Raw genomic sequence first — 144,179 nt, 5'->3', positions numbered from 1 at the left:
CTATCGATCATGAAGAATGACCCATGCAATGTACCTGGGCCTAGAGTGAGCTGTCAGCCTCAGAGAACACAGGAACCAGGACAGCAGGCAGAAATCTTGGTGAGGAATAAACAGTTTCCTTCAGAGGCTGGTGTCGCAATTATTTTGCTCCAATCATTTTTTGCCTCATATATCACTCTGTTCAAAAAAAAAAAAAATCCCCCAAACATGGAGTAGAGCCAAGTTTGGTACACAAACTCATCCCTTGACCAAGGGCCAGGTATGAGAAGTAGGGCACAAGTGTACTCTGATTGACATTGATTTCCATGGGGACCACAGAAAATGAGTAAGGGTGGGTAATTCCGCAAAGGAAAGTTAGGTTCCTGTTATCAACAGAGATAAAGAAGGAGAGAGAGGGAGTATGAAGGTACAGATGCTGGGTTGCCAAAATTTTCACTTTGCCACATGAAAGGCTTCCACCTCTGAATTCAATTTAGTGGTCTTTGTTTCCTTGGAAAAGTAAACCAGCCATGGCCAGGGAGCTCAGTTGGTTGGAGCATCATCCTGATACGCCAAGGTTGCGGGTTCAATCCCCAGTCAGGGCACATACAAGAATCAACCAACGAATGCATAAATAAGCAGAACTGCAAATCAATGCTTCTTTTTCTCTCTCTCCTTTCCTCATTTCCTCCCTTCCTCTCTCTGTAAAATTAAAAAATAAGTTAAAAAGTGCAACGGGACTCATCTACTTTGTTTTGGCTTAGGCCTAAAATTGCATAAGCTTGTTCATGGCCACTTTACATTATTTGTTCATATAAATGCAAAGTTAGCTGAATATCCTAAATCTTTTTCACATAAATTTTATTTAAGCCAGGTGTTACCAGCATCCTTATGTGTGTGCAACTGCTCTTCTAAATTAAATGTAGAATTTTACTTTTATCCTTATTAATTTGCACCATTAGTTTCAGTCCACCAAAACCTTTTCAAAATCCTATCCCTGTCATTCAGTAATTTGCTGCCTCTCCAAGAGTGAAACTATCATGTGCAGACATAAGCTTCTGGACAGAGTAGTGGTTTAGAGAGGGCTGGGGAGGTAGGCAGCCTTGATTTGCCTTGGCACTTCATCACTTACTAGCTCTGCAAACTGGGGCAAGATTCTTAATTGTTTTGTGTCTCAGTTTTCTCATCTGTAAATTAGGGATGATATTACCTGCCTTGTGGAGTCTTTTCTTTAAAGAAGATTAAATGGGTTGATTCATAGGAAAAGCTAAGCATATAATTCATATGCAATAATTCTTAGTTACTATATTATTTATGTATACCTAAGTGATGGAAATGTATAGATTAGAATTCTGGCAGAGTCTTCCTTGTATATGGAATATCCTCCCCATGTCACTGAAAAATTACTGACACACCATCCTCCACTCTGTCAACCCAAATATAAAAACGGTATTAATATTTAGCCACGCTTCCCCATGTCATTTTTAATAGGATGCTGGTCTAGGAACCCGTTTCCATCGCATCCAGGGCAGTGCAGTCTCTCAAAGCTGCTGGTAGACACAGGTAGCAGCCTCTGCTTCCCTTCAACTCTTAGCTGAGTGATTAGAAGCCAGTCACTTAATTTCTATGTATCCCATGTGCCTCATGTGAAAAAACTGAATGGTTGGATCAGATATGATTTTCCTTAAAGTCCAGTTTACTTTTTAAATCCTTTGTAAAACTCATTCATGTCTAAATCTTGCTCATGATACTCTAAAATCCCCGTGGCTGCGTGCCCCTGAGGAGTACCTCTTTGTTTAGACTTCTACGGGGCTCTGCCATCATCTGTGTCACCCATGTGGGCCACTGAGACTCATCTGGCCATTGTGACTGAGTGATTCTCAGTGAGGAATTTGTACAAGATCCACAGCACTTAGAAGGAGAGTTTTAGGGTATGAGCAATGTTTGTAAAAACCTCAAGTGAGAATCAGATTCTTAAATCCAGCCACAGATTTGGTGAATTTCTGGGGATGGGGCCTAGAAATTGATAATTTAGCAAGTTCCTAGATGATTCTTATACACATCAATGTTTGAGAACCATTGACCAACCTGGGGTACATATCCGTTAGAAACTCTTGTGGGATGAGCCCATCCTCTGCCTATGAAAAGGAAGCCTGCCAGGTATGTTGTTAGGACTTGAACATGGTCACTTCACACTATGTCTGCTTGCTCAGAGCCACACAAAGTGGATCATGCATGAATATCCATTCACTCCTCAGTCGATGCATCTGTGATGTCTTCAGCGAGACACTCAAACCGCAGAGCCTACTCTTAGAAATTAGCCTTGGAAAACACTTTCCAAAATAGTCAGAGATGAACTTCCCCATCAGGGATTTCCTAAGTCACTTCTGCTTTAGAAAATAGATTATCTTTTCCCGGCTGGCTCCCAATGGTACATTAGAGACCCCGCAACTAAAGTGAGACCAGCCTTCCAAAACCTCAGCCTAAGCACTCTTAGGGCACCACACAACAGTGAGTCACCAGTGCACCAGTGTGCTGTGCATAAAAGCAAGCACCCCGAGGGTCACCAAAGAGGGCAGAGAGGAGGCCCTTCCTTGAAGAGAGATGGTAATCCAGGCAGAAAATCACCGAGCCTGTGCAATAGTCTAGTCAAAAGCTGTGTATTCTAACACCCATATTGTTTATCCAGACCCTCGTTTCCCCCATTTTGATCACTTGTCTCCTCATTTTATAATCAGTATGCTCAATTATCATGAAGAGATGCTAAGTGTGCTAATTAACTGCTTTCCAGTGCTGCGAATGTTAAGTGCTACTGTACTTCTGAGCCTGTTCTGCAGAGAAATGTCTTATTTTCAGAGCTGTCAAAAGGATATTTCCATTCACTCTGGATTCCATTTAAAAATTAGCTTAGTAAAATTTTGTGAGCCTCTCCAAGGGATAAGAGAGGAAAAAATGTTTATTATTAGTTTCTTCTTAATTCAGTCTTGCCCCTAAGGTTAATAAATCTGGGTAGGGAACAATGAAAGAAAACTAAACTCAGAACACTGTCCTGTAATTATTTTTTAATCATGCTGGTTAATCTTTACTGACACCAGCAAGTTCTTACATGCATTTTCTCGAGGCAAATTGTTCTCTACTCAAATTCCATTTCTTTGATAGCATGGAGTCATATAATTGAACAAAAAAAAAAGAAGAAAAGGAGATTTTGTTAAGGATGTTTGTACAATGAAACTTGGACTTTATATTGTTGATTGATGGACAGAGTTAAAATAATTAGTGGGATTTTCTAATCTTAATTACTAAGTTTTTAGGAAAGTATTTAGTTTTATTTCTTTCAAGTATATGCAATAGCTGTGTTTAACATGTAGTCACGCTGTCATTCATAGAGTTACACTTTAATCAGGCCTCCTTCTCTTCAAAAAGTTGTTGTCTTCTTAAAACGGTTTTAAATAGTACTTTCTGACCCTGTTTATATTATTAATTTTCTTATCAAACATTTCAGCCATTGTTAATATAAATTTAACCCATGTATAATTATCATAAATTATAAATAATTGGAGGGAATTTTGATTGAAATTTTAGAGTATTTTAAGAGACTTATCTCTCTATGAGGATAAATATCACAACAAATTATTAGCTAAAATGTCTCAAAAAATTTGGAGTCTTAAAACACTCAAAGATGGAAAAAAACTAAAAAATCTACTACATTGACTATGTTTATTCATACATGAGAAAAATAAAGCTCAGAGAGGTCAATTTAAATATACAAAATATAATAAGCAGTTTTCACCTCGAAGTCCCACCTGGAACTATGGACATGTACAGCCTGGCATGAAAAGAAATTCCGAGAGTGACCAACTCCAGGGATTCAAAGATGGATTAACCAGCTCTTCTTCTTTCTGGACATTTCTCAGGCCAGCCTTCCTCTGGGTTGCTTTTATGTGGCAAAGAGAGAGACCGGTAACTACCAATTTAGATTATCCTTTCAATTCATAATTCCCAGTGAAAAGCAAGTGTCTCTTTCCTAACAGTTCCAGCAAAATCCCATAAAAGACCCTAATTGGACTGGCTTGGTCATGTATTCATCACTGGCCAGGGAAGTAAGATACTAACTCATGTGCCATAGGTTTAGAGCCCAGACAGGGTGGAGGTGGGGATGGGGCACAATTACCTTTAAAAAAAAAAAAAAAAAGATGTTCTCCAAGCTAAAGTAACAAACACCCATAACCTACCATCACACAATTAGCTAGAATAAAGTCAATAGTATACTCAGAGTTTGACTTTCATCCATAAAGGTTTTTTTTGTTTTGTTTTTTGTTATTGCTTTCCCTAATTATGAGAGAAAGTTTATTTAGCAAGTTACAGAGGCTGGAGAAGGGAGGCAGCTGATCTGCATGAATTTAGGAAGAAGTTACACAGGCAAAAGAAAGGCCCTTGGATGCTAAGAGAAAGGAAGCAGAGGTGTGTGCCTTGAGGGAAGGAGGGGAAGGAATGGCAGAAATGCGAAGGCGGCGAGAGAGAAAGGGGGGCGGTGAGCCCATCCATAAGGTTTTTGTTTTGCTTTGCTTTAATTTTAGAGCCTATTTGTTTACTGTTTTGTTTGGCCTAATTTAGGGATTAGAAAGGGGTAAATCTTAAACAATATCATCTTGTGCCTGGCAATATTTCCTTTTTTTTTTTTAAATTTCACTAGAGTCAATCTCTCTCTCTCTCACAGACTTGCAGAAATACATGCTCCTTTGTAAATGGAATGCCTCATGGGAGAGATGTTCAAGAGAAGATTCTTAATGTCTGTTTTTCTAGTTTCCAACATATGGTCCAACATGTGGCCAAAGAAATACTGAGGGTGTCTGATTCCCTGACTCTGGTCTGCTTCCTAAAGTGGGGGAGAACATTGATATATGTCCCAACTGACCCCAAACCTTTAGAACCTTTTAGCTCTTCTTCCAAGAGCCTCTTACAAAAGAGTCCATATTTGCTCTAAATGGGGACTGTTTGAAAAGGGCCACCTTCGAGAGCTGGCTGGTTTTCCCTGAGGCTGGCACATGGTCTATTCACTAAGAGTAAAAGGGAATAAGTGCACTCCATCAGCCTTCTTCCTTTTTCTATCAAATGTAAGTGGTGTTATAATATTGATATGATCAAGACTAATGAGCCATTAATTCTAATTCAAAAAAAAATGAGGTAACTGAACATGATCTTTCACAGCGCATTGATCTGATGTGCCAGATGAAGGCAAGGTTACATTTCCTCTTGGAAATATGCCTGCTCTTCACAAGCAATTTTAAAATGTTCCCCATATGGATGTGCTCTTCTGCATGCCAAAAATAAATCTAATAGAAGAAGACAAATATAATGTCTGAGGAGAAAATATGGCCAGCTTTTAGCATTTCTTCATCCTTCTTCCTCCTCCAAGGGTCAGGCCTAGTGGCAAGTCACTTTGTGAGTCACCAAAATGTTTTGGGGGCATGCACTAATTTTATCATCAATGCAAATATGTGAGAAGGTCAGGAAATGTGTACATCTGTCTCTTCTCCCATACATACAATAGTGAGCATCAGGAGAATTAAGTTTCAATTAGTGACCAAAATTACCTTTTGGGGCTTAACTTCACATGCACATGATTTAGGGTGGAATGACAATAAAGACATCTTATTCTACCATGTTTAAGAGGCAATTTACTATGCCTACTTGAGGCTGCAAAATAGACTTGGGGTATACTTTTTTTCCTTTGAAGGAATGAATAACTATTTAAAACAATCCAATTTTCTTAGAAAAAATGTTGTACATAAATTTGGAGAAATTGACTCTTACAACTAAAACAAATAGAATGTTGAATGTTAATCTGATAAAAGTTATTTTAAATGACAATCACATTCTGACTTCCAAGGAACTTTGATCGAACTACTTTTATGCATACTTGAATGGCAACTTGAGTATGTACCCTGTCATGGGCTGAACTGTGTCTGCCAAAAATTCCTATGTTGAAGTCCTAGCCTCAGTACCTCAGAATGTAACTATATTTGGAGATTGTGTCTTGAAAGAGATAACCGAATTAAAATTAGATCATTAGAATGGGACTTAAATCAAATAACCATTGTTTTCATAAGAAAAGATTAGAACACGGATGTGCATGAAAGGACGGCCGTGTGAAGATACAGGGAGGAAGTGGTCATCTTCACGTCAAAAGAAACCAATGCTGCAGACACCTTGATCTTGAATTTCTAGCCTCCAGGCTGTGAGAAAATAAATTTCTGTTATTTAAGCCACCCAGCCTGTGGTACTTTGTTACGGCAGCCCTAGCGCACTAATACATACACCAACAGCAAGTTAATATGGCTCTAAATCACTTGGTGATTATTTTTAGAATGTGGGTATAACATTTTAAAAGAATCAAAAGTTAATTATGTAAAGAATTACACAGTGATTATCATCCCTAAAAGCAGGAGAATTTAGTCTTCAAATGTCGACTCTAATACTAAAAGCAAAAAGTTATTTAAAATATCCAACAGAAATGGATCACCCATGAATGTTTGAAAGGGAATTTTAGGGAACTGGAACATGTCGGTAATTTGTTTTTCTACTGGAAAGTAATACTGGGGAAATCTAATTTAAAATTTTTTTCCCTCCCAACCCAGAAATCTTCTCTACCAAGGGAGCAGAGGAAGAAAACACTTTTATTATTGAACAGTGTTAAACCAGAATGTGATATGCATCACAGAACATGTGCTAAGAAATTGCAAAGACAGAAGGAAATCTAACCCTTTTACATAACCATGCAGATACAACCTATTACATACATGTTCTCAAGAAAAACAATAATTAGGCCTCAGATCAGAGGATTGATCGCACCATTTGCCACACATTAACTAGCCCAACTGTACCTGGTAATTGGAGTGACCGCCTGGGTTAGCTAATTGACTTTATCCAAAGGAAAACCAAACTTCTCATATCTTTATGGCAGGAGGTAATTTTTTAAGTTTGAACAGTGCACTCACTGGAAGTGAGACTCAGGCCCTTCCAGAAAAACTGGGAGACTGATGTTCATGTTTCAAAGAGAGGGCTCTCAGTTCCCTGAGAAAGACATTTACAGGTCAAAAGGCTGACAAAATGCCAATCTAGTCTTCAAAAGAGTTTACACACATTCCAAAAAGAAGAGAAAATACGTATAATTACAAATTTTCTACAGAAAATGCTCAAAGAAAAAGGAAGGGAAGGAAATATTTTTCCTTATTTTTCAGCGGGGAGAATTAAGCCTCTTATCTTTAATTTGTATTTGTCCTGACAATATCATCTGAGAGATAAAACAGAAAGAAATAATTCATGTTTTCATTGGCTTTTAGGAAACGAAATTTTTAGTGTGTGGAAACACTCAAACCCTTCATTTAAAAATTCCTCGTGGATGTGGTTATCATCTTCCAAGCCTAAAAAACGCTTGGGTTTAAGGACCCCATCACAGAAGGAACCAAGACACCCACGTCAACGCAAGAGGAGGCATGTTAGGCAAAATCATCTTTCCCCCTAGATTCTGCTAATTCAAAATATTGCATGAACATCATAGTGGAGGAAGCACTCTGGCTCCAATTAAACACTGTCTTACTCTGTTGAGGGGGTTCCTCAAAATTCATAGACAGGTCCCAATCACTTAAGATCTTTTTTTTTTTTTATCCTGGTGTTAACTGTTTACAGTTTCAGGAATCAGTGAATATTGCCATCTGGTAGTAGAGCCAGATAATGGGTTTTAAAAAGTGGATGAAATCAAATCAAGTCAGCCGAGGGAGAAAACGTAGGAGTCTGCCCCCACACATTCTGGAGAGCAAGCTCCGTAAAGACCTGCTCCTCGCCTTGCATCTCATACCCAGGCCCTTGGATCCCGGAGCTCTCACCCAACCCCATAGCTCTAAATGCCACCCTTGCTGCCGATTGCCAGATGTGTGTCTCTCTCTAAACTCCAGACTCGGACTTCTAATGGCTTACTTGACATCTCCACTGGCACACTTTATCCTTCACATGCCCCAAACTGAACTCCTAATCTTCCCCCTAAAACCATTGACTGTCAGCCTTCCCTGCCTCAGTTAATGACAACCCCCAAACTTTCAGTTGTTCAGGCCAGAAATCTCTGAATCCTTTTGGACTTCTTTCTCTCGCATCAAGATATCATTGGAGTCCTGGCTAATGTGGTTCAGTGGATTGAGCACCACACTGCAAACCAAAGGGTCACCAGTTAGTTTCCCAGTTAGGGCACATGCCTGGGTTGTAGGCCAGGTCCCCTGCTGGGGGTATACGAGAGACAAACACACATTGATGTTTCTCTCCCTCTCTTTTTCCCCCCTTTCCCCTCTCTCTAAAAATAAATAAAATCTTAAAAAAAAAAGATATCATTGGAGTCCTGGCCAGGTGGCTTGATTGGTTAGTCAGGGCACATACCTAGGCTGTGGGTTCCATCCCCGGTCGGGGCATGTTACCACATCATCCAAGTCACCCCTCTCTCTCAGTTTATTCAGATTATCCATAGAGAAAATCTGGTCTCCTAACTATAAGCACGAGGTGTTACAGTTTCTTTAAAATTTTACCTAGTTTGTATGGGGAATTTTTCCTTCTAAATTTCAAACTTGGGAAAATTCTCAAATGTAAAAAAAAAAAAATTCTCAAGGAGTTCATCAATCCTCAATAAACACTCTTAAGAATAAAAAATTCACAATTCCCCCAGGATTTCACTGGCAAAGGGGACGTGACCAGGCCCGTGAGTACCAGCCTCACTGCACAGCTCGCCAGAGAGCCAGGGCCTCTCCCACCAGAAGAGCAGAAGCAAGCCACTGACCCGCTTTCTCCAGGTTTCCCACTGGAGAAGTTAAATGAAAGCACCTGTTCTTGTTTTGCATGTGTTTGGGCAAATTATGCAATCTAAATAGTTTTAATATTTCAACTAATAAAACATTCAGGGGAAATTATCATTTCTGTGATCAACACTAGATTATAAACCCCTTGAAGGCAGAAATGTTTCACCATTTAGACACTCCGTGTTCATGGTCCCAATATACTGATATATTTGACTGGATTCTAAATGTAACCTGATATTTACTGACAACACACTGCCCTTAACGTAGCTGATATATTTTTGCTACAAAATCTTTACCAAGCTCTACAAAGGACCATGGAGCAATCCCATTCCTTGAGACAGAGTCTAACAAATAAAACTTAAATAGAAATAATAGTAAAGCCAAAATGAGCTCGCTGTCAAAAAAAGAAAAGGTATTTCCACAAGTTCTAATTAACATATTTGGGGAACTAGAAAGGTAGAATAAAGGGGGGTATCTCAGCTATACTGGTTTGGTGGCTAGAATCAGGGAGATTTATCTGGGTAACATACAGTAAGTCCTTAAGAGGGTTTGAAAGAATTTAATTCATGCCACTTGGTACAAAAAACCCTACAGCGTGCAATATACCAACAGTAGAAAAACCACGGGCTTTGGAATCAATCCAGATATAAACTATAATTCTACCAATCATTAGCTATATGCTTTTGGCCAAAATGTTTACTAATTTTGATTGTCAAGTTTCTCATTAGTTACATGGGACAATGACACCGTGACTGAACACAGTGAGGGCATAAGAGCCACTAACGGCCCTTCACAGATATCAAGTGGGTGTGTCAGGCTGGACTTGGCTGTCTTGGGATGCAGGGCAATTAGATAAAGGAGTTGGAGGCTGGTTTTGCTCCCCAAGCTAGAGGGTTTATTTTGATGGGATTAGAAGCTAAAGTAGGATCTTAGGTGAGTCCCAATACCAAAGTAATACGCTGAGAAGATAACCCCTTGCCCTGGGAGAGACTAAGGTGGAGAGAGGCTGAGGGAAAGAGACTGATGTGGTGAAGGCCTGGGTACGTGAATGATGGTGGTGATAACAGCCTGTGACTAACAGCGTATAGCTCTTTACATTACAGTGTTTTGGAGCAGGCAACTTGAGTCAATCCAGGGAGTCTTGGCACAGACTTTTATTTATGGGCTCAAGTTTGGGCACTCATGAGGCACCATTTGTCTTCAGCTTTTAGTGACTTTTCTCTCGCAACAGGAAAACATATTTAACAGCCAAAACAAAGTTGCTGACCAACATTAACTTTTACTTTAATAAAAATCAGGATTTTTAATCAGCTAACTCATTTAAACCAGCTCCTGAGTGAGGCTGGCAGTAAATACAAGTCTATCAGTCTCCCTTGGCCCTGGTATTCATATCATATCAAGCCAATACATTTCACATAAGATGAACGGGTTCTGTCTGGGAAAAGTCCAGCCATTGTTAATATAACAAGAACAGTTTGCGCCACATCTGTGTAACCTGGCAGCTGAGGAGAGTGGACTGGAATGCACATGCATGAACAATGATGACTTCACTGTACTAGCCAGTGAGCGTGGTAGATTCTGCTGAGTGAGCATGTGTACTGTGTGGCCATTGCATTCAAAATGACTGAGCAAGTAGAGCAACAAATCTGCATCAAATTTTGTGTTAAGCTTGAACATCTTCCACATAAATTATTTGGATGATTCAGAAGGCCACAGCTGTGGGCAACTGGTGATTGGCAGCTTCATCATCACAATGTGCCTGTTTATGTGTCACGTCTCGTGCAGAGCGTTTTGGTGAAACCTCAAATCACCCAGGTGACTCAGCCCCTCCAAAGCCCAGATTTGGTGCCCTGTAATTTCTGGCTTTTCTCAAAACTAAAATCGCCTTTGAAAGGAAGAGATTTCAGACCACTGATGAGATTCAGGAAAATACAACAGGCAGCTAATAGCAATTGGGAGAACTGTGTGAGGTCCCAAGGTGCCTGCTTTGAAAGAGACTGGGGCATCATTCTCCTAAGTACAATGTTTCTTGTATCTTCTTCAATATATGTTTTTATTTTTCCTACTACATGGGTGGATACCTTCTGGACAGATCTCATATTTCTTCCTCAAAGGCAGTAAGATTTACTTCTAAAATACTGGCAAAGCCTCATTATGCCTCAGCCCTTATTCTTATAAAATAACATCCCTTCTTACAGTCCTTCACAGGTTTAGACTTTTAATATAGACTCTACTTTTCCAGAGTTTGGCAAAACCTTCATAATTCTGGAGTTCTCTTGTATGGATCCCACTTTTCCAGAGATTAGGAGTTTCAGAAATACAAAAATAATGACTACCTTTTATCGACTGCTCACTCACTCTAAGCCAAATAGCTATATTAAGAGCCTTCATTAAAGCCTCTCACACACCACCGCCTCCCAATATATACAAACTAAAGTACAATCTCTACATCATAGATGAGAAAGCTTATCTTAGAACAGTGGTTTTCATTTTGGCTGCAGAGTACAATCACTTGAGTAGCTTCTTACTAATAACTCTATCCCAGACTGCACCTCAGACCACTGAATCAGAACGTCTCCAGAGTGATCTAGCCAATGGTAGTTTCTAAAACCCTGTAGTTGGCTCCAATGTTCATTCAGCGCTGAGCACCACTTTTGTAAGACCTCACCCAGGGTCATTCAGGTTGCAAGAGCCAAAGGACAGTCATTCTAGGCCAATGCTCATGATCCATACAGCTATACCCATGGTTCTTAAACCCTGGCAGTATGATTAGAATCATCTAAGGAGATTAAAACTGCCAGCAAAGAACCCCGCCCCCAAATTATTAGTCTAGGCTGCATTTAGCCATGGGTATTTTTTAAAGCCTTCCCAAACTATTGCTAATATGTAGCCATGTTTAAGGATCATTGCTTTATATTATTCTTACCAGTTTAATAAAAAGAAAAAAAAACCCTGTAATATTTATTTTCCTACATACCTTGAAGGCTTTCCCAAACCAATCTATATTTCTATATGCTCTCTCATTGGTCTTTGCTTGCCCTAAAGGAATGTATTTAGTGTTCTTGACCTCCATCTGCTAATTAATATGATCAATGACTTTAATAATGAGTACATATTGAATATACCCAATATAATACATAACACCCAAACATCAGAAAGTGCCTCAAAATGTGGAAGCTTATAAATATTTTACTGTGGTTTTTTTTTTTTATAATGTACAAGCCAAAAAAAAAACTAAATAATTTCTGGGAATGATCAGGGAATGACCAGCATCAATGAGAACTCCAAAAACAGAGAAGTAGAAAAAAGGCAAATGTCACATATTTGGAGGGTCAGTTATAGGACCAGGCACTGGAGGTTGTAGAGACACTTTTATAAGTGGAAAGCATAACTAAAAGAAATTCTAAGAAGGGGACAAGATTCTCACGTGGAAAAATATGAATGAGCTAATAAAGTGTTAAACAACTGAAAATACTGATTTTTTTTCAAATGATTCTTTTCTTATAGTTTACCATTATTTATACTTTTGTTCTGGGAGTTTTTAATGGCTTTAATTGAGGTATTATTGACATGTAAGAAAGAGTACATAATTATAATTTAAAACATGTGTGTGTGTATGTGTACATACATACATGAAACCATAACCACAATTGAGTCAGTTACCCCCTTTTATAATCCTCCCTTACTTCTAGGAAATCATTGATCTGATTTCTTTTACTCTAGATTAGTTAGATTACTTTACAAACTTCTAAAGTGTCAAATGCAGGTTGGGGCCAAAGTAAGTTTACAGTTTTTGTATGGAAAATAATACAATAATTAATAAATAATAATACAAGAATAACCTCTGTGTTTCACATACTCACAACTGTAAACCTACTTTTGCAAACTCCTATAAATGGAATCATATAGTATGTTGTACTATATGGAATCACTCAATATGTACTCTTTTTTTGTGGTTGGAGGGTATATTTCACTCAGCATAATTATTTTGAGATTCATCAATTTTGTTACATACATCAATAATTTATTGTTATTCTTTACTGAGTAGTAGACCATTATATGGACATACCATAACTTGTTTATCCATTCATCTGTAAATGGGTATTTGGATTATTTTTAGGTTTGCTATTCCAGATAAAACTTCTATAAACATTTGTATGCAAGTCTTTTTATGGACATATGCTTTCTTTTCTCTTGGGTAAATATATGGGAGGTAAATGGCTAAATTATATGGAAAATATGTGTTTAACTTTTTAAGAAACTGCCAAACTCTTCCAAAATGTTTATACCATTTTATAATCTCACCAGCATATGTGAAAGTTTCTGTTCCTCCACATGATATGGTCAATTAACTTGATTTTTTTAAACATATTTTAATGTCCTTGTTTGTTATTCTAACATATATGTAAGTTCTTGGTTGGTTTGATTCATTCATTGATTTTTCTCCTTATTGACAGTTGCATTTTACTGCTTCTTGCATGACTGGTGATCTTCAATTAGATGTCATAAATTGTAATTTTTTTCTTGTTGAATGTTGGATATATTAGGTTCTATAAATACTAAATATTTTTGAGCTTTGTTTTGGAATGAAGTTAAGTCACATGAAAACAGTATTATCTTTTCAGGTCTTGCTCTTTGTTAGTTGAACTCAGAGCCCTATTTGGTACAGGGCTAATTTTTCCCACTACAGAAGGGATTCAAAAATTCCTTCTGAATAGTCTACAAGTTCCCCATGAATTATAATGTTTTGCTATCTGGCTAGTGGAAACAACACACTATTTCTAGCCCTGTTGGTGTGCAAGCCATTTTTCCCTCCAGTACTTTCATATGGTCCTTTTCCAGTGGTGGGTAGTTTCTTCATATGCATGCAATGGTCAGTACTCAGCTGAATAGTCAAGGAGGACCCTCTGCAGATCTCAGATGCTCTGTCCTGTGAACTCCAGTTGCCTTGGTCCCACCAGACTCACAGCTCTGTCTCCTCAGTTCAGGGCGCCTGCCAGTTACAGCCTGGGATCCTCTTTTCTGAGCCATACCTTGGAAGCTTTCTCCATGCAGTTAGTTTGTTTCCTGTCTTTTAGGAATCGCTGTCTTTTGCTATTTCAAATATTTTGTTTGATTCGTTTGGTTTCAGGTGGGAGAAAAAAATCTGATCCCTGCTGTTCTACATATTGACTGAAAGCTGAAGTATTTTCTGATTATTTAAAATTTCTGATTATAGGTGTTCTAAGCAATCAAAGAGCTAAGATTGTACCAAGGAGATGGCAAATATAAAATGCCCAAATAGAAGCAGGATTTCTCTTATGGTATACAACATATACAGTGAAAATCCATGTAGATTTGGTCTACTCAGCTGCCTTATAAGTAACACAATGGTAGGAATTTTGTCTTTCGTTCTTCATGTAGCCTTCCATTGCCCCTTGTCTGTACCCTGCAGAAGCAGGATAAACGGTGCTAATTACTCATCTGCATTTTTCTGTCACATGTTAAGTCTGTTTCTTTCACTTTAGCTGAGACAATGTACTATCACACATGCTCACTAACATGCCTTACTATGCAGATTTTAAAATAACTTTTTCTTTAGCCTTTTTTCATAAGTAAAACTAAATCTTAATAAAAAGATCCCATGCCTGTCTTCTTTTTAACCCTTATGAAACGACAGGAGCTAACTCAAATGCCTTTGTAATTCTTACTTTTGATCTGAAAAATGTTGGTCTATAGTGGCTGCCTGGAACAGTTAAACATGGCTAATACATGGTGAGATTTCTTTTGGAAACCAGTGGAAAGGACAGGGAGGCAGCATGGGGATTCGATGCAGCCTTGTGATCAGGCATGCCTCTGTTTCAGCTCTGGTACTGTAGCCTTCCTGGTGTTGGGCAACCTCACTAAGCTTTGATCTGATCATGTCTAAGAGAGCCCAGCAACGCCACCTTGCAGAATTGGTGTGCGATAAGAGAACATTCATAAAACACTTAGCACAGGCCCTGCCACCTAGTAGAGGAAGGATACATTTCAGAATTTTAAGTCGGGCTTTGTTACTTAGCGACAGGGTTAGTAGTTAGTCTTTTCAATATGAGGTTGGGTTCTTACTTCACAGAGCTGGTGTGAAGACGATATTGGATAGTAAGGTGAAAAGCACTTAGTCAACTGTCTGTAATAAATACTTGTTGATTAATCCCTGATTCATAACAAGCACTTTGACAATGCATAAAACCTCTGTGGGATCCTCGAAGGTTATTAAAACACTCAGGAGTGAGAGGATGTGACAGTTGATATTTCAGTCTCCCTCCAACCAAGTCTTCATTTCTTCCAAATCAACAATGCATTCTCCCCAGAACCAGAACACAGTCATTGAAGAACTGTTGAGATGAACACCCCAGTGTTCATCAGACCTAATTAATTTTTGCATTATTATTTTTTAAATATTTTATGTATTTTTAATACAAATTGATACAATAAAAACCAAGTAAGCATATAGCATTCTGCATTATTATTTTATCAGGCCTCATGTTTAGGCATTAAATAATGACATAAATCAACCAGAAAACAGCATGAAAGCACCAATAAAGAAAAATACTATCTTAACTTTCTCATATTGTTCTTTTATAATGTCTTGTATTAGAAGTAGTTAGGAGGAAAAGAAAAATACCCCTTAAAATGATGCCTACCATAAATATTTAAATTTTGATGCTGTTCATGCTAAATACACACAACAAAATATCTAGGAAAAGAAAGTGCAATACTTGTCTTTAGTACTGACAAATAATAATTATAGCAGTAACATACCACATAATACGTAGAGAAATAAAATTGATAAAGAATCAGAAAATAAAAGTCCCTCAAGAAAACTTTTCACAGGGCATATATAAACAGGGACCAGGAGTAGTCAGAAATTTTTTATTTAATCCCATGTTGACTATACTCAGGACTGTCATGAATGTGAAAGAACAGGTAGGTTTTTTCCTCTTACAATAGCAGTCACAGAACACCAGCAAAATAATCCAAATATGCTAAACATTATAAATACCAATTTCAAAGTATAACTTGAAGGTGCTAAGATAGTCTGTTATTAATTTTTGCAAAGGAGCCTCTGACACAACAAAAACATAGGTACACAAAGCAAAGTTTATTCTGAGATTTTAAAGAAAAAAATCTCTTGATTATCTCCCAATAATTTACAAAAGAATTGAAAAGATATCTGTTAAAAATACAGACTGGCAGATGCACCCCATCATTTCTATCTCTTTTAGTGTCGGTGCCCTGCAGGGTGTGGGGAGGGCAGAGCATCGGAATTCTTGGGGGGCCAGGAGGGTCAGCGTCTACGCAGTACGAGCAGGCTCCCTGTGTGGATTCAGATGAACACCCAGATAGGCACAGCTTTGCTCAAGTTTCTATTTCTCAAAGGAAAAAAACCCAACTTATTCCAAAAGTTCAAATCTTCACCTACATTAATTCTTCGGTCTTTTTAAGTAACTGCTAATTTAATTGCTTTAGCCAACTTTATCTTCACTTTGACTCTGAAAAGTTCCATGTTAAAGAAGAACAAAAACAGCGTGCATAGACCAGAGGGAGGAGGGCGGTGGTAGCTGGATCAGGGCGAGCTGGAATCCTGGGCAAGCTCAGCTTAAGAGTGGCAAACAAAAGGCAGTGATCCCCAGAAAAGGAGTACCAAGGGGAGAGGAGGGGAAGGGGAAAGCGAGGCAGACCAGCTAGATGGGACAGTCCACGCTCAGGTTTCAGAACTGTGATGGAAAGAATTCTCCGCCTCCCTCCTTTTCCTCTGTCTCCCAACCTACAGTCTCATCTCAAAAAACAAACAAAAACTCAGAATTTCCTAATAGGGCAGAATCTATCCAGGTTCTAAAGAGAACCTCTACTTAGTAAAATAAATAACATCTGGTCAGTCTTTAAACAGATGGAGGTAGAGGATAGCCTTGAAGAAGGCTGGAAAACAAAGAAGATATAACCTTATATTCAGCGTACATCTGTGAGGATCTACTATTTTCAGACACGGAGCTTGACTTTCCTTTTTAACATGAATAACATTTATGGAACATGTTAGCATGTGTCAGGCACTGTCCTAAAAGTTCTTGGATTGTTTCATCTGATCTTAACAACCCTGTAGGGATGACTCTACCATTATTCCCCTTGTATAGATGGTGAAACTAAGGCTCAGGAAATAAAAACAACTTGCCTGATGCCACACAGCTGTTAGTGATAGGAGGCAGATTTATACCCAGATCATCTGACTCTGGAGCCCTGTCTTTATCCACGCTGGTATATTGCAAACTCATGCTTCAGTGTAGTTTGACAAAGTTCGGAAGGGTTAAATGGGCAACAATGACATCATCTCTCATTCACATACCTTATTGTGGCCCTTACACTGCCCTTCTGATTTTCCATAGCTTCATAAACTAAATGTAGGTTAAGTTTCAATGTCTTTAGTGTGGTGTCGCGTTTTCACTGCATCTGTGGCGCGCACCCACCCAGCCTTCCCGTAGCTATGCTAATGAGGCAGAGGCAGTTCAAAATAAAGGGTTTGAGAATATGGGTGCAAGTTGGCATCCATAGTTTTCCTCTGCATTGGGTGTTCTTCACGTGATTGGTAAAAGAGCTCGATTCCCTAAAGCTATAGCAGCAGATTATTGAGGAAGCTGCATGAACATCCCACTGGCAGCAGAGAGAAACCAGCACACGGCAACGTGGAGGTGGCTGCGATGTAGTGGCTTTAATCTCAATTTTGTCACTTCATTCCTAGGTGATCTTCACTCGCTCACAAACCTCTCTGAGGTTATTTGCTCGTGTATAATGGAAAAACAAGGCACCTGCCCCCTTAGTGCCACTGTAGAAACTGAAGGGACAATACATATTAAAGAACCTTAATGATGTTAACCTGAATTTCATAGAAGCTAATCTGATATTTCCATGTTTCACTGCCTGTTGGCCTGTCCAGTTTCCTTTTAAATTAAATGCAAAGACTGTTTGCATTGTGAAAATTCTATACTGGTGTATTTCATATTTTACTGTACATAAGTATCAACTAGTGATATTGTTAAAAGTGCAGATTCACAAAGATCTATTCAGAGATTCTCACTCAGAAAGTCTGCGGTAGGACCCGGGAATTGGCACTTTCAGCAAGTCTGCGCAAAAAGATACACTTTGAACATTTACATGTATAACAACATAGGTCATACGTTATATAACATATCTTTGAAGTCCTCCGTACAATACAGACTAGGCCCAAATTAACTGATGCTGCTGAAGCCTCCTAAGACTCATGTTGACCCCACAGCTTTAATATGTTGATGACAATTGAGAAAGAAGGCTATAGGTCCCATACAAATGCAAATCTGCACTACCAAAGGATTGCTGAAACTTAATCTTGAAATAATATGTGGTAAAATAAGGATAGCTAGGAATCTATCAATGAACAGGAGAGTATTAAAAAGCAGCTACCCAGATTATCGTACTATTTTTTCCTTCATTGTGTTTTGGAAAAAAGAACATAGGGCAAAAGTTAACTCTGAAGGAAGTTTATACATTAAGAAAGTCTTTATTCAAAAAATGCATCAATGAAATTATCAAAGGAAGGGCAAGGAACCAGTCACCTGAAAGAAACTCTCAATCCTTAATCCTGTTTGCAAGTCTCTAAAACCATTTAGGTATGATCCTTCGTTTGTAAGAAGTATGGGCAAAATATAGTTGGTACTTCCTTTAGTGTTTTTATGGACTGTTTCAACATCCTGCCATTTTCCTTGGACTGTGAAAAGATATATCTGTGTGGAAGTCACCCGTATTCATTATGTGAAGATTTTACTTGAGTCAAAGGAAATTTTATTCAACAAACGATGAAGTAAGTATTGAGTTCTACTAAATATATCTGCCTACGCGGAGCCAAGTACATGAACAATACTTCCAGAAGAACTTGGCCACGGACAGAAACTATTCTAAGACTTTAATATAATCTGAAATTCAAATGGAATCAACACAAATAAGTTGTTCATTTTCTAAGCATGGAAAAATCAGCATCCAACTCATCAGTACCTATTTCGCTGTTCCTCAGACATGATGTTTTGACTGTGTGCACTAAAGTGTAACACTAAGCTGCCCCCTAAGTTACACAGTGGACAGGAATTCTTAATTCAATGCTGACAAACTCTCCACAAAGATGTTTGCCTCACATCTGCACTTCATCCCCTTGACTTGCATCATTCACTCTCCCCCCAGAGTTGTCGCTCTTACTCAGCTTTTCTGACTGAAACCTGGCCCGATATTATAGCCTATGGTTCCGCTCTGGTACCCTGTAGCCCTGATATCTGGCCATTTAGCTAATACTTTACCATTATTTATCTTCCTAACAAATTTGTAAGCTCTTCTGAGGGTAGAAAGTGTAACTTTTCTTCCTCTGAATCCCCCACAGTGCCTAGCCCACACCTTTGCACATAACAGGTATTCAATAAAGATTAATTAACAAGAACTGAATATACTTAACATCATGAGTTTCCCTCAAAGTGGCATGCTATTTCTGAAAGCCACCAGCCCCATTTGCTAGCACTGAGAGCCACCATGACCACCTCCTTCTCCATCTAATCTCGGTATAGTGGCTTGGTTTTATGGGAATCCTGTCCCGTGTATGATGGAAATCCAAACTTGGCTCTGCACCCGATTTTATCCACATGTATCTTGAGTTGGTAGGAGAAAGAGAGAAAAATGGCCTACAGCCACTGCTGGTCTCTATTTTCCTCAGCTTGGGTCCTAGCTAGTAGAGCTGCCAAGCAGGAAAACACCTGTATTTGCAATATGTGAAAGATGACCCTAAAAAAGCGTGCTTCCATATTACTAAAAATTTCAAGTAAAAATAAGGAGTGTGTATCTAATGGGGAATGTTATCTCACCAACTCATCATTAGCGAAGCACATGCTGGGTCCACAATACAAGAACTGGTGGATCGCCAGTAGGTGAAAGAAATCAGTGAGCAAATCTCTAGGCCTTTCTCGGGGTTTCATGGTGCCTACATTCTTGCACCAGGAAAATCACAAGAAAACCTCAAAATACCACCACTCACTATAACATGATACTATGCATGGAAAAATAATGTGCGTGTGTGCACGTGTGTGCACATGAGTGTGCAAGCACAAATTGGCCCTATTCAAAAGGATCGGTTGCCTAACAGTTAAATGAGCTTATTATAAAATTGTTTTGCCTACAAAGGCTCTCCTACGCAAAGAAAGCACAGGAAGGAATCCTTGAGAAAAGTGCCTATTTCATAAAATCAAAAGTTGCTTTTTGTTCAGTATCTCAGACTTTCAAAGGAATAAACTTGCTTGAGTTCCAGTGACAAGAAGAATTAAAAAACCAGTAGAACATCATTGTCCTGCATCAAGCAGCAGAGGATTGAAACAGACAAATAAGTTCCCTGGTAGCGTCAATCAAGTGGAGTATTTGTGTTCTTTGACTAAACACTAAGACAGTGATTGGAATAATGAGAAACAATGCTGAAAAACAATAGAGAGTTGCTGGCTTTCCCCCCTCCAGTACCACTTCCAAATGATAGCTATAATTCACTAAACATCATAGAGGCTGACATTTATGTTGAAGATCATTTCCTACCAGCCTTTTATTTAGTAAATTCCTCTTAAATGAATATCTAGCTGAGGGGAGTAAATTGTATGTGGACACCTCTATCAATAGCAAGATAAAATATATTGGCGTGATATCAAATAAATAAGGTGGATAAATATATTAGCCTGGCACAGGATTGCACATGGTGAGCTGTTTTATAGGTTTGTGGCAAAGGACTAGAAGATGTATGACAAATAAATGTACTGTACTTAATATTATTGTGTCATGTGAGAGGCCTCAATTTTACTAAATTTAAGGGAAAGATTTAAGCCATACTCCTAAGTTTTTAAATCAGAAGGTAGCTGACTTCTTTCTAAGGAGGCAGGGTTTCATATCCAAATGAAGAAATTGAGTTAGATTGGCTGAAATAATAAAAACTAAACCCAAAAGAATGAGTTGCAGATTCTCTATCAAGAAAGACGTGAAAATGTTTGCTAATGAATAAATTTAAATTAATTATTGAAAACTAAAACAGCACAAATCTGTTAACAAACAGCATTTGTTCAAATTAACCTACAACTTTAAATTTGCGGGGAAACTTTATGGTCTATAAGAGAAAAAGTGCTAATGTGTGAATTATTGACATTTTAACTTTCTATTATATATGTCTTCAAAATCTGCAATAGAAATAGAAATATGACTCTTGTTTTGTTATTAATGTATCTAGAAAGGAAGGCCAAACAGAAGGAAAACATTTCTTCCTCAATTAAGAAGGCTTTTAAGCCTTTTTGCCTGAACGTAACCAATGCTTCATTTTGCCAAATCAATCATGTTGCTCTACGACGATTGTATTAAAATGTACATTATAACAAATGTTTGAAATCAGAAGTGACATTCATTCTAAGATGCATCACTAATAAAGTAACACACATTTTCGTCCTGCGTGAAACAGCTGGACCATGACGAGATCACATTAGCACTAATTAAAATGATATTTTTTGTGCAGTTTTTGCTAACCCAGCTTCATTGGACTCAAAAGGATTTTTGAAATCCATAATAAAGGCTATTATGTAATCTTACCATGATTCTCTTGAATCAGACTACTGTCTAATTTCTCTGTAACGATATTTTCTTAAAACTCTCAATAAAATCAATATTAAGTTTTTACTCTTATAGCTCTTTTTTCAATATATGATCCTCATTTAATTAAAAAAAATTAAAGCTTTAATTTATTTTGCTTGATGAACAAGAAAAATATAATATTAAAGGCAGCATTTTGCAATGTTTCTCTTTTTCCTCACTTTACTGGGTCCCTGTTGTTCCCAACGTATAATTTGCAAAACATATTGCTTCAATACTTACAATGAGAGAGGCGGCCCAGCTGTGGGAGGGAGAGGACAGCAGCCTCCAATATTACCATAATAATCTGCCTAGAGTCCCATGAGCCCACTGGTATATACAATTCTCTGTACTGCAGGCCCCAGCTGGAGAACATTCTCTTGACATGTATGCCAACCTTTGCCTGCAGGCAAAATAAAAAAAGGCAGAGAAGTAATCATGAAAATAAAAAATCTTGTCAACTGCATTAGGATGCAGTTCCCATGTTTTTGCTCACGTAGGCAGGCATTGTGCTAACAAAATGATATGAGACATTAAAAGACTGCAGCTGGTATGTATTTAGATCTTTTTTAAAAATGTCCTATGTTAATTCTACAACCCCAAAATGGGGGGAGGGGCCTGTGGGCAGTGATAGTTTAGTTATGACTGTCAATGTATATGACAACTTTATTTACCAACTATTACTCGGTAGATTGCCTATTATAGGAATTGAACAGGAAGGAATAGCATTACAGTATTGAGGTTAATCATGGATGAAACTTTCAAACAGATATTATTTATACTCCTAGGCAAGAGAATAGAAGAGGATCTTGAACGGTTGCTGATTAACATCCTTTATGAATCATCCCACAAAAATTAATGCTATCATATCTGCCCCTAAAAATTCAATCTTAAGTTAAAGAAATTATATTCACCTTTAAAATGATAAAGTAAAACAATCTGAAGCACTTTATGAACAAAACATACATGTGTTGAAACTGAAAATTCAGATCGAGTTGTTAAATTTTATCTTAAAAGGCAATAAAACTCATGGGCTAGAATAGCTCACAATTAATGCCGAAATTCCTGATACCCTTGCTAGAGCAGTAAAAGTTGCTGAACTTTATGTGTTGAAATAAGAGAGTCCTCTGAAAACAAGTTAATCCAGAATAGTTCTGCAATCACATACACGCTAAACCCTTAAATCTGGGCAACATCCCACTGGATAAATATTCTGAACAGGTAAGAAAATGCCTTTTACATATAGAATATTACCTTTCTTTGTCAAATTCATTTTTCAAATACTGGACTGACTGAAAGAGGGCAGTATAGTGTTTTATTATATCTTAAACAGGTCTGTTTGCCAGGGAATATTCAGTTTTATTGACCTTATCAATATGGTTTACGAGGACAGGATACAGGAATGAGGTTTGCAATTACATATTTATATGACAATTTAATTAATGCCAATCTCTCCTGCCAAATGTAGACTACATGAGGGCAGGATCGTGGAAATTCTATCCGCCATTTCATTCCAAGTGCATGGCACACGCTAGGTGTTTATTGAAAGAATGAGTGCCTACATTTAATTATTCATTCATTCATTCAACAAATATTTACCGAGTCACAGGAGATACAGAAATGAATACAGCTAATAAAAAATCCCTGTCTTCGTGGCACAGGCGAAGACAGATAATAGATAAGAAAAATAAGCAAAATATACACTGTTTAATGATAATACATACTATAGGTAAATTTAGCAGTGAAGATGGCAGTGTCCGGGCAGGAAGCTGCTGTTTTAGAAAGGGTGGCCGGGAAAACCTCCCCTACACTGAAAGTGTGAAATGAATTAGTTCTCTCCCCTGGGTAAAATTGAATAGGTCCCAGATAAGAATTCAAGAAAAAGAAAAGAAAACAAAAACTGAAAATGCTGACCGCTTCATCATTTATGTAAATACCTGTATCTTCCACAAAATTATAAAGCCCTTCGAAACAGAGTGAGCAACTTTCTTTGGATCTTACCTCTTATACTTGGCACAATGTCTTCCACATAATAAACGCTCTAACAGTTCTGCTGAGTTGACTTGGACTGATATTAGAATAAAAGGACAACAGTAGAAACAGCTTCTCTGCCCCAGGGAGTGATAAAAGTGTCAGGGATGGAGGAGAACCAGCCAGCACACTCTGTGTAGATGGCCAGTGGAGTGAGGCTGAGTGTACGCTGTCAAGAGACATTTATCTTGACGCTGACTGAAGCTCCCTGTACCTAGCTGCCCATCCCAGGGATGACCACCTTTGATCCTAAGAGAAAACAGTTCACGTTTATAGAGAACTTAGCACATCTACCATTACAACAAAGAAAATTAATCAATGTTCTTGCCTTATCAATGGGTGCTCACATTGGGATTGTTTTCATCTAAGAAAGCAAGCTCCCGTACATCACTCTTATAACAGTGGTCTTAAAGGAGAAATTCACCTCCCTTTGCATCCCTATCTTCAACTTACAGAACTAGGAAATCACTTGAGGCAAGATGCCTGAAGAGGTCAAATGCTCCAGCACCACAAAACATGAGTTTTTCCTCACCCAGAGCCTACGTCCTATGCTCCCAATGTCTCCTCCTCTGTGGTCTCATACTGAAGATTGAGGCTTTCCCATCACAGCCTCTGTGTGAAGACCAAAGCTGTTCACCACTGAATCCCTGGATCTCGGAAAGTGTCTGGAAAATGTAGGCACTCAACAAATATTTGTTGCTAGGAAGAAAGTCTTCGGTTACACTGAGCATTGACGTGGGTCTTTATTAAGTCACACTGCTTACATTTATTAGGAGTAGAATAACATACATCAGATAAGTAAATTTCAAAAAGTAGATGTTGGTTAGCAGTGAAGAGGAACCATTAAGCTTATTCAGTAATTATTATAAATAATGTGCCTTTTTATTACCAAGAAGTACACATCAGCTGGTCACATCATTACAGAGAGTAATGCAGAACAGAGTAAGAGCGCACAGGCATAATAAACAAGAAGTGAATTCATTTAAATCAGTTAAAATTTTGTTTGTTATTCTAAGGGGGCTAAAAAACTCCCACATGCCACCAGGGTTTCATTGGTAGTAAACGATCACATAGGACATAACCTAACGTCCGTATCCGTGTTGCTACTGTTCTGGATATTCCTCTGCTCTTCCTGGTGTCTCAGCCACACCCAGGCTGTCACTAGCTTTTCTCAGCTGAGTCCCCATCTCTCCCCATCTCACGTGACTCTCTGGATGCCTCCTGGACTTCTCCAGTTACGTTCCAAAGACCTTCAAATTAAACATCCCCATAATTTTGCCCCCTCCAAATCTTTTTTCTGTACTCTTGGTAAATGGCAACACTGGTTACCTAAGCCAGAAACCTGGAAATAATTCTTGACTCCACTGTCTCTCAAATTCTCTCTCCACAATATCATCCTAAGTCGCCCTCACACTTGTTCTCTTATGAGCAGCTCATCATTAGTGCCTCTGCTCAAAAGCTCTTCCTAGCTCAGCCGAATTGCTGCATACCTCCTGACTGATCTTAAAGACACAGCTTCTCCTACCCCAACCAACATATTCTCCCCAACCTTTCCTGAGTGGCTTTTGAAAATGCAAATATCTTTTCACTCATCTGCTTAAAATGCTTCAAAGCCCACTAGTTTGGGTTACAGTCTTCCTTGCCATTGGGTTGAAGTCCTCACTCTTGATGTATCAGGCCAAGAGGATGGTCCTTTTCCCTCTGTCTTATCCTCCCCAACCCCATGTTCTGCCAGTGTTTCAGCCATATGTAATGACCTTGCCTCACACCACCTGCCTCTATTTCTTTTCTGGGGCTCTACCATTGGCCCAAAATACCCTGCCTGGTATTCTTCACCATAACTAAACCTCCCTCATTCTTTAAGAACTCAACTTGATTATAACCTTTCTTTTCTAACCCCCTCCCTCCCTCAGCTCTTCCTTGTATTCATAACGTACTCTGTGCATGCGTCTGGCATAGCACTTACCTTACTGAATTGGGATTTCTGATAGTCTCCCACTTGACTATGGGTTCCATGAGCACAGAGGATTTTTCCCATCTGTATTCCTATTTCTACCACAGTGTTCAGTGTTTATTTAGCATATGAATAAGAAAAAGGGTTTCCAGGAATAGGACTAGATTAATGAAAGGAAAATACACCATCTACTTCTACGTTAAAAATAATTTGTTAGAAAAGTTTAAGAAAATAAACATTTCCTGTGTAACTACTTACACCCAGCACTGAATGTATTGGTTAGGGACTAAGTTAAGAAAGAGAGATTGAGAGAGAGGGAAGGAGGCAGATGGAGACATCTATTTGTACCTCATCATTTGTCTACATGTTCCAGAAATTTCCTGCATAAGATGGTTAGGAACAGATCTGGTGGATGAAGACCTCATGGGGTTAGTGCTGCTTAGAATTCTAAAGCCAGCAGATCTTAAAGTAGAGCAGAAATTTACAATTAGGAAATAAATTGAACTAGGTATCAGTATGCATTTTCTAAAACCATCTGGTTTTATTTTGATTTTATGGGATATATTTTCAGGGCGCTACTTTAAAAAGTAATTCAGTTTTAGCCTATGATAAACTATATGACCATGCCAATTCTTTAAAGTAAAAATAGTCCTGGCTGGTGTGGCTCAGTGGATTGAGCGCCGGCCTGTGAACCAAAAGGTGTCTGGTTGGATTCCCAGTCAGGGCACATGCCTGGGTTGCAGGCCAGGTCCTCAGCTGGGGACCTGCGAGAGGCAACCAACTGATGTTTCTCTCTCACATTAATGTTTCTCTCTTTCTCCCTCCCTTCTTCCCTCTCTGAAAATAAATAAATAAAATCTCTAAAAAGATATAAAGTAAAAATAGAAGTCAAACTAAAATGTTACTTGTTTAGTCAAAAGAGCATATCACATATATTTACAACCAAGATTGGTTCTAAACATTTCCAGAGTCCAAAATGCAAACTAAAACTGTTCATATGAGTCAAAAATTTTTAAATAAGGTAATTCAGCCTCCTCCCTAGAATCTCTTGCAGCGCCCCCTGCCGTTTCAGCAATTCACTTGCTAGGCCCTTATGCCTACACGCTGTCAACTGCCTTTCACTAAGGCATTTCATTTGGTCCAGCTTCAGGCTGTTCCAACCAATGGGCCCTAAGAAAAATTCAATGGAATTTAAACCACAAAATATAAGTAGCAGTTCCCTCTACCTGGCTCAATTTCTTAACGATGGAGTTGCTTTTTCTCTTTCGTCTTTTTCTACTACCATCCTCATCTTACCAAACTCGACCTCAGTTCAGCCGCACCGGCAGCATTGTATGAGTACACTGTTCACTGTGTTCCTGAACATCTACCTATGCTGGGTTAGCCAGGTACACGCAAGCATTAAGAGCTTATATAACTGTTTGATCAGACCTACATGAACCCAGGAATGGTAGACAAAGTAGTGGAATAAGACCGTCTTAAAGAGCAAGCCAATGAATTGAGTCTGACTTCATATTCAGAAGCTATCTGGAACACCTATACCTGTATGCCCCTGGCTTCATGATAGCCATATGCATCTACACAAAGTTCTTATTTTCCAAATTTTAGACTTTCGATCATGCAATCCCTCAAACATATCAAATGACTGGGAATTGCGAATGCCACATGGTATTAACAAGCTGAGATTTTACTATTTAGAGTTTTCCTCCACTTTCTCTATCTAAATAGCGAATGATTATTCTTTTGATTCCATCTTTTAAGTAAAGAAGGCAAATATTTCCTATAATTTTTCTTTCCGATCATTTCACTCTCCTAAGAAATCCTTAGGAAACTGCTATTATACAGGGTAGGGCAACAGTACATTTACAGTTGTTCATATGGAAAATAATACAATAATTAATAAATAATACAAAATAAACCATGTGTTTCATATATTCACAACTGTAAATCTTCTTTTTGCTCCACCTTGTAATATGCCCAGCAAACTGGTTTTGATGTAAGTTGACTTAAAAAAAAATTCTGAGCACTTCTTTTTCAAATTTTTCCAGAAGCCAAAAATCATCAGTGGAGTTGGCAACAGAAGAACAATCATTCGCCTAAGGAAATGGAAGATCCAAACTCTATCTGAAATTTTAACATCTAGTTAGTTTCCAAGTGTCTCAGGTCCACAGGGTTAGCAATTCATGGACTCAGCCTGCAGACTTTGGAAGAAAAATAACAATCAAAAGCTAATCAGAAAAAAACTTAAATTAAAAAAAGGAGGATTATCATAAAATGCTCTCAGTTTTGACTTAGACTTTCTGTAAGAAATATTGCTTACAATTTTGTTGTGTTAATTTTTTGTGTGTATGGCTTGAACAATCAGTCTCGTTTTCAGTTTCATTGAAATATTTATTATGTTTATATGAATCACATATTCACATTTCACTATCTATAGAAAAAATCATCAATAAATATTTGTTAAACGGAATTAAATGGGGTTATATTATAATGTTATTGAGCAAAATACTTGATGCAAATTAGGCTAACTCATCTGTATCAGTCTTTTACTAAAAGTATAAAATTCATATTATTTCTGAGTAAGAATTTAAAAACTGTAACTCATAGCTTTTCCATGTTTCCTGGATTCCTTCTTTTTCTACAAAAAAAAACTTAAAATGAAGAAAATATGTGAAAGTAAAACTATATAAAAATCTGATAAAGATGAACATCTAGGAATCTGTATGGTCTTCAGTCTAATCCATATTCTTCTAATTCAAAAGGAAAAAACTAGACATACCCTCTAGATTGGTCTCCTTCTCTTAAACTTGTATCATTCTGAAGATGTGGGCAGCGTCTGCATATAATGCTAAAACCTGAATAAATTCAGTGACACTGGCAGCCAGAGTCAACACTACCCCTCAGTTTCCCTACGGGCAACAGTCTCTCAGCAGGCTCCCTGGCCGCACAGCTTGGGAAGCTTGCCGAGTCCCCATGGGTGAACATCTGCTCAGGGAAGTTGAAGCTGGGGAAGACTCAATCTTTTTGCACTAAGGGGAAAAAAGTGATAACTCCATTTGCATACATGGGAGCTCTTTCTCTGCCCAATTTCTCAGTTTATCTTAGTCTTTTCGTATACTCTTTGCAAGATATATTTACATGTTCAAGTTATTATATTTCAAGAATAAGACACCGTGTATTCGTAACACAATGATCTGATTGACTAATGAGGGGAACGTGCTAGTGATACTGTAAATCATTGAAGCCAACCACTCAATTAACACTCATTCATTCTACAAGCAGTTCATGGGTTTTCAAATGCTGGGTTATGTGCTGAGTGTACAGTTTTGAACAAGGCAGAGGGAGCTTATGGTTTAATGGGGTAGGAAAAATTAAACAAGTAATTTAACAAGAAAATATGACAAGGTATTACAAAATGAGCTTTCCAAAAAAGTGGAAAGGGAAGGAAGGAGGTGAACGACGTTATCATGAAAGATGATACAAAACAAAGAATCAAGTGAAGCAAAGCAAAGAATCTCTCTTGATGTTTTCAAAATCTATCTAAGTGAAAGAAAGAGGGGACAAGAATCTTATTAAAAACCCTTTTCATCTGGATGTAGTTTGCTGTCTACTGTAAATATCAGCCCGTGTCACTGGGCAACAGTAAACTTCCTGCTGTACTTGAATGTATGTTGTCTGCGAAGCTAACAGGTGATACAGCAACAATATGTAAATTAACCAAGAAATGGAGTACAAAAGCTGTATTTGAAATTCTATGTGCAGAGCTACTCTCCTAGTGACCTGACTGCAGAAAAGCAAACATTTCTGCCTCAGAGAAGGAGCAATGCACACACCAAAATAATCCATGCTACTCATTTTTTGATCTGTAAGAAAGCCCTCAGAGGGAGAGAGACTCTACGGTAAATGCTGCATCAGAAGGCCAAAATGGCATAGTGAATGGGAATATCAAAGTGTGTCACGTTGTGTAAAGATAACCTTCCTCACATATTTTAGATTATGTAAAATGATGACTATGAAATGCTTTTATTCTTTAATAAAGAAACTCACTCCACGTGCTATTGTATGTAGCAGATCAATTCCATCTCTTTTCATTAAATGACTTTTCCAGAGGCCCAAACATAGCTATTACTGCATTTTTATGTTTCCCACCTCTTCTACATTTTTAAACCAAGTTCTAAATTAGCTGTACGAGCTGAAATAAAGAAAAGGAGAATCTCCTCTTTCCACTACCATAAAGGCCAGCGCAACTTTTATAGCTTTAGCCTATGTACAAATCAAATAAGGCATAGGAGGAAGAAAATGGGCTTTGTAGATAGAAAGATAGGGTTTAAAGCTGACTTCTACTGCTTATTACCATGTGATCCTTGAGCGTGATGCTTCAATTTACTAATCCATAAAGTAGAGTGGAAGATAGCTACCTGCTACATTAGCTGCAAGAATTAACTGAGATAATACAGGGAGTGTACCAGGCACAGGGCCTGTGTGGTACACATTTAGGGTGCGGTGGCAGCTCTTACGCTACTGGTGCCTCCAGAATTCCTTTCTCTTTATTATTCTTTATCTTTCCTTCCTCTTTTTTAAAAGATGTTCTTGCTTATGATTATCATCATATAATTGGATTTCATATACTGAGCATCCAGATTGCTTTTTTTAAAAAAGGTGAGCTGAAGTGAAATCACTGGGACATGAGGCAGTTCCATTTTTAATTTCTTTTTTGACATTTTCATCTGTTTTCCATAGTGACTGCACCAGTCTGCATTCCCATCAACAGTGCCTGAGGGTTCCCTTTTCTCCACATCCTCGCCAATACTTGTTGTTTATGGTTTTTATTGATGGTAGCCATTCTGACAGTGCAAGGTGATATCTCATTATGGTTTTAATTTGCATTTCTCTTGTGATTAGTGACATTGGGTATCTTTTTCATATGTCTATTGGCCACTTCTGGGTATATATTCAAAGGAACCCAAAACACTTACTCGAAAGAATCCATGCACCATTATGTGCAGTGTTATTTATAATAGCCAAGTTATAGAATTAACCCAAGTGCCCAACAATAGACAAGTGGATAAAAAAGCTACAAAACATATATGCAATAGAATATAACTGGGCTATAAAAAAGAACAAAATCTTACCATTTGAGAGAGCATGGATGGACCTAGAGGGTATTATGGTAAATGAGATGAGTCACTCCGAGAAAGACAAATACCACATGATTTCACTTATATGTAAATTTTAAAAATATAAACAAACAAACAAAACAGAAACAGGCTCATAGACAGAGAGAACAGACTGATGGTTGCCAAACTGCAAGGGAGTTGGAAGACTGGGTAAAAAAGATAAGGGAGTTTAGAAGTACAGATTAGCAGTTACAATATAGTCACGGGGCATTAAAGCATAGGAAATACAGTCAATATATTGTAATAACTATTTGTGGTGCCAGTTGGGTACTAGAATATCAGGAGGAACCCTTCATAAAGTATGTGATTATCAGACCACTATACTCTAAACCTGAAACTAATTCAAAATAATATTGAATCTAAACTGTAATTTTTTAAAAAATATTTTAAGTTGCGCTAAGTCAAAGTGACTTTAAATGGTCTAAGTTCTTTACAAATAAGGTTAAAAGAATATCCCCTAGAAGGCTCCATTTAAATTTGAATTTCATCAAATGATATCAAAGAAATAAAATGGCTGAAATTTTCTAGAAAAGCAAACCACTAAAATGAACAAGAAGCCCAGCAATTAACCAATCAATTATTCTAATACTTAGAGACTGTGTGAGACCATGTTATAAATGGGGTTTATCAAGCACCTAGATTGGAAACAAACTAAATGAGAAGCAATCTGAATTTGGCAGCAGAAGGATATAGTGAAGATTTGGTTAATCCCACAATTTCCTGATAAGGTATTCAGACAATAGGATTGGCATTTAACTAAGCAACCTAGAATCTATTTCTACAAGTGAGTTTTGACCTTAAAAAACAGCAGGAATTATAAACTTAGGAATCTATATAAACCAACAAGGCTGCCATTATGTCTTATGGTCACTAAAACTAGTTCAAAATCCAAATAAAAAACCAATTTTGTCACACCAGAGTCACATCTCAATCATTGAAATTCTAGGTATCTATATTATTTACCAATTATACCCAACAGATTTAATTGCCAACAAATGTTAACTATTTCCCGAAATCAAAGCCATCCCAAAAGGAACAAGATGAGACTCCACTGAAGATACTGTGAAAAAAATATAATGAAGGCATGTTCTGAAAGAAATCTCTCAGGAACAATTAGAAAGTAAGTCATGTAAATTTTACCTAGATGATTGACTATCTTCAAGAGCACAACCCTTAGGGTACTGGTTTAAAAACATAGAATTGTCAGAAAAACTTTGCTCCTGATGTTAGCCTGCATCTCTTCCCTACACCTGTACCTGGGAAGTAAGTTTACCCTGTGATACACGCTCCCTTCCTGCTCAGCTCTAGGCTTGCTCTTCCTCGGCATCCTCGCATGCTCGTTACAGTGCAGTTTCCGAGGCTGTGGAGCCAAGTCAGCCTTCTGAGGGAGCCACAGCCAGCTGAGGAGCAGAGGTAGCCATCTGCAGAAGCTTATCTGTCTGGGGGGATGGATATTTATTGTCAGGCGAGACAGGCATGAATCACTACATACATCAGTGGTGGTGGCAACGTTATTCATATAATATTTAATAAGTTTATGTAATTGGACCAAGTTTCATTAGGACTTGTTGCAATAAAACAACAAACATTTCTCCAGCAGCAGGGCATCCAGCTGGATGATACAGACTGTTTATTTAATGTTGGTGAAAACACAGCCACAGGAGTCTAGAAGCCAAAACAAAAATAAGCCTGAGCAGTTAAAAAAATTCAGCAGCCAAAAAGGGGCCACGTGGGCCACAACGAAAACAGGAAACCTAGTAAAAACTCATCTTGCATTCAGTCATTTAATTCGCAGAGGTCCACTGAGCAGTCACTATTGCAAAACAATTGCGCTGATCTCTTTCATTGTTTTTTAATTAATTGCCTGTGTCTTCCACTTGGATTTTGCTTTTCAAAAAATGCGTGTTAAATACAAAGACTGGTTTGCACACTATTGTTTCCCTGCGACAGCACTTGACACAGTGCTTGGTATTCTATTTCTTACCAGTCTTTTTTAGGTCTTTGCCACTGTTGGAATGTGACAGAGTGAAAGAGAACTGTACCTGAAGTGAAAAGACCTGGGTGCCGACCTTGTTCTTTCACCCCTTTGCATAACCTGGCTAAGGTGCCCAACCATTCCCAGCTAAGCTCCTCAAGTCCAGTGTAAGAATAAATACGCAAAAGGACACCAGCAATAACCAGTTTGAAGGCACAAGGGGGAAAAAGGTATCGCCAGTTTAAATAATCATTAGTTACCAAGAAATTATCCAATTCAAAATATGTGCAATTTGTGTAGATAAAAACTATGAGCATCTCTTGAGAAATATAAAGGAAATAAGAGTGCTTCCTGTGGTTGGGAATATCAATTCCTTGTAAGTTACTTTGTGAATTAAAAGAATTCGAAAAACACTCTCAATGAATTTTTAGAAGAACTTTATAAAATAATCCTAAAGTTTATGTAAAGAATAAATAAGTAAAAACAGGTAAGGAACTTTTGGAAAAAAGAGTTATGAGGAAGCTGCCCTATGAGTTATGATAAAATATTATAAAACCAAAATCACTAAAATAATTTTACATAAAAATTTATGAAATATGGTAATCAATATTAATTCTGAGTAGTAGAAATATGAATGATTATTATGTTGTTCTTTGGGTTTTTATATTTAAACTTTTAAAATATAATTTAAAAGAGCTAATAAAAACCAGAGTTACAATTTAAAGAATAAATGAATGAATCAATATAGAAAACCCATATAAATCTTAATAAATTTAATAATTTAATATGTGATAAAATAAGCATCATAAACTAGTGGAGAAGAATTGAAATATTCAAATTATGTCGCTGATAAAACTAACTTTTTATGTAGAAACAGTTACTTACATTCTTTACTCCATATACTGAGGTAAATGTTAAGTTGCTGTCAGAAATTAATGTAAGAATAAAACTTTTAAAATACAATAAAATTAAAAAGGATGTCTTATTTTTGAAGGAAGAAATGTTTCCTAACCATAATACTAATAGAAAAACTAAGAAAAATTTCAATATATCTTAAGTAGCTTTATGTTTAGAACTTCTGTTTTTCAAAAATACAAAGTTAAAAGAAACAAAACATATTTGGAAAATATATATACCATGATATTGTAAAAAAGGAGAATTCATGGAAATTGAATAACAAAGTAGTAAGAAGCAAATGTTGTGAAAGTGATGGAACAAGGCCATTAAGCTGAGGTAAGCAGTGCCTCGGCAGTTTTCATGAGCAACCAAAAGAAACCTCAGCCAGAGTCAATTCCTATAAATGCCTCAGGGTAGGAAATCAAAACGTAAGGACAAACGATCACAAATAGCCAAGTAAGCTTTTCCAGATCAAGTAACATTAAGCTAGAGCCAATCAAATCATTCTTGCTTTGCTTCCACATCTTCTCTATAAAAGCTTATCCCTGAGCTCCTGCTGGTAGGGCATTCTTAACCACTTTCGGTTTGGCATTGCCCAATCTAAATCAGTATTTGCTCAAATACGCTCTTAAGAATTTGGTGTGTCTCAGGCTATCTTTTAATAATACAAATAGCCAAATTATGGAAGAGGAATTTCATGGGTCTGATAGAAAGAATTGCACCTCATTTGTCAGTTTTTAAAATGCAAATTGAAATAACAATAAGCTATTGTTTTCTCATAGTGAATAACAAATATTAATTATCTTGGTAAGGGAGCCAGAACACATATATTTTCCTATAATGTCTATAATAGAAATTAGTATAACTTTATGGAAGCAATTTGTCAGTATTAAGAGCCTTACCCTCTTGCTCAAAAAATAACTAATTCTAGTGATCCATCCCTAAAGAAATGGTCAGAAATGTGAAAGATTTATATACAAAGATGTTCATTGCAGTACTATCTATTATAGCAAAACTATCCAACAAGAAAATGGCTATTTAAATAATGGTAGATGCAATGGAATATTGGTCATCAATTTAAAATATAATCATAGACGTACATCTTTTGATAAGGAAAGGTAGTCACAATATATTGTTTAGTAAAACTAAGTATACAAAAGTAAAAAATAGAGTGTACTCTCAACCATATAAAACCAATCCCCAAAATTTACATACTGCAGATTTCACTTACATAACATTCTTGTAATAACAAAATAATGGAAATGAAGAGCATAGTAGTGATTGCCAAGAGTTAGGGATGGGAAGTCATTTGAATGTTTGTCACAGCTGTGTTTATAATGGCCAAAGCCTGAAAGCAACCCAAATGCCTATCAGCAGAAGAATGAATAAACATATTGAGGTATAGCTGTACAAATAGAACTCTACTCTGAAATGAAAAAGGACTACTGATACACACAACATAGATGGACCTCAGAAACATTTTATGTAGGAGAAGTTACACATTTATTTATATGAAATAGAAACCAGAAAAATCTATTTGGATTTACATGATATCCAAATAGAGGCAAAATTAATCTATAGAAATGTCCAGGGTGGGTGTGAGAGCGGGAGATTCAGAGTAGAAATGGGTCTGTGAGAACTTTCAGAAATTATTAAATTATCTGTATCTATTTTTAAATTTTTTTTTTTCGAGAAGGAGAGAAACATTGATGTGTGAGACATAAATTGATCGATTGCCTCTCGCAAGCCCCCATTTGAGGACCTGGCCTGCAACCCAGGTATGTGCCCTGATTAGGAATTGAACTGGTGACCTTTTGGTTCACAAGCCAGTGCTCAATCCACTGACCAACACCAGCCAGGGCTAAATGATATCTTTCTGGCGCAGTAGTTACATAGATCTACATGATTGTTAAACTCACTGAATCGAGCACTTAAAATATATTGTTTATACCATATTAATTACAAATTCATTTTTTAAAATCTAAGTGACAAGTTAAATCAAGTACAATCTCAAAGTGACTTCACCCTGGTGTTTGTACTCTAAGAGTCGAGGATTATTGCCTCCCTAAACCATTGGATTTGGATAATTCCATGTTCATCTCACAGCCCTTGGGTTATTCATTTACTCAGTAAACATTTCTTGAATCCCTATTACGGGCCAGACACTATTATAGGCATGTTCTTCCCTCCCACTGATATTTCAACATTGGTGGACTCTAGAGGAGCAACTTGTTCAGGGCCAGTGTCCTGGCTGTCCTGACCCCAATCATCCACCCAAATCCAGAACAAAAGACTAAAGACATCAAAAGAGCAGAAGTAGAGGGATGACAGGCATGTGGTCATCCTTTTGTTGTGACCAGTGACTAACTAGACACGTTGTTAAATATATTACCACCTCCTGAAGTCCACACATGGCTGAACACATCCACTAGCCTAGTATGCCCTTGAAAACCCCAACAAAGATTCTACATAGGACTCCTGGCCTGGAGAAGAAGGTCAAAGATATCAGGTCCTGGTGTGGAAAGACAAAATGAAATTTTCAAAAGCTTCTTTGCCTCATCTCCCTTCTCCCTCTTTAATTACCTTTCCTTCTTTTCTTTCATTTTTTGTTCCTTCCCAAAACAAGTTTCTACAGCCTCTCATTTCCTTGTCTTATATTTAAAACATTTTAAATATCATAAAATAGAATCTTACATAAAGTTGTAAATGTCCTTTACAGGGCTTTACTCCTCTAAAAGGAAGCACTGATATATGAACACATTTTTTTAAATAAAACCATATAAGGAGAGTCCCAACGTGAAAAGAAAGCACAAAATACAAATTTTGAGAAATAAGACAAATCGGAAAGCATGGATGAGGAGAAATGGTGACCTTCTGTCAAAGGTTCAAATGAGAAGCTAAAAAGGGTAAAAACTATTAATCTTGTTGCAGGCAATAAGTCATCGACCGGAACTGCAACAGTGAGGATACATCCACATGGTGTGGAATAATTTTAAGGTTTAAAAGCAGAGGTCATATTTAACAACAACAGCAAAAAGCTGCCAGTGAAAAATACAAGCCTAATATTATCAAGTAATTTCAATGGGTATATGTAAAGTCAGGTATAGTTAAAGTTTCAGGAAATAAACACCAGGAAAAAAACATGTCAAGACATTATTATAAGCAGCAGTTTCTTAACACTTGGCTTATTCACATATTTGGGAGGTATGTATTCCCAGAGAACGTGGCACAGGGTCTTGATGACTTGCTTTGGTGATTAGAAAGTAACTGAATTGCAAATAAAATCTAAATTTTCCAGCTATTGGTCTAGTGGCCAGGCTCTAGACCTAAGAAATATACCTTGTACTTTAAAGATATCTTTACATTTAGGAGTTCTCTAAATTATTTCATGGATCATCTTCAGCTAACTGCAGCTTAAATATCACTTCCCATTGTATCAAACTAGCAGCCCTTCTAAGCAATACATGCTTAATCTTTGTTGCTTATTTTTCATTTGACTCAAGGTCATTTGAGTTTTTTAAATAATTTTGTTCTGTAAGGATTCATGCCATGAATTCCGAAAAGATAAATCAGCATGTTATTTTTAAAGGGAAAAAATCAGAAGCTTCTGCTTTAATATGTGGAATACAATAAAGCCATTCTCAGAGCAAAATATCAGTACTGATTTATGGATTAGATGTTGTAGATGATCATCCAAAGAACTCAGAGACCCCCAAATCATTCTATAGGAGGCAAAGTGTCTGTTTCTTTAGAATCCTCTCATTCGTGCCCAGCAGAAGATCATGCCCTAAACAGGGACAGAAAGTTTGCCTTAATAAACTCGGTATTTCATACACACCAAAGATGGAAGTATTTAATTTAACAGGAAACACATATTATGATAATACAGGAAGGTAACACAGCCTGAGATACTGGAAGCGTTACCACTCAAATTACTGAACAGAATGCTGGCCCATGCCAAACAGTGCCAACCTGTAACAATGGTGGTATAATTTTGAAACTGATATGCCATGGAAGACCCAGATTAATTTCATCTGTCCCTAAGGGTTCCTATTTTTCTCTCTTATCTATAAACACAGAAAGTATTAAGAATTATCATCCAGAAATTGGTTTACTAGTATTTATGAGAGATATCAACATAAGGTCAACAAAGTACAAAGTACTTAAATCCATCAAAGTTGTAGATGCGGGTAATTTAGGAAAAAAGAAAGGAGCTGTCATAATACCAGGGTATCACTCATATATATGTGAATCAGTTCAACACTATCCTATTTTGCCTTCACAGTGAATAATGTGTTTCTATTGATTATTGGGAAATAATCTATTTCTTAGTAATTTTCTGCTTTAAAAGTATGTATTTTGTAAACTTTAATAAGAAGTAAAAGATATGGCTACATAAGAATGGTCAGAAATAGAAACTGCTTTTTTACATCTATAATTTCAGAGAAATGGCCATACTTCAGCTTTGTTAGTAAACTAGCATGAACACTCTACAAGGCAGAAGATAGTAATAGAACAACATTGCTTGGCAGAGGAGGGCAATGGTAAGTAACACTTAAATGTGTAAGATGCTTAAAACACTAGCACTAACTCAGATTAATTTTTCTAGTATCCCATCAGCATTTATATATTAGTCCATAAAAGCTTTGATCACAGCAAAATGCCTAAATGTTCTATTTCTTTCTAATGGAAAAGGCAAGGTTTTGATACAAGAGAGATCTGAGTTTGAATCCTGGTTTCTCTCTAATAAGCTGGGTAATTTTGAACTGAGCCTTCTGAGGTTCGGTTTTCCTGCCTGTAAACAGAGATAATAACTCCTGCTTCAAAGGCTATTCAAGACAGCATGAAAGCAACCTAGTGCTTTGTGGGAAGAAGTTACGCCATAAATGGTAGTTCCTTCTTTCCCCCTCAGGCTAGGGATCCAGGTTTCTGAAACTTTTATGATTCATCCACAAATTAAAGAATTCTACATACTGTGGACATTCAATAATTGCTGAGTGATGACATCAAAATATCTTAGCAAGACTGCGAATATGCAGGTTTTAATCACTACTACTTCCACGTAAACTGAATTTCTACAACATGATTACAACTATAGATCCACAAAAAGGATTAATGATCGAATTAAAGAGCAGTAGATATTTATGGCTTATATTGAAATAAATTTTAATGGTTCTAGAAAAAAATCTCTGAATTGGTTATAATAGATCAAGAGCTCTTCCTCTTTCCCCATTATTTAACTTATATCTAAGTTATAACTTAGATATACATACACAAAGCATACAGTAGCATACACAAGCACACAGTAGACTAACAAAAGAATTCCATATTGATTTGTTTGTCCAAAACACATAAAAAGCAAATCTTATAGAGAGCTTTATGCTGTTAATAGTTTGCCTAATCACATCATTTGGAATACAACACTTTCTCTACTTTAAAATGAGTGTAAAATCAATATTCTCTCCCTGCACTATCTGTGTGCTGCCACCACATGACACTCATAATTTTCTAAAGTAATTTCAAATCAAAATTGCATCAAAGTGCCACCTACACTGGCTTCATTCAGACCTGCCATGAGATAATTGTTACAATATGAACTATATTTGCATACATTAAAATACAGCAGAAAAAGTTGCCACTATGCATGCTAAATAGTGTTTTTCTTAAACTTAAATATCTCAGGTGGTTCACTTTTATTCCCCAAGCCACAAAGGACATTTTTCTACATTAAAAATTGCCTTCATCCAGGCAATTATTTGCAAAAACTTGAACCAACAATAATACCTTTGCTTATTTGTGATATTGTCTCTATTTTTCTATGTCTGTTTTCAAGCTGCAAGACTGCCTTGAAAGCTGAATCTTTCCCAGTTCATACTCTCCCGCTGCTTCCCTTTCACCTCAAGTCAGCCTCTCCTGTTGCAAAGGGCATGTGCTAATAATCCAAGGCACATATGAGAATATAAAAGAAAAAAATGAAAAGGCTATAATCACACTAATGAAATAAACAAGGGAGGTTTTAGACAGAAGTCTACAAGGCTTTGCATAGTAGCTCTGTTATCATTCACATACTTCTGCTCCTTACCCATGCTCCTACGAGCAGCCTGGCTGATCTAGGACCACAGGCTGGCAGATGCTGCTAGCACGGGATAGCACCAAAACCCATCTGTGGACATTGTTATTCATTAAGTACAAGGTTCTATTTTAAACCACACCTCTGACAGCAGCTGGGTGTTTGCCTGAAGGTAGGTCATTGAGAGTCAATGCAAATGAAGGCAGTTCCCCAGCAGGGAAAAAACTTAACTTATGGGACTTTGTGGGCATACGTCGTTCCTCAAGGTAGCACCAATGACGCCTTTCAGGATGTAGCCCATCACGCAGGTGCTGAGCCAAGACCTCCATGTCGATTACTCAGAGTGAAGGTCCTTGCAGTAGAAGGCTCACATGGTGCCTTCCAGTGACTCTGGGACGCCATCATTGTACATGGAAATAACAAGGGTTACAGTGAGAGACACAGCACATGCTGTAAAGTATGGTAACGATATCACCAGTCACTCTTCTCCCTTGAGTAACATTCACTAGAAACTGTCAAACACGAATCAACTGCCACATTAGAGGAGATATCACCCCTAACCTACCCTATCTTAAGAGCACTCTAAAATCATGAAAACATAGAGCTGAATGCCTGAGTCTCTGGGGAACCTGGGTCTTAAGTTCAATGGAGAATGGAATCTCCTTTCTCTAGTTTTGGTAGCTTCCAACAAAGACAAAGAGATTGCTCTTGCTCACAAATTCCAGCTTGAAATTGGAGGTAAAAAAAACAATGGAGGGAATCCTCTTTGTTGATTTCTCAATGCCTCAAGACCACTGCTTCTCAAACTTGGCTGCACATTTGGAACCGCATGGGGAGTTTTCAAAACCACAAAAGCCTTGGGTTCCACATTCAGAGGTTCTGGTTTACTTGCTATGGGATACTAAATGATTTGTTTGTACAGGAAAGTTCAAGAGCCACTGCACTATACCATTTTGGTTCTCAAAATGTAATGTGCACATGACCCATCTGGGGGTCTTGTTAAAATGTACGCTTGATTCAGTAAGTCTTGATAGGGCTCTGAGACTCCATGTCGTTGACAAGCTCCCAGGTAATGCCAATGCGTCTGATCTGCAGACCAAGCTTTAAGCAGCAAGGCTTTACAGCCATCAGGGATGCAGGCAATGAGATCATTAATCCCCTTTATCAAGCACCTGAAATCTTACCTTTACTTAATCACACAGCAACCCATTCTGGTGAACGAATAGTAATGGTGCATGCAAATTGCATGCATTTATATTTGCATACAGTTGAAAAAGATACTAGATTATAAATGCCAATCACGAGTCAGGCAATGGAGTATCTAGGCTAAAGCTAAAAAAAAAAAAAAAGCTACTGAGAGCAGTCATAAATGCAAAGGTATTAATTTGATGGTACTATATCTATCATAGTATCTTTTGAATTCTGTTTATCTCAATGACAAGTTCAATGGAATCTCCAAACCCATTTTATTTTTTATCTGCATTCCTTTATCCCCACATTACAAGGCTGGAAGGAGGATTTTAAATGTCATCTACCTATCAGACTCTAACAGCCCCTCCTACCTTAATACTAAAATATATATGTACAGTATTTTATATCTATTAAATTATATGAAGTATTTTTAAAACATAAAAATTCATAGACTACTAAAACCTAAAAGTGACAGTCTAGGCTAGTAATTGCAGAGATTTTTCTGCTGACTAAAAGGTCAAAGGAGTTGTTTTAAGAACAAAAATAGAAGGTTACCATGCTTCACTTCAATAATGATAGCTTACTATGTGCCATGAATTTGTTTTAGTACTATACACAGGGTGGAGCAAAAGTAGGTTTACAGTTGTTCATATGAAAAATAATACAATAATGAATAAATAATACAAAAATAAATTCTGTGTTTCACATACAACTGAAAACCTAATTTTGCCCTACCCTGCATCTATTTATCTAAATATCTATTTATCTAGATAGAAAGATAGATGTATGTGCATATATAATATCTATATCTATGTCTTTATCTATAGCTTTATCTATAGTCTCATTTTATCCTAGAAGATATATCTTTACTATCCCCATTTTGTATCTGAAAAAAACAAAACTGAGATACAAAGAAGTTAAGTAACTTACACAAGATCAAACACTTAAAAAGTGTTGAAGTCACAATTCAAATCCATATTTTTAAGACCCAGATCTTTCCTTTTACCTACTCTGTTATAGTAACTTTCAAAGAGAGCAAACTCTTTCATATCTGAAAGAAATTTGGAAACTACCCTGATCTTTCCATCTACCCCTCACTCAGAAAAGCAGGTTCTATAATTTCCAGAATTCTGAGGAGTTGGCCCTCCAGGTACAAGCAATGCTTTCTGAGACAAATGGTTTCCTGGATTCCCTACCTGAAGTGTTCTAATCCCTGTAGAAGACTTTAGTTCCAAGTGGGTAGGAATCAAGATGATTTAGTTGATCACAGGGTTTCTAAATCAATTGCTTCCAGCAGCTCCCAGATAGACTGGAAGTGGGGAGAGGAGAGGCCCTTGGGCCCTGAAAAGCAGTTGAATGATTGCTCTGAGGGACTTCTAATCCAAGCGAAGACAGTCGAAACAAGACTGTTGGTTCTCGGCAGTTCTGCCAAATGATGGAAATAGTACAAGCCTCTGATAATCGAGGGACTTTGTTTTCTCTGGAGCATCTGGTGACTGTAGAACTTGATCAGCTGAAGTCTCAACTGATTTTTGTGGTCTGGATATGCTGCTGCTTAAGAGCACAAAAATACCAGAGAGAGATTCCAAGTCAACGGCTGATGCCAGAAAGACTTCTAAGATGTGCTTAGAAAATTAAACTTAACGGTGTGAGGTCCTATCCTGGTGTCTAGGTGTTGGGAGTTATCAGAGTCAAAAATTAATGGTATTCACACTGAAATCAAGAATCAACCATTGCTAATCATAACTCATTGTAACCCAGAAATAGAAAGCAGCAGTCTCACTGAGTTAAAAGTTCATTTTTGGAGCTAATGATAAAAATAATTCTAAATGATAAAACACTAGACCCTTGGTTATTAAACACAGAAACAAGAGAAATGCTCACTACCATTGCTATTTTTCAAAAGATTTTACTTATTTATTTATTTTAGAGAGAAGGGAAGATAGGGAGAAAGAGATAGAGAGAAACATCGATGTGTGAGAGAAACACCAATTGGTTGCCTCTGACAAGTGACCTAACCAGGGACCAGGCCCACAACCCAGACATGCTCCCTAACTGGGAACCAAACCAGCAACTTTTCATTTTGTGGGACAATACTCAACCAACTGAGCCACGCCAGTCAGGGCTGCCTACCAATGTTAGCCAACACAAAAAGGATAAGAAATAATATGTATAAGCTTTGCTAAGGAAAGAAATAGGAAAGGAGAAAACTGTCTTGATAAAAAGTATTTTCAAAATAACTACATCTAATGTCATGCTTCATGGTGAAAGACTGAATACTCCTCCCTAAGTTCAGGAAGAAAACAACGTAAGGCTTCTACCATACTTGTTAAGGAGAAGCAATGTAATACCTTGCTACTCAAAGTGTGGTCCAGAGACCAACAGCGTGGGCAATACCTGGGAACATGTCAGAAGTGCAGAATTGCAGGCCATGTCCTCAACCTATTGAACCAGAGTCTACAGGTTAATAAGATCCATGATAGTCCTTATGCACATTACAGTCAGAGAAGATCTTGAGTCGTGTACCAGAACAAGCTTTGGACCTAGACAGCCTTGGGTTTCAATCTCATCTTCGCCAGCGCATCACTTTGGGCAGGTCACCTAAATTGTCTGGGTTTCAGAATCTTCTCTAAAATGCAGAGAAAACTGTATCTCCCCTTCCAGGCCCTCATAAGGCTAATGGTAATGGGCCTAATGGTGTCATGCTCTAAAATGTGCTGGTGTTATTAAGAATATTCTTTTAAGAAGCCTGAGACATATCTGCTATTTCCTTTATAATAACCGTAGCTTGCTAGTGAATATAAGTGCAAAAGTATAAAAAGAGAAAACTAACATTCTTCGAACTGATAGAACAGAAGCACAATCAAGAACTCAGGTCTCCTGAGCGCCAGCCTATCACACACTGTGTTTGACTTCACTGGGTCCTTATCACTAAGCTCGCACTCCCCCCATCCAAGCTCCTTCCTGCTTTGCTCAGTTATGTATTCCTGGACATAATATCACCGCCATGGGTAACATTAGTCTGTGTGTACATAGACATGGTACTACTGTCATTTCTAAAGGCCAAATTGAGACCTACATAGGACATCTCCTTTCTCAACCTACCTTATTTGTCTTTCCAAACTAAAAAAAAAAAAAAAAGTTCCTTATTTCAATCCTGTAGCTTGTTGGTTTGCAAATTGGCCCCCCACACAGAGGGCGAGGAGAGACTGGAGAAAGAGGCAGACCACTCCAAATTGCTAGGTGACAGTATAAATAAACAAGGAAACTTGATTATGACAGTTTTCTTCTACCCCTGCCACCAAGACCTTAAAAGTTTATACAGGGGCCTTAACAGAATTCACTCTTGCACACAGTCCATATGGTCTCAAAAACACCTTCCTCCTTCAAGGGCAAGTCTTTGAAACAGCTCCTAGTAGGGAACAGTGGGCAGAATATCCATTCCAAGGACAGGGGAGGGGGTGCGGGTTTCCCCAGGTCCAGCGGTCAAGTCTTCGCGATGACCTCATCGCATAATAGCTCTGGAAAGAAATGTAAAATTATTTAATCAAAGTAAAAAAATGTAATGAGGCAAGTGGAAAAGACCTGTTCTAGAACTCGCTTCAGCTCTAAATAGCAATGAGAAGATCAGAAAAATGAATTCCATCCTTCATATTGGTCAACAGCAAAGAATTAATGAGACTAAGGAGTCAGAACAGGGCTTCTTACTTTTAATTCCAATATTTTGGGAACCTTGAAGTCATCATGTTCTCCACAGGTCTGATTTATTACCTTCCTGCTGCTATTTTAGCCATTGTGCCCTTTTTGTCCTTAATGAGGATAGAGAACATTCGGTCACCAGTTATCTCTGCAAAAAGTTCTCGTGTCCTTATTTAATCATCCTTCAAGTTTGTCTTCAGCAGTTTTGCTCAGTTTTATCTTATGAACAAACCATTTTTTCCTGTTACCTTCCACTCAGATAAGATACCAAATCCATCTCCTCTTTTTGTATTTGCCTCAAATCCCTTTCATCCCTTGTTCAACTGGTTCTGGGCCTCTGAAAGTGGTGATTCTAGAAAGAGCCATTTAGCTCTCATCTGCCACTCAAACCTGGTGTCTCTCTTTGGAACACGGAGGGATGGCCTCTTGTTGGGCCTAACAGTTGACTCTGAGCTGCGCCAATAGGTGTCAGGGCCTTTCATCCCTTCTCAGTGCTGTCTTACTGCCCCCAACGATCCCAGACCTGTGCCCTTTGACACCATCCACAGCGACAGGAGGGAAATGAGGGCACTACTGTGAGTCTTCATAAAAAATATCTGCATTTGCGCCCACAGAAATAGTTGCCTTGTATTCTCAGATTACATCTTTCTTACTCTGGTTGGTTGGTTGGTTCGTTTGTTTTGCAAATATTCTTCCTTTTTTTAGAATAGTATAATTACATTGTCCTACTTTGTAAACGGTCTTGCTTTGCAAAATCAAAATGCTGGCAACTCTTAGTCAATCTTTTTATCTTTGCTGTCATTGAGTGTTTTTTGTTCATTTGATTTTTGTTTTTGTTTTCGCTTTTACTGCTCTGTGAAATCCCAGGGTCTGGATGTAGACGTTAATGACACATACCTTGACCACTATGGTCAGAGCTGGCTAAGAATCGCTTCCCTGCTTTCTGTTGATGAAGTAACCATAGACAAGTTGCTAAACCTCTCTAAGTTCTCATTTATTCATGTTATAATCATGATACTACCTACATTATCAAAAAAAAGAAGGAAGTTAATGTATGCTAAATATATAGCATAATTTCTCACACAGAGAAATGAATCAATAAATAGTAAATATAATTATCATCATACTCCCTTGAGGGTTATTTGGCTAAACATTTTTTAAAAGCTGCCATCTATTGTTAAGATCTCACTTTTTTCTGAAAGACTAATATCCAGTCAACCTCAGGATCTCACCTTTGATTGAAGGTCAGTCCTACAGAAAAGAGCTTTATAATTGAAGCAGAGCCAATGTATTAATCATGGTTTTTATTTCCTATATTTTAAGATGTTTTGGGCTCCTGGGGTCCTAATGGATCATGGGAAGGCCCCTAACAGAGTTAGCTAATTCCTAGCATATTTGATATGCAAATGAACCAATTCAAAACCCTCTAACCATTTTCTTTAGCTAAATCTAACACCAAGCCTCTATTTGTCCTGCCCTAAACCACCCCAGTGCCAGGTGCAGGACACCTAGACCATTCCTAGCCTCCAGGGTACTGAAATTGTTCGAAGGAGCCAGCCAGCCCTAGACTGCAGACCCTGACCTGCCTTGCCGTGCTGGCAGAGACCACAATAAAGGCTGCGGCTGTGCTTCCCCCTGCCCTTTCTGTCTCCAGGACAGACCCCAGTGGGCACTTCTCCATGGGGCCCTAGTCAACCATGCCTCCTGTTTCTAAGGAACTGTAAAAGCTTCTCCCTTCTCGGCTGGTGTCTCCTGATCTCCTGGTCTTACTGTACCTGACTGAAACCAATCCAGGTGGCATGTCAATACAGTCAACAAATCGGGCCTGTCCTAGATAGGGTTTTTTTTTTTTTTTTGGCTGACTACCCTCTTAAACTTGCATAAACCAAGGTGTCACCATCAAAATGCCACCTTGTTTCTTACCAATAGACCCCTCCCCGTGTCCACTCCAAATCCACTTGGTACTAGATGTCAATGTCCAGAATGACTAGAGAATTGAGTTGGCCTCCCAAGGATAAGTTCCGGGACTGAATATCATCCACATGGGAAGTGGGGCCAGGTTGAGACCTCCCTCTGAACTGCAGGAATAAGGTGTTCACTTCAGAGAATTTTTGAAAACTAGACTTCGGTTATCTTACAACTGTCCCTTTATTTTCTTGACATCAATGACAACACAAACAAGCAGCATACAAAGAGGAAGAAGCCCGGCCACTGTCTTAAATACAAGCCACTGTGAAGCAAAATTCATGTTTTGCTCATTTGCTGGGAAGAACTCATTTCTTATTATTACTTTCTATGCTCTGATGATATTAAAAGTTCTTTTCAGTTCTTAAGTTATATGATTTTATGCCTATTATCATCATTTTATTTTCTCACCAATTTTGATATAGTTCACGGAGATACCATTAGGGCACATGAATTGTTATTGTTAACTAACAGACAAGACTGAGACTAAGCAAAAAAAAAAAAAAATTACGTTTGTTCCATAGAAAAAATAAGTTTGTGAAATTTAAAAACTTAAAGCTTTGTTTCTTCCTATACCACTGACTCACCTAGGAAAAAATCTTCCTGTCCAAAATAAAAGTTCCCTGCAATCACCTAAGAAATTGCTTACTCTCCAGAGAGACAATTGCCCCCCACCCTCCACAGCCACTGAGAAAGGCAAAATGGAGCACAGAATTTTAGTGGCTCTGAATTCCTCACTTTCTTGATTCATTCTGGACGTTGACAAGAATAACCTGCTGGGAGACCCCAATAAAAAGACTGCCTTTACAAACACTTGCCCTTCCCTTCATTTATAATTGAGTTGAGTTTGTCAATAAAGCTTTCCAAAGGCCATTCACCACAGCACTCTTAGCAAGTATTTACATTCTTTCCTCCTCCCCTATCAAAAGCAAGACTATTCTTGCTACCTAAAAAAATGAATAGGAGTAGAAGGCAACCGGAAGCAGAGCTTAGCTTTTCTGTCGTGGTATGGTTTTAAAAGATGCCCGTTCTGACAAATACATCTTGGACAATAAGAACGTGTCCCACTTTTCCGACCGCTGTAGCTCTTGTGATGTGGTCTAAAGGAGTTTCTAAAATAGAGTCCTAAAATTCTTTTGCTCCTTGCTTCTCCTGCTGCGGCTATTCTGTTGAGTATTCCATGGCGCTTTTCTTTTTCTTTTTCTTTTTTTTTTATTTTTATTTTTTGGTAACAAATAAAGTGCGAAATTACTGGACTAGGGCCCAACTTTTCACCCCAGACATCCATTGCTCTTATCGAGTTTCTGTGCTTGTGTTCACGTTTATGAAAATGATCCTTTGTAACTGCCTGTATTAAAAAAAAGGTAAAGTAAAACAAAACAGTGATACTAACAAGCACATCCCTTGTCTTATTGGTCATTATCACCATTTCTGGCTGTGTGCCCTGTCACCAGATACAAAAGTAGCTCTTTTCTTTCCTTGTAATATTTACTAATAAACTAATAAGTTGTGAGGTATTATTTTACACACTCACAACTCATGCAAATAAAGATTAATTGTATCCAGGCTACATAGTGTAGATCATTTTTTTAATTAGCAGAGTTCACCGTGCATAGAGAATATGGTGATTACATAGGATAGCAAAATGATTAATCCATCATAAAATGTGTAAGTTCCTCACCCCCAAAAATTTCAACTTAAGATGTTTTTATTTATTTGAACAACTTAGCCTTACAGTAAAAGACAAGATGGCAACTAATGTGAGCTAAAGTCCCTTCATTACACTAGCGTCACTCAAAGGGTGAAAACAACATAGCCTATTTTTAATTGCATTCAAGGTGTTTGTCCTATTAATCTGAAAATTAAACATGCAGATATGAATTTCACTGATGAAATAGTACGTTCCAGCATATTAGAAAAAGAAATAAAATTACTCTGGATATAAAGCAATGTGTGATGAGCCCTTCTTGCAGACTCTTGCATGGTGGTTTCCCGGGAAACCAAAAGTCTGCAGATGTACAAACTAAAATGCAGATGTGTGCATTTCAAAGAACTAAATCCAGTTTTCATTTCTAATGAAGCCAATTCATGTTCAGGATTTTACACAGAACACCATGTCCCTCCAAAACAGGGTCAAAATCTGATCTCCTAAGCATGAACACTGACTACTATTTTAAGATTAGCATTTATTTATTCAATCAAATTGATTTTTATACCCATACAATATATGATCTCCGTAGACTGGCAACTAGTGAACCACGAGGTAACCTCGCTCTTCGGTACCTCACCAGGGGCCCTGCTGAATCATCACCTTACAGGTTCTACTGCCAACTCTGGAACAAACACAAATGTGTATTTCCTCTCCAAATGCCCCACTTCTGCCAGGAAACTAACAGATGCACCAACAAATGTTGCAAGTCTGCCTATTAAACCTGGAGCTCATTGAATTTCTATTGCATTTCCCCAGCACAAGTGCATTTGGAGCAAAGAAAGAAATTAAAATGAAGTCAGGTGTCATTCAAGAAAATTACAGTCCCAGGGAGGATAGTTTTGAGTTGCAGCTTTGAGTTGCCATGCTGTGCCTTTCACAGCTGCCTGCAGTTCTTGTCATTAATAATCAGTAAATAAGATCTGCAGGTGGGCCTACGAGGCACCCGAGCCAAAAAGATGATAGTTAGGGCTTCTGTCTCTAAGATGGGTGGCCAGGCTCATTTGTACAACCCAGCTTATGTTTCCACACAAAAGTGCAACCCTACTTAGCATAGCTTCAGGGAAGCTGCCACGATATAGGGAATGCTAATTACTGTAACCAACTGGCAACGATGCATCCAAAATTAAATGGCCTGTGACTGAGCAGATGAACAATTTTTATGGCCCAAAGATCAGGGAACAGGGATAGTTTGTTAAATTAACTGACAGCCTCTTTGGTCTAAGTAGGTGAGTTGAAGTCATTGGAAAGCTGCGTCTGCGTGCAGTTATATACCAGCGTCTCTCCTGCGTAAGCGCAGTTCCCCCTGCAGTTTTATGGGGGAGTATGGCTGCATTTAGTGCATAAAACTCAAAAGGTTCCCCAGTTCAATTCATAAATGACCAGGAGAAGCTATTCTGAATCCCCGTGGGATTGATTTTCCACACACAAAGGTCTGATCTTTTCAAAGGTACCTGAAACTCATTTAAACAGGTGCATAGAGAGGTTTTTAGGAAACCTACAGAACCCTGCATGAACATAAGCTTTTAACTCCTAATTTCCAACATTGATCATGCTTAGAAACCATGACTCTTGACTAACCTATCAGAAGTTGCTGTTATTATAAGCTCATTCCCAACTGTTAATACATATCTAGGTCTCCCTGGGGGGGAAAAAATATCATATAGAGAAAACAGCATAGCCTCAAAATTTTCCAAAGCATTGGTTTTAGCAAACAATACTTTTCCATACTACAGCTGAAGCCAAGGTTTCTCAGCTTCAGCACTATCAGCATTTTGGACTGTATAATCATTTGTTCCCGGGGACATGGGAGGGGGCAGTGTGGAGGGGAAGACCATCCTGTGTATTTTAAGATGTTTATAAACATCCCCGACCTCCACTTACTTGATGTCAGTAGCAACCCTCTTTCCCAAGTTGTGACAATCAGAAATATTTTCAGGCACTGCCAAAGGAGCCCCGACGAACAAAATCACCCCTTGGTTGAGAATCACTGGCCAACAGTTTAAAAATATGGATGTTTATGATACACCAGGCTCTGTGTGAGGTGAGGGATGGCGAGTGGGTAAGAGGTGGGTTGAGAAATAACCTGTGCCAAAACACAAGGTAGCTGTGACCCAGAGGAGAGTGTAGTTCTACAAGGGAGCTAGGCACATAAACAGAACATTTCAACAATATATGATCAAGTCTAAAACAGAAGTGTGTACAGGGTGCTCTGGAAACACAGAGGAGCGGCCACTTAACTCCTCATGGTCTGATGAGAGTTCCTAGGGGAAGCTGTGAGCTGAGGCTTGAAGAACGAGTTAGAGTTGGCCAGGTAAAGTTGGATAGAAAGAGCTTTTCAGGGCCCTGTTGGAGAGAACACAGAAGTGTGAACAGCAGTGTGGGACCACAGAAATCTGAACAGGGTGCGGTGTTTACGTCCAGTCCTAAGCAATTCTAGTCACTGATACTAGTTTTAAAAGCACATTAGTCGGGGGAGACCATTGAGAGGTGGGAGCCAAGAATAACGAGTTTTTCGATGTTACAAGAAAGTACTTTCTAATCACTAATTCAATAAACATTAATTTACTGTGAACTAGAAATTCAAAAGGTGTATATGAGGCTCTCTGCCATCCAGATGCTCACATCTGGTGAGGTAGAAGTATAGGTGTAACTCAGGTATGTTCTAAACTACAGATTAGACGATAACTCTGTTATTCCAGCTTCTAGAATCTTCCCTTCGTACATTGAATTTCACTAGGAAACATTAGAATTGCCAGATTTCTATGACAGCCTTATAGGGAAATGTGGAGAGGTTGAAAACATACAGCCTTCAAGAAAAATTAATAATTTGGTTGGGGAGATAAAGCTCATTAAAAAAATCACAAATCCTGAAAATTATGAAAGACGCCAGAGAGGTAAACTGTTAGAGTAGCAGAAGACGCAAAATTAAGACTTCCGTGGTCAAGAAAGAACTTGAGAAAGATGTGGGATTCATTCTGATCTTTAAATATGGGTAGTATTAAAATAGTAGAAAGGGGGACACATTTTAGAAAATGGGGGAAAATGGAAAGTATAATGACACCGACGTTGGCTTGTGGCAGGCACTGTGAGGACAGCGAGGAGATACAGCTGGACAAAGCAATGGTTTCCACAGGAGGAAGGAGTTGCGTGTAGACAATAGCAAGACATGGAGAACCTTCAAGCTGGAGGAGTGGGGTGGAGGATAGGGATGGGGTTAGACAGTGCTTGGTATTTATGCCTACCATCGAGAGATGGTTGGGGTGTTGATAAGAGTCAGGGGGAAATACACGGACAATGACAAGGAGGTGGGGAATTACATGTAGTGCACATCCATTACGGTTGCAGATTCCTATTGGCTTTACATGGTCTCAGGTGGTGGATGAAGGGATGGTCCTACTTGCCCACAGTTTTCTTGTATTTCATGATAAACATCATTGTGCTAACATACTAATTGCCATACAAATCACAAGAAAGTTTGTATTTTGTTTAAAAAATTGTAAACCCATGTTTCAATATGTATTGCACCTCTGCAGTTAAATGTCAGACCTCTAGGAAACGACTTCTGCCATTCTCCTCTACTCGTTCTGACTTCAATAAAATGACATCCACTTTTCTCAGCCCCACAGAATAGGCAGTAAATAATGCCTGCCAACCACAGACGCCTCCGCCCCATGCCCCTTAGGGACTGTGTTGCCTGCAGCCAATAGACTTAGGTGCATTCCTGCCTAGAGCAGGTAATAATCCAGCCGTGTAGTTAGCATCCTGAGATTTAACTCCCTCCCTCCCAGAGGCAGATACGGTTCTCAAATTTGGGTGTACACAAGAATCACTTGGAATCCTGCTGCCTAGAAATTGTGATTCAGTAAATATAGGATTGGGAACAAATAATCTGCTTTAACCTAGATAGTTCTGATATAGGAACACATTTTTAGAAAACAATTTTAGTTTTTTAAAGGATATTTCAGATATCTTTCTGGAATTTAAAGCCAGTTGTTCTTAGCTTTGACTTTTTAGCCTCTCTAACTAAACAAATAAATTTATCAGATAAAAGGCAACCTTGTTGCCTGTAAAGTGTTTTGGTGATGCTGCAAATGTATCAGGGTAATCAATACTTGTAAGTCCCTTAAGGTGTCCCTCAAGGAAATCTGTTACCACAAATCACAAGGCTCAGAATCAAATCTTCCATTCTTACATTAGCCACATTTTTCAAGATATACAAGGGACTCCAAAAAGATGCTTTTCGAGATCTCTGCTTTCATTGAATACAAAAATCCTCAAAATCCTTTGAAACGGGTTGAGTGCCAGTTGAAGGTGGTCTCAAGGTTGGATGATGGTTCCCATAAAGCCTGCTGGAAAGTTAGCCGAGGGCAGGCCAAAAAATCTGCCTCACTCCAGGACTTGAAAACAAAAACTTTATCAAAATTCAAAACGTTTGCTCTTAAAAAATACTGTTCTGAAAACAAAAACAGAAGCCACACATGGGGAAAAAATATTTACAAAGTCTAAGTCTGGCCACAGACATATCTAGAACATATAAAGAACTCTTTACAACTAAAAAAGAAGACCAGCATCCAATTTTAAAACTGGGCAAAATATTGGAGCAGACACGTCACCACACAAGATAGCAAAAATTACATGAAAGTATACTTTAGGGAAATGCAAATTAACACCACAAGAGCTACTACTACACACCTAGAATGACTAAACTTATAGAAGCCTAACCGTACCAACTATTGGAGTAGACATGGAGCAGCTGGAGTTCCCAGGCACCTCTGGCGGGACTGTAAAATGATAAACACCATGGACAACATTTTGGCAATTTCCTAGGCATACTTACAAACTAAAGCCTGTCCATTGAAGGAGGGTTGCTATGTAAAGGGCAATGACATATAAGACCCAAGAAACGCAAAATGAAGCCTCCTTCTCTCCTTTTGAAGCAAGAAGGAGAATCTACCGGTCTTTTTCCTTCCTGGGCAAGGGAAATACAGTAAGTCAACATGCAGAGAGGCCTGCCTTCTAATGCATATCTCAGGATTATCCTGCGAGGCTCGAAGCCCCAGTGCTTAGCCTTGCAGATTTCATGTCACTTCTCCTGGTACTGAGCACGCTTGTCACTAGCAACAGCATGCCAGCGGAGGCTGTCAGTTGCAGCTGTTTCCCAGCTGTTTACAGCAGAGCTACATTGCTTCAGGCTGAGCTTCTGTGCTTTGTCCAGCCATCTGGTTGGATTTCTTCCTCCTATCCTCTGTAAATCTAATGATTGTTTATGTTTTGATGCTATCCGGAACACCACAAAGTCTGATACTCTCCTTAAGAGCTGAATTAGTTTGTGGCCCCCAGAGTGGCGTTGGGCATCCATCCCTCTTGGCCTAAACTGGCCTTAAGTTTAGGTCATGCAGTCCAGGGGGCGTACATGGTCCCTAGCTCTGCATTCCGGGTGGATTCCAGAGCTTACTGGATTGAACCTTTGGGTTCAGTCTGGGGGCACTCCTGTTTTATTCACTTTGCTGTTCAAAAGGCATGTGTCACTTTATTTCTAAAATGACCAGAGCCTTGATGAGAAGGAATGCTATAATCTCATTGATCCATTGATCCATCTTCAACTACCAAAACCTCTCCTTAGCAAATCCGACCATTCTTCTAAGCCCATACCAAGGAAATTCCAGGAAATCTGTCACTATTCTAGGGTACCGAGATTCATCTTTTGTATTCCTGGCTGCATGAAGCACGTATAATGCTCTGTCTTTTTATTCCACAATCCAGTGCATTTTTCACACTGTCGATAGGTCAGATTTTCTGAAGCATAACTCTAATCGCACACCCTGTTGGTCAGAAATTTCCACTGGCTCCCAAGACCTTGCAAAACAAAGTCCAAAGTCCAAAGTCCTGGGGGTTCTATCACTGGCCGCAGCACATCCGACCAGCCTCTCTGTTGCTGCCCTGACCCAGCTTATGCTACAGCTAAACTGCATGGGAGGCTGTGCCTTTATGCTTTCCTACTTTCATAACTTAACTTATGCTGTCACCTCCACCTAGACTGTCCTTGCCCCCACTGCCTGTGTCTCTCAATGACAGGCTCATATGGTGTTTTTCTGTGAGGTCGTCTCTTTTATGCCCATTTTAAAAAAAAATCTTTTGCATCATCCAATTCCCATTGCCACTTGTTGGAATCTCTCTTAATAGTCTTGACATTTTACTTTTTTTTAGGAGTTATTTGTGTATAAGTATTCTCCTCCCCCTCTCCCCTGCTGAACTACCAGTATTTTAAGAATAGATAAAGGCCCATATTCCATTTATCTTTGTTCATAATGTCTGGGATATAGTAAGAGATTAATAAAAAAATCCTTTCCAAGATAAGCTCCATCTTGTCCTCCAAACAGAGACAGCTGGACCAGATTTCATGAGAATTTGAGTCTTTGTCCCAGTGTTTGCTAGCTCTGTGTCCTAGGGCAGCCATTTAGCCTCAATTTTCTCAATGTGAAAGTAAAAAGAATTTCCTCATTGAGAAAAAGAATATAACCTATATGCCCTACTTTTGCTCTATTTGTGTGTGTGCTTCTACATTTAATTTCTGAGGTAATGAGAAAATTAAAAAGCATATTCTGTCAAATGTTTCTCAGTGTGAAAGTAAAATGATATTATCTTTCCAGTCTTCTCACTGGGTCATAATGATGAGCTAATCAGATAATGTGTTGATAGAGCTTTGAAAACTGCAAAATTCTACGCAACGCCTATATTCCCCAGAGTCACCATCTGGCATATGCGTGTGGAGTGCATACATTTTTATATACTGCATCTAAAATGTTAGGCACATAGAACTATTACAAAATTCAAGTAACCCAGTGATATCATATCTAGCACCTGTAAGGGCCAGAGAAGCTTATGAACTTGTTCCTAAATAGTGTCAGAGGTACAAATATAAGGAAACCTAACACTCAGCCTTGTGCTGTTCCCATTAAGCCATGCATAGTAGACGCCCAGAAATACTTGTGGAACCAAATAGATTCTTTGGCATTTTGGCTTAAAGTTCAAAAGGCACAATAGATTGAAGTTCCCCATAGAACTTAACGTAACTGAGAAAATCATATTGAAACGGTAGTTGGCAGCATGCATTCTCTCTCTGACCACACAATAACTGTTCAGTCTTGAGCATGGTCTCAAAACCTCTCCAAACTTCCAACAGAATGTAAGCCCTAAGTGGGTGGGGACTTTGTGCCTATTTTATTCATTGCTGTGTAACTAAACCTAGATCAGTGCCTGGCACCTAGTATATGTTCAATGCGTATTTGTTAAATGAATGAATGCACTCCAATTTCTCAAAAGTAACATAGTAGCAATCTCATAAGATAGTACTATTGTGAATTAAGTGGACAGAGCCCTAAAGCTCTCAACCGTGACTGGAATCCAGTAAGTGGGATCCAGTGAACTGGCCATTACTAATTCCTGAAAACAAATCTCTCATCATGCCTATCAGCTGGGGATGGGGGAAAGGCAAAGGCTCCCGAAGAATGAGTTCTCTAATCTGAACACCCATTCTTGGTTACTAGGGATTGAAGTTGAGTGAAAATTAAAAAGCGTATTATACAAATGTTGATTTCCCAGTCATCACCACTGAAGATCATAACTTGGAACAACTAGACACAAAGAGAGATAAGGAACAAAAACACTTATCTAGGGAATATAGAGTGCTCACTGATTGCCCATACACTAACACTATATGTCCATTTTTTTCATAAATCAAAGAAACACCTTTTGTCCCCACCCATTACATCAGAAATTAAATGTAGAAGCACACACACAAATAGAGCAAAAGTAGGGCATATAGGTTATATTCTTTTTGTATTAAAGGGATATTTTATAAAATGCCACATTTATACTCACAGCTGATGACCAGAGGTGCACGTTGACTCACCTTTTCGCAAATATTCACACATAGAAAATTAAAACATTGTCAATTAACTATTTAGGTCAAATGACAGCAACATTGCATCATACAGAGGGATAACCAATATTCAATAATATAATAAAATCTAATTAACAATAATATTGAATTTGACATAATTTAATATACCCTTGAGGATTCCAGAGGCATCTCAAGATCCTTTAGAGTCATAGAATCATCATTAAGATTTTCAATTATAATTGTGTATTAGTGGCTGAGGTTATCCAAGCTTCCTAATTATTTGAATTCTGTGTAATAGATATTTGTTATATAAGTATATAAAAGCAGGTATATGAATGGATGCATATACATACACATATAGCATAAGTGCAGTATGAATAAAGAATATATACATTTTCTTAAGGCCTTGCTTTCCTTTCCTAGAACATTGCTCCATGTTTCCATAAAAAGCAGAGCATATTCTAAATAAAACATTTTCAACAGCTTAAAAGAGGGCTTTAAACATTTTTAAATACTTTAAAAATTTTCATTTAGCATAAGCTTTGACTCTTAAAAACTTGTGCTTTCGTACTTTTAAAAGTTTATTTTAAATCAATAATTTTTATCCCTTGCAGATACATCTGAACAATGGTTAAAATGACAAAATAATGACGGAGCTACTCAAACGTCAATGAATTCAAATTTCATTTTTAACAGCATCCTGTTATCATTCAACAAGACTTCATCTTCTGCTGAATCCCTGTCCAGTATCCACCTACTACGTTGGTTTCTCGAATCTATTAATATATAAACATGCTAAACCTCAACTTTCCTATTTCATTAATCGTTTAGATATAGGTTTTAAATCAAGAGACAGGAGTCCTTCATGTAAAGGTTTGCAAAGTAAAGTATACCAAGATAGACATATATATATATCTCTATATGTGTATATATATACATATACATATATATGTATATGTATATAAATTCCAACAGCAACAAAAACAAAAACACCTGATTTTTAATTGAGCTTTTTCCACAACTTAGTTATGCATGAAAAAATATAAACTTAATAGTTTAGATAGTGTTCCTTCTTCCAGGCAAAAAGTATCTATGTTAAAACCACAATACTGAATCTTGAGTGGATTTATAAAATTCAGTAATTGCCTGTATTTCACCACCACCGCTACCCCCTTGCTGCCCAAGCTAGAAATTCTGGAATTTTCCTAACTCCCATTCGCCCATCACATAGCCAAACTCTTACACCCATCTTAATAGCTAGGCTGTCACTCACCCAGCTAGTTCCTCTCTCAACACACAGTTCCCACAGCTCTGAGGGGCCTTACTGTCCCCTTCAGCTGCTGGATATTCTATTATCCTTTCCCAGGGATGGAAAAACCTAAGTGATCCTTACCCTGAGAGAGAGTTTCTCATCAGGGGTCAGACTGACAGCAGTGTGTGTACCTCACCGCTAGCCCAGGATAAGTACCCCGTAAGTGGTGGCTGTTAGGCAATATTATCTTACTATATTTGATCAAGTTTTAAATGGATCTCTAGCCCCAGAGTGATTCAAACCCCTTAAGGACTGACACCATGTCTTGCTCAGTTTAATATCCTCCAGGCGTCATACGCATCTTTGGAAACATAGTGTATTCTTGAAAAACGATTGTTGAATGAACCGCCACTGAAACATGAGTTAGAAAATCCATTTATGGCATTTAATAGCTATGTAGTTTTGCTCTCTCTTTGAACCTCAATTTTCTAACCATAAAACTGGAAGAATGGCAGGCTATCGGGGTTGTTATAGGAAACACATAGTACACACTCCGGAAATGTCTGCTGGGCTGACCCATTATTCTCTTTGGATCACCTTTTATGGCTCTGCTAGAGCCACTAGAGTCATGTGCCTGAGAAAGAAATCATCACGATAGTCAGACCCTTTTCTTTTGCTTCCCCTCAGTTTTTGCAAAGCCAGAGCAATAAGGCCAAGATTATTTTTTGAAAACATAAAATGTTCAACTATCTGTACTATGTAGAGGTAAGAAGAAGAGGCAATGAGAGCAGAGAAAGAAAATATTCATCAATGCCTCTTTGGTTGGCAACATACCTTCTTGCTTGGGGTGGGTGAGGAGGGGACTAGAAGATTCATTTGGCCCAAGTCTTACCTTTATCACATGACTCAAATTTTGTCTTTTGACATTATCTCCAAATAAAAGTAAATACTTCATTATAGACACACTAATGATATTAAAAGGAGACATCCATCATTCAGTGTAAATATCTATATTAGGATATTAGTTCTCAAACTTTTTACTATCAACCTCAGTAAAAAAAATCTATTTTACATTACAACCTTGAAAAAAATATTTAGCATTACCACAGTAATGTATTATATATTTGTGTTCAATTGAAAATTTCTTAGAATGTTGGCTGCAGCCAGGACAGATGGCGGTAAAGGAGAGGGGATGGGAAAAATGCAGAAAATTGGTATAAATTACTGAGGCCCTGTTGGCTGGAAAGGAGCAAATACAAATCCCACATACAGAGATTTTCAGCCAATTTACCCTGGCTGGAGGGAGAGAAGGTGAAGGAGTTTTTCATGCATTGGTTGCCCTGCTCTTCACCCATTAATTGGTTTCATGATGCATTAATGGGAGATGCGACCCATAGGTTGAAAACAGAAACAAAACAACAATTTTATAAGATAACTCTGCCTACAGTGCCAGGAATTAATATTCTATGATGAATACTATAATTACTTTTGGCAACATGAAAATATATTGCATTGTATTTTTGTTTGAAAGAAATTAATATGTTAAAGGTAAATTTTCAAAATACACAGTATTTGTGATCCTATATTGGCTTTTTTTCATTTCTAATATACTGAAAAATATTAAAAATAAATAAAAACAAACAAAATCAAAGTGGCCCAGCCTTTTGACCTCTGAGAGGTTCTTCTTACGCCAATGACTTTAAACAAAGACACTAAGTCACCCTCTGAAAGTTAAACTTGCACATTTGACACATCCACTGGAAGAAGACAGACACTCTCTGAAGCGCACAGAAGCAAAAGTTGACTACAGCTAATTAGCAATAATGGCACATTTACAGAACAAAATGAGGAAAGTAGGGAGCCACAAGGCACTGAGACCCATCAGCAATATATATTTGTGTGTATGCACACACGCTCCTCTTATTTTCTTTAAAGATAGACATGTTGCTGCTGGGTTGAATATGCAGGAAGTTTGTCAGGAAGTGCCTTGTGACCAGTGCCTGGAGAAGCAGGCCCATCAACACCGCAGCAGATTCCACAAGGAGCTCTAGAACTGAATAGCCCAGCAGAGTTGTCCTTCACTGACCAGGACTTTATATCCCTACCTCTGTCACTTACCTAGGTTGGTAGGCCAACCTAGGAAAGATGTGATATAGGTTGAGACAGTTCCCTCTCTGTCTCTGAGGCAAAGCCTGAAGGCGTCGGGGTTGAAGGATGTCTCAACAACTAGGAATCAAAAGCCCTCTGATAGGAAGGATGGAGTGGGTTATCTCTGCGTCTATCACACACGGAGACCCGAGAAAAGGCTGGCCCGTGCTTATGTACAGACACAGAGAGCCCACAGAGCCTCGCACAAATGGGCACTTAGAGATCAGGCTGTTGTATCAGTGAGGAAGGGCTGGGATTTGCAGCATTAAAAAAACTGCAAAATTTCAGTGGCTTATAGCAACAAAGACTTATTTCTAGCTCATGTTTCAAGTCTCTTGCACCAGGTCTGAGGCTCCACTCTAGTTGTCTTCACTGGAGGACTCAAACTTGGAGAGCAGCTCCACTGAAAGACTTCCGGTGCCCATGGCACAGGAAAAGGAGGCCTAAGGGGGCCTGAGGAGGCAAGCACAGGTGGGCTCTCACAGCTTCAGTGTGGAAAAGATCTGTGTTACTTTTGCTCACATTTCATTGGTCAAAGAAAGTCACCTGACCAAGACCAACTTTCATACAACTCTAATATAGAATCCTTTTTCCAGGAAGTGGAGGGGACACTGACTTTGGTGAACAGTAATAGGATTTACCACAGTTAATCACCATTTAAGTTCCTGAAGTAGAGAAAAATAATGTATATTATTGTTAAGAGTCTGTAACTGCAGTAGGGATTGGAGATTTGCATGAGGCCCTTATACTGTTCATGAGAGCTATGGCTGAAGGTATCAAGCCCTTGATACATTTCTATGAAATTGAATTAAATTGAGATTTTCTTATGGGTTTCCTTCAAATTTAGTTTATTATAAAGATAACCTAGGTAGCACATTGACTAAAACATATGGCATAATGATGTGTGCTTTGAAGGATTTTTTGGGGGTGTAAACTTTTACAGACTGAATGATGTGGCTCAGTGGGTTGGTCGTCATCCAGTAATCTGGAAGGTCTATGGTTCGATTCCCAGTCAGGGCACATGCCTGAGTTTCGGGCCAGGTCCCCGACTGGGAACATGAGGGAGGCAATCGCTCGGTTTCTCTCCCTCTCTTCCTCCCTTCCTTTCCCTGACTCTAAAAATAAATAAATAAATAGATAGATAGATAAAATAGAAATGTAAGGTTATTAAAACATTATTTTTACAGTTTAAGGAAAACATAAATGAGAAAAATGATAAATAATAAATTTAAATAAGAGAACATTTAAATAAGTATAAATAAGGGGGGAAAAAAGTGTCTTAGTGCAAGTTGCCATAACAAAATACCATAAACCAGGTAGCTTAAACAACAGAAATTTATTTAATCATAGTTATGACATTAAAAGTCCTAAATCAGGATGCCAGATCTAGTGGGCTCTATAAGAGTTCTCTTCCTGATTTGCAGAGATATTCTGTCTTGCTGTGTCCCCACATGGGTGTGGCATGGGGGTGAGGAACGAGAGAGATCTTCTTCTTACAAGGCCATATCCAATTAGGGTCCCACCTTTGTGACCTCATTTAATCTTAATTATGTCCTAAAGACCCTAGTTCCAGATATAGTCATACTATCATATTAAGGGTTTAGGCTTCAACATGTACATTTTGGAGGGACACAATTCAGCCTATAGCAAAAAGTATAAACGAAATAAAAATGTGATAGCATCTGAAGTTAGTCTATCAGAGGAGACTAGATTATGTTCATGGTAACATGTCTTTGTCACTTATAATGATCAAGGTTTGGTTCTTTTTCAGGTTATTCGCCTATCAAGAGTTAAGAGTTTGTTCCATGCTGCTTCCCTCTGGAACAGAAATGAATGGAGCAGGAGCTGACTTATATGTTATTGGTCACCATGGCAGAGTGAAAGGGAGCTCTCTATGGCCTTGAACAGGCACTGGAAAGCTTCAGCCTGGAAGGAACCACATTTACTTGTATCTAATTTGCCAAACTGGAACCAGAGCTCCACCACAGACGAGAGGGCCAGGCAGGACAGGCCAAGCATGTGTTCAGGGGGCAGGGACTGGGCATCACTGTAAACATCATTCACGGCTGCTGTTATAGGTTGAATTGTCCCCCACCTCCCAAATTCATATTGAAGTCCTAACCCCCCTTACCTCAGAGTATAAACTTTTACAGAAATGAGGTCATCATGTGTGTAACTAAGTAAGTTAAGATGAGGTAGGGCAGACCCCTGATCCAATATGATAGTCGTCCTCATAAAAAGTAGAAATATGGACGCAGACGTGTATGCAGGGAGAACAGCAGCCATGTGAAGATGCAGGCAAAGATCAGAGTGATGCTTCTATAAGCCAAGAAATGCCGAAGACTGCCAGCAAACTACCAGAAGCAGGGGCCAAAACATGGAACAAATTCTTCCTCCCAGGCCTCAGAAGAAACTAACTCTGCTGACACCTTAATTTCAGACTTCCAGCCCCTAGAAATGTGAGACAAGGAATTTTTATTGTTTAAGCTGCCCAGCTTTTGGCAATTGACTAAGGCAGCTGTTGCAAACAAACACAGTTTTTACTGAATTCAGTCCAGTGAACAGCAATACTCGTCCACTGCAAGAAAGAAATTCAATTACTCTGTCAACTTACGATGAATTAGAGTGCCTATTTGCTCACGGCCTTGCCCCACTGGAGGGTATCTTCCCTAGTCACATGGCTGTAGTAAAGCAGCCATGCCCCCACTGGGAAGCCATGCTGAAAGAATGAGAGTCTAGATAAAGTGTTCCCAGATAGCCATGGTTATTTGACAATTAAATTACCATAACTGCAGAATTGTCTCATGTATGTGACCATTCTAAAGTGATCACATGACTTCATGCCTTGTTTGGATGGCAATCAGACGCTGCTACTGAGAAGGGGTCCACTGGCGTTGTGGCGGCCCCTTTTAGTTTCTGGGACTGGAAGGCCAGCACACTAAGGGAAGGGAATGGAGACAGTGCAAGTGGTTGGTGGAGTAGGGGTGAAGGAAAGGTGCTTTTATGCTATGATCCCCACAACTCTTTATGAGAAAATATCATCCCTACCTGTTCTATGATGTGGATGCACCTTTTCCTCTAAGTTGAATTTAAATACTGTATAGCAGAAGGGGCCAGTCTCCGGGCAAACCCCACAGGGCTCTTGCCCATGGCCTTGCTATTTTGGATAGATCTTCCTATTTCTTGCAAAGAAACATTAATGTATATGATGGTTTGGAAACATCATTTTTACATAAGAATATACACACAAACACACGCGTGCGCACGCGCACGCACACACATACTTGATCTTTGAATCCTAAAAGCAGTTGCTCAAATAAATTGATATACATTCTAAAATGATGATAGTACAAGGTAGAGACACAGAGCTAAAGAAGGGATAGACTGCCAATCAGTTAGCCATCAGTTGCTGAGATTCACTGTGTGCTCTCTGCCACACATGAATAATGGATCGTCAGTCTAACTAAAGAGATATTTTTCAAAAAAGATAGAGCCCAGTAGAGGCATCTATGCCTCTGTGCATGGCTGAAATAGGTGCTCGATCTCTGTATTCCTGCAGGAATTAACTCACTATGTGATTGGTGACTTCTTAATGCATTTGCCTTCCTGCACTTGGACAATAAACTTTACCAGGACAGGGCTGAATCTGTCTTTCAACTTTTGAGCTTTAGCAATTGTCGTCGTGCTTGACCCACAGGACATGTTAAATAAGGATTTAAAGAATAAATGCATGAGGTAAAAAAAATGGGTTGATATAGATCATAAATGATAAAGAGTTTGAAAGGCAAGGGGATTATGAGGAGGCTGGAGCAGACAGGAAAAGCATCATGAAAGAGATGAAACTCGAGACTTGGTCATAATGAATGGTGTAGGGGGAAAAGAGAGAAAAGCCATAGATCAAAGAGTTGAGGATGGTGATGTGGGGAAATGAAGCCATATCTTAAATAACACTTGTAATAAATGACTTAGCTGCTAAAACAGTAACTGGAGGTGTTGAGTGTGTAAAGGCAGTATTGATGCCTTACCCAGAAGAGGGGCAGCTACTAGGCAAGACTCCAGCCAGCAGCTGAGGATGCCATTGCCAAGTGCAGGACGCTTTTGTGGGAAAGGTGTCCTCAGATAGAATATAAATATTTATAGGGCTGCAGTAAATAGCATTAAGACAGGGGCCTGACTTTGAGTTCCCAGGGAGGATCTCACCTTGGAAGGTCTGCTCACACCTAAACTAAGGGCAGGAAGAAAAGCAATGTCAGGCAACTTAGAGACAAAAACAGCCAGGACCTCAGATATGGGTTCCCTGTTCTGCTACTTTGGCAAATCCCATAGCCTACTAGTCTTTGTGGCTCCTGTTAGGCTATTCCCAGAGGTGATGTTTCCTTCATTTATTCTCTAGCAATCAACAAACCTTTGTGAAGTACCATTTAGCCTTAGATGGAACTAAAATATCTTTTTAAAATTATCTAATTTAAAACAATCACCCAATTTGCAACATTTTAAAATATTTGAAATTATATCTTGTTGTGTCACAATCCCAGGGGTTAACCAAAAATGAGAGCACCCGGAAGATGAACTACTGTAGGAACAAGCATTTTATGGTGGGTTGGAAGAGTTGTGTCATTTATAAAGAGGCACATTAATAGTACAGTGACTGGCACATCATTGGTAGTCAATAAAATAACTGTTGAAAGGCCCTGACTGGTATGGCTCAGTGGGTTGGGTACTGTCTTACAGATCAAAACGTCGCCAACCCAGGCGTGTGTCTGTTGGGGCACCTGCCTGGGTGGGGGCCTAGGTCCCCGGCTGGGGGCAGGCCAGAGGCAAGCAATTGGTGTTTCCCATCAATGTTTCTCTCCTTCTCTTTCTCTCTCCCTTCCCCTCTCTCTAAAAATAAATAAAGATAATCTTAAAACAATATATTTGTTGAAAGAATAAATGCAGGAAGGGACCTTTTCTGATTTATAGTTATATACTCAACCTTTAGACCAGTGCCTGGCACATTAAAAAAAATTATATTTTGATGGAATAACATATAACTAATTGTGTGTGTGTGTTTTTTTCTTCTGCAACCCTTGCATGGTGATTACATACGAACTTGATGTACAGATTCAATATTAAAATGTCAACTGCTGCTTAAGAGACCAGGATTTGGTTCCAAGACAGTGTAGCATAACTTTCCTACTAGAATGTAACCTCATTCTAGGACAGAGCTCTGAGTCAGCTGTGCCTTAATATCTTTAATAAAAAATACATTAAATAAATGAATGCTAATTTCCAGCAGCCTATTCTAAAATAAAAAGAAGTGCAAGGAAAAGACAAGTTCCTCTACTGTAATAACAAACATACCTTCAGACGTTTTAGCTCATTTCTAGCCTGTGAGAAAATGGTACCATGTGAAGAAGACATCCATGCAACTGGGCCAGCACCTCTGATTAATTTTTAATCCAACTTTTATGAGTTTTCTCAGTGTTAACCACAATCCAAGTGGGGGTGTATAAATTTAAAACAAAACAAAACGAAAAGATTGTCTTTCAGGAATGAAAAATAAATGTAATCTGAAATCAATATTTATGAAGTTGTGATTAATTGACTGATGACCAAATGATTACAAAACGTCTGTCTAAACATCTACTCAAATTTATTAGCTTTGATCAAAAAAATTAAAAAACAATCTGAACTGGGCCAATGAAAGAATAATGCATTCCTAATCAATTTTTAATAGCACTTAAGATTTTATATTTTTTTAACTTGCTTTTAAATAATTTATCATAAAAATGATTCTGATTTAAACAAGGGGTAAAAGGTGTTCCATAGCTATTTGATGGTTTTCTTAGGAAAGAAATTCAATTATGACTGACTTTTTATTACTGAATTACTTTATTAATAATAATACATCTTGCACTTACACAAAGGCATTGGGCCAACATTCTCAGAGTGTCCAAGTAAGATCTAGGATTTAGCTCCAATTCTACCATTATCTGGTGGTTTACCTTATGTGTGCCTCAGTTTTCTCATTTGTGAAAGGAAAGACCTACATAAAAACCCCTAAGGTCATTTCTAGTTCTAGACATTGATGATTCTAAGCATTTAGGCGGGTTTAGCCCATGCCAGGTGCTGTATCTGATGGAACTCTTCAGTTTTCAGGCCTCCCCCTCTGGCTAATAAGACTTTGAGAAAGAAATGAAACTGAAAGTCAATGAGAGACTTTCCTTTGTTTTCCTGTTAGAGTAATGGCAACATTATTTAACAATGTTGGTCAAATAATGACCATTTATTTTTAAAAAAAAAGAAGAAGAAGAAGGAAATCCCCTTCATAGAGCAGAGGGAAGACATAATTCATGGTCTTAAACCACCTGCATTATTAAAAGCAAAGCCTGGGAATTGCCCTGGAATCAATCTGGACCTAGAGAGTCCTAATCAGCTGGTATTGCTAACAATATTATTTAGATGAGTGTGTGTGTGCGTGAGCGGGCACGCTCATCCACAAAGCATTAGTGAGCAACAGATGCATGATCCTATTTGTGCTTATGCATACAGTAGTATATGAATTAAAATGTTTGTAAGGATGCTCTAGGATGTTAATAGTGATTACCACATAGGACTGAGCGGTGGGACATGAGTGTAGAGGAACTTCTGCTTATTATTTTATACATGTTTAGATGGCTTAATTTTCTTAAGGTGAGCCTTATTATTTTTATATTTAACAAAAAGAAATAGTCTTCCATTCTGAAGTGAAAAACAAGTGAGGACAGTATCTAAAAGAGCCTGGGTCTATCAAAGGAAAGTAGTTTGTAGCTAGAGAAAATTTGGTTTGTGAAATAGTCACTTAATACAAGATGCTAGATAATTCAGATACAATCCCTAACTTCAAGAAACAGTTTGTTGTGGGGGCAAACACATAAACAACCAACCATAACACAATGGGATTAGCACAGGAACAGACTGTTAAACAGTACTGAGAAGCTGTAACATGACAGTAAATGTGGAAAGAGATGTTAAACAGTACTGAGAAGCTGTAACATGACAGTAAATGTGGAAAGAGATGTTGGAAATACTCTAGATTCTAACACTCTACCTAAAATGTAGGTTATGTTTTTAAAATTTGTCTTTGCGACTGAGTGTTAACACCAGTCACCAGGATGATTGAACAAAAACGAACTTGTCCCAGTCGCAATGAAAAAGTCTTTTTTTTTTTTTTTAATTGTCATCAACACATCTTCCTACTACACTGTTTCCAGGGGTGGATGCCAGAGGCAGAACAGTCTCAGTCCTGCATCCTACTCAGAGAACGGGAGTGACAAGTCCTGAATACAACCTTAGGTATCAGAGAGGTAAAAACAGGGAATGGGCAAGATGAAAATATAGAAGAACACAATAATATGGGGAAAGGAGCACAGCAAGAGGGGGAAACTCTAATGACATTGAGTAATGATCTGGAGGTTTCTCATTCTGAATCCTGAGATCTACAGCCAGGAATGTGAAAGATGTATTAGTAAACATGTGAATTCTAGTCCTGATATGAATATGTCTTCAAATAGCCAGGAAATAGCCAAACCAGATGACTTTTCTGCAGGCACTCTGAAAGAGTGACTATTGAACAGACAATTAATCTGACTATTTTGTCCAGTTTCCCAATTCCAAGCACGTGATAGTCTCCAATGCCTATCTAGAAAGTGAAGTTCCTGAGCTGTTTGGAAGAATTCTGTTACCAATGAGCCTTCTTTGAACTGGACTTGGGCTTCTTCAAGTGAACTACTATCTGCTCCAATATCACTATTGTCTGTTCCTTTTATAGACCTGATAGTAGGCATCCATATACATTTTACCAACGAGGAAACTAAGAAGCAGAGGTTAAATAAATTGTTTGAAGCCAGGAGAACTGGGAAATTGTTCCCGCAAGGATTTTTAACCTCACACTCCAGATCCAGAAACTTTCTTTTAACCACGAGCCTGCTCCTTGTGATTTATACTGCATCTTTTTCCGAAAGATTAGTCAAGTAATTCCATTGGTTTTGTTTCTAAATCTCCTTATGCATTGATTGTATTTGTTTGCATAAATTGATCCCATTGGCCCTTCCTCACTTAAAGCTGCAGTTCAATTCCAATTGTGTTATACTCAAAATTCATTTAGGAACTTTCAGAGTTTTCATTTTCATCGGAAGGAAATGAAAACAACCTCACAGCATTCTCCTTCGGAGTTCAACGCGCAGTGGTATATATTTCATTTCCAATCGCGCACCTGAAATGAAGCCTTTTTATACGCATTAAACTCAAGTGCGCTGGGGGAGGGTGGGTGGTTCTCACTATTGGCGGCTTTCTCACCTGGGGACGTAAATAAGCGTTTGTGCCTCAGAACCTTAAACCTCATTTTAGGGAGAAACCCCACAAGGGCCAGCAGTGAAAGCGTGTCTTCAAGGAAAGCTACGATTAACTGTATCCACAACGTTTCAGAACAGACACAGTCGCAGTTTGTTGTTTTTGTGACATGACCTCATTTACGAGTACAAAGAGAGCTAAGAGTGGCAGAAAGTGATTCGAAAAATTAAAATGGAGAGATCGTCTCCTCCGGTGTTGCCTGCACCGCGTGTTTGCAGAGTTGAGGGGGGTTAACTTCAGACGGAAAACTCTCCCCCACCCTACCTTCCGGGAAAGAGTAGGGGATTTAAAATCGCCTTTACTTATCTTCCTCTAGTCTCATCACTATTACTTTTTCATTTAAACTTTCAGGATCCTCAATGCCTATAGTAAACTGCCTTCCTTTCCATTCTCAGGAATCTTGACGCTTCCAGCTTCCGAACAGCAGCGGGGAGTTTTTTTGGTTTTCTTTTTTTGGGGGGGGGGGGGAGGCGGTGAAAGGAAGGAAGGAAGGAAGGAAGGAAGGAAGGAAGGAAGGAAGGAAGGAAGGAAGGAAGGAAGGAAGGAAGGAAAAAGCCTTGCCGACCGCGCGTTTCAAAAGCGCGTTTTCGTTTCCTCTCCCGGCAGGCCATGGCCCTGCCGGGCTGCCGTAGCCGGCCCCGCGCTGCCCCAGTCGCTGCAAGGATCCGCGGGCGGCGGGACTTCCGTGTTGGCGGGATTCTGAACGCTACCATGGCTCACACCGTGCAGAACGTTACATTGTCGCTCACTCTGCCCATCACGTGCCACATTTGCTTGGGGAAGGTAATGGGTGATCCGGGCACAGCTGCTGAACGGGATCGGGCATGAAGTCGCTCGCCGGAGCCCAGGGCGGTCTCCGTGTGTAGCGGCGAGATGGGTGAAGACGCCGACCCGTGTTCTCCTCCGGCGACGGGAGGCCGCGTCCCGGGGGACCGAGGGAGCGCACGGTGATTAATGGGTTCGCCCGTGCGCCTTTCGGAGCGGGTGACAGCGGCCTGGGGTCTGAATGAAGGGCGGCGAGGCCGCCCTGCCACCCTGGCGGCCTCACCCGGCGGAGGCCGGCGTGGATGGGGGCTTGGTCATTCAAGGATCGCAGCCTCGTTGCACGCTTCTGTGCAGCCCCGTAGGGCGTGCGGTGAAAGTCCGTGGAAGCACATTTCCTGGAGAACTCGCTTGAGATTCTTCCGTCCCCTACACAGCTAGAGTGTTCGTGTTCGCGGGCCTGCAGTGCTGGTTGGGAGTCTTTTCCATTTCCAAGATCATTCTCCTTTACCTTGCGTTCTCTTTGCTCTGGGTTCAGCATTTGAAAAGTAAATAACACGTGCCGCCGAATGGTGTTTAGAATGAGAGGTACGGCCTTTTATTTCAAGAACGGGTCGGTCGCGAGATAGAGCCCCCCTCTCTTTGTCATGCAAAAGGTGCCTAAGGTATGAAACGAGGTGGGGAAAGTTGCTCTGCACTCGAGCCCAGCCGAAAGGCCGAGATAGGGAGAGCCGTTCTGAATTCTCTCGGAGTTTTGAATGTTCTGATGCATTCGTCTCCGCTTTCTTTTCCGTTTGGGGCTCTCATTCGATTTTTAAAATAGCATTTCTTCACCGTGTAGATCCAGAAGGGAGAAGATTCCGTGAACAATTAGTTTTTTTCCCCCCCCCGCTCTGATCTGTTTTCACGTTTGTGGGGTGTGTGTTCACCCCCAAGTGCAGGCGGCACCTACAGCCACAGGCTCAGAGTTGAGAACTGCAAACTTCATGGAGCAAGTATCTGCGCGCCAGCCAATACGATCAACTGCGTTGGGTTTGGGGGGCTCTGTGAGAATTTACTGAATTCAAAAAATAGGAGGAAGTCAGACTTGGGAGCAACTCATCATTCTCGATGCCTTTCAGAATGAGATGCCAACAAAGGAGCAAGTGTGTTGTGAGAACACAGAGGGGGCGGCTTGGTCAGTTCTGACTGGAGAGAAGAAAGATGCGGTCTTGGGGGCGGTACGCGCACTGGCGTTGCTACCACTGCCTAGTACCTGGCTGGGAGGAGGAAGAGGTGGTGCTTCTGTTTGATACAGTCTGCGTTTGGCCCTTAACATGAAGTTCCCACAAGTATTTGTTAAATTTTGACTGAATTCCCTCCAACAGTAGCCTTACAGGCTGATAAAAAACATCCTTGGGAAATAATTTTTACTGGATCTTAATTGTATAGGTATATCTGCTTTCCATTAGGTAAGGGGCTGTCTTCTGCAATTGTGTTGAAAATGTGTTCTCTCTGGTTGATTTTCCGTACCTATGCTTTTCCTATTTAACAAAAATTATGCCTAATAGGATATAGTGATTTGCAGATTACAGGATGCTTTCATATGTGTTTACTTCATTTACACATCTCACCAGGGCTGTGGGATAGAGTAGGCTGGTTTCCCCATTTTTTAAATAAGAAAACTAAGGCCTAGGGCCTCTGGTGTTTGAACTTCTATTTCTGCCACTTGTCTCAAGTAGATTACTTCTTAAAAACTCACTTTAGCTCAACCATGACAGCAGACACCTTTGGTATCTCTTTTATTTCCCTGTTTTAGTTAAGTTTTATTCTAAAATTAAATCTTATAATAAAAGATTAACAATCTGTAAGTTTTTTCTGTCTGCTATGGAAGCAGAAAAGTGTGGTGTTTGGGGGCTTGAGTTCTGTGTTCAGACTGCCTGAGTTCTAATCTAGGCTCTTCCACTTACTAGTTGTTTGACCTCATATAGGACAAGTTACTTAACTCTCTTAATCTCTTTCACTGCAGTTACCTTATCTATAAAATGGGAATGATAATAGTATCAACACCCATCCTTGTGGTTATCAGATAATTACATACAGTAATTCATATGCAGTGTTTTGCATAAAATCTGGCAAATAATACTATTCAACAAACATTGCTCCTCACTATGGGCACGGAGGCAGGCCAGCAAACGGAAACCGGCCTTTTCCAGTGACCATTCGCCGCAGGTGCTTTGCGAGGCCAGGGAACTCACTAGATGAAGATTTGCTTCCCCCACAGAGTGGGGGCCTGATTGTTCTGGAAGTTGCCACAGTACATTCAGAGGTTTTAACTGGTTCCGTACGACTCTTGCCTTTCGTATAGCTGAAGCAAATCTAATCTGCTTTGGCTCCTCAGCCCGCCACACACACCTCTGTTTGTGGGGTTCTGGAGATCGTGGCCTGGAGTAGCTCCATGTCCCCAGGGCCACTTCACCTTCCTGACACAGCATCTCCAGCTACCTCTGAGATTTGCCTTCAGGTACTTCTTGCCTCACCCTCTTTCAGGGAATCATTCTTGTGCTGCCCTCACCATTTGTCCCCAAATCTGGCCATGAGCAATCTTCTCTTTTAATTGTTCCACAGAATTAAGGGGCCATTATTTCTGTGTGTCACTACATGAGAGAAAGAGTGTGTATTACCTTAAAGGTGCCAGGGTTATGATAGACTTTAAGTCTTAAGAAATAATATAGATGCTGATTGGGATGAGGGGTGGGGAAGAATGTGGAGGAAGGAAGTGGTGGGGGTAGCCTAAGTACGTGGGTGGTTAATACTTTGTCCTTTGAATACAAATGTAGTATTCAAAATAGGAAAGTGTAGACACTTAGTATCTCTATCTCTGCCCCAGTTTTCAAAGTGGATTCTGTGTGCCCAGAATGTTCTATCACCTTGCCAGTATTGAAACTGAGAGCTCCCTGCGGCCTGAAGAAGTACACGTCCTGTGGGATGATGCATGTATAATATTTTCGTGCCTATTTCTCCTTAGTTTTTTCCCATGCCTTGGATTAGTGGGCCAGCAGAAATATAGGGATGATCTAGCCCAAAATATCTGTTAAGAGACATTTTGGTACTGCCCGTACAATGCTACAGACCAGTTTAATCTCAGATAATTCCAGATATTTATCTCCTCAATTGGGATTCAAGCTGTGAAACCAAATTGTTGTTGCATGTAATACTTTTGTTTGCCATCTCTGTGTTTTGCCATGAGTGACAGCTAAATGTGACCCACAATTAGTTTTAGATGAAAAGTTACAGATTTGCAGGGTTAATCATTCTGCACCTAGGCCCCTCCACCCCCCCCCCCCCCCCCCAACACCAGCAGGCCCATTCCAGTGGAAGAGAAGACTTTCAGACCTTGCTTTACCTTCTCCCCCTCCTCCTCCTCCTCACTAGCCTCGGGGGCATTACCCTAGGATATCACTTCAACATGCTTACTTCATGTGAGTTTGGAATTGTACATGTCACTTACCCTTGCTATGGTCATCTTGCATTTTTATTTCATAAGAATACTGTTTTATTGGCAGAAAAATAATTTGCAATTAAATTAGATATAAAATCTAATAACATAGGCAAATTAGGACTTTATGTATCTTGGGAAGATCTTATTAAAGACCTTTATGTGTGTGTTTTGGTGTTGTATATAGCAGGATCCAAACTGAGGAAGAGGGGTGGACAGGAATTGAGAGAAGGAATAGATTCTTTGTATTTTGCTCCTGTAGATTACAGTCAAGTAAGTAACCAGTATTCTAATTTCGTTTAGTGCTCCTTTCTCCTATATAGGTTGTTGTACTCCTCAGCTAAATGTAAACCTAGGGATCATCCTCTGATAAGTTCTTGGTCCAAAGAAATGAATTAGTCATCTGTTTCAAAAATCCAATGCAATGACAGTGACCGTACCAGATAGTGAACACTAACAATGATTCTCCTGTAGGTGACATTGCCAATGGCTCGTAATAGACAGTCAGGTAATCTGCCTGGTTGTTCTTGTGCATCATTTTGACAGATTAAATGGAAAGATTAAACTCCCATTTTTTTTACAGTTTCACAGTGGCCATTGACTTTTTTGCACCTTGAAATGCTTTTAGGAGCATTATCTCAGTTTTTCATTTTAATATGTCAAAATTCACTTTTATTTTAGAGTGTGTGAGGCATTGCATCAGGTGCTGTAGGTGAATACAAAGATGAGCAGGACACTGTCTCTGCCCCCAAGGATCCTGAAATCTAATACTGAAGGCTGGATGTATTCAATGGTCTAAGTACAGCACAGCACAGAAAGAACTGAACATTAAATCCGTGCCTGAGGAGTACTCTTATGAGGGTCAGACAAAGACCCAGGTACTTCTAAAAAGGATTAGTGAAAGCTTGCAGAGGAGATGGCATTTTAGTTTCCTCTTAAAAAGTGGAGGGGATTTTATCTTGTTTGGGGAAGCTGGAGACCAGCAGGACAAATAAAGGTAAAAAATGAGAGCACAATAAACTGGGGAGAGTGGTGTATAAGGGGACTAAATGGTAATAAACAGGGAGCCTCCACTGTTGGTATTCTTTTTAGAGAACATCAGGTTGACCTGTGTGGTTGAATTGTAGGTTACGGCAAGTATTGAAATAGGAGATCAAGGGAAATAGCTCTTTAAGAACCAGATTATGTTGCTCTTGAATGCTATACTTAAAACTGATAGGGGAGCTCAGGAGTTCAAGATTTTAGCTTCAGTCATAGTTGATAGGCTTAAGTGATTAATGCATGTGGCAAGCTATTGCTCCAGGAACTGGAATGGATGGCCTACGTGACTTGAGGTAACAAGCAATTCAATCTCTGTGCCCTAAGGAGACTGGGAGAGGTAGAGATGGGATGGAGATGGTTTGCGAGCCATTGTGTTCCAGGGAGGGAAATGTCAGTTGCAGAGAAAGGAGTGTTGATCAACAGATAAAGAAATACTAGGAAAATTACCACAGGACTGCAACGCTCATCTGATTTACCTTTTTCCAACCCCCTTGCTACCCTTTTCTTCTCCCTATAGAAAAGATTGGGCAGGGGTGGAGTGTGTGGGGGGTGCAGTAGGTTAGGGGGTAGAGGGATTTAGCAAAAAAGGAAAAAGGACTCGGGGACATGGACAGTGTGCCAATTGCTAGGGGGAGAGGAAGATAAGAGGACTAAATGGTAATGGAAAAATACAATAAAGATTAAATTAAAAATAAAGTAGAAATTTTAAAAAGAAAAGATTGGCTTGAGATGAGATGTTAAAATGGTTTTTGAGGCTACCTAACCCACCATCTTCTCAGGTGGCTGGCATCTGAATAGAGCACCCATAAAAATTCAATCCTTGTCTCTACTTTTTGGTTCTGGTAGTGAGAGGCAGTATAAATGCCAGCTTTTTCAGTTTCAAAACTACACACAGAGTAAAACCACCGCTGTTTTGCAGAAGAGCAATGACAGCTGCATAGTTGTATTTTAGGAAGGTAGCTCTGGCATCAGTATGAACAATGGCCAGAAGTGAACATTTGGAAGCAAGGAAGCCTGGGAGGAGGTCATTATGATTATGTAAAAGAACATTTAGAGACTGATTCACCATATTTCAACTATTCTGAGACATTCACGTTATGCCACCTCTGAAACCTGGTGGTAGCTTACAAGTGATGGCATCTTATAGTTGTGAGTGGCAGCATTTTCATTCATTTTACTTACTAGTGCATCTTAAAATCTCTGGCTTTTTAGACTTGATCACTGATACCAGAATTTGGTGACCTATTAGGTGTTGAGGAGAAGTGAAAAAGAGGAGTCAGAGACAGCTCTGAGTATTCTAGCGCAGGTGGTGGCAGGGGCGGCTGGGGTCGGGGGGCAGTGGTGCTATTAACTTAGACAAGAGGGAGTGTAAGAGGAGTGAAAATGTGGAGGAGGCCAAGTTTGATTTTGGACATGTTGTGGTTGAGGCAGCTGTAAGGTCCTTATGTGGAGCTAGCTCCTGGGCAAGCCGGTAGAGCAGTAATGTTACTTTGTCTTCCTTCTTTTTTTATTTCTTTTTTTAAATCCTTACCCAAGGATATGTCCATTGGTTTTTAGAGAGAGAGACAGACAGACAGACAGACAGACAGACAGACAGACATCCATGTGAGAGAGAAACATTGATCAGTGGCCTCCCGTATGTGCCCCGACTGGGGATCAAACGCACAACCTTTTGTTGAGTCGGACAGTGCTCCAACGAGCTGAGCCGCCCAGCCAGGGCTGTTCCTTTTTCTTTATTTGTTTGTTTGAGGTGTTGCTATGTGGAGTCTTTGTGCTTATTATGTCTTTACACCATTAAATCTTAAGTATAAATGAAAAGTGTACTAGGTTAAACTACAGTTTTTAGAGGCAGAAACTGATGCCCCATGTAACTAAAGGGCTTAACCAAGGTCAAACAGCTCAGTGAATGGCGGAGCTGGAGTTCGCCCCAGGTTTATTTCTCGATGCCTAAGCTCTGCCACTTCATGAGGTCCATTTACAGAGGATGCTCAGAAGTTGCCATCATAGAAAATAAGTTAACACCACATGATACATGAGATTAAGAGAGAAATAGAACTATGTCAAATATGATGGCCCAAGACACAACGTTAGAGAAAGCAGCTGTACCACTTCCAGTATTTTGATTACAAGCATTTCAGGCTCCTCTTCCCATCACATGTACTCTCTGCAACACTTCCACTTTACCAGACCCATCCATTGACTCTGTGACTCTCTCACTGTCATTACTATTCAAGTACTCATTTCCCTTATTACCCATGGCCATTTATTATCATCAGCCCCTTGTCTCTCTCTTCCTCCTTGGCAAAACTTCAACTCATTTACTTTATGCCTGAACCTGAGTGGCTTAAAAGTCAGTAAGAAAAGTACACACCTGATGCTAATTGGTCTTTACAGTCAAAACCACAGAGCTCAAATTAGAACTCAACAGTGTTTGGCGATCCCACTCCATGTCCTTAGTAAGTTTCCTTTCTCATGTTTAAAATAACTGCTTTAGTCTCCCATTTTCTCAAGTTGCTGTCTTTCTCCGCTTCTCACTTTCAGCCGGTAACCTCACCTCATATTTCATGACAAAATACAAGCAATTAGAACAGTTGCAGCATGAGTTCTCTACTCTTTCTATCAGCAGATCTTCCAACGGCTTTGCGATCTCACACCCGCAGCCTTCCTTTTTTGTTGCAATGGAAGTCAGAATATTACTCCTGTGTAAGCCAGATTCTCCCCGCTGTGCTTTAGATCTCATTCTCCATCCTTCTGAGGAATTTGGCTTTCTGTGGCGCCAGTCCCGCTCCCGTGGGTAAAGAAAGGGCTTAGTCCCACCAAGACCCTCTTCACTTCTTAAGATGCTAGTTGTAAGCACAGGTTGTACTGGTAGTTCTGACTGACTGGCTGTAAATCAGAGGTTCCAATGCTGCCCCCTACATGGGTTTGATTAATTTGCTACAGCAGTTCCCAGAACTCAGGAAAACCCATTTAGCCACTAAATTATCTATTTATTTACAAGGGATATTAAAGGATACAAGTTGATAGGCAGATGAAGAGATAAATAAAGTCTCAAACAAAGGAGTTTCTGTCCTCTTGGAGCTCCGGCCCTGTGGTCATGGCAGGTGGAAGCACTCTGGTGCTCTGAAAGAGGACTGACAAGCTGACCTTTGGGGCTTCTTTAAAAATTTTAATTTATTGGGGGTGGTATTAGTTAATAAAAGTATAAAATTGTATAGGTTTCAGGTGTACAGTTCTATAATACATCATCTGTATATTGTATGTTCATTACCGCGAGTCAGATCTCCTTCTATCTGTCCTTTTGGGTTTTTATTTAGGTTCCTTTACTAGTTATGATTGACTGAGTCATTGGCCGTTGTGAACTGATCAATCTCAAGCCCCTCTTCCCTCTTTGGAAATAGGGGAGATAGGATTGAAAGTTCCAATCGTGCAACCTGAAAGTTGGCTTCTTCTGGCAACCAGCCCCCAACTTAATACATGGAATAGATTGACAGCTGTCAGGGGGGAGGGAGGAACTGGATAAAAGACGGCGAAAGTATTAGCTAAAGAACATATATGCCTAACCCATTGACTCAGGCAGCAGTGGGGTGACGGGCTGAGGGAAGTGGGGGCGAGGGCTTCGGGGAGGTGAGCACAGGGGAAAAATGGGCACAAGTGTAATAGTGCCAACACTAACAGTAAAGTTAAAAAAAAGAGTCATGTCATTGCCCTGGCCAGGTAGCTCAGTTGGTTAGAGTGTGGTCCCTATGCCAAGGTTTACAGGGTTTGATCCTGGTTCAGGGCACACGCGAGAATCAACCAATGAAGAATGCACGTACAACTGGAACAACAAATCGGTGTTTCTCCCACTTCCTCTCTCTTTCTAAAAATATGTCACCTCATTAACATGATAAGAGACACTGTTGTTCTCATCACTTTGTTAATTCTTAGAGGTTTGGGAGCTGTGAGACGGGAGCTATGGATGAAGACAAATATCTGATAAATGTATTTGTTATTTGAATGACCAAATATATATATATTTCTAATAAATCACATCATACTTCCAGATAAGCATTCACTCCTTGCTGTTGGTAGAGTACTTTGGAAGAAGAGTTTGAGTGCTTCATGGTCATTTATTTATTTTAATTCATATAATCAAATCATTTGAACTGAATGAAGTAGAATTGGTTTCTCTAAGAAGCTTAAATCCATGCTGAATTATCTCTGTTTAGATTTCTTATGCTAGTGTTCATAATTAAGGGGGCATCTAAATTTGGAAGCCAAACTAAGACCAGAGAGCACTTCGTAGTGAGACTTCAGCTGATTACCTGCCTGGCATGGATCACCATACATACATCTGTGATTTCCTTGAGGGTAGGGACCCCTTTTAACACTCATCTTCTGAGTATTTATGTACCCAGGTAGACAAGCATTTTCTCTGCAGCAAATGGTTTGTAGTGGTTCTGTCCCTTTCTTCTTCTACTTCCTCTGCTTTCCCTTGATCTCCCAGTCCCTAATGCAGAAGGATTCTACAATAGCATTGGTATTATTAGAACAGGAAAATTCTGAAAATGGTTATAAAGTGTTTTGAGTCCCACAGTAAAAATACCATGTAAATCAAATGAGAACCTAAGCATTTCTTTTTTGTTTTTACTATTAAATTTGTGCTGTTTGAAGAATTTTAGATCATTATTCCCTCTGCTAAGTGCCCCAGCTTGAATTGAATGTTAAATACTGTCTTAATAGCAATTACTTCATTTATCAAACCTTTACTAAATACCTACTGTGTACTAAGCTGTCTTCTGGGCACCAGGGTTTAGGAAGGAATGAAACTAAGGAAGTCCTTGCTCTCATGGAGCCTCCATTCTAATGTGGGAGATAGACAATAAATATGTAAATTCATATAATATCAGGTAGAAAACTAAAGTAGTTTCTCCTATTTTTCTCTGGAGAGATAGATAATACATGTGTGAACAACCAAAATACAATGTCAGGTAAAAACTAAAGCAACTCTTCTCTTTATTTTCCCTCTGATGAAACATCTAAACACAGTCAAAACACCTAGTTAACCCTGAGCAAGCCACCTAAGTTTATCACCTGGGTTTTCTTATTTGTAAAGTATATTTACTCTGTTTACCTCACAGGGTTATTTAAAAACAAAGCAAAACAAACAGAGAAAAAGAGAAAAAGAATGTTAAAGCCCTTTGTAAAATACAGGGTCTGGCACAAATGACACCCCTATTATTACAAAGTCATAAGCATGTAATTCTGTAGTATAACAATATCACCCTCAAGCACAGCATATGATATTTTAGGTGACATGTTCAAACTGCTGTCCATCTTGTGCGAGACATTCATGTACCCTACCAACCACACCAACCACAGTCAAGCAGATGTTACTTCGACCAGACCCTGTATGTGACTATATAAATGTTAACTATTATTATTCGTACTTGTTTAAACAGAATTAGAGATTTGTGCGTGACACTTTTAGCATAAAGTGCTGTTTAGATTATATACCATTTGAGAGTGGTACTCACGGCTTTTAGGGTTGTTTCATGCCTCTTTGGTTTGGGAGACTTTCCATTAAGATGTCAGTATTTAATTGTTGGTGGTTGTTGCTCTATAACATAGAATCAGTTGAGGGAAGGATTCAAATATCAGATGGGTGCTTGGACTAAATGATCTTTAAAAAACCTTCTATTTCTTGTTTCATAATTCTAAAATAGAATAATTGAAGGAGCACTGTCCCAGCCTTAGTGGAACTAAATGTGTTTTCTCTGTGGACATGAATGTGGTTTGAAACAAAATGAAACCATTTCATAATACAGCATGGGGCAAAAGTAGGTTTACAGTTGTGAGTACGCAAAACATAGTTTTTTCTTATATTATTATTTATTAATTATTGTATTTCCATACGAATAACTGCAAACGTACTTTTGCCCCACCCTGTATGTCAGAAATTTCGGTCTCTATTAATGGAGCCTATTGGGATTCTAGTTATTACTGTTGCCTTGTACTAAAAGTAATTTTTTTTTTTTTGCAAGGTACGCCAGCCTGTCATATGCATCAACAACCATGTATTTTGTTCAATTTGTATCGATTTGTGGTTGAAGAATAACAGCCAGTGTCCAGCTTGCAGAGTCCCCATCACTCCTGAAAATCCTTGCAAAGAGATTATTGGTAAGGGCCTATTTTATAAACACATAGAAATAGATTTGAAACAGTCTCTAAATAGTGTATATTTGAAGGAAGATTGAAATAGACAGTTTTCAATGGTGTTATTTTGCCAACATCATACTGGATGGACTGCTCATTTGTATAGTGTAAGTCGAGCCACTGAGAAGCTCAAGGCATTAAGGCATTATGAGACATCTTAGAGCTTCTTGGAACTTACATTCTGGTAGGGATCGTGCATGTGGACCAAAATATTCCTGGTTTAAAGCAGTAGATGCTAAAGGCCAAGAAAAGGCCCAGAGTGTTCAGGCAAGAAAGTTCACCTAGCAACATCGAGAAAGGTTTCATGAAGCATGTGGACTTTTAAGTTGGAGACTTAAGGATAGATAAAATTTCAACTGATAAATAGTTGGGAGGCCATTTTAGGCAGAGGGGATATGAGTAGTATAAACCAAAGTTTAGAGGTGGGGGGAAAAAAAAGCATGTTTTTAGAAATTATCAGTAGTCTGGTTTGGGTCTGACTACTGAAATGAGACTTAAAAGGTAAGGTGAACTTTAGTGCAGGGAGTCTTGAGTGACAAATTAAATTAGGGGTTTGCTCTATCGGTGAGAAGAATGGTGAGGTGTGGGCATGATGGTTTGGAGGGGCGGCTGCATGATCCAAAATGTGCTTGAGGAATACTCCTCAGGGGCCCCAGGGTAGGGTGGGCCGGAGCGGGGAGAGAGGATGTGAGAAGGAGGTCCTTGCCCAGGTGAGGGAAAGTGTGAGTCTGGATTAAGGGTAAAAAACAACATTTAATGCCTTACTAAGGTAGGTAAAAGGGGGGATAAAACAAACTAGAAGATCCTTGAAAAATAAAACATTTAAAGAGATTTTTTTCATGTTGGATATTTATTCTGCTCTTATAAGGTATTTCTCTTACATTGCAAAAATTAAAATGATTTTTGTTTTTGCTTTAGGAAAAATTGAAAGTGAATCTGTTATTAGCTATGTATAGCAAACACTTATGGGAAACTTTAAGAAGTTACTGTGTTAGTCCCACATTAGTGCAAATGGACTTAAATAAGATTTTCACAATGGAAATGGAAGGGAAGATATATGCTAGAACAAAAGAACTAGTGGAACTTTGGAAACAGGAGATGCGAAGGAAGAATCAGAGATCGCCCAGAGTTTCTGCCTTGAGTGCCTTGTACAGGAATGCCTCTCTGCTGTGCTACTTACTGTAGGGCTAACCACTCTGCCTTTAGCTTTTCACCTGTACTGAACTTCACCAAGAAGTCAAGTCTTTTCTTGCGAAGTATGAGGTTAGATCAGTGATTTTCAACCGGTGTGCCACAAGAATTTTTAAAACATGCAGTGCCTCGCTATTTAGTCAGGGGCATTGACCTCTTTTCCATTAGATGTCAAATTAAAGAAATGACAACAGCCAAGACAATAGCTATCCGGTCTGAATGAATCAAAATTACACCTATTTTTTGTTGTTGTTGGATTGGCAAAAAATATATTTTTTGATGTGCTGCTGAATTTTAGTAATTAGTGTATGTATGTCATGAGATGAAAAAAGTTGAAAAATGCTGGGTTAGAGTATTAAAATGATTTGAAAATTTTTTATGGCAGCTTCTCTTTACATCCCTTCTCCTCCTTTCATTCATTTATTCATTCATCTCTAAGTGATATTTCATAAATTCTCTCAAATATAAAATAGTTCATCTATCCTTGCATTTGTATAGAATGTCCTGAAAAAGAACATAGGAAAAACACTTTTGCTGTCATGATGCTATGCAGGTAACCACAGAATAAATGGAGAGCTCTTGGGAAGATTTCATTATTGGTATACAGTAATGCTATGATTTATAATCCATTGTAGCTAGGTTGTTGGAACCAGTGAGATGACACATTAATCTTTCAGTGTGTTACCAGTAATTAGGTATGTTTGAATGAATAAACTTATTACAATAATATATCATAATGTATATATATTATATGTTATATAGATAACATATTTTATAATTATATATAAAAATATAGATAAATTATTTATATAATCTATTAAAAATAAATATAATCATTGGTTTTATTATCGTTTAAGAATTGTCTGATATTCAAAATTTACAGTAGTCCAACTGTGATAATTAATAAAATCCAGCATTTACCTTTAACGAGTTTACTGTGATATGATACATAGGTAAGTAAACTCAGCATATTTTACTGAAGGTATTAGTTATGGTATTATTTGATATTTCTCTTTTCTCATGGTTGAGATAGAGAAAAGACCAAGATGGCAGCCCTAAGTATGTATATAAGTAGAAATTAAGCTGGGAAACTATAAAACAGTAAGAAAAAGGTTCGTTTTCATTCTGCCCAAATTAGAATGAAAAGTTAGATTATTCTTTTTCCATGTAGGAGGGACAAGTGAAAGTGAACCTATGCTAAGCCACACAGTCCGGAAGCACCTTCGGAAAACGAGACTTGAGTTACTCCACAAAGAATATGAGGTAAATAATAATTAAAATTGAAAATGATGACAGCATTGAATTCAAGATAAAACTTGAGTTATCTCAGGCCCTGAATTTCTTAAATAGCCAATGAAATCTTATTTAAATGCCAATTTAAAAATCTCTTCTTTTTTTTTAAATTTGTTTTGTTGTTTTGGTTTGCATATCCCACCACCACTTTCCCCCGCCCCACTCACCCCCACCTCACACCCCGAATCCTTCCCCACTTTGGCGTTGTCCATGGGTTCTCTATACGTGTTCCTGGACGACCCCCTTCCCCTTCTTTCCCTCGTTATCCCCCTCCACGTGCCCTCTTGTTTCTGTCCATTGGTTCTACACTTCAGTGTCTCTGGTTCTGTTTTGCTGGCTGGCTTGTTTTGTTGATCAGGTTCCGCTTATAGGTGAGATCATAGGGTATAGGCCCTGACCACTGTGGCTCAGTTGGGTGGGCTTTGTTCCAAAAATCTTTTATTTGATAAATTCTTTTTCTCTTTCCTATTTCAAATAGTGGTAAGGATGAGGTAGAAGCCTTTCTTTTTTTTTTTTTTTCTTTCCTTTAATTTAAACTCTGTCCTCAGTAGACACATCATTTTGTAATTACTTGTTCCCTCGAGAACTTGGGAGATAAACCCTCTTGTAAAAGCTAATCTTCCCACCCCCACAAGGCATGGCGAATATTCTGGTAAACAGTGATTATGGTCCTCATTGTGTTTTTGTTTCTGCATGTAAATTCACTGATAACTATAAGGCTGGTCAGTTCTGCTAGTGGAAATATATCTGTGTCAAGTACCAGCAAAGAAATTTTTGGCCTGAAATATGGTATTTCCTAGTTTTTTTGCATGTAAAATGGTGTTTTTTTAAAAATATAAATTATATATATTTAAGGTGTACAATATGATGTTTTGATATACATATATGCAGTGAAATGATTACATCAGTCAAGCTAATTAACATGTCCATCTCCTCAGCAAATTTCCAGTATACAACACAGTATTATTAACTAGTCATCATGCTGTGTATTAGATCTCTAAACTTAATTATCCTACATAATTGCAATATTGTACCTTTTAACCCGTCTCCCCACTTCTCTAACCTCCCTATTTCCCCTACTTCCCTACCATGGTTTAACTCTGCTTCTATGTATTGACATTTCTGTTCCATATATAAGTGAGAACCTACAGCAGTTTCCTTTCTGTGAGGGTGCTCTCAAATGGTGATGGAATTTTTCCAAATTAGCTTCATGCTCATGAAATACATGTACTCTTGAATAGTAAATATTGAGCCCATTTGGGCTTTTATGTTGACTAAAGGGAGGATGTTATTGATCTCTTCTTCTAATTCGAAATATCTTCAAGGTAAACTATATACACGAAAATTACTTTAGCTGCCTCAAAATTTTTTTGAAATAAATTGGGACATCAAGAAATAACTAAATAAATGTTCATTCATATGTGTGATGATCTGCTTATATTTGTTTATTCATTAATATATTAATTTAAAGTGATTTTCTCATTTTATAATGCTATTTAACTTGCAATGTATTCTAACTTAAAATAGTAAATAGTACTGCCTATATTAATTCTAAAATGTATTCTTATATACTTAATATCAGGTTGGCCAAAAAGTCCATTTAGTGTTTTTATTTTCACCACTAACTTTATTGATTTGGATATTCTGAGTATGTCAGTTATCTCCTGCTATGGGCTTCTAGTGGGTAGGGGCCAGGGGTGCTGCTAAATGTCTCCCAATGCATAAGACAGCCAGCCCCACAGCAAAGAATTATTTGGCCAAAATGTCAATAATACCAAGAAATTTGGCACACCACTTTTGACATGTTCGATCACTCACAGAACCTTCTCCATATACTGCACAAATCTTTTTTTGCGTTTCAGTTGCATTTTTACCAACCTTAAAATAATAAAGTATAATATACTGAAAAAGTTGTGTATTTTCTTCCATCTTCAATATTAAAATGGCTGCACAAAAATTCACCAGTTTTGATAAGTTTTATTTTAAATGCACACTGATATGACTGACAGCTGTCACAATACAATCTAACAAAATTGTTTCAAATGAAGTTAAAGACAACTAAGCAGTACTGGAGCCTTTGTATGGAAAAAAGCAAATGAACTTTTTGGCAACCTGGTAAATATTTATCATATTTAGGTACTAATTAAGATAATCCTTTAAAAAACCACTGGCATAATTAGCTATTTGGAGTTTATTTTCTAATAGCAGAATTTCTCATGGTATTAGTTTAAAAAGTAATATGTTGTAGATGAATAAATGGTATCGCAGAAAAGAGTTCTAGCCCAAATGTTTAATAATTGGTTAAGATAATAAGCAGTTCCAGATGGAGAAATCTACTTGAAATAGTCACAGCGATAATTGAAGAACCAGAATGTGGAAAGGTAAAAATTAACTACAGGTATTATTCTGATATGGAAAGTGAAGGAAATGGTATATGGTCTCAATTCCTACTTTAAATATAGAAGCAGATGTACAAATACCAAGCAAAACTATAATAGATTATCTTCATCAACACTGTATTTTTAAATTTCCCTTCATAAGGAAAGCAATTAAATATGCCTTGGAATTTTGTTCTGAGGAATTTACTTTCTTGTTGAATTCATGTAACTTTTGTTTCCTGGATATCTTAAATAGAATCAAAGATTTGACATTTTATTTTTTAAAACCACAAGCTGTCATTAAAATTTCTCTTTTGTTTAGTCCTCACTGGAAAATATGCTTATTGATTTTAGAGAGAGAGACAGACAGACATTGATGTGAGAGAGAAACATCGAGCTTGCCTCCTGTAGGTGACTTGAGTCGAGACGAACCGTTAACCTTCTGGTGTATGGACAACACTCTAACCAACTAAGCCACCCAGCCAGGGCTATCCCTGAATTTAAATGAAAGCAGTGGGAATGCCAGTTTTTATCTGAGTCAGAATACATTTTGAGAATTTCAACTGTTTATGACTTTCTGCCTTCAAAACTATTCTGATATGTAAAGAATCTATACGGAATTTTGAGTATAAAATTAAAAAACACATTGCCTCAGGTTAGCATACATATGTGCTTAGTGTTTTGTCTACCTAATGGCTATGCAATGCTTTTTCAGGATGAAATTGATTGCCTGCAGAAAGAGGTAGAAGAGCTTAAGAGTAAAAATCTCAGCTTGGAGTCACAAATCAAGACTATTCTAGATCCTTTAACCTTGATTCAGGGCAACCAAAATGAAGACAAGCATATAGTTGCGGATAATCCAAGTAAAATTGACCCAGGAACTATAGCAGAGTGGAAGAAAAAACTTAGAACAGCTAATGAAATCTATGAAAAAGTGAAAGATGATGTAGATAAGTTAAATGAGGTAAGTTCTGATCATTTTTAAAATTTTATTATATGTAGTTTTTTTATATATTTTTATATTTTTATTGGTGTCTTATTTTCATAAAAAATAAAAATTACCTTTTTGCCTATAACAAAATAAAATTCTATTATATGTTGTTTTAAAATATTATTATAATTGTTTTAAAATTCTATAATATTGTAAATACCTTCAAAAGTATTAATAGCATATTATTTTGACTCATTCATTAGATAATTTGTGGAAAAAGGACAAAAATCCCTGAATGAGCATTTACAAGCAGTAGGAAAACTTTTTCTCCTTATGTCATTAGCTGCCAAGGAATATCAGGTGGTTCCATTTGTGACTATAATTGGAGACTGTTAATGCTTCTATATGAGTTTGCATCTTCTTGTAGGAGAGAGACATCAATTTAAAGGATGTCTTTCTATTTCCCCTCCTTGTGGTTTACCTTAACTTTTTTTAAGCTAATGTCAGTGATTGCCCTGTATGCATAAAAACAAGGATGTAGCCATTTTCCTACGTATAAAATGAAAGAGTTGAACCATAGTTTTTCTAGCACTACCATTCTCTGATATTTCAGGTTGTAAATAGTTGCAGGCTTAATGGCTAATTCCAAGTTACCTGATTGTAGCTTCTTTAGACTATTTCATGCAGAAGAATATTGTGCCTTACAGCATGGGTTCATTTTAAAAAATTATTACTCCATTTGTTCAACAACATAGAGAAAGCATAGGTGAAAAAGCCAAACCTCTAGGATTTTCCAGTCTAGGAAGGGAGATGAGATATATGTAATCAGCACTAGAGATTATAATCAAGTGCTGTAGAGCTTTGTTGGCCAAAGGGACCATCCTTTATCTTGACTTCAAGTGTATCCACAGTAGAGTCCTATTGTGCTGAATGGAGAGATTTTATGGCCCACAACCACCCATTCAGTCTATCTACATTTCCTTAAAATACTGTGCTCAATTACTAACTCCTGCCTCCTAAAATCGTTAGTGAGCTCCATATGGTATTTTCAAGAAGTACTACCACATACTCGCTTACAAATCCTTACTGAGGTTAAGTAGCAGAGAAATGTATATAACTAAGTGTAAATACTAAGCTATTTTCACACATCCACTTAAAAAAAAAAAGTGTTGTTTGAGCTTAGAAAAAGCCCAGATAAGAGAAAGAAGGGCACTTGATGCTTTTAGAGAAAAAAAGAAACTGCAGACACAATTCCACTGAGTTCATTACAAGTTAAGGGGAAGTGTGTCATTTCTTCAGTATTGATGGCCAGCATTAATTAGCATGAAGACAAAAGGGCACAAAAAGGAAAGACAGCTGGGAAGTTACAGGGTTTATCAATCTACCATGTCCCCTTTAACTTGCCTTCTTCTTGAGCCATCAGTAAGTTTTGTATGGTCTCCTTTATAATTATTAAACTTGATTTAAGATTTTGTCAATAAATGTTTCTTAGAGCATGAGGCTTGGGATGAAAACTTTACTCTGGGATACTAAGTGTGGGATGGGGATGTTAAGTACATAAAAACACAGTTTTCAGTTTTTCTTTGATTTTTTTAAAGGCCACATGTTAAATTTAATACCCAAAGCTGCCCTGAGACTTCAGCGTTATTTGGGGTATTTAATAAGCCCATTTTGGATGCCTCGTGATGGTATTAGGTAGTACTAAGCAATAAACCAGGGCTTAAAGAAATTTAAAAACACAGACTACCGAGAAGTACAAAATAACAACATACTATAAATCAAATATAGGAGTGCAAAAGATTCAGAATAAAGGACTGCTGAGAATGAGTGAAATGAACTTTTTTCCTGACATTTTCGGAGTGTTGAACCATTATGAGGCTGCGTTACCCAGTCAGTGTTGAGAATGCAAAATAGTTAGCTGACGACTTCATTATTTTTTTTAGATGAAACAAATAGGCAGAACTCTGCCCTTTGTAATCTTTGCCCTCCTAACCTTCCTCAACTTGAAAATATCTCCTGGCAGTTGAGCAACTAGCCAGCCCATAAAGAGAATATTAGAGAAGCACGAGACTGGTGAGAGACCTTGAAGTGTAGTGATACAAAACAGAAGGGATGGGGAGAAGTAATCTCAAATGAGTTTCTAATTTAAGCTTATCCGATCAAAAAGCATTCACTAAGTGCCTCCCCCTCTCCTGTGCTGTGCTTGAGAGCTTCATTCATTGTCTGTGTCTATGAGGAAGTAAATGACTTTTCTTATATCTTCAGAGGGGCAGTAATGGTGTTTATCAGTCACTTAAAGAATTAACCTTCCACAGTTCTGGTTGGTTTCCAACCAGGAAGACAAGCATGTGTTCAGAGCCCAAAAGAAACCCAGAGGAATCTAAGAGAGTTAGACTTTGTGCCCAAAAGAAGGTTCTCTGCTTTGCTTCTCTTGTCATTTATTTGGAGCATTTGTTTGTGGGTGGGCAAGTAATACAGTCAGAAGTTCTGGAATTTAGTAAAAAATATTGGGCAAATTTAAGTCGTCTTGGTTTAAAACTTTTGGTTCACAACAGTTCTTGTGCCCTGTTCATTTTGAATGAGAATGTTCTAGTCTAACAAAGAATTTCTCCTGCCCAGTTAGTGAGATTGGTTTCTCCTCTAGGGAATCTTATTTTTCCTTGGAATTCCAAAATGCACGACCAGAGTAGTTAAAGGGAGTAACTTCTAAGCAAATTCAAAAATCTAGGCACAGTGCTTTTCAGGCTGTCCAGAGTCAATATGGAGTCCCTAGGCTTTCTAGTAATTAATGTTTTGTGAAGCAATTTTTAGGTGTCATAAAAATCAAAAAAAGAGAAATCATTAAAATGATAAAAAAAATCATTTTTTTAATCAAAAGAGAATCCATAGAATTTATTAGAAAATATTAACCCAATTTTGAATCCCGGAAGTTTTGAGTCAGGGCTTTGGGAAAGCTTTGTGCAGGAAAAAAAAAAGCAAGTGGTTTAATAATATAAGATTTGTCTCACTAAAAAAGTTTTTAAGCAGCAACCAAAAATCAATCTTAGAGCTCAGGAATTAACTCTTGGCATTAGTTTTGCAAATAATTGCATGTGGTGTAATGTTACCATGCTTAGAATATTCAGTTATGTGAAAAAGGAAAAAAAAATTGCCATTAGTATAGTCCCTTAATGCCTAACTAACATAGCCCCGTTTATTTCCCTGGATAGGAGATTTGCAAAGTGCTTGGGGAATATGGATTTAAAATGCTTGGTTGCATTCACAGTTTCCTAAGTCATTCCCGGTGGTGATTTTAAGTTTCTGAAGGCTGCGTTTCAGCATTCAGTTTTCTGATAGTATCACTCTAAAAAATACTGATGGCTCATGGTATAAATTTTAAAAGGCACTTTTATTTTAGCTTGTGCTTAATTATTTTTAATTCTTTCTTTAAGGCAAATAAAAAACTGAAATTGGAAAATGGTGGCCTGGTAAGGGAGAATTTACGACTGAAGGCTGAAGTTGATAACAGATCACCCCAGAAGTATGTATTTTGTTCATAGAACAAAGTTTCAGATTATGTAAATGTTTTAGAATAAGCTGTTATTATATATATTTTTAATTTGAGTCTTGAAGCATATAGGTTCAAGTAGAATGTCTTGCCTCTGAAAGTCAAGTGTATAGTTATGTTACTGGTAATGTCTTAGTCTCAGTTAAGGCTAATTTCCTTATCTAATTAGCAAGAGGATTGTTTTGTGACCTAAAACTGATGAACTTTCATTTGGTTTTATGTATAACTGCTTAATAGTACTAACAAAGAGTAAGGAGATGGCCATAATGTCCTTTAGAAGTTTTCTGAGATAATTGTAATATTAGTTAACATTCATATAGTGCTTTCTCTTTGTCAGGTATGGAGGCAGAGAGATTAAATTAATTTATCTAATCTGCACAACTAGTATGTTGTGTCAATAGGATCTGAACCCAGGTAGTCCAGCCCCAGAATACACAGTCTATTTCATTATTCTGAAAACCATTATACTTTTACACTACCCATTGCCACTGAAAAGCCTATCTGAAATAGAATTTAAGGCATTAATCGTTGGCTTTTGGGCTGATTTGAACTAGTAAGTGGTTGCATTCTTCCGTTATGGTAGGATAGTTTTCATTCCATTCCAAATGTCAGATTGCAAGTATTGACCTACTTAACTGTTTCTTTGTTTGTTTGTTGTTTAAAATTAAAAGAAGCAGCTAAGACTTACAAGGAAGATGGAGAGAAGATGGGGGGATACAGCACTTAAGATTTTTCTTCAAGGGAAAAAAATGACAGGCGGAAGGAGAAGATGCCCCCCATCCCTCTCTGAGGGGCGCCTATCAGAACCCTACACTTCTTTCCCATCCTACAGCTAGACCTCCTTTCTTCCTAGTGGAAAAAAACAAGGCAGAGTAGAAATTTTTCCTACCAGAAATAGCTCTCTGCTTGTCATTTGAAAAGAAGAAAATGTTGCCTTTAGTAAAACAAAATGTAGTATTAGGAAATGGTAGCAGTGAACCATAATTGCTCAAAACAGAGATAACTAACCAATAGAGAAGGAAACATAGCTTTTACTTTTAAATAGTTCCTTCCCCGTGCTCTCCAACCTCATTTTGCTTTCATTTCAGATAATGTCCTGATTTGACAAATTAGTGAAATAAGCCTAGGAAGTGTTGCTGTTATGTAGTGGTTTTGAATCTCTGCCCCTCTCATTTATTGGCAGCTCGCCTTGCCAGTCATAGTAATGCTTGTCCATTAGCCATTTCCCACAGCATGCTGAATGGAACTAAAGCTATTTTGTTTGTAGCTTTTATTTCTTGAAAGGTTGCCCACCAGATTTCAGATTTAATGCCAGCCAGTGTGTGTTTTTAAATACCCATGGTTCCAGCCTGATAAGTAACTGAAGAATCTCACCTGAAGAAACCTGGCTTCTTTCTATTCTAACAAACAGCCACACTTCCGAATCCCCTAGAAATTTAGGATTTGCTATCTTTAACTTCCATTCCTTCCCTTCATGGTAAGGGGACAGTTTCACTTAAGGAAAAAAAAAAGATATGAACTGACCCCTATTTCAGATCAATTTGCAATGCATTGAGGTATTAAATGCATCGCATTTGATTTATAGCCTTGTTTACTCTGCACCACCAAACCCTAGTGGGATTCAGAGAGAAGCTGACCACAGCTGAAAATACCCAGATCTGGTTCACCTGAGGAGAGCTTCTGTTTGTATTGAAAAGAATATGAAAATTCAAGAGTTTAGAAGTACATGCAAGCAAATAAAAACCATGCATTCTATTTTGTTCCCTTGATTAGGAAGCACATTGACCAATTAGTTTTCCCCTTTCTACTTGGTTAGATGTCAAGGAATGCTTTCATACACAGCCTTAGTTTCTGATGTATCCTTCGAGTTATGCAGATACAGTCTACAAATCATTAAGGAGAGCTTTAACATTTAGACTAGAGAGGAAAAAAAACTAGGAAAGCATAATCGTCAGCTTGGGCTGCCATAACAAAATACGACAGATGGGGTGGCTTAAACATAGGATATTTATTTCCTCACCGTTCTGGAGGCTAGAAGTCCCAGATCTAGGTTTGGCTATTTCAGTTTCTGGCGAGGGCTGTTTTGGGCCTGTAGACAGTCAGTCACCTTCTCCCTATGCCTTTACATGTCAGAGAGAGAGAGAGTGTGAGCCCTGATCTCTCTTCTTTTTCTTATAAGGATACCAGTCTTACCAGATCAGAGCCGCATCCTTACGGTCCCTCATTTAACCTTACTTACTTTCTAAAGGCCCTGTCTCTGAGAATGGTCACACTGGGGGTTAGGGTTTTGACACAGGGATTTGGTGGGTGGGAGCAGGGAACACAATTCAGTCCACACTACAATTCATTTCTTTTCAAGACACTCAAAAAATACGCTGTTGCCCACAAATAGACGAACATCTGGTTGAAACAAAGGGGAATGTAAACATTTATATTGTTCTTAAGAAGGCAGTATTGTGCAAGAGTAATATATTTCATAATTTACTTAAAAACAGTGCTATCGTCTTTTATAATGAAGATCTGGATTGTCATTTATCCCCTCTGTTACTGTTTTTTTTTTTTCATTCTGTCGTTTACCCTCTATTATATCAAGTCTTAAAGTATGTCTGGCTACTTTTCCTTCATCATTGTTAACTTTAAAGCCCTTTTGAACAGTGTGGCAGATACCCTACTAAACATGTTCTTCTAGGTTTCAATGATATTTATTCTGTTTCTTGTCAAAAATTCATTGTCCTAATATCCAAACTGGTGGTCAGGAAATTTGGTCTTTTTCTTTGACTTTATGTAGCCATTTCCTGAGTTCTTCTTTCACTTCTAAAATAATTTACCTTACCTGGGGAAACTATCTGTTTACCCTTTCAGTCTTCTGTAACACAGACTTGTAATAAGAGAATCTGATTTAATGCACAGAACTCAAAAGGTGGTGCTGTGTCCTTTCGTTTACAACTCATGTCCCAGCCAACCCAGAAATACTGGATGTTCGTTTACTTAACACTGTACAAGGCGCTTTGAAGTATTCAAAATAAACACTCTTTGTGACCCCCTACAGAAGGTTAGGTTTACTTGCTATAATTTCTCTTCCTGCTTTATACTCTCCCTTCTTAGCATATACCACAATTGCTAATAATTAATATTTTGTGTGATTATTTGTTTTAAGGCTTTCTTCTGTTCGAGCCAGGACTGTAGTTGTAGTCACTGTTGTAGCCATTACATTTTAGAGAGTTCTGGCTCATATTCTGCTCCTAATGTATATTTGTTGAGTAAATGAATGAAAAATATAACCCCTAGGATTATGAGGAACAAGACAGACAAATACAGAATGTGGTGCACTCAGTAGGAGAAATGACTGGGTGTCTTCATTAGTTCATTGGTGAGCTGTGAGGGTGAGCGCTGCTTTACCATAAAAGAAACGAAGAGGCATGATAACCAGATGCAGTACAGCTGGCCCTTGAACAACATGGGTTTGACCTTCATGGATCCATTTATATGTGGCTTTTCCAATAGATACACAGTTCTCCATCCATGTACCTGGGGTTTTGCATCTCTGAATTCAGCTGACTGCAAATCAAGAACAGCGTTTTTGCCCCACATTTGGGAATCTGTAGATGAGAAGGGCTGAGTGTGTGCATTGTTCTACACCATTTTCTATAAGGAGCCAGCTCCCTACAGATCCCAACAGATGGCTACAATTACATTTTGGGGGAGTGAAAACTTATACAAGGGACTTCAGCATCTGCAGATTTTCAACAGCATTGTGAGGCCCGCACCCCTACCCTATGTTGTTCAAGGATCTTGTTTGGATGTTGATTAATAACAAAACACATGTCAAAAGACATTGAGGTAAATCTGAACATAACTAGATATTAGATGATACCAAGGAATTACTGTTAATTTTGTTTAGGTGTTGTGGTTACTTAAGAAAATGTCCATTTTTTTATTTTTTAAAATGTGTACTAAACTATGTACTACAGAACATTTTAACAAAAAAAGGATGTGTGTGTGTGTGTGTGTGTGTGAAATGAGGCAAAATGCTGATAATTGTTCAAGTGGCTGGTGAGTATATAGAGATGTCTTACATAGCTCTCTGTACTTCTGTGAATGCCTGCACATTTTTATAATAAAAAATTAAGGCCAACAAAACATGGTCCCTGCCTCCAGGAAGCTCATGATCTAATGAAGGCAACGGACAAAAACATACGGAAAAATTAAATACTAAACAGCTACTAAATACTAAGCCAAATAGCAGAAACAGCAAAATGAGTTTAGAAAATGACAGAGGGGTTTGAGTGATGAATATCTTTATCAAAAAAGCAGGACTCGAGCTCAGTTTTGAAGGATGGAGATTTCAGTGAGGAGGAGAACATTCCGGGCCAGAGAAATCAGCGCGAGCTGATAGGAGTAACTATGTGGTCTCTTCAGCCCCAGTCCCTTCTCTTCAGTAAGAAAAATGGCAGCTTCCCTGTCAGACGCATCAGAGCGGAAGTCCTTTATGAGATTTGCGCGCTCTCCACTCTGACGGCCATCACCCTGGTAAACTCAGTCTCACAGGGACACCGCGGCAGTGAAACCGTGGCGTGGGGCCGCAGTGTAGCGTGGGATTAGGAGCTGCGGGGCCAGGCTCCCTAAGGCTGAACTCTGGTGGCATTTATTTACTCCTCTGTGACTTGGTGGAAGATATTTTAGCCTTTCTGTCTTTCAGTTTTTGTCTTCTGTGGAATGGGAACAGTAGTACCTCCCTCGTTGTAGTGAGGCTTAAATGAATAAAAACTTGAAAAGTACTTAGGGTCCATGATTAATATTCAGCCTCTTTGTTGTCTGCCTCCTTCATTCTAAACTGTAAGCTACACAAAGGTAAGGACTTGGCCGCCTTCTTCACTTGGAAAACCCTAGCACCTGAAAAGCACCTGATATTTGTTGAATAATTAAATGAATAGATAAATAACATTTGATAAATTAACCTCTTTGAGCCATTTTCTTTGTGTAAAATGTGGATAATTTGGTATTATGGGGATTGAAGAAAATAATTTTATACCTTTGGAACAACGTGAAGCACAGAGAACTGGTGGGGGGGCGGTGTAAATAATTGTATCCCTTATCTGTCCCAGGCAAGTTTATTTATCCTCTTGCTTTGTTCCTATTTTCTTTAATGACTTTACTACTCATCTGGTTGCCTAAGGTAAAAACTGCAGCCTTTCCTCTGTTCCTCCACCTCTCTCCTTGCCCCACACCTAACTGTCCCATATATTCTATCCTTCCTCCCTCTTAAAATGCCTTTGTAACCCATCTTCTCATTCTGACTAGCTTAGATCTACATCATTTCTTGCTTAGCCTATTTTAACAACTTTCCAACTGCTTATTCTTTTCCACTGTCAACCCACAAGCATCTGCTTTATTGCTGCCTGAATTCCAGAATATAAGCTTAGGCATCTCACTCCCCTGCTTAATAGCCTTTGGTGATTCCACATTGCCTGCAAATTAAAACCCAAATTTCCTAGTATCGTTGTGAGACTCCTTACTCATACGACCTTAGCTTAGCCTTTGTGTCTCCTCCCCAGGCCCAGCTCCTTGTCCTCTGCTTTGGCCTTGCTGAATTTCTCACTCGCCCAGGTTTTCCGTGTCATGGCGTGTCTTTGTATATTTGCTCATGCCTTTTCCTTGGCCTTCCCTGGTCCTCCCCGCCAGCCACTCCTTTTTCTTCTGCCTGGTTATCCCTTACCCATCCTTTGAGATCTAGCCCAGTTGTCACTGTATCTGTGAGGCCCTCCATGACTTTCCTAGACAGAGGAAATACTTCCTCTTGTTTTTCCCATTGTTGTTCTGTCATACTGTTTTAAGGATCACATTGTATGCTGACTAGTTCCATGACTGTAATACTCAGTTAATCTATCCGCTCCTTGTAGCTAAGACATTTTTTAAATGCACCCATATGTGTATATATAAAACAGATGTGCGTGCACGCATGTGCCTGCTCGGGGGCCTGGCAGAAGGCAGGAGTCCGCATACTTCAGTACTTTGTACTGCCTCTTGGACGGGACTGACCAAGGAATTAAGATTTTGTACTTTCTTGAAACTTAAAGCACAAAGGGTTTAAGAGGGCAAGAAATCAGATTCCGGGCCTTTCCCCCAGATGAGGAGAGCAGAGGGATTCCCTGAAGTTTTCCTACGCTGTGCTGGAGATGGGGAGGCGGAAAGGGAAAGAGGAGGCAATGTAGGGCTTGCCTGACTCCTGGACAAGGTTTCTTGTCTGAGGCTCCTTTCTGGAGCCAGGTCTTCTGCCCTTGTCGGTCTCCACGCTGACTCTGAGCTGTGGCCCCTGCCGTTCACGGGTCTGCTCTTCCTAAGCTGTGTTGTAAGACATGCCTGTGCCACTGGCACTACTCCTGGCTTTTGGCTTTTTCAGCAGCACCTCTGGTCTTGCTGGCCTTGACTGTTCTCCCTTCTTGACCTATTATGGCCTTTTTTGTTTCTCATGATTCTGCTCTGAGAAATGCCATGATTCCTGGTATTTGACCCCAGCCTGATCCAGTGAGTGATTCTGCTATGCCCTTTGGTTTTCCCGGAAGGGGAACTTGTAGACTGTCAGGGGAGCCTGATGATACCCTGGGGCCAGACTGTGACAGCCAGCTGTGCTCAGGCCCCTCAGCAGCCTGAGGGGCCCTTCTCTGGATATTCAGCTAATTGGGGATGGACAGTTACTGCAGTTTTCTGTCAACTTGTCTTTATTGTATTGATAAGATATTTTAGGAGCCTGCAGTGCATGCTAATGACTAAGCAATAAGGTTGTCAGAAAGAGTATGAACTGCTTAAGAAAAGGATAATGTCTTCTCCTCCTTTTGTTTTCCTTCATTATAGCCCCTCAGCATGCATTAGTCCTCAATAACTGTCATCTCAGTGATAATTACAGGATGGCTGGATGATGTGTTTTGTTTTGTTTCAGATTGTTGAGAGGAATCGGTTTAACTATAATGAAAAATGTATATATAGATAGATACTAGTCCAGAGGCTTTAAAGTTTGCTTTTTTCACTTAACAGTAGTTGTACCCTATTACACTATTGAGATTTTTGTTGTTGTAAAGAATACTGTATTTTGGGAAAAGGAATAAGTCCTTTTTTTCCCTCTTAGAACTGTAAAAATGATAATGAATAGAATGTCTTAAGGTTCTCTATTTTTATGAAAGATTGGGATCCCCATTAATGTCATGTAAACTTAAAGGCTGATCATTTTGAGCTGAAAGTTGGGGCATTCCTGCATGGAATTGTAATGAAATATATTTATCAAATAGAATGGAATTTATTCCACAGTAAAAGTCAGTATATATACATGGTCAGCCCTTTTTAGAGACTTACCACAAAAAAAAACCCTGTTTCTCTTCAACTTACATATACTGCCCAACACTTTGGTTGCTTCTGTTAAGAATTTCTAGGGATCTTAGCAAGAATTTTCAACAATACAATTTTTTTGCTACAAATGCCTAATTAGTTTAAAAAATAAACATACATGCAAATCTTTACTTAAAATTAGTTTAATAATATAAACTATTATATTTAAACTCTCCTCTCCATTTAAAAGCTTTTAAAAGCAAATTCTACCTTAATTTTTAAATACAACTTCTGGGAGGTGGAGGAAGAATGTTTTTAAGGGCCTCAATTCTTTGTCTAGTTCCACTGTACATGTGAACTTTATAAGGAGGAAATTGTGGCTTTTTTTTCTTACAAGTATTGAAGTACTTTATATTTTGTGATTAAGCTAAGATGCAACGTAACATAGCTTATATTTTTGTATTTAACTTTTTGCTGATTTCACCTAAGTAGCATTGTTTTCTTACAGTCAAAGATGCCTGCTAATTGTGCATGAGGTAGACAAGATGATCATATATACTTTCTATATTTAGCACACTAAACATGGAGATTTCAGTTCATAGTTCTGGTTCAAATTTAGTCCCATGTCTCTGATTAAAATAGGTATCCTTTGGGGGTTGGCATTTGCCAGGATGACCTATTTGGACTATAGTCTCTTGCAAGGCTACTTTAAAAAAAAATAATCTTTGGAAGTTTCAAAATATTCTTGAGCTTGTGTCTAAAGCATTGTTGGTGTTTGATAAATATCCACTTTGTGCATTCATATCTTGTCTTCGTACATCTTTTATTTTCTCTCTGTGTTTCTATTAGCAAATGTATGTATTAATAAATATTACAGCAATGTAAGTTCCTTGATTATGTATACACACTTTGTTCTTAGTAAACCTGGCTTGCATTTTATAGTATTCCATAGTATACATAGTGCTGACATTATTTAAGAAGGGATCTCATGTTCAAACACTTCATATGGGTTCAAACATGGTGCTTGGATTCAGACAGACTTGAATTCAAATCCTTTTGCTACTGCTTACTCTCTGCATAACCTTGAACAAGAGACAGTCTTTTAGAGCTTCTTCTCATTTCTCATCTTTAAAATAAGAATTACAGATTTTGCTTTATACAGTTGGCATGACGATTAGATTAAATGACATACATATCAAGCATTTGTGTTTGATATAAGTAAACATTCTTCAAGTTGTGGCTGCTGCTATTATTATTGTCATCATCATTATCAATATTTGTCACACTGCTGTTAAGTATTTATTTTTACACATACTCTTGGTAAGTTCATCCCAAAGGCTCACTTTTCTTTCTTTCTTTCTTTCTTTCTTTCTTTCTTTCTTTCTTTCTTTCTTTCTTTCTTTCTTTCTTTCTTTCTCTTTCTTTCTTTCTCTTTCTTTCTTTCTTTCTTTCTCTTTCCTTCTCTTTCTTTCTTTCTTTCTTCCTTCCTTCCTTCCTTCCTTCCTTCCTTCCTTCCTTCCTTCCTTCCTTTCCTTCCTTTCCTTCCTTTCCTTTCTTTCCTTTCTTTCCTTTCTTTTTTCTTTTCCTCTAATTATAGACCAAGGAACAAAACCTTTGTCTTGCATCTTCAGGAGGAAAGAATGTCTTCCTCTTCTCTCTCAGTATGCCTCATATTATTTAATATATTTTTGTGGAACCAACTTATATAACTAGGATTGGCCATATACTGTACATTTATCAATAACAAATTCTCTAGGAATATAACATTTTCATAGCTGTTTAATTTTAAAAAGAAAAAACTCTGTTGAGGAAACACTGGCAAGTCATCTAGCTCAGCAGTGGATAAAAATGTACAGGCCACTTCTTAAAGTTCCCTAGTAGTTTAAAGACAGATGTTCCCCCCAACCCCACCCTCTGGACATAAGGATGAAATAGATGTGAATAATGCACAGACAACTCTTTGGAAACAGAGGGGAGAGACAGGCCCCCCACCACCAAATACAGTTTTGAGCTCCTTATAGTCCTGGTCCTTCCTGTCCTCTTTCCCTAAAATACGCTCCCCTATCCACCCTGTACACAACACACAAGGCAGAGCACAGCACTGGGACCTCCCCTTTTTCTTCCCACTCCTATCCAAAATCAGGTTCCCAAAGAGCTCGCTCTACAAGCTACTTATTTAAGTTAGGTGTAATCAAAAAGAGGAGTTTGCAAATTTAAGGAATACCTAACGGATGGATTTTGCCCTAGGAGAAAATTCTTAGGAAAGGGAAAAGAACAATGGAAACTTCTTCCTTCTGAAACTCTTACCTCTCTTCGTGTTTAAAATAAAGAAGGTACTTTTCTAACATCTCTGAAAGTCAGGGGATGAACAGATAGGCAACAGCAGCTATGTAGACAGACAACTCTACAATCAAATCCACTCTGTGAATGGGTAATTCATCCTTAAGGTAAGTGTGGCAGTTCTTTAAAAAAGTATAAGACTCACATGAGTTTGCTTGGTTTTCTCATGTGCCAACCATTACTTTAGTATAGGTAATCCTGTGCTCAATTTGGTAGCACTTACATTAACACTGGAAATCTCACTTTGCACGATTATATAGGACCATAAAAATGATATTTAAGCTAAAACTATAGAAAGCAATTTTCATAATCAATGGGAAAATCTAACTGTTCTATTCAATAATTTTTGTCAAAACATTAAATCTCTTACTGTCATAAATATATATGGAAATGAAAAAATAAAACTAATATTTAGTAAGCAAATGTTTATATAGTACAGTTTAAAACATTAGAAACATTGAGAATTAAAGTGGTTTTTTAAAAAACTGTTATATTGATTTTAGGGAGGTGGGGCAGAGAAACATCAATTTGTTGTTCCACTTGCTTATGCAGTCATTGGTTGATTCCTGCCCTGACCAGAGTTTGAACCCACAATTGTGGCGTATCAGGATGGTCTCTAACCAACGGTGCTACCCAGTCAGGGCCATGTTTTATTTCTTTATAAAAAAATTATGGAGAATAATCTGAATAGTGCTTGCCTCCTTATTGTATAACTTACATACGATGCTCGCATCTTCTCTAATGCCTTAATGAACTGTCATACTCCCAAGTTTGCATAGCTCTCGGCATTGTATCCTTCATGCTTTCATTTTCGGGAAATATCTCCACATTGCTTTACTGTGAAGTTTTTTTACCAGCTTGTCACTTCCTCTAGATATCTTTGTCCTTTTTGTCACAACCACTCTTCTCATTTATGTCAGTAAATTTGCCTCTCCCAAGTTTCTCCAGCATATCTAGGGGCTCTCAGATGGTGACGGTTTCAACGTTCCCATGATCAGCTGTTCTTCTATAACTACATTACATTTGATTCTAATTTCACTTCTGGCATTACCGACTTTTCCTTCCTTTGCTGCGCCTTCAACTTTGCAGGCTAATTTTGTCTTTTGATTATCCATTTCTGTAAAGTGTTATGTGGCAGCACAGCTACATGTTCTACTGTCCACATGTGAACTGAATAACAGATAACAGGGACCAATCACTTTCAGACTTTTAAAGAAGGGATCTGACTGGTCACTGATCGTAATACACATCTCTTATTTATGTAGTGTTTTGTGAACTGGAAAGTTAGCAGTCACTTAACCATGTTGTTAAGTGACTAGTGTTATTTAATCAAACTGTGCTAACTGAAATTTGTGCATATGAGAACTGTGTCGAGCAAGGACATCAACATTGAAAATCTATAAGGCTAGATCACAAAAGCTGGTCCAGATCCAAAGATTGCTTTCCCTTTGTTTCTCAGTCACTTTAGCTAGCAGGTGAGACAAGATACGCAATCAAAGATGCAAGGGAGGCAGTGCCCCCCTCTCTCCTTGGGAGGATGGTTCTGAAGTTTGGTGTTCTCAGCAACCTGCTGCGCCTGCTGCGTTTTCCCTTTTGCTGGGGATGCCTTTAAGTACTAGAGAGGCAAAACAAATTACTTGTTTTCACAAGTAATTAATGGCAACATAGCATGAGGGATTAGTTCTTTTGATTCATTCTGGCATCTATTCTTTTACATTTGCTTTCTTCTGACCCCCTTCAAACATAATTTTGTTCCACCTGTGTGATGGGCGGTAAGTAAGTGTGGTCTTGGGAACTTCCCTTTGTTGGAGATGCCCTTAAAATAGTCACAGTGCCTCAAAGGTGAAACCAATAGGTCTTTCATTTCTCTTACTTCTAGAAGGGACAGGAACAATCTTGAACTTCAGTATCTTACTGAACAAGGGAGCCCTCAACCAGAATGTACACATCAGTGAACATTGCAAGAAGAAAAATCCTTTACGCTTCCCCTGGATTGTGATATCAGTTGCAGCTCCCGCATTGCTCTGCGATGTTTTCTCTAACATAATGAAGCCTTTGGCCATCATTGCTACTTGGGAAATCAAAGCCTTTTGGTCTCTAATGGAATGTTTATGAAAATACTCCATTTTGAAATTTGCTCAGGAAAAGGAAGTATGGTAAATGATGTTAGAAATCCCTCCGGCTTGCCTTGGCATTGATTCATTTACTGACATGTACTCTGGAAATAGTATCTGGAATTAGTGTGAAGAAGAGAGTATTAAAACCCAAAGTTAAATAAGCTCTTTTCCACATCGTCTTTTTCCTTGTGAGTTTAGCATCATATATGCATTCCTAGTTGTTTTTTTCTATATGATGAAGTAGATTGTTCTTTGCCAAATTTAATATAGACATCTAGGGTAAGCAAAAAATCCCTGCTACCTATATCAGGAGTCTCATCTATTTGCATTCTCTTGCTAAGGTGAAAGTGGAAGGTGTTTTGTTTTGTTTTGTTTTGTTTTGTTTTGGATGGAGCATTGTAGAATGGCAGGTGTGAAGTGAAAAAGAACTATTATGTATATGTGTATGCATATTATGTATATGTCATACTTGGTTGCTTTCCTTGCTGTCAGTTAAAAAAAATAGCGGTCAAATGTATGGAACATTTAGTTTGGTAATACAGTGACTCATAATACATGTAAAAGAGGTCCAAAGACCTTTGGCTTATCCTGTGGTGTTGGCCCTGTCTTTTTTTTTCTTTTTCTTTTCTTTTCTTAAAGCATTGATGTACTTTAGAATAAGAAAAAAGTAACATTCATTCATGAAATATTTAATGAGAGATTACTGTGTACCAGGAGTTGTTTTAGGGAGCTAGCAGTAAATATAAGATGGTTGGACGCCTTGCTTTCTTGGAGCTTATACTCTAATGGGGAAGAGAGAGACAGCAAACAAATAAATTACACAGACCAATTAATTAACTGATCAGTTCCATGGCTATCACTGTGCATTCCTGTTCATTTGTCCCTTAGTAGCATGGTAAAACTGATCACTCAAAGTATGATAGACTTGTAAAGTATTGAAATGGAATTTTGGGGACTTGAGGACAATGACCTTTTCGACAACAGCCAGCTCCATCAGCGACTTCTGCCTGCTGGTTCTCATATGCGCCCGTTGCTGTCCTCTCTCGTTAGTTCTCATGACACTTCAGCTTTCTTTTGGAAGTAACACAAAAAAATATAGTTAGGGCCATCATTTTGACTTCAACCCAGAACCATTTTTAAATTTCTTTAAAAAACACATAGGGGTAAATATAGCATCTTACAATGACATTATGTTTGAAATTCTAGGCTAAAGCCTGAAATAATAAGCTGCTAATATTTTGAGAAATGTTCCTTGTTTGTCACTAATCTTTTCTTATGTAAGCTTCTGAGTTCCCTATGGTAACAGACCTACTTTCTAAGTAACATTGCCTGATTTTAAATTGTTTGATATGTGTCATCTGAGGATAAAAATCACACTTAAGAAAAAACATTTTATCTTGGTAAGCAAATTTAAGGCTGTCACTTTCGCTATATGCATTAAATAAGCTGCTACACAGTTTTTCCATTTAAAAATACGTGGATTTTTTTATTATGCCAGAGTAATTACAATCAAGAACTTAAATTTTTTACTGAACTCACTAAAGAGCTTTGCCCACTTTTTAAAATTTTCTTTTAAATACAACTTATAAACTAAAATAGTATTCTTTTCATTTAACCAAATACTCATAGTCATAGTAGTAAATTTTGCCTTTGAAACAGGCTTGTTATTGTGGTTGCTTTTGTTTTTGCTATACCTATGGTGTTTTACTTTTTACTTTACTTTTTAGAGGTTGAAAGGAGTATGCTCTGAGAGTTCAGTTAATTGCAGAGAGTAGATCAATATTCAGCAACAAGTTTTTTAAGGCCCTTTCGAACCTTGAGATTTTGTGACTCTATACTTACTTTTGCCCCTGCCTTTTTCCTTTAGTGGTAAGAGCCACGATCATTTTGAGGGTGAGCTGGAGAGTGAATTGAGCTACAGTTTAGGAGGAGGTGATAGGCGTTGAGTGAGGGTCACAGAACATGTAGTAGTGACCAAGAGGTGCAGTTACTACTGGTTCCTTCCCTTTGGTAGTTTTTTTTTTAAATACTTAGTATATTTTATTAATTGTAGTTATTTTTGTTATTAGGGCAAAAAGAAAGAAAAAGATAGACCCAGAGGTAAAAACAATTTCAAGAAGTCACCTTCTCAAGAACCATCCCTCAAAGAAACAACCTCTGAATTCTTCATGGAGTAACATTTAATTAACCAAAGCAATGATTAAGAAAAGGACTTTTGTGGAGAGAAGTTATTTTTTATGGGTTTAGAATGCAAGGCTTAAGCTTATTGGCTCATAGAAGCAGTTTTCTGAAGATAAAATTTTCTTTGGTGGCCAGATGGAATGTAAGGGAGACATTTTACGTCCCTTAAAGCCGGAAGAGTCCGTCGATCTTTGTATCCCCAGCTCCAAATACTCCGCCAGCCCACACTAGGTACTCAAAAGTTGTTTTCTGAGCTGAACCCAATACCCATTCTTAAGGAAATATTGAAAACAAGATAATTCCAAGTAAAAGGAGTGAATTTTTGATGTGTTCTTTTTCAGCTACTCTCCAAAATGTTCCTTTTCAGAAAATGTGAAAATGTTTTTATGCGTAATATATTGGAACCACAAGCACTGACTTTATATTTCAAAGTTGGAGGAAACGAGATTGATGTTTCACATAATTGTAAAATGCCAAAAATAAGTAGAACTGAAATGAATTAAAGCCCAGTGTTCAGAAAGGCCAAGTAAAAGCTTCAGATCAAGAAGGGCTATAATTGAAAGGGTCCAAATAAGTATTTAAAACCATCCCTGCTGCAACTGCTAAGATTTCTGAATTTCAAATTGGCATTTTATGTTTGACAAGGTGACATTGTATAAGAAATGTATTATAAAACACTGCTGTACGATAGGAAAATGATTGAATGTAAATATTTCAAGATGTGGACCACTGTTCAAATGTTATCATAAATCTTCGCCATTTTTTTAGGGGATAACTCTTCATGCATATACGAGCTGAATTGATAGAGCTAGCTCTTAGAAGGGAAATCTTCAGCAAGTTTCTGCCTCTCTGGTACCACTGGTCTGATTTGGCCACAAAAGTATTCTATTAGATCCTTTGTCATTATTATCATGTGTTTATTATTAAATAAGTAAGAACCCCCCCCCCTTTTTTTTTGAAGTTGCTACATCTGGCATTGCTTTTGTCCCCTTTACTGAGCAGTCTGAAATAACACTTCAGTGAAATTAGAGAAGGCTGAAATTGCAATTCTTAAACTTTGGAAAGGAAAGAAAAAAGCTTGAACTGTTAGGTTAACTATTCTCCCATTCCTTGCAGGTTCGGAAGGTTTACAGTAGCTGCTCTTCAGTCCAAAGTAGAACAGTACGAACGTGAAACCAATCGCCTCAAGAAAGCCCTGGAACGAAGTGATAAGTATATAGAGGAACTAGAATCTCAAATTGCACAGCTAAAAAATTCAAGTGAAGAGAAAGAAGCTATGAATTCCATTTGCCAGAGAGCACTTTCTACAGATGGCAAGGGGAACAAAGGCAGCGAGGAGGATATACCGTCAAAAAATCAAGGTGATGGTGCCAGAAAGCCACTGGGCCCATCGGCCTCAAGTTCTCACCTGGCACAGCCTTCTAATAGTTCTGCCCGGCAGGAAAGCACCAGCAAAACAGAACTAAAATGTTCTAAGAACAAAGACCTATATCAAAAGCAGGTAGAAATGTTAGGCGTGACAGACACAAGTATGGATACTTATTTGGAAAGAGAATGGGGTGGTAAGCCAAGTGACTGTGCGCCCTACAAAGATGAACTTTATGACCTTCCAGCTCCTTGTACTCCTTTGTCCCTCAGTTGCCTTCAGCTCAATACTCCAGAAAATAGAGAGAGCTCTATAGTCAAAGCAGGAGGTTCCAAAAAGCACTCAAACCATCTCCGAAAATTGGTGTTTGACGATTTTTGTGATTCTCCAAATGTCTGTAGTAAAGATTTTTCAGAAGATGATAAAAGTGAAAACGAAAAGAAATCAGAGTGTTTTACTTCCCCAAAGACAGGGTTTTGGGATTGTTGTTCCACAAGCTATGCCCGAAGCTTGGATTTCGAAAGCTCAGAGGGGAACTCGATTGCACATTCTGTTGGAGAAATTTCTTCAAAACTGAGTGAGAAATCAGGCTCATGTTTATCCAAGAGGCTGAATTCTCTTCGCTCTTTTGAAATCAATCGGACAAGAACATCCAGCGAAGCCTCAATGGACGCAGCTTACCTTGACAAAATCTCTGAGCTGGATTCAATGATGTCTGAGTCAGACAATAGCAAGAGCCCTTGTAATAACGGTTTTAAGTCACTGGATTTGGATGGGTTATCAAAGTCATCTCAAGGCAGCGAATTTCTCGAGGAACCAGATAAAGTGGACGAAAGAACTAAGCCAAACCTTTCCAAAGGTTCTCTGGCTACTGATCAGTTAGAAAATGGAAATGAGTGGAAACCCTCTTCCTTTTTCCTCCTCTCTCCACCTGACCAAGAAATGAGTGAAGATTTTTCACTCCATCCTAGTTCTAACTCAGGAACTAATGAAATCAAACCCCCAAGCTGTTTGTTTCAGACTGAGTTTTCCCAAGGTGTTCTGTTAAGCAGTTCACATCAGCTATTTGAAGATCAAAGGTTTGGGTCATCTTTGTTTAAAATGTCCACAGAGATGCATGGTCTTCATAACCACCTGCAGTCTCCTTGGTCTACTTCTTTTGTGCCTGAAAAGAGAAACAAAAATGTGAATCAATCAACAAAAAGAAAAATCCAGAGCAGCCTTTCCAATGCCAGCCCATCAAAAGCAACTAAAAGTTGACTCAGTAGAAAGGTGTCATTTATGTTTTTGTCCTGAGCAGAGTATAAATGTTTAAAGTTACTTTTTTCCCCTTATAAAAGTTCTGTACGATCTTGAGTTGATAATCTTTAGTCAAGTGTCAAGGGAGAATATGGTGGATTAGCCTGCACTGGCCAGGAGTGTCCAACCCGCAGCCTGTGGGCTGCGTGCAGCCCAGGATGGCTGTGAATGCGCCCCAACACAAAATCATAAATTTACTTAAGACCTCTTTTTGCTCATTCAGTTTTCATTAGTGTTTTTGTGTTTAATGTATGGCCCAAGACAACTCTTCTTCCAGTGTGGCCCTGAGACACCAAAAGGTTGGACACCCCTTCCAGTGTATCCAGAATACTTTTGTTTATTCTGAAGAGTTTGTTCTATTGCATTTTCATTTGGGAATCTTTTTGACCAGAAGACAGGCAGAGGGTTTCTTTTCAATGAATACTATATGTATCTGGTTCAGATAGATTTTGTTTTGAATCTTGATTTATTCAATAACTATTAGATAGTAATGAGCCTCAGTTGTCTTCAGAACTAGGATTCCTTAAATAACACTGTAAGTGTTGTCTGCACACTGCCCATAACATGCTAGAGTTTCTTTAAAGCTATTCCTAGGGTGGACATTATTTTGTCTGCCCCCTTTTATTTATGTCGAGTAGTGATCTAACTTGCATGCAAGGCCATCATGGAGATACAGGACTGTAACCTTAGGCCAATATTCGCTGCTTCTTTGGTTTTATGTGTATGTTTGCATTTTTAATGTTCTATTTTGCTCAGTTTTTGTAAAAAAACATTTTTGCTGTTATGAAAGAATACATTTCTATATGAAAACATTGTTTTATGTCAGATAACTTCCATTTGCTCTTTTTTTGTGTGTGTAGTGAAAAATCAAAAATTGACTCTACTTTGGAAAGAAGACGTGGAGCATGTTGGGTTTGGAAGAGCCTAAACATGGTAGCTTAATCATTCTGGATATACATGTTCCAGATATACAAAGGCACTCACTCACAAGTTCTTGATCCACTTGTGTGGGTCTGCCAGGGAAGCCTTTTTGGAGTGATCGAATTCTTGTTTGCATGTTGCTGTTCTTTGTAAAAACTCTATGCATGATAGCATTCTTGCTTGCACTGTTTTTCTTACTAAAAAGAAGTTTCAATTGGATAATAGAATATCTTCTATGTAGGGCAAATTTTTTTTTCATGAAGACTACTGGGGTAAGAATAGGTAAGCTAAGCACAATTTTTAATTTACACCCTGAAAAAAAGTATGTTTATACCAAATATGTGTTTGGTATGCCTATATAGGCTTTTAAAAATGGTTTGTATGCTAATGACTTGTTTAGCTAATGTGCACTGAACATTTTACATTAATACCATACTGTTTTACATTAATACTGCATGCTTTTCTGTGTGAATTGAATAAAGGATGTCATAAGCACTGTAATCCTTGATGTCTCAGACGTTGAATTAGCCTGTGAAGACCAAACATACCATTTTTAATTGATCTAATAAGAGCTGACAAACTATGACTCATGGACCAAAAAGTAGGCCTGTGCCTGTTTTGGTGAATGACCTATGAACTAAAAAATGGGTCTATACACTTTTTAATGGTTTTAAATAATACTAGGAATATTTCATAACACAGGAAAATGAGAAGTAATGCAAACTTCATTGTTTCTGAATAGTCTTATTAGAATACAGCTACATATTTGTTTACATAGTGTCTGTGGCTGCTTTTGCACTGCAGTGGCAGAGCTAAATAGCTGCAACAGACCGTATGTCTCACAAAACCTAAAATACAGAAAAATTTGCTGATCCCTGTTATAATAGACTTGAAGGATTCAGGAAAACCATAAAAATATAACATCATTTTTATTTTTTGGAGAATCATGCCCTCTACTATTAAAGCCAAAATAAAATTTTTAAAAAACACAAAATTTTTTTTTGTTTCTTTATACATATTTTTCAATAAGTATTTGTGCATCTATTTCTCTTTCTGATATGTTAAAAGCTAATGGGTACTTTCAGAGATATTAGCAGTTTAAATATCTTTGACAACATTATACATTTGAAATTTTATTAAATCTAGAAATCTCAATTTTTTTCTGAATAGAATAAATTTGGAGGTAAGCTTTTTATTCTGTCTATAACTCTTCTGTACCATGAATGTGTTTTTAATCCAAATATACACTATGCCATGGAGTCCAGTGTGTACCCTGATTTGCTAATGCCTCTCTGGGGTGAGAGGGTCTATATGGGACCAGAGTATTTCCCAGCTGCTTCAGAAACACTGCTCCACCCTCCCCAAAATAGTACTTTGTAAATTAAATTAATCAAACCTGCAAATTTCTCAGTTGAAGGGAATAATCTGTGCAGGATTTTAATCACACATTCCCACTTGTTTTCTTTAGCATGATCTATATAATGACAAATACAGTGTTCTCACTTCTTAAAATACATCTTTTATATACACACACTAAAAAAAAAAGTCTTTTACTGAAACCAAGTACTTTGCTAACCTCTCTCTCATAACTCTCTTCGGATTCTAAGAGCCAAATATTATCCCCAGCTCACAAATGAGTGCATTGAGGATTTGTCATCACACAAGCAGCTGGAATGGGATAGAACAATTTTGGACCTGGGCCTCTTTCTATTTTATGCATGAGAGTCCACATTTGAATGAATGGATATGAAATTTCCAAGGATTCTTTTAAACATATTTTGGAAATATTAGCATGTTTCTTTTTCAAGTAGTATTTAATTACTGAATGGAAGCTCAGTGATGGGAGTGTGTGTGCCACTTTTTATAAGCATTCACATTAACTGACATTTAGATGGATTTAAAAATAGCACTAAGGCTATGTTAGCAAAAGATGCACTGGTGATAAAGGAAGCAGACACCAGTTCATGTCTTTATAAATAAAAACAGCATCTGTTGACTGCTCATCTTTCTAAAATGCTATGGCTGAAGACAATGTGACATGCTAAATTTTTTTGACATGCCCATTATTCATCTAATTTTTAAAGTCTTCATCCAGTCCAAAACAAGTCTCTCTACTGTTTTAATGGATCGAGACCAAAGTTCAAATGATAGACTTTAAGATTTATAGCCCCTTAATTTCAAATTTGCTTTGTTTTCCCGTCATCACTTCTGTATTTACGTCGGTTCGAAACAACGAAAGCTAACACTGAACAAGGGAAGAACTTTGGTCTTGAACCCTAAGATGCTTCAGGAACTTGTTTCCACATACGTAAATGGTTTCAGGTTTTCACAATAATACATGCACTGGATTTTTTTTTTTCCCTCTTGCTTTTGTCCCTGTTATTGATGTTGTAGAGAACATGGAACTGAGATTAACAGTTTAACTTTATTGAATGTGGCCTATTAGATTAGAAGGGTTTCCCAAAGCCTCCTAAGAAGGTCTTTCATTCCTATTTGTGGGAGTCCTAAAACCCAGCCTCTGCCTATCATGAGGTAACCTGATCCTTCTAATAATACTTGGCAGAGAGGAAACCTTTTAAGCAATGATCTCAGAGTGCATAGTGAACATTTATTGCCTAATTCTCGGAACCCCACTCTGAGTGAGGAAGCATCTATTAAATGCAGATTTCTTTTAAGAATTCAGCTGGAACTCAGGCTAGGGTGATTTTCAGTTTTATATGAGAGACAGTCTATGAAGCTCCACTTCTTGACAGACAATAGATTTCTAGGTCTGCTGTGTTTTAACAGGGAGCAGACCTCCACTAATAAATGTTTGTTGGATTAACCAAGTGTGTAGAAGCATGGGGAACGAGAGTTCAGTGCAGAAGAGGACATCTCTTTTGCGTGTTCGCTGTGCTGGATGGGGCGCCTGTTCATGCTACTCTTAGAAGAGGTGCAGAAGGAACCATTCCCTAAGGTCAGGATTCCAGGTTGGAAAAGGTTTCCAGATGCTCCAGCCTGAGCTTGCAAGTTTCTTTGCCCCGCCTCCGCTCTCTGAGCATCCCCTGGGACTCCCGGCTCGCCCTCGCTGCTAGAGCCGGCGGCCTGATGGCGAGACAGTGACTCCCTGGGCGCTGGAGGGATCGGGAGGTGGCAAGACCGGCCCATCATCTGTCCATTAAGCTGGGGCTTGGCGCTCAGGAGGCCGGAAGGCACGACCTGCCTCACTCACAGGGTCATCTTTGTGCTGGGGTGGGGGTTGGGGAGAGCGGGTGAGGTCTGGCCCGCCGGCCGGGGCTCTGAGCTGCTTTTCTTCCCTAAGGTTCCAGCGGACCCAGCCTTCCCGGACTCCCGCGGCCAGCGCCGCTCCCCTCCTCCGCCCCACTAGCCTGCCCGGAGCCGAGACCCGCCCGGTGCCCCTCCGGCCGGAGTTTCCAGCATTTTCGAGGGGGCTCTCCGTTGGTCCCGCCCAGCCCCCACCGGAAGAAACGTCTGACTCTGCGGTTTCTTTTCATTTTATTACCACTCACGAACCTGGCGATTAAGACGCCAAACCAACAAAGAGTTTTCTTTCCACCTTAACCTTGCTCACAATCCTTTAACAAATTAATTAATCCTAATGAATTAACACTTCATTTATTTAAACGCGCTACAGTCCATGAATTAAATTTTCATGCAGTGATTAAAGGCTGTTAAAATATGCATGATTTCGTTAAAATTTTATAATAAATCAGGGCAATGTGTTACATGACAAGGCAACTATTTCCCAGTCCCTCGCAAGGGGCTTTGATTTGTGCGGGCGGCGGGAGGAGGGGCGGCTGGCGGCGGCGCCGGAGAGCCTCGGAGCCGGGCGGCAGGACCAGCTCCGCACTCAGGCGTTGGGACTAGCGGCTTCGCGCTTTCCTCCGCGGCTTCAGGACCCTTTGGGGGATCCTACTGCTGCAGGCAGGGCTGAGCCTGCGGAGGGCGACGAAGCCCACCTCTCGGTCCCGGCAACTGCCCTCCTGGGGCGGGGTGGGCGGTGGGAGGTGGTGCTGGGGGTCCTCTGCTGTTTATTTGCGCCAGCGGAGCTCCCTCCAACCAAGGCGCGCTTGCGCCCGGGTCGCAGCGGCGGGAGGGGGCTCCCTGGGGAAAGGGAAGACGACAAAACTTCGATCACGTCGCGAGGGGTCACGGCGGGGGTGTCTGTTGTAGAGTTGGTTTGTTCGTTGTTATTCCCGGGGACCTCGAAGCCCATTCTCTGACCAGCGCGCTCTAGCAGTGTGGAAGGAGCCTGGTCCGGGCCGGGGCGGCTCCGCTCCTCTTGGGACCTAAACCACAAGGGCCTGTGGCCATATATTTAGTGCTAGATCAGTGCTCGCTGGGACAACCAAACTGGGCAACTAGCCGGCGGGGGAGGCGTGCCTCTATTAGGCTAGAGCTATCGTTGTCTTGTTGTCTCCCGTTGGACTTTCACAAGGTGGGTGGGTCTCAAGCACACGGAGAGGTGAGGCTGGAGATTTATGCAGGGGTGGGCAATAGGTGTGTGCTGGGATGGGCAATAGTGCAGTTGTGAGTACGCGAACCAGTTTATTCTTGTGTTATTATTTATTCATTATTGTACTATTTTCCATACCAACGACTGTAAACCTACTTTTGCCCATCTCGGCACACAGATTTCTACACATGTGGCGCCAAGAGTGATAATGCCTCGCAGTGAACTTTACTGGGACTCATCATTCGTGTTGCAAGGACATCAGTCAGGGAGTTGCAGTTGAATTAAAAGGACCGAAGAAAGACAAGAGTGTTTTTTTCACCTGCTGGAACCCAATCTGAATGTGGGGCTGAGTCTTACAGGAGATCACCCCCTCTTCGCCCCAATAACTCATCCCCCACCCCCGAGTTTGGGGGCAGACAGGGACTAGGGGCTCTGTGAAGGGCGAGAAGGGCGGGGTAGAAAGGAAGGAGAGCGGCCTCCAGGAAATCTCTGAGCCCCAGCCTGCAAGAGCGTGACTCCAGACGCGCGCCTTGGGCTGAGCTGGGCCCTGCGGGTGGCAGAAGATAGGGCCACTGTCCGAGCTGGAGAGTGTGGGCGCTGCCGCCTTGCGGGCTGTGTAAGGAGGTCCGAGGGCCCCTTGCATGGTCGGCGAGGGGCCCAGTCTTTTCGCCGAGGGAGGGACTGGGCCGGAGTGCAGGAAGGGTGGCGCCAAGAGAGACCAAGGATCAAAACAGCCCAGGCGACCCGGAGTCGAAACGAAAGTACCGCCCAGTCCCTCCTCTATCTCATCCTCGGACGCGGAGTCCCAGCAGGTGCGCGCGGGGACCGCCCTAGCGCAGCCCCTCTTCCGAGAACTGAGCCCCCTTCTCCGCAGGCTGGCTCCTTCCTGCCCTCCCCTTCCCAGTGTCTAACACAGCCAAGCCTCTTCTGAAGCCTGCTGACTCTGGACTGTAGGGGCTTCCACCGCACGCGGGGAAAACCTAGTTTCAACCTGGGCAAACTGCCGGAGGGGAACCCGGCGTCGCGAGTCTGGGGCGTGCAGGTAGCGGATCCTAAGTCCAGCGCTAACTTTCCCCTAGTCCCTTTGGAAGAGGAAAGGCAGATGGAGCAAGCAGCAGCTGTCAGGGACGCTCTCCGGAACACACGTGTGTGTGTGTGTGTGTGTGTGTGTGTGTGTGTGTGTGTGTGTGGAGGTAGAATGGTCAAAGGCGAAGAGACTTCACCCCCAACAGTGCGGGCCCTTGCGCAGCGCCTCTGTCGCTAGTCCTCACTACAAGCAACGAATGTCGGCTCCCTGAGCTTGGTAAAGAGGCTCTGCCAAAGGAAATGTTAAGTGGGCCTGCCAAAGGAGAAAATTAATTAATGAGGGAAAGAAATGTGTCTCTGATCCAGATGATAGACTCCCTATCCCTGGGGGGCGAGGGGGGGTGGAAATTCCTTGGAAATCAATAGCTGTGCATTCATTATCCCCCTCTTGATAAAATGCAAAGCCATGAGTTAGGGGAGAGGGGAATCTGTGTTGGTCATTAAACAAGAAAAAGGAGGGGGGAAAACCTGCCCAGGAATCTATGCCAAGGCTCAGACCCCATGTGGGCATCATTAGTACAGTCAGGGGCCAACTAGTTGCCGCACTTGCCAAACTGGGAAAACAAAGCAGTGACATATTGGTGGGCTGAGCCCTGGTCCAGCACCCTTTCCTTTCACTGCCTTGGGGTCCAATAGGGAAAGGCTTAATGACTAAGGTCCAAGGAACTGCCATCGGACCACCACAGTGCCCCACCCCCCAGCCTGGGGCTCAAGCCCTGCAGGGATATGGCAGAATAATTCCCCACGCATCATCCCCACCCCTCCCTGCTCTTCCCCACAGCTCCCTACTGCGCCTGTCACACCGCACCGGAAACACCTCCTCCCCAATAGCTGCCCCACAGACACTGCCACCTCTGGAAGGACAGGTCGCCATATTTTATACCTCATTTTATCTCCAGTGTCTTGCCATGGCCCACAGGCTGATGCTCAGCATGCATTTGAGGGAGAAGGGTAAGGTAGAAAGTAAATGAGGGAAGGGTGAAATAATTGACTTTCACAAGAGAACTTGCTGGAATTAAGATTTGCAGCTCTGTGTGAGGAGAGCACACCCCTCTGGTCCAGTCTCCATCTCCTTTTTTAGGGCAAAAGGAGACCCCTTCAGAGATTTTCCTGCTTGTCCTCAGCCCTTTAGACTTGGCGCGTAGAACTCTCTCTGGCTTTGCCCCTGGCCCTCCCCATCTGCCTTCTCTTCCTTCCTACACAAGTGCATTGTTTTAGGGAGCAGTTTTACTCATCACAAGTACCTTGCTAAGCATCACGATGAACACAGATGTGCCCTAAATGGACTTCCAATCAATGAGTTGGGGAGTGGGCTGAAAACTGGACGGATAACCCTCATATTTCTAGCCCCAGAAAAAGCGAGATATTGTGGGCAAAAGGTCTGACCCCACCGCAAGGTAAGAAGGGATCCGATGTCCAATAAACTAAAAGTGGAGTCTCCACCAAGTCAGTAAATTCCTGACCTTAAGCCAGGTGCCTCCCCGCATGGTTCACTGGTGCCTTCCAAGAGGTGGAAGGTAAACCACGATGAGCTTCGGGTACTCTGGGATTCGCCTCGCGCGCCGGAGGTCCACATGGGCCCAAATCTGTGCTGTTTGCATTTCTGGCCCCCTGCACTCTTCAGGGTTCCTAAAGGCCAGCCTTTCCCTTGGGCGTGGGGGGTGCGGTGCACAGTATGCAGGCGCTCGCTCGCCCGCCCTCAGCGGGGCCCTTCCTTCTCCCGAGGGAGAGCTCAGGGAACTGCCGCGAAGGGTGTCAGGAAGGATTAGATTGAGCCTGGGCACTCGCTGCAAAGACTGCGTAGGACTCACTCGCTCCCTCCAGCGATGTCCTGCTCGTCGTCCATTCCTCGTAGAGATAAAGTTGCATTTAGCACTCCCAGGGGACCGCGTAATGGATGGCAACGCGGCTCCTTCTCGCACCAGCAAATGAACATCCCTCTTACTCCTCTCTCCGGCTGCAGGGGGTGGGGGTGGGGGCTAGAGAGAAAAGAAAAGAAAGGAAGGAAAAGGCATCATGACGCCTGTGGGCTCCTCTTGGAATTTGAGTAGTGAGTGGGTACGCTAAATACACAGGCGTTTGTCCAAAAGAAAAGAGAAAATAAACGCCAAGGCAAATTTAGGTTTATAGGAATGAGACCCTCTCTTTGGTGGAGATGCAGATCCCTCTGGTGTGGGGGAGGCCAGAAAAATTATCTATCTGATCTCTGCCTCCCATAAGCAGCTCCTCGCCGCTCTCCAGCTCTCTCGCCCCAGATGCGATAACATCTGGGCTGTTATTATCACCGGGCCAGCGCTGCATCCCTGGGGGCTCCGGCATCTGAACTGTGGTCCCCGGGGAGGCCCTTGATCTGCCCCACCACTTGAGGGTCATGTAATAGGATGGGTAATTGATTTATTCTTCTCCTTAGGTTTTGATTTTACACTAACAAAAATAAATACTGTAAAAGCTGGACCAAAGCTTGGGCCTGTTGTTTCAAATTGGTTTGAATAAATATGTTAATCACGCTTTTCTATAAACTGGGTTAATCCTGTCTCCATATGAAGAAAATTATATGTATGGCAAAGAAGCCAAAACGATAGAAGGAACAGAAAGTTCTCTTTTCAACATCTTATTCCCCTTTCTCTGAAGCGATTTCCTTTTCCTCGAGTTTCCAGGATAAAGTGTGTGTGTCTGTGTGTGTGTGTGTGTGCGCGCGCGCGTGCGCGCGCGCGCTGAGGAGAGGAAAGGATCCCAACTACACCCTGTTAACTATTTTTCCTTTTGTTTCCTAGAAGTCTCAGATCACCCGGAGCTCGTTTGAAATCTGGGTTTGTACTCAGTTAAAGGAGACAAACAATAAGAGAAATGCACAATTTCATTTTAACAGCCATTCCCGAGTAGAAGCACACGCTCCTTTTGGCTCCTAAGTGGCTGTCACTGTCGGTGCCTGACACAGTTATAGTCACAAAAACAACAGCAACAAAGTATGCGGAGGAAATTAAATTATATGGAAATCAATAGCGTCTGACTGCTTCAAACAAATGTCTGTCACTGCGATTATTCTTTAGGAACATGTTTATAAACCTTGAAAGAAACAGGCTCTTGCAGCAAAAGACAGCACCTTCTGCATTTCTGTGTTGTTATTTATACTGTATACAGAGGAATGCGCGGGCATAATTGAACATACAAATGCCCAGCTGTATACATTATATAACAGCTTGTTAGACATCCCGGGGAGGAGGTGTGCCAAAGTAATGCGCATATATTCAGGGCTTGCGCTGAGGGGGGGGGGGGGGGGGGGGCGGTAGTTGAGAGAAAAGGGGACACCACGGAGCTGCGTGCGAACATCTTGCCTTTCTCTCCTTAAAAGGTGCCAACCCTCAGACAATAGCCGGCCCTTTTGATCTTTTCAGACCCGCGGTGGGAAAGGGGAGGCGTGCAGTGCGCATGCCCTGTCAGCTACAGGTGCATCACCTGCGCTGTCCTTGCTGGTGGTCACTATAAGAGCGGCTCCCACGCGCCCGCCGCTGCTGGGCGAGCGCGCGCGCGCGCAGTCGCTCGGCGCCGCCGAGCGGGAGAGCGCGCGTCACACAGACGAAGACAACTGATGCCTGTCAGCGCGGCGGGGCCGCGAGCTCTCGCGAGAGCTCCCTGGACCGGCCGCGAGAAGTGGGGCTCAGGTGTAAGAGGAGTAGATCCCGTCCGCGCGCGGGGCTAGAGCTCTTGGAGAAGTGGGATCGCAAGGCCGGTGCGCGGCGCTCTGCGCGGTCAAAGGGAGCGCCAGGAGGCAGCTGCGGCAGCAGGAGCAGCAGCAGCCCCCGCGCGGCCGCCGTCTCCGCGCCGTCAGCCGCCGCCGTTGCAGCCTCCGAAGGGAGGCCGGGGGAGCCAGCGTGCGCACTTTCCCGGGGACTTTCGGAGTGTTTGTGGATTTACATGCCAAGCCATCAAGATGATGTCCATGAACAGCAAGCAGCCTCACTTTGCCATGCATCCCACCCTCCCTGAGCACAAGTACCCATCGCTGCACTCCAGCTCCGAGGCCATCCGGCGGGCCTGCCTGCCCACGCCGCCGGTAAGCGCCCCACGCTCGCGGTCCCGGCCCGCGAACTCGCCCCCTCCCCGTCTCCGAGACGCTGCATGTCGGGTGCTGGTGTGTGCAAAGGTCCCGGTGCGGAGATTTCCGTGCAGGGGGTTTTAGAGGAATCCCGCTGCTTGGCACATTTTGTACAGTGGCACTTAATGTCGTGTTCCTCTCGCCCCTGCCTCCGTGTCGGGCGCCTGCGATCAAAGTGGGACTCGGTGGGGCCATGACTCTTGACTTTGTTCCACTTTCTCTGTTAATTTCATGCCTCGGAGAGGCGATCTCTGCGTGCTCGGTGCGCGACACGGGTTCCAGCTGCGAGTTACATCTCCATTTCTTCTTCTTTCCCTTCCTTTTTCGTTCCCGGAATGTGTTCCTCTCTTCCCCTCTCCCTACATCTGTTCTCCCCACACTCCCCGCCCTTCTCTGTCACCCTCTCTCATCCCCAACGTGTCCCCATTCCCGTCTTTCCCGGTTTCTGCTATCCCCACCCCCGTTGTTGTTATTTTGGTTGCTTTGTGTTTGTTCTTGTGCTTTCTCCGGCTTGTGTGTGGTTTTGTTTTGTTTTGTGTTTTGCTTTTCGGTTTTGTGGTTTGTTTGTTTGTTTTTTTTGGTTTGGTTTGTGTCGCCTGCAGCTGCAGAGCAACCTCTTCGCCAGCCTAGACGAAACGCTGCTCGCGCGGGCCGAGGCGCTGGCGGCTGTGGACATCGCTGTGTCCCAGGGCAAGAGCCACCCGTTCAAGCCGGACGCCACGTACCACACGATGAACAGTGTGCCATGCACGTCCACGTCCACCGTGCCGCTAGCGCACCACCACCACCACCATCACCACCACCAGGCGCTCGAGCCCGGCGACCTGCTGGACCACATCTCGTCCCCCTCGCTCGCGCTCATGGCCGGCGCGGGCGGCGCAGGCTCGGCGGGCGGCGGTGGTGGCGCCCACGACGGTCCGGGGGGTGGCGGCGGCCCGGGAGGCGGCGGCGGCCCAGGTGGCGGCGGCCCTGGTGGCGGCGGAGGCGGCGGTGGCCCGGGGGGTGGAGGCGGCGGCCCGGGCGGCGGGCTGCTGGGCGGCTCCGCGCACCCGCATCCGCACATGCACGGCCTGGGCCACCTGTCGCACCCGGCGGCTGCAGCTGCCATGAACATGCCGTCGGGGCTGCCGCACCCCGGGCTGGTGGCGGCGGCGGCGCACCACGGCGCTGCGGCGGCGGCAGCAGCGGCGGCGGCCGGGCAGGTGGCGGCGGCGTCGGCGGCGGCCGCGGTCGTGGGCGCGGCGGGCCTGGCGTCTATCTGCGACTCAGACACGGACCCGCGCGAGCTCGAGGCGTTCGCGGAGCGCTTCAAGCAGCGGCGCATCAAGCTGGGCGTGACGCAGGCCGACGTGGGCTCGGCGCTGGCCAACCTCAAGATCCCGGGCGTGGGCTCGCTCAGCCAGAGCACCATCTGCAGGTTCGAGTCGCTCACGCTGTCTCACAACAACATGATTGCGCTCAAGCCCATCCTGCAGGCTTGGCTCGAGGAGGCCGAGGGCGCGCAGCGTGAGAAAATGAACAAGCCCGAGCTCTTCAACGGCGGTGAGAAGAAACGCAAGCGGACTTCCATCGCAGCGCCGGAGAAGCGCTCCCTCGAGGCCTACTTCGCAGTACAGCCGCGGCCCTCTTCAGAGAAGATCGCTGCCATCGCCGAGAAACTGGACCTCAAAAAGAACGTGGTGCGGGTGTGGTTTTGCAACCAGAGACAGAAGCAGAAGCGGATGAAATTCTCCGCCACTTACTGAGGGGGGTGGGAGGTGCCGGCGGGGCGGAGCGGGGAGCTGAAGGGGCCTTGCGGGGTCGGGGCGGGGGGCTTTTCCTGGCCTACTTCCCCCCCCCCCACCCCGACGTGGAGTGTCCGTTATCCTGCTTGCATTCGGAGAATCCCTCCTCCAGCGCTCTCTTTATGCTCTCCCTGCGCTCACCCTCCTTCCACCTAGAGGACTGGGGTGCTGGGTGTGGACGCCGGAGAGGATAGTGGGAAAAGAGGGAACATTGGGGCGAGCAGGGATTAGGGGGAAGGAAAGCGGAGACTGGAGGAGGGTTTTGAGGAGCAGGATGGTTCTGGGGGTTAGGGTGGGGGGAGACTCGGAAAGGGTAGGGAAATGGACTGTTTTGGACCAGAGACATTTATCAAAATCTCCTGGGGACCAAGGAACTATGTACAAAAACAAACCTACCAACCACCAAAAACTAAACCAATAAAGACAAACTAAGACAGAACAAAAGCAAATAAAATATGCTTTAGAATTTAACTCCAGGGAGCAGTATTCTGCAGCTTCATTCCCCCCTAAGGAAGAGAAAAAAAGAGCACCACCATTATTACCACTGACCCAGCCCTACACACATGAACTGAAAAACGAAAACCGAACGAACTGGAAGGTGAGATTCTGGGTAGTGGAGCTAGTTGTTCTGTGTGTTTAATTTCTCCCTCGAAGTCTCACCTCTACCCCACCCACGTCCTCTTTGATTTATTTTCTGGGTTCCAAAGAGACTGGATGGCTGCTCTCCATTGCCAGAAAGTGAGTGGGGGAACAGAGGAAAGGGGGTGGGGGGCGTAGCTACCTGTTTAGGTGGAGTCCAAGGTTTCCAGTGGCCTGGCCTATATTCCTGTGGCCTGAGTCCAGTTGGGCAGAGTGTGTAGGGAAAGGGAGGTATATACAGTCTTTGAGCTGACGAAAAGGCAGAATTTAGGAGCTTCAAAAGAAGTATTTTATTCTAAGAGAATGCAAATTTTTAACAAGGTTTTTTTCCTTTCATTTTTGCTCTTATATCTAAGATCTACCAAGTACTTCAAAGCCAGCTCCCCTCCCCCACTCATTAGAACTTGCTTACCCTTTCATTTATTTCTCTAAGTATCATTTATTTTAAACTACCTACTGGCTTTTATTTTGTATTGATTCAAATAGACTGATGGGTGGAAAACACTAGGAGAGACACTCTGTTCCTCTTACTCCACAGAACAAGGCCCATCTAGCTCTTCTAGGTCCCCTTTCCTTCTCTCTTGGAGAACATGAAATTGTTGACATGTTGAGAAGTTTCTGCTTTCCGTTGGAGCAAGACCTGACTGTGCGGAAAATCAACTCAATCCCAAATGAGGGAAAGACAGATTTAAAGTCCTCCATTGTTTCAAAAGGGTCTGCATGTTGGGGGGAAAAGCAGAATAACTATTTCATTATTATTAATTATTATTATTATTATTATTATTCAAAAGTAATTTATTGCTGGGGATAAATGTTGGGTAGCAAGAACTTTAATTTGCACTACCAGCCTCCCTAATAGAAAATCATGTATAGTATTTCATAGTTATAATCAAGGTACTTTATGAACTGCTGATGGATTAAAAAACAAGAAAGACAGTTGAAGGTGGGTAGGTAAAATGCCTGCTTGGTGCACAAGATACTCTTTTGATCTCATGTGGGGATGGTTTATTACCATCCTTTAATAAGAACTAAACAATTGAGATAAGGAAAAAAAAAAAAACAACCCTGCCATTTAACAATACTGAAATCATGCATGATCTGAAGAGTGCAGAAAGAAACACAATTAGGTCTCACTCTGGTTAGACATTATTTATTTAATTATGTTGTTTATCATTGTTTGCAGCGCAAACATTCTATGCATTTGAAACTGAGCACTAAACTGGGCTAGCTTTCTGATAGACCGTTTTGTGGATAGTGTGATTTCACAGTCTACTGCCTGTTTTCACCGAAAACACAGCATTCTTGTCATATTCTTGTATTTAGAGGAAAAATAAAAAAGGAAGATTACTGTAAATATTTTCTTTAACACACGCAGTGGTTACAGGCCGCCGGTGTTATTCCTGAAATGTTTCATGGATTGATCTACCTGCCCATGTATGTCTGCTGAGCTTTCTCCTTGGTTATGTCTTTGCTCTATCACCTTTCCCCTCCCCACTTCTATCAGAACCATTTCTGTGAGCCAAGATACGACAGGGGGATGTGTCCCAGTACCCTTACAAATAAAACCTAACTGAAAGAAGAGCAGTTTTTATCATTTGGGTGCATTTTTGTGTCTCTATTAGGCCAAGTCCTGGTAGAGCTGGTCAGCAAATGAGACTCACTTCAACCTCCAACCAAAAATACAGGTGGGGGGGCGGATGTTAAAAAGGGGGGTGAAAAGAGGGAAAGGGTGAGAATGATGTATTTTTTCTGCTGAATCAGAATTCACTTTCAGACAACTCATGTGAAAAGTGGTGCTCTGAATAAAATGAATTCTATATTAGTGGCTTGTGTTTATCAAAGTTTTTTTTTTTCTAACTGCAAAAACTCTTAAACCACAGCCTTCACTTCAGAGTGGTGGAAGCTAATAAATAACCAGGCACCCCCAAAATATTTAAACTAAGGTTCAGGGACAGAAGCACTTGGAGGTTTATATGTTTTGTCTAGCCTAAAATCGTTCCTTAAAAAATGTAACTAAGTGATTTTTCTTTAGAAGTATAAATATAAAAAGCATCCACTAACCTTTCCCACCCCCATGACAAATGCCTGTGTCATTTGGAACATTTAGTGTGCCACCTACTGCTCCAGAGGGACCAGAGATTCATTTTTTGGTGACCTGGGACTAGGTCAAATGCCAAATGTACAAAGTTTCTTAATAGCTGGGATTACATCTTCTGAAGTCATACTACTTTAGCCAAATCTTTTTAATTTCACCGGCAAATCTGTGAAACAAAACACTTGATGTTCAAAAAAGAATAGTACATTTAAAAAGCTGTGATTTTAAAGTGTTAATGTTTTTTAAAAAAAGCACTTAGAGGTATTTTTAAAAATAGATCTCTTCCAGCGAAATTGATTTTTTTCTGTTGTTACTGACTTGAAATGTCATCAAAGTTTTTAATAAAATGCATTTGTAAAAAAGAAACCACGTTATTTTATAGAAAAGTATGACCAATTCCATTGTTGGAGAACCAGGAATAAACAGATGAAAAGATTTACAAAGGCTGCTTTAAAAAAAATCTGCCCCAAACAAAATGTTGCAAATACCTTTGTATTATATAATGATGACTAATGTATGTAATAAGAACTTAAGCATTTGTTTTGTATTAAGTAATATCCTTACCAAATGAAAAGAGACAATATTATGTTAATAAAACAGATTATGAGAATACATGCTTTGCAGAGTTTCCTATTTTCTGTAGTAGGAGACTGTGCAAAACTAGAAATGTTTTATTATCTGGTGAGTGAATCTGCATACCGCCGGCAGGAGTACTGAGACTATTCTAAGGCAAGTCTGTCAATTCGTGAAGAAACAAACAAACAAACAAGCAAACAAATGTCCTCCAGGAGAAAATGCAAAGGCTTGCCACTCAGCAGTAGTTAGCCTTTCAAAGCTTTCAGGTTCTGAAGAGAGGAATTTTACTCTAAGCGGATTCGCAGCACCAGTCAGTGGGAATACTAAGATGTGTGCCTCCGGTTACTTTAAACAATAATCTCGAAATAAATTGGAGAGAGTGGGAAAATTATTTTCCGTTTGCCTTTCAGCTTCTCAGGAAATCTAGGCAGTGATAGAGCAGGAAAGCCAAAAGAAAGATAAGCATAAAATGCACCTGCCATGTTTGTGCCATCTATTCGTTTTAAATTTTCTCCTCTCCCTGGTCCTAACTCTGGGTCCTGCTCTTTCTGTATGTGTAAGAAATGATGTCCTCAAGACACATCAACTAACTTCTGAATAGATTTTGGTTTAATGCGTGTTCTGAAATTGCTCTCAATTTCGTTTACACTCTCGTAAATAAACCGTAGGCACCTACTGCCGTGATTGTATCGATTTTTAGTTTCTTGTTGAAAAAGTATTTCGGTCCTGTTCCTACAAGTGCCCGCGCCTAGAGAGGACAGGTCGCCCTCACCCCAGAACTCACTTGACCAGCTCCCGCCCTTGGCCTCAGGGCCTGTCGCCCCAGCTTCTCCCGTTAACACTGCAAGAAGCATTTCTGCTGCCTCTCTCATGTGGATGGGCTTTCAGAGTCTAGTCCGTGAAGTTGGGATTGTGACTGCTGACCCTCGCTAAGAGCAGGGGTTCCCACCGCATTCAAACGGCCGTGATAGCCAGCGGGATGGTAAAGGGGATGACAACAAATACCTGGTGTGATTCTGCTTAGCGGTGTCAGTGCTGCCCTCGTCTTACCCCCACGATGAGAGCCACACAATACTCTGGGCGGTTTCAAGAGAGACCGCAAGCTTAATTGATTTTTAAAAAATAGCAGTCAAATTCTAATTCTCACGGGGTGTGTGTGTGGGAGGGAACTCCTTCCACCTGCGAGATAAGCCTTGTCGCAATAATTACGTTATTTAATATTTGATCAAACCTTTGCGCCACCGCCGCTGGCGGCGGCTGGTTCACGCCCTCCGGGGCGGCGGGAGAGCCGCGCGGCCCGAGGCGGGCCTGGAACCGGAGGCGGGGCGCGCGGCCGCACCGCTCGGGTTGGCTTGCTCTTTGAATAATTCATGGCCTGAGACTTCTGGAAATTAATAAAATGAATGATAACAAGAAACTAATTAAAAACTTTCCTAATTGTTTCCAAGTCAGCTTGATTGGGGGGCAGGCGCCCTCCCTTGCCCCCTCCCCGAAATCTGGTGCAGCCACAGGGTTGAGCGCTGGCCAGGAAGGGCCTCGAAATTCGAGCGGCCGAGCGGTCCTCGGACTCCGGGAGTTATTTCGGAGGCAGCCTCGTGGGGCTGCTGCTTTCCGTACTGCCGCCGCCTTCTGGAGGTCGCTCGTCTCCCCAGCGTGACTTCGTACTTTGGGGCGGGTAGGTTGGCGGGTGCCGTTTCAAACCGCAGACAGAGCTGATTGGGTCGGAATTTGCAGTCAGGAGGAGACCCGCCCTCCTTCAACCCTTCAGGGTGCTCGTCTGGCCACGGGAACACCCACCCACTCGGGGCCGTCCACTCGGGGAATCCCAGAGCCCCAAGACCCTGAACCACGGCCAAGCGACAACGGTGTGCTCGGTTTGCGCCCCTCCGCTGTCGCCCAGAGGCTGCCGGCTCGGAGGCTTCTGGCTCCTGCCGAGGGCAGCGCCTCAGGGCCGGCGAGACAACCACCGGCCTGTGGGCTCCGGCCAGGACTTGGCCCGGCCACCGACGGCCCGAGCCGAACAACAGCCCCCGGCCCGGCATCCCGCGCGTGCGCAGGTGTGGCCGGTGGAGCGCGGACCTAGGGAGCGCGGGGCGGACGGGGCGCGCACGGAGCGCGGGGAGCGCGCGGAGCCCGCACATGCGCTTTCTGTGCTCCGAGTCCCCTCGGAGAAGCGAGCCTGGGTTCCGCAGCTGGTAATTAGGCGCTCCCGGAGGTCACCTCCCACTCTAAGCGCCTCTGAGTGCGTCCTGAGAGAAAAGTGAAAGGACCCGTGTCGGAAAGAGGTTAAAAATACTCCCCTCCCGACAGTTCGTTCGAGTCAACAGACACTGTCAACACCACAAAACTTTCGAAACTGGTTCACATTTTAAAAAAAGTATTTGGAGCAATAATAGCTTGGCTTTTGTCTTGCTGTTAAGGTGCACGTCACCTACTGTGGATTTGAATTTACTAGGCAAGAATTTATACCCAGGGCGGAAGGAGGGCTGACCACAGGGCTTTCGTCCCTCCAAATTCAACGGAATCCTGGATCGCAAAACGCAGGTGAAACCTCTCGGTCGAGAGAGGCTGGCAAAGCGCGAGCACTGAGAAGAGCATCCTATTCGTGCAAACCCAGGAGCCCGCGTCTGTCCCTTACTCCCCCTTAGCTAGGGCAGGGACCTGGAGGAGGAGAAGGGAAGCTGAGAGAGCTTGGAAAGAAAAGTGGGGAAGGCGGGGGACGGGGGAGGAAGAGAGACAGGCTCCTTGCGTTGATTAGGTAAAATGAATTGCAAACAAAAGTTTGGTAACTCTGACTACTGGCTTCAGGGCAGCATCACGCAAACAAACTTTTGTAGGCACGGATGAGAATTAAACAAAGTGTTGACAATTTCCAGCCGCGGAAATTCACTTACATCAGGTCCCCCTATCCGCCCCCAGTGTTGACAATAAACATTTAATGAAGGCAGGGACCTGGCTGTCTCCACTCAGTGTCAGAATAGTTTAAGCAGACCATTAGCAGGGCTGCTTCCACTTCAAACATGGCGCGCTACACTCTAACATTATATATATTTTAAAAATACAAAGTGTGAGACAAATAATATGATTATACAGATATCTTAAGTGGTCTGCAGTAGTTCTGATACCCCCCTGTACTTAAATAATAGAAACAAACTCATGGTAGATTACTCGCGCTTAAAAATGTTAAATACAGTTAATGCAATATTAATCGCCCTTTGGTGATATAAAATGCAATATTTTCAGGCAGCTATCGAGCTTTTCTAGAGGAAGAGCTGATGAAAAGAGTCACAGCTGAATAGTGGAGAGGAAAAGCCCGGTATTTATTGCTTTTGTTTGGCTTTTGGCTACAGAGACAGGAACCTTCTAATGGGGTAAGGACATTTATTTTATCTGCAATCTATTGCTGCGAGAGCAGGGGCGGCAGATGGGGCTGGTGCGATATTCACAGTGTAATTTAGAGCAAATCCTAATAACTAATAATGATTTATGTTAATTTTGATCACTTATGCGACTTTCCCAAAGCGTTGTGATGAAAGGGAAAGAAAGAGAAGCAGGGTGTGACAAGGAGCTCCGAGGCTGAGACTGCAGCCTCACCACCCTACTTAGAATGTGTTTTATGGGTTAGCAATGAAAATGCAGGCATTTTTTAAAAAGCAGGTAGGATCCATTTGATGCTGGGCAGAGGTATCTCCCGGGGGCTTGCATTTCTTCTGAAAATAGACCTAAATGAGAGGAAACTTAACGCCTTTGAGCGGCAGACTCTTTCATCCCAGTTTTAAGGAAAGCAGACGTTTCAATTGTTTCATTTGCTTATATTCAACTAAGGGTGTGTGTGGTGGAGGGTGGGGGACAGGGAGCGAAGAGGGGGCTGAGGGGGGAGGAGAGATCAAGTGTGTGCGAGGCAGGAGTGCGCGCAGCGCGGGGTCTTCCCTCCAAAAGTGTAACCTGAGCCAGAGGTTTGAAAATCGGCTGGGCGCCTGGGAGCAGGCTGTCCCGCACTGCCGCCACGCCTTATGCAAAAGTTTTATTACTGGCTGCTTAAACAAGTTGCCATTTCTGAATCTTCACACGCTATCTGATATTTGTTTGCCTAGAATCAACTTTTGGGAAGCTTCGCCTTCTCCACCTCCGGTCTTTACCCTCCCCCAAGGGATCCCAGGGTTTTTAAACTTAAAAGCGCCTCCTCTCTCTTCATCCCCCTGGTAACGTGGCACCGGTTCAGAACCCCAGAGGCTGCCAACGGGACGCAGTTCTGTACGGGAACAGGCGATTTTCGGCTGCCACGCAGCGCACTGCAGAGGGTCGGAGCGATTTTGAAAGGGAGGGTGCGCCTTGCTCGTGGCAATTTACTTTTTCGCTTACCTTTTGCGCGTTTTAACGCCTCAAGGCTATAGTTTGAAAGTAAAACAGCATCAAAGCTTCTCCTTATTAGCTCTGTATTTGAGAAATCCGAACATGAAACTACCTAAAAGGTTTAATAGGGCGGAACAGCATTTATTTGCCAAGCAAACAGCCAGAGTATAGTTCAAAAGGGGGTACAGTGGTTTATCAGCAGGAGACTGGAAGGAGAAGAAGGTTGGAAAAAGTGAATTTCAAGCTTCAGTCACGACGTTAAAGTGAATTAATAAGCTTCAAGTGGGATGTCTGCTTTGATTTTAAATTATCATCTCCCTTGCCAAAGTTTATACATACATACACACATGCATGTGCATATTACACATATAGGCATATATGCACATTCTAGAGGCTTTCCTCACTTTTCTGAGTTGTTGTCAAGACTTTTATTTGTTTGTAAACTTTCAGGTTTTGTAGATCAAGAATAGAAAACTCTCCAGGGATTTCATCTGCAAATGTATCTAAAATATGATCAAATCTTTTAAAGTTAAATTTCTCAATATTTTCTTCCTCTTTTTCTTATTTTAGTGCTACAGATGTAAAAATGCACTTAATTTCTTCCACCAGGGAAAAACAAGCTACATGCTCCAAAGTAGTTTCTTTCTTAAACATTATGCTGTATTTTGTTTTCACTTTTGAAACATCTCTATGAGTAACTGTACTGTATTGTACTGTTAGTATTTCCTGTATAAAGAGGACTTTAAACAAAATAAATTTTTAAACAAAATAGATCCAGGCAGCTGAGTTTAGCTGTTTACTGATAATACTCAGGAGCTGGTGCATGTTTGTGAGCTTGAAGCTGCATCTCCACGTGCGTATCCATATACAAACAGATGTAAGCACATTTTTTAATGTTGGTGAATGTAACGGAGTCTTTCTCAACTTTATTCCAGTTCTGTTCCAGTGTTTCAGCACCAGAAGCAACTCCCTTAAAATCGAAGGGTGGCACATTATTGAAACCCTCTATCAAACGGCTCTGGGGTGCTGAAAACGCCCTGCTCTCGATGAGGTCTGACTGTCTGACTGCACATAAGCCCCTAATATGTTAATGGCCGTAGGGGATGCCTAAGGTGCTATCTCAAGCTGCTTCGCACACCATATGTCAGGCCGTTAGCCACATGGATCTATTAATCAAAAAGAGCTGGGGAGGGAGAAGAGGGTCTTAGAAAGGGGGAGAATGAGAGCAATGGGGGAGGGGGAGGAAGAAAGGAAAAGCATTTGAAGCCCCCATCATTCTCATTTATTTATTTAAAAAATGAATAAAAACAGCTAAAAATACTCAACCCATACAGATTTCCTTTCTGTCAAGTTAAAAACTGTTCATAAATCTCTACTAAAGAATTGAAATAATATCTGGTTCTATTAAAATAGAAGGAAATTTTTGCCTAGAGGGTCCTGTTTAGGGTTCCTTCATTGCAAAACTTTTATAAGCAAGACTCTTTGGTACAAAAAACGCCCTTCCTTTGTTTTTGTAAAGTAGATTGTTTTGTAGATGAGCTTTATTAATAGTGGGGGGTGGGGTAAATACATTTTTAGAAGATATTACAGGGGTATTGAGGGAGGCACCTGGAGGATTTATAATGAATATATAATTTATTAATATAGATCTGTATAGACAGTAGAGTTTTTAGCACCTTCAGTTCTTCTGATAGTCAATGTAAAGTGTTTATATTTTTATTCCTTCTTTTAAGATGGTTTTATGAATGAAACTGCAGACCTACAGGGTGCAAAAGGTATTTAATTCTTTTAGGAGGAAAGAAAATGAGAAAACATTTTTTAAAACCCATATTTCTAATTTCTGTTTAGAAGTATTTCTTGCCCTTCCCTGAATGTTTAAAAATTTTCCATTAAATAATAGTTTAGAAAGTTTGTGCAAGCTTAGAAGTAATTATGTACTCAATGTGGTATAAATGAGTATATTAAGTCTATAAAAAAGATTTAGATTATTGAAATGTTCAATATATTTGTCATGTGCCTGAAACTCACCATTTTTAGGAAAATCAAATGAAAGTACTGATTTTAAAATGTCAGAAACTCTCAGAAACAGAGCAATGAAAGAAAAATATATACCACTTAGATTTAAAAGTTGCATTCTTTTCATGTGTGGTGCTATCTGAAGATAGAGAAAATAAGAAATCAATGTCAATTCAGCTTTATTGCTGTTCTAATTGGTAGTCAGTAATGATGAACCATATAAAGATGTAATTTCTGGATTACCAATGACCAGTTTTAAAATCTAGAACTAATAACATTTAGGACATTTGAAACTGATATTTAATGTTGTCATGATTAGAAGGCATGATTTCAATACTGTCATGATTAATAGGCTTCTATCACAGTAGTTAATTTATAGGATAAAAGAATGACTGAAAATTTATTGATGTTAGGCTTAAAAAACATATATGCAGATGATTGACTACTTATATATATTTGAGAGCACAGATTATTCAACCACATCACAAACCCTCTGTCATTAACATAGACTTACAGTACTCTATTATGTTGGACTTGTAAAAGACAGAGGCAGCAGAGTGTTCTTATTTATGATTTAAAAATACATTAAAGAAGATCATTGTGAAACTGTGCTCAGTGATAAACAGAAATTATATAACTGCTTCTGTTACATTATTTATAGTATGCAAGTGGAGTATTTTGTACTGTATATTAGAATGTATACATTAAATATTCTTTATTTTCACAAAGGCATCTATTTGTGTTTATACAGAAGTTCTCAGTTACAAGGAAAGGTTAATATTGGTAGGTACCTGTAATTAAAAACACCAGGACATTAGATTACTTGGTTTGGTTAGAAAATCATCTGTTACTCTTTTAGTAATATAAAATACTTTTTAAAAATAGAGAATTGTATTGTAGAGAACTGCAGTCAGTCTGTAAACCTGAGACATCCTAAAGCACTATATTTTATCCAGGAGATGAAGAATGCATAAAGATAGAATCATCCTTAATTTCAAGGGTAGCTGGGTAGAGAGAAACACTTATTATCTTTAAATTTTGGTGCATGCCACACAGCCTTCATTTCTTCCCCTGTAGTTAAAAGGTAGCCCATATATCTGTCGCTTTGGGTTTCCAAAGACTCGTAACTTAATTCCTTCAGGCAATTCATCAGCACAGTAATTAAACTAGCAAATGGATGTAAATAAAGTGAAATTGGTTTCATGACAGATGAGGCGAAGAGGCCTCTGACATGAAACAAGGCAGGACAATAATGATTTCGGCAGCATCAGGCTATGGAAGGAACCCCAGCTGGATTTATTAGGTGTTGCAAGTGATTTGCTGGAAGCGGGGAAGACATGAACACTCTTTAATTTGACAGGAATTTTGCATCCTAAAGAGCATATTGAAATATAAATCCAGAAACAAATTTAGGCAAACTGTAAACAGATGCATTGTTGGACTGAAAGTATTATTCATTATTTAAAAAGGAAGAAGAATAGAGAACTATACCCCCCTCCGCCCCGCATAGAAGGGCTTCAATTGCACTACTTATTATTTAATCCTGGGGAGTGAAAAAAATAATTATGAAACATCCTTTTCTACCTATGAATTGTATTGCTTATTTTAGGGTTAGTAATTTTGTATTTCCACGTTTATTTACTTGGGAAAACAACTAATGCAATAAGTGGTTTAAAAACCAGCATGATGAAAACATCTGTAGAAATTATGAGTATATGCATAGGTCAGATGGGAATATGAGAAACTGGGAGAGAAGCCCGGGTAGGCAACTTATTTTACAGAGTTCAATTATTAGTACACTTGAATAAAATCTGGGATAAAAATCTAGTATCATTTTATGGCCTCTAGTGGTCTGTGCCTGGATACCCAGAAAGCAAATTTCTGGCTACAAAGATAAATTGTCTCAAGCCTTTGATCGGCTGAAGACTTAAAATCAAATATAGATTTGTCCTTGCAAAATAAGCATTTTCATAGAGTAGTGTGTGTGTGTGTGGGGGGGGGGGGCTAAACTATAGCCGAAAATTGCGGATAAGAGAAGAAGGTGGAAGTAATGATTTCTTGACTCTCTCAACAAGACTTAAATGTAAATTGAGTCACAATTCCACCACAGTAACAGAGTCACACATAGAATAAATAAAGGTACTGTAGGAGCATATAAGCCCTTTTCTCCATGAAAATATGAAAAACGAACTGATTTATGCTTAAATGTGATCTCAATTATTTAAGCCCCCTTTCATGAGGAGCAACAGCCTCCGTGAGTGATGCCCTCTTTCCACAGGATTCACGCTGGATTTTCAGCACCACGGCCAGCTCCGCAGAGGGTGACGGAGCTGGCGGCAGTGGGGAGGAGGGGAGTTTGTGACCCAGGAAAAGTGGTATCTGAATACTCCTGAAATTCTACTGGCAGTTTAATTATTTAGCAGTGGATCCGGATTCCACCGCCCCCCCAACACCCCCCCGCCCCCCACCTCGGCCAGTGAGATCTTAGGTTGGCCAAAGTCCTCTAATCTTTTAAAAAGCAATGTTTTAAAGGAAAGGGACGGGAGATAGGACATTAGATTACCAAAAACTCTTAATGAAAGTAAGATCTTTAAAAAACTAAACTTAACACCCACTGTATGCCCCCTTCTTTGTAAGAGTGGATGACTTTCAGGCCACGAAGGAATTTATAATGAAACTCAATTGGCTTTCTCCCTGAGCCTGTCCCATTTTTTTTAACAGAAAAATATGCCTAATTATTTTAAAGTTCTTTTCCAATTGCAAGGCATAGGCAAGTCTTTAATTATAATACAGTCTGAATAGGGGGAACATATGGAGAGAATGTCAAGAAGAGGGTGCCAGGGGCAGATCCTCAGAAATTTGTATTCATTTCTGGCTCTTATTTGTTCAGTAATCTCTACCATCATAACTAAATCTTGAAGCACTGATGTAGTTCGAGTTGTTGTTGACTTAACGTCAAAATTCAATCACTGGGGGTTTTGCATCAGCCGGGCTACTTATTTGTCTAATAAATCCGTCATTTTGTAAGAAAAATATTTGAGCAGCCGTACTTGACCTCTTGGTATCCACAAGTCACATTTATTTCTCCCAGTTTACAAATGCAAAATCGAGATGATCATCTAATGCCTGGAGGAACTGTGTTGATTTCTGATTGGATTTTAGATGGAAATGTCTATTTTAAATACCTTGTGATTAAATTGGACATATAATAGAATCCATGCATTTTAAGCTGATTCCTGCTTGGAAACTTAACAACCTGAATTGCTAGTCACGAATTTAAAAAGGAAAAACTCACAAAATGCCAAACCCACTCTTTTGAAACAAACACTTAGATTCAGCCTCAATTGTAAAACTATTAACACCAGTATTTAAAAAAAAACAACAACAACAAACTTAAAAGAGTTTTTTTATGGATGGGCTCCCCGCCCCCTCAACGTGCTAGTTCCTGGAGGGCAGGGCTTTTTATCTCAATCTCAGAACAACACACACAAGAGATCAGGGCTGGTACTTGACTCTCAGGACTGCAGTGTTGAGCCTACTGCCAAACTGCAACTCAAGTCCAAGGAAATCCATACCACTGTCCTGAGTATTACATAGTTAAGGAAAATAATATGTTATGTTTGAGTGAATTAGTTTTAGTCCCCAATATAGCAATGTGCTTGGAGTTGACTCGAAACTCTTTGTTCTACACTTCTTGTACTGTTTGGTGTAAGTATCCTCTCACAACTCAAGAATCTTTCTGAAATCTTTGGCGAAGGGAACAAACGGTCCATTTGAGATCTCTGTTTAGTGTTGGGGAGCATGAGACACCACAAGGACCCTCATCTGCTGGGGCAACTGCTTAACTAAAGACATTTTCAGAAGTCAGTACTGGAGAGCTAATTTTGTCAGTTGGTGATGAGACTACCTAAGGCCTCAGAAATGTAAAACACTGAACCCATGCATTTTTCTATAAGGTATATCTTATGGGTGCAGTCCCTGTCGCTCCGCAGGGTGGGGGGTGAAGACAGGTAGCACCTTGGCTGCGGGAGGAGCAGACCCTGGCAGTCACTCAAGTTTGGATTCCTCCCTTAGTTTTTGCTTTTGCGTTTTTGCTGGAGGCCCTTGTGCGTGTGCGTGTGTGTGTGTGTGCGCGCGCGCGTGTGTACTAATCAATAACTGGGAGATATGTAAAGAAAGTATTACTCCAGCTTGTTTCAGAATCTGAAACCATCGCGGTGGTTCGACTTCATAGCCTAGAGATTTCAAGCCAAAGGTGGCCAGTATAGGGGAGGAGGGTCCCTGAGTCCCCGCGGCCTCCGACCTCACTCTGCTCTGGGTTTTACTCCCTGGTAGCGTCGCGTCGATTCCATTTAAGTCTGATGTTCGTGTGTTTTTCCTCTCTTTCTCAGTTTTTGCTCGGATGCCGGAAACTTCGGCTTCTACATGGTGGTAATTGGAGGGGTGCTCTCTCCGCTGTCTCCGCACTCCACTGCTGGGCTGCCCGGGAACTTGATCCCTGAGCGGGGCTCTGGAGCAGCGACTAGGCAGGGCAGGCTGGCCAGCGGCTTGCGGCGCGCGGTGTTGGGACGTACCGCTGGGGCGACTCTCTGAAAGGACCTAGGCTTCGAGTCCTCCCGGGTGTGTCAAGGGTGCGCTCCTGCATCAGCTCGTTTCCCCCCTGAGACCTGGAGGGGTCGCTAGTGAGCAGCAAACTTCAAGCGCTGCAAAGGCGGGGGAGGGGTAGGCGGAGTCCCTGCCTCAACTTGCTGTGGACAGGCAATCCCTAAGTTTAGTGGCGCCTGCTACTGACCAATCCCAGGCGGAGGCTGCCGAATCTGGGAAACTCTACCCATAACATTAATTTCTGAGCCTTTCTCTTTAACATTTCACTTCCGTTTCCAAACTGGCCCTTCCAAATCGGATTACAGCATCTTCCCCTCATAAGACTTTAAGGCATTTGACACATTCAGAGAAAGACACTGGAAAAAAACAAAACAAAACAAAACAAAAAACAAACCCTCAACTGCAGACCCACCTTTCTGTGTGAGAACAGCAACCCACACGACGTTACTTCTAGCACCAAGGCCTGTGGAGGGTGAAAGGACCAGACCATGTCTCTTTGTGGTTTATGCCATGGGTCTGGCTGTATTTCCGGTTCAGTGGAGGAAAAATTCTTGACTGTGCGACAAAACCAGCTAGGCTGAATTGGCAAATTGGTCCAATATTTGTTTCTGTTACAAAAACACGCGGGTAGCGCTTTCCGAGTCATTACTCCACCCTGTTCTCCTGTTTCACTCCTCTCCTCCCAACTTTGTCTTCAGTTCTTGAAACACGGGAGGGCCGTATTCCTGGACTTCTGGACTTTCTCCTGGTTGATTCTCCACTTTGCCTTCAGATGTGGAGATTTCTGGGGGAAGTGTATTCCTTGAATGTGGATGAGGAGAGAAGGGAAGTGTCTGGGGACATCCAGCTCTAGGAGCTTTGTTGACAGGAGGTTTGCTTGGGTCATTTCTTGGCTTCCAGATTCTTCTTCATCCCTCGCCCCCACCCCTATAATGTGGAGGAAAGGACTTCTGCATTTACGTGGCTTTCCTTTGGTTTCCTGGAGTCAGCCACTTAACTGGAAGCTGGTGGTCTGTGCGAGGACTGTGCTAGGCAGCCAGGACGGCAGTGTGGCGGGTGGGACAGTTAGGAGATGGAGGAGGGCAGGGTGTTTCTGAGGACGATACATTTTTAAATGTAGACGATCATAAATACCCAAGTGCATGACACATAATTTCTTGGAGAAATCTTATTTAAATACTCAAAACTTCTGCCTTTAGGGTTTTTGAAGTTAGCCTTCACCTGTATAAAGTAGTTACAAATTTGTGAACTTTTAAATGAGAACAAAAGGAGTAAAAAGAAGGAAGTGCTTTGGTAGTTTAAAAATATTAATGTTAGCTTGTGGAAAGAGAAGCACTGCATTGCATTTATTAACAACGTATAAAATCTTAAATCAATACAAATTAATTTAATTACGATTTGTAATTGCATTATGCATGATCAATTTGAAACACTACATTAAAGATAATTAGAGCAGGGCGCCATCACTCCTCACTTCCCTAATGGCTTAATGAAAAGGAATGTCATGTGACCACCTTTGGGTTAGACCTGTATATTAGGATAAATGCTTGTTTTTCAATAAAAATGTGATAAAATAATTGAATACTTAATAGACAGTTTATGGTTTAATTGTGAATGTGTAATGGATTTTTTGGGGGAGGGATTGTATTATTATTTTTTTCATGGACCTTGTTAAGTATTTATTAGGGTTGATTGAGCTGTCAGTGTTTTTTCAGGATCAGACCTGGAGGATTTGAATGAAGACTAACTTTTATGTAAAATATCATGCTGTCCTCGAAGCTTGTGCCAAGAGGTCACTGCAGATGGAGGTCCTAACTTAGCATAATGGGTTTAACATTTCCATGACATCATCAGGGAATCTGAAAGGAGTCTAAGGATAATCAGAGTGGTCATTCAGAGGAACAGTAAATATTTTATGAGGATATATAGGAGACAGGAAAGATGGTCAGAAAGGTGATTCTAAACTCCTTAGAGTTCTGTGAAAGAGGCTTCTCAGTTACAGTTACAAGAGCCACTGCATATTCTTATATCAGTGAGACACATTCCAGGCACTCACAAAAGGACCTGGGGTAGCTATTTGTACATGATCATTTTTGTTTCCGGAACTCTTCATATTTTCTCAAGGCACCTGTATTTCTCCGTTATGTGCTTGCAAACAGGAATATGTATTCATTATTCCTGGGACTAATTTAATTTGTTGGTTTCCCAATATTATCTAGTATGGCATGACAGATTATTTACTTTTAAGATGATAATTGAGACCATATCAGAAGTGCTTGTGAAGTAGATGAATTTGATAAGCTGTATGAATTGTTTTATTTTCTACTCTTTATTAAATAATATTTGAAATTTTATATTACTACAAGTGTTTTGCTGAGATTCACTTTTATCTAGCATCAACTTTCCACCCCCAACCCCAGGCAGGCAGGCATTGAAATATATGTAAAATATATATATACATACACACATATATATACACACATATGTGCATATATACATATATGAAGTTCACTAAACTACATAATTCAGAGTTTCACTTTCTCTAAATTATGACCATTTTTTTGTTTCCAGACAGATTTTACATGAATAGAAATAAACTTATTTTTTATTTGAAACGTAGTTTTTTTTCAGAAAATGTTTATTCTGCTCAGGTTTATTGTTTCTTAACTTTTATTTCATTTGGTATTAATTGCATTAAGTGCCTGAAATTAACCATTACATGGGTATTTAGGCTCAATTTCAAAAATACTAATTGGAATGAATGTTGAGTCTTCTTAAATTTATTTGTTTATTATTATAAAAATTATTTTGACACTTCTTTTTTTCCTTTTAGAAAAAATATATTTTATTGATTATGCCATTACAGTTGTTCCATTGTCCCCCCCTTTGGAGCCCCTCTTGACACCTCTGAAAATAAAAGAACTTTTACCGTTCCTGGCAGAGGACACAAAATACATTAAATATTGGGAAGAGTAGATAAAATATTTTAAACTGTAAAAACTTAATCCTCTCTTTACAAATCTTGGCCTTTCAACACCTTACTCATCCTTAGAAGCCTAGATGCTGTCATGCCACGAAGCCACCCTGGTGCCCCAGACAGGAGGAAACCTGCTTGTGAAGTCATCGGCATGTCCTTCCTTTCCTTTGTCATTCACCTCACATTGCCTTCTATTGTAAAGACATATTTGTGCCCCTGCCCTCTGCTACAGTAAAAGCTGCTCAAGAGAAGAGATTTTATTTGCCTGTCTTTATATTTTTCAGAATGCCTAACACAGTATTACATATAGCAGCTAATAAAACTTGATGAATAGATGAATTAGGGGATGCACAAAGTTCCCCCCAGCTGATTATCATATTGAACACCTATGTAAATAATGCAGTTTCTTGCTCCTCTTTGATAGAGCTTCATTTTAGCCTGGTGATTTCACATGTAGCTGGACAAATGGCAACTCTGACCTCTTCTAGCTGGGGTTATTCTTGTCTTTATATTTTAAGTTAAAATTATGTTGTATCAATTAGAGTTCAGTCCTACAAAAACTTATTACAGTCTTATTTTAAAAGAATTTAAAAAAAACTTGCATTTTAAATGTTGTAATTGTTTTTAATAACTTGTGGAAACAAAATTTATAAAATTGCTTTAAAGGAATGCAATTGATTATGGACTGTTTATATGATCAAAAGCTCCAATCCCTTGCCTAAACCCTCAACATACTCCCTTATTTGCCCCAGCATGGGTAGATCTTGTCTTAAAAATTTGGCATTTTATGCTCACCAGAAATTAACTGGGGACTGCCTCTGCATGATCTATATCCTTTCCCCTTTGCACAGTCACTGAGTATTGCAATGCAATGATTTCTGCAAGTGGGCCAGTCAAAAGTCAAATAAATCATCCCTTTATAAGGTGCAAAGTTTAAAGCACCAGTTAGCAAGTTTTACTTCTTGGTGGTGGCACTCAGCACATTTTACTTTCTGACACATTTTATAACCCTTCAGCGTAGGTACAGTAATTATAAATGACTCTCCCACCATCACGCCCCATGGGTGCCGGGCTCTGCTCTGTGTTTTCTGAGACTGCTTTGGATTGCAACTGAGTAATTTTTAGTGATGGATACTGAGATGTGATCAACGCATCAACTCTCACACTTTTATTATATAGGTCTCTGGTACTTATTGGGTTTCAATATGGGAAGAGATTATTAATGCTCTTAAGAAAGGGAAGGGCGCTAAAAAATGGCTCTTAGTAAAGAAATGCAAGGGAGGTTGACCATTTCTGTTTTTAAATGTCAAATCCATCTTGCATTTGAAAACACCAAATAAATTTTATTTGAAACACTGTTCTAATTCTAGTTCCTGAACTGAGGGAATGATTCTCACACTCCAAATTTTTCTTTGTCTACAGAGGCAAGAAAACACAGTTTTTAGGTCCAATTCTTTTCACATTAAACAAACCCCAAAAGGGAAAATGTATTAGTTCTGGGCCTGTATATTACATTTCATGAATGCCGCCAAAGAGCGCAAATATTTTGTTAATCACAATCCATATTTTCTTCATATTTTGAGCTGATTGCCCAACAAAGAGAAGGCAAAACTTCATACTTATACATTTCTACATTAAATGCAGAAACATTAAAAAATTATATTAGGAAATAGATGAATATAATGACCTTACTCTCAATCATAAGCTGCCAGCTAAGTGTTTGATACTGAAAAATTGCACTAATGAAGCTATTTGAAGGCTTTTGTGGACAACTGCTTCCTCTTTGAAGATTAAATGAATGATGTTGATGTGATTAATCCTAGTACAGGGAGTGATGCAGCAGCTAGAAAATACCTTGGTGATTTTCATAATTAAACTGAATCAACATTTCAAAGAAATGCCAGTGTTATCACTTGTATATTAGAATTACATTCATTAGACGGAAGAAACAAATAATTTGAGCAAACAAGATTTTCCTTTTGGTGTACTGAGACTTCTGTCATGTCTCAGAGTATCTTACTATAAATCATCATTACCGTTTAATTTTGTCCTTGCCTTTTTAGCTGTTTTTGTATCTCTGTGTGCATATGTAGTGTTGTTAATGATTTTTAAGTATCTTGCTTCTCCTTTACTTATTTGCAAACCTTTGAATTTCATTTTCATAACCTCTCTTCTAAGGTAGCTGTTTACTCACTATGAATTTAAAATAGACAATACTTACAAAATCTGATTTCTAATAAAGTAAGGCTTCTTGGAATTGCTTTGGTTACATTGCAGAGAATTGAAGAAATCATAGTTCTGGTATCTCTACTTATCTTTGATGTATTTAGATCCCACAGTACAATATTATCTTAATCCAATTATTTGTTATAAATAATTTCTAAAAAAGGGTTTTCCATTTTTTCATAGAAGAGTAATTTAAGAGTCACATTCTTTTAGTGTTTTGCGGATAATTTAAAAGGAAATCATCAGCACCATTCTCAGTCAATCAAACCATGGGAAATTGCCTTGGTAGATCAACTAGAAATAGCTTTACTGACTTCCTTGTGCAAGTGCAGGTACAAGTTAGGTGCCAGGGTTAAGGACCTACTGCATCAACAGAAGCATGGTGTTACTTGTTCTATCACCACTTTAAATTATTTTAAAGGTTTCTGGGTGACTTCTGGTAACCCTGATATTTGCAGTGCTCTTCCAGCTGTTGCATGATTGGTCCTTTTATGGCTGTTTAAGTAGAAATAGAGAAAGCTTTCTTTAATATACTGAGTAAAGGACCAGTCTTTTTTTTTTTTTTCCCCAGGAACCCCAATCTGAGTTCAACTTACAGTCTTAAGTGAAATGATTTTTAAAGCTATCACCAAGTCAGTGAAAACACTCGGCCCCAAACTTTTTTTTTTTAAATCCTCACCCAAGGATATGTTTAATGATGAGAGAAAGAGAGAGAAAGAGAAAGAGAGAGAGAGAAACATTGGTGTGAGAGAGAAACATCGATCTATTGATTGTTTGCCTCCTGGATGCACCCTGACCAGGGATCCAACCTGAAACCTAGGCATGTGCCCTGACCAGGGATCTAACCCCCAACCTTTTTGGTGTATGGGATGACACTCCAACCAACTGAACCACCCTGCGGGGGCCCAAACTTGTTTTTTCTTCGACTTTGTAATGCAGAAAATGCTAGAATAATCAAGTGCCCAACAGCTCTGGAGCAAAAATGTGCCAAAATTGATCTAAGATGCTGGAACATATTTCCTGCTAGAAGAACTCAACTAAAACAGGACCTGCTGCTCTGAAATCTGTCGGTGTTCTTCATGTAATTGTCTTCCCGCGTGTGCTTGCATGCCCAACAGTCACCCCCGTGCTTGGAGGTTGCCAGTTAACCATGACAGCAGACGAAAAAGGAGGCCAGTTTACCACATTTGGGACCAAAGGATGTTCCGTTGCAACAGACTTTTCAGTGCTCTCAGGCTACCCAAGTCGAATTTGAGTAATTACGGAACGGAAAGCATTGTTTTCCCTCAGATCCTTCCTCTCATGATTGCCAGTGGTAACCACAGCAGTCACACGGACAGACGTAAGTGCAGACTTGGGATGCTGGGGTGCGTAGAGACCTACTAGGGGAGGAGAGCCCAGCCAATCTCTTTTGCAGCGTCTTTGCAAATGGAGAAACCAAGAGAGCAGGGCTGGAGGAGGCGAGAGGGAAGACACAGCAGCACATGAAGGCCCCGATTTGCTTAGGCAACAGACAGTCTGGTGAAGGACTGGTATGAAGGAAAGATGGGGGACGAGAAAAGGGAGGGGGGACTAGGGTAAAAATCCAGGGGGTAAACAGTGATAGAGTGCCAAGCGCAGGAGGCAATCCTGAATCAGTGGGGACTGAGCAAGGACCGAGAAAGGGACGAAGCAGGGAAAGTTCAAATGACAGAAACTGTAGAGAAAGCAGAGCTGCCTCCTGACTGACTGGCAATTGCGCATCCTGGAGAGGAAGCTCTGCCGCCGAACTCCACAAATATAACTCACCAGGCTTGTCTGCTGTCCAGTCCCAGAGAGCTGAGGGCGGAAGGAGGTAATTGCTCAATAAATCATTCTCATCAAGCACACTTTCTCTTTTCTGGAACACTGTGTAAGGAGCTGGGAAGATTAAGAGGTTATGAAACTGCTCCCTGTTCTTCTTCCAGTAACTTGCCATGTTCCTGAGCTAGCCTACTTCACCCACTTTCTTAACTTTGCTGGGTGACACATTTAGACACCCTGACTTCCCCAGTTTCACTGCATTTGGCCAACTCATCCTTAGTATCACATTTCCCCCAAGGGATGATTTAGATGTGTTTCCACATCCTCGTCCTCGCTTCCCTTTCTGATTGTTTTCCTTTAAGAATCTTCCAAAGAGATCTTCCAAGGAGAAGGCAGCATTGAGAGATTCCCTTCAGCCTGCTCTCCCTCCCAGCAGCCCTCGCGGCTCTAACCACCTTTCAGTTTAATGTCAGTTTGATCTACATCTCTAGTAGGTAGAAATTGCAAAGACTGAGAACAAATCGAAAGTGGACTGTCCGTCAGCACAGAAAACTCTGGTTCTTTGGACACCATTCTCCGGTGCCTAAAAATAAACAGTGATCTGCACATCTCAGTCAGTATTTTCCCCTGTTCACATTTGCCAATAGTGAAACGATCATTTAGACACCTCTACAGCTCAAGAGAAGCTTTGTTTCTGTTGGAAAGGCATAAAATACATATTTGAGATCGTCTTTTAACCCAATTTTAACTTTACCATTAGGAATTCAATTTTTGTGATGGATTCCCATAATCTTCCTACTCCTAATTATCTCATCTAATTTCTCTTTATTTCTGCCCACTCTGGCCAGATTGGCTTCTTTGTTCCCCCATGGACACTCTGTGCTCATGGTTCATCTTCTTGCCAGAATCCCTGGCTCCTTGCTTGACCATGGTATCTTCATTTGCCAAATTCCAAGTTCATTCCACTTTCTTCATGAAGCCTTTGGCAACCTCGTCAGCCTTCATTATCTATAAGTTAATTTTTTTCCTGTGAACTCATATAACACCGAACATATCAGTAAAGCATAGATTGGGCAATCGGAATGCTTGGGTTTGAATTTTGGCTCCACAATTATTAGCTGTGTAACCTTGGGGAAGTTATGGAAATTGTCTGTGCTCCACTTTCCCCATCAGTAGAATGGAGGTAATATATCCTCCTTCATTGCATGGTGGGAGAATTTAATGGATTAATACAAATAAAACACTTAGTTCAGGGCATGTTTAGAATAAGCACTATGTGTCATAATTTGTGTTTTGTACTCTTTTGTTTAGTCATATGTTAAACCATGGAAAAGCAAAGGTGATCTTCATTCTCTTTAGTCATCCCAACAGTGTCAAAGGAGAACTTAGAACAAAGATGGATTTAACCACTTGCTTATGGATTGATTGTGTCAATTAAATTAAAATGTCTCTTCTAATGTAATGCAAGAAAAATTCACCATGAATGTCAGTCCAAGAGTTAGACTAAGAAGAGTGTATTTGGACCTTATGAACATCCCTATGCCTGAGACAAAAATCAACAGGAAAATGAGTATATGCACAACTCATTGTTTCAGAGACCTCAAATCTTTGTCTACAACCCACCTTGCAGCCACCAGGCGGGTGATGCAGCACCCACTTAGCTCTGGTTTTTATTTCGGGCTTTCTTTTTATTATCAGGAAGTAATTTGTAACTAGGTAAATAGGAGATGTAAACTAGAACCACAAAAGGGAGTTGCAATAGAAGTAGGAAAAACAGCTTTGGTGTTAAATGGGAATTTTTTTTTAAAATTCATTTTCTATTTTTTAAAAAAAGATTTCATTTATTTATTTTTAGAGAGAGAGGAAGGGAGGGAGAAAGAAAGGGAGAGAAACATCAATGTGTAAGAGATACATTGATTGGCTGGAGAATCAAATATAATTTTGATTTTGTATGTACATATAGAAAAAGATTTTATAAAATGTATAATACATATAAATAAATAAAAATAGAAGCAAAATTGGCATATATTATATAAAATATATAATAAATAAATAAAATTGTGTGTGTGTATGTATATGGAAAAAGAAATCCTAATCATTCCAATGTGGCTTAAGTTTTCACTGAATACCTCAATTTTTATACTGTAATATGGGATATTAGACAGAGGAATTCTATGTAGAAGAATTAAAATGACTTTTCTAAGAAAGTTTAATTTAACTGAATGACTGATATAAAACAAGCCTCTTCTAACAAATCATACTGTTGTTTGGTACATTGAATTCTGTATTAACAACAATTTATTTTCTATAGACAATGTCATAGAATTCTCAAACACTGAAACATATTCAATGTCATTTTATTTAGATTCAGATATTTTTATATTAGCTTAACTGTAGTTCAGAGCTAATCTCATGCCTCTTTTAGAAAGCCCATATCAAGACAGTTTTCTGTTGAAATGGCTTCTAGAGGTCACACAACAAATTCTGTTTCTGCTCTTTCTCTCCTTGTTCAACCTTATTCCTTGACCTAAATATACTCTTGTTGGACTCTAAGATTCAGACATCTGTCTACAACCTTTTGCAGATCCCCTCTGGAGGCCCAGTTTTGCTTTTTACAGTGTATTGCTAACCACAGTAGAAGCCATGAGGACATCTAGTTTACCTGCAGGTCCCAGATTGCCTGATGTCGGTGACAGCAATTTTGCCCTTATGACCACTCACTGCTATAACACATTTAGATTTTATGGCATTAATGCATGGTTCCAGTCACATTTATGTAATTCAGTTGGGTGAGCAGCTATCTTTGTATTATAATTCTTTCTTCAGAAGTGTTTTACATTTTAAGTTTTTCACAGTTGCTTGTCCCTGAGAGTCATAATGCTTATTATACTTGCCTATTCAAATAAATTAGACCTGATATATTGGAGGCTTAGGCAGATCTGTTATCACACATCAGAAATGCATCTTTTATGGTAATTATTGTCACAATGGAAATGTTGAATAAATAGCACTATCAATGGAGTACTACTCTTTAATTGTTTGCTTTGTAACCTTCACCTTGTCATTTATAGAAACATAACTGGATTCACTTTTGTGTAGGTGGACTATCAGCACATCACGTTATTGTAATTCCCCTTAAATTACTTTGAAGAGCCAACTCTGACTTAGGATCCAAGTATCTTGCTTCCTTGACTGTTACTTTGTTTGCAGACTCTTCTGTTATCTCATTTCAGACAGGGAAAAAACACCTTCAGGGAATAGTGGAAATTCTTTTTTTTTTTTTTAAGATTTTATTTATTTATTTTTACAGAGAGGGGAAGGGAGGAAGAGAGGGAGAGAAACATCAGTGTGTGGTTGCCTCTTGCATACACCTCACTGGGACCTGGCCAGCAACCCAAGCATGTGCCCTGACTGGTAATCGAACCTGCAACATTTTGGTTCGCAGGCCAGCACTCCATCCACTGAGCCACACTGGTCAGAGCCGATAGTGGAAATTCTAATGTGAATAGTTGGAATATGAATGATTTGGTTTGGTACATGGAGATGAAGGTCAAAGTCCTTTATATGGAAGGATGCTGTTGTCAACTAAGAAGGACTTAATTAAAACCAAGCTGATTATAAGCCCATTAGAGAACAAGAATTTCAAAGAGGAAAAGCACACTACTGATATGGATTTTTGAAGGTGGGCCCAAAGATTTAAGGTAAAGCACAGTGTGTTTGGAATGGAAAGGGGGTATGGAACAACTGTGTGGTACAATAGTTCAAAGCTTTAGGCCAAGGCCAAGGGCAGGGAAAAGCTGAAGGGGTTAATATTAACAGAATCATAGAGTACAATGATTTTGGCCAGTAAATCAAACAATAAAAAGGTTAAAGAGAAAGAATGAACTACATAAGTAGGTTTGTGAAATGAATGATGATTCTAAACTGACTTGTTGAGCACAGAGAAATACAATGGTCCCTGGTGAACAGGAAATAGAATAGATACTCAGGTAACATGGATTCTTTTATTTTATTATCTGCTCTTACCTTTGTGGCATAGGACAGGCAACCTAATGTTACTTTGTATAACTGTAAACTGAGTCTCTACCTATTTGTTTAGGGAGCCTAAGGTCCATGAAGTTTTTGGAAGGACACATTTAAGTGCATATTCATTTAGCAGGGTGTTGTTCCTTATTTCAACAAAACCAAACTAAATGCAAATAACTAAAAAATTTAAAAGAATTTTCAAAGACCTGGAAATAAACAACAAAGTTTATAACTAAAAGCCCTTTGAAGGCGAGGCTGTGTCGCTGTGCAGTCGGCACCAAGGCCGGTGCCTGGCACCTCTCAGGCACTCTGTGCTGCTTAGGGATTTGATGAGAAGCCATTTTGAAAATGGCTAAATTAGGTTCTTTTGGGAAAAAAATTGGATTCATCTAAGGCATTTTATGAGTGGAGTCAGTCATGTTGAACATGTTAATTTCATTTCATCTCATGAGAAATAAATTCGTCTGTCACTGCTTTGCCTTTTCTAAAGTGACTTAAGTCTGATATGCAAATGCAATTTAGCCCCTTTGAGTGTATGCTGGACCTAGTGACTTGTTTCTTTTAAACAGAATATGGCAAGAGTGCTGGGTGGTCATTTCTGGGATTAGGCTACAAAAAGATTGTGACTTCCTTTGTGGTTCTGTCTTGCACACTCTCTGGGCTCACTTGTTCTAAGGGCAGCACCTTCCTGTGTTGTGAGCAGTCCTATGGAGATACCCATGTGGCATGGTGAGGCGCTGAAGCCCTCAGTCCAACAGCACATGAGGATCTTCAGCCTGGGTGGAGAATGTCAGTGCCAATTGGGATTTGGGGTGACCGTAAATAACAAGAGCCAACCACTTGATTGCAACCTCAGGTGAGACCTTGAGTCTGAGGGACCCAGCTAAACCATACCTACATGCCTGAGATCCTCAGATATTATGAAATAATAAATGTTTGTTATTTTTTTCGATTTTATTTATTAATTTTTAGAGAGGGGAAGGGAGGGAGAAAGAGAGGCAAAGAAATATCAAGGTGTGATCACCTTTCATGCACCCCTTCTGGGGACCTGGTCTGCAACCTAGGCATGTGCCCGACTGGGAATTGAACTGCCAGCTCTTTGGTTCACAGGCCTGCACTCAAGCGACTGAACTACACCAGCCAGGGCATTCCTAACAGGTTTTATGCATCTTATTGCTGAGGGCCCTACATACAGAGAGAGGGAAGGGGGTGGGGCAGGGCAAAAAGAGAGTATGATTCTCTCTTCTACTCCATCA

General features: G+C 39.9%; 2 protein-coding genes across 2 annotated transcripts; both read left to right on the top strand.

The window, feature by feature from the left end:
- The first annotated feature begins 68,511 nt into the window (after window positions 1-68,511).
- On the top strand, window positions 68,512-105,697 carry OBI1 (ORC ubiquitin ligase 1). Its single transcript, XM_054586635.1, has 6 exons — window positions 68,512-68,626; window positions 79,151-79,286; window positions 81,685-81,776; window positions 84,900-85,148; window positions 88,547-88,635; window positions 103,737-105,697. The coding sequence occupies exons 1-6, from the start codon at window positions 68,555-68,557 to the stop codon at window positions 105,244-105,246; spliced, it is 2,148 nt and encodes a 715-aa protein (XP_054442610.1). The 5' UTR covers window positions 68,512-68,554; the 3' UTR covers window positions 105,247-105,697.
- A 9,982-nt stretch (window positions 105,698-115,679) lies between these two features.
- Window positions 115,680-117,589, top strand: POU4F1 (POU class 4 homeobox 1). The gene is made up of 2 exons (XM_054586634.1): window positions 115,680-115,802; window positions 116,447-117,589. Exons 1-2 carry the CDS (start codon window positions 115,680-115,682, stop codon window positions 117,587-117,589), a joined length of 1,266 nt encoding a protein of 421 aa, XP_054442609.1.
- Window positions 117,590-144,179: the final 26,590 nt, after the last annotated feature.

This window comes from Pteronotus mesoamericanus, unplaced genomic scaffold (genome assembly GCF_021234165.1).
Source record: "Pteronotus mesoamericanus isolate MK-2021 breed Mesoamerican mustached bat unplaced genomic scaffold, CSHL_Meso_final contig_94, whole genome shotgun sequence".
In the NCBI taxonomy this organism is placed as follows: Eukaryota; Metazoa; Chordata; class Mammalia; order Chiroptera; family Mormoopidae; genus Pteronotus; species Pteronotus mesoamericanus.
This window is presented reverse-complemented; position numbering and strand designations above follow the sequence as displayed.

Coding starts and splice junctions, on each gene's coding strand:
- OBI1 (XM_054586635.1), top strand. CDS start 68,555: ATGGCTCACACCGTGCAGAACGTTACATTGTCGCTCACTCTGCCCATC. Junction 79,287..81,684: donor TCCTTGCAAAGAGATTATTG/GTAAGGGCCTAT, acceptor TTTTCCATGTAG/GAGGGACAAGTGAAAGTGAA. Junction 88,636..103,736: donor GATAACAGATCACCCCAGAA/GTATGTATTTTG, acceptor CATTCCTTGCAG/GTTCGGAAGGTTTACAGTAG.
- POU4F1 (XM_054586634.1), top strand. CDS start 115,680: ATGATGTCCATGAACAGCAAGCAGCCTCACTTTGCCATGCATCCCACC. Junction 115,803..116,446: donor CCTGCCTGCCCACGCCGCCG/GTAAGCGCCCCA, acceptor TGTCGCCTGCAG/CTGCAGAGCAACCTCTTCGC.